The sequence below is a fragment of the Choloepus didactylus genome, chromosome 12 (genome assembly GCF_015220235.1).
Source record: "Choloepus didactylus isolate mChoDid1 chromosome 12, mChoDid1.pri, whole genome shotgun sequence".
Lineage (NCBI taxonomy): Eukaryota > Metazoa > Chordata > Mammalia > Pilosa > Megalonychidae > Choloepus > Choloepus didactylus.
This window is the reverse complement of record NC_051318.1, coordinates 18,040,126-18,144,168: the sequence shown is the minus strand read 5'-3', so window position 1 is coordinate 18,144,168 and position 104,043 is coordinate 18,040,126. Positions and strand designations below refer to the sequence as shown.

General features: G+C 43.7%; 2 protein-coding genes across 2 annotated transcripts; one reads left to right on the top strand and one right to left on the bottom strand.

Annotated features, from left to right (window-relative positions):
- Positions 1–9,281: 9,281 nt before the first annotated feature.
- LATS2 (large tumor suppressor kinase 2) lies at positions 9,282–93,606 on the bottom strand. Its single transcript, XM_037799880.1, has 8 exons — positions 93,401–93,606; positions 79,311–79,852; positions 22,908–23,040; positions 19,610–21,114; positions 17,744–18,326; positions 16,604–16,786; positions 14,172–14,278; positions 9,282–11,708 (listed from the first exon to the last, which is right to left on the bottom strand). Exons 2-8 carry the CDS (start codon positions 79,647–79,649, stop codon positions 11,214–11,216), a joined length of 3,345 nt encoding a protein of 1,114 aa, XP_037655808.1. The 5' UTR covers positions 79,650–79,852; positions 93,401–93,606; the 3' UTR covers positions 9,282–11,213.
- Positions 84,959–88,100, top strand: LOC119506776 (acylphosphatase-1-like). Its single transcript, XM_037799894.1, has 2 exons — positions 84,959–84,964; positions 87,759–88,100. The coding sequence occupies exons 1-2, from the start codon at positions 84,959–84,961 to the stop codon at positions 88,098–88,100; spliced, it is 348 nt and encodes a 115-aa protein (XP_037655822.1).
- Positions 93,607–104,043: the final 10,437 nt, after the last annotated feature.

Below are 104,043 nucleotides of genomic sequence, written 5' to 3'. Positions count from 1 at the left end.
GAGGAAGGATGCCAGGATGCCTATCCTTGGATAGTGCCAATCACATAGTAGTTGTTCATTAAAAACTTGTTGAATGGAACTGCAAAGCACAGAGATTCTTAACAGGATATTCAAAATCTGAGGAAATAAATATAGATACTAATAGCATTCCGAGAATGGAGTGACTTGCCTAACAGCACAGAACCAGTAAGTGGCAGATCTGAGATCTGAACCCAAATACCCTGATTCCGACATCCTTTATAGTCATGATCTTTAGAAAATGGAAGTGCTTTCTTCTTCACACAGTCAAGGATATCCTCCAAGGACAGACAATTAAGCACATACCGTTTAACTGAGATTCTTAATCTCAGCTAAGGGGAAGACTGCAGCGGCCCATTGAGCGGATAAGAAGGGCTGGCGGGATAGCCGCTCCAGGAGAACAGGGTCCCGGGGGGCGGCGGGAGGAGCGTGGGTGTAGACGGGTCAGGACAGCAGGCGCCGCCTGGTCTGAAAAGCCCAGAAGATGATCCCACCGCAGTTTAGTTTGCATTCGGATAAAGCGCACTCTCCCAGGCTCATTCTTCTCTTCCAGCGTGCTCTTCCCTAGTTCTCTTCTTTCTTCCTCTCTAGGAAGATGAATCCATCAGAGGGATGTGTCGCCGGGCACCCGCCCTGCCCGCAGCAGGCTGCCTGGAGGAGGTGACCCTCGCACCCGGGCTACAGGCGCGGGCCACGGACGGGGCATTCAGGAAAGGAAAAACATCCTTCAGGGATAAAGGGCGGTAAAAAGCGCGTGGCCTTCCAGCTGCCTGGGCCCCCCAAGCCCCGGCCCTTCCCAGCCTCCGGATTGCATCTGCCCCTCACCCGTTTCCCAGCAAAGTTCCCCAGGCCGGCCAGGCCCGGCCCCCAGGGGTGCCTTACGATGAAGAAGCTCTCATTTCCCTTTCGGACCAAAGCTATCGAGGAGGATGTGGGAATCAGAAGACGTGGGTTCACACTCTGGGACTGATGCACGTTTCTGAGGCCAGTCACCCAGGCCTCGGTTTTCCCAACTGCAAAACGAGGACATTTGACCATTTTCCAGGTTTGCTGCAAATATTAACTGAGATCACAGGCATGAAAATATTAGTAAGCTGAAAAACATCATCCAGTATAAACGAGTATTCTTTTTGTCATCAACCAAGATCTGGAAAGTGTGATCTTTGTTAAATAATAATGGTAGAAGTGGATTTGAAGAAGTTTCCTGCCCCTCAAAAAAACTGATGGACAATTATATCGTGTCAGGTAAATTGCTGAAAAATTGCTTTTCTATTTTCTGTAGACATTCAAGTAACTTAAAAAAAAATTCCATGAAAATCACCCTTCAGGTATATTAATTTTCCACAAATGCTGCCTTGCCCCTGCCCCATTGTTAAAAGCAAGAAAACAAAAGAGTTACTACAGCTAAGAGATTTAAAATAGGGTCGGGAGGTCATTCTGGAGGTTACTCATATGGAGATCTCAGTCAGATATCACAGACTGCCGAAGTATGCAAAGCCTCAAGCAACAGTGTTTCTCAAAACCCCAAGGACAGTCAGGCCATAAAACAAATCACAAGATAAAGAATTCAGTTAGCTCTCTAACCTGAAGGACAATTACAGTACCCCAAATATTCACCAACCACAAACAACTTGTCTAATCTTCTTTTCTTTTAAAAACCTTTGCCTGGAAACACCAAGATGGGACATGATTTGTGTTGTCACTTGAATCTGTGCTTCACGAATTGAATTCTAAGGCCCAAAATGAATAGTTTTGTTGCCTTGCAGCTTAATTTCTTCTTTTTCAGTTGATATTGCGTTCCTTGCACCTTGGAGTGATAGTTCTCTTATTATATAAGCCCTTTTCAGAATTGTGTGTATGTGTTAAACATTGACTTAAAAAAGAGAGTTGTCACAGAATCTTCAACACAAATGCTTGTGAGCTGGAATCGCTTTAGAAATAATTTGGTTCTACCCTGTCATTTTACAGAGGAGAATGTTGAGGTGGGAGCCAGTTCATGACCTACCCAAGGTAACATGATTTGATAATTATAACAATAATAACAAACATTAAACATGATAACAATGAGCCAGTCACTTTGCTAAGTACTTTGCATGCAGCGAATCATTTTATCTTTAGCAGAAACAAACAAAACAAAAAAGCCACCTCAAAATAGATAATATTATGATCTTCATTTTATACAACAAAACTGAGTCTCCAGAGATCAAGGATTCCACCCAAGGTCATATTCAATTAGGCTGGAGCCCTCAGTCTGAGGTGGTGGACGAGCCATTAACAGTAATCGATTTTCATTCATTCACTTTCCAAGTGCCTGCTCTGTGTCACGCTGTGCTCTGTCCTGCAGATACAAGATAACTTGGTCCCTGCCCCCCAGGGGACTAGAAGGAATCACAGGCTTGAAACCACATAATTACGCTACACCAGGAGTCGTGCTGGACTAGAGTTTGTACAAACTGCCCTGGAGCCTGGAGGAAAGGACAAGGGAGCTCCCACAGCGCTTGAGCTAGGTCTCAAAGTGTGTGCAGTAGTTTTCAACGTGAAAAGGGGGGGAAACAGCATTTCACGTAAAGGAAGGAAGCACCATGTTTAAGGATTCCTGAGTGATTTTGGAAGGTGGGGAGGAGGGCTGGGGAGCTGGAAGGAAATGGTCTGAGTTCCTGCTTGTTGAGCATGTCCCTGCTTGTCCGGCACTTTACCTGTGCCTTTTATTGCACTCTCACATTGACACCGTGACCTTCGTTTTATATTAAGGTCATTGGGCCTTGGAGATGTTAAGCGACTCTCTCAAGAAAAGCACCCAAGGTCACCTGGTGTCCTAGTTTCCTGGTGCTAGAACAAGTACCACACAACGGGTTGGTTTAAACATGGGGAACTTACTGGTTCCCAGCTTCAGAGACTGGAAGGCTTGCTTCCTCTGGGGTCAGTAGCATACTGGCTGCCGGCAATCCTTGGGTTCCTTGGCTTTCCCACCACACAGCGATGTCCTCTTCTTTCCCTTCCAGGTTCCATTGACTGGCTCCGTGCTCCAATTTGCTTTGCTGTAAATGGACCTCAGCCATATTGGATGAAGTCCACCCTATTCAGTTTGGGCTCCCCTCAATAATGGCATCCTCAAAGGTCCTACTTACAAATGGATTCAGCCCTGCAGGACCTGGGATTAGGGCCTGAACTTGCCTTCTGTAGGGAAAACTATTCAATCCCCACCACATGGCTTCAGGCACCAGGAATTTAAACCCAGGTGACTCTGAAGCCAAAGGCTGGGGTTATTCCATTCTGTCACCCTGGAGGGGGTTGTGAGGGCCCTCTATTCTGGAGTGAGGAATTTGGGCTTTATCTCTCAGGCACTGGAAAATCATCATAGGTGTTTTATTAGAGGAATGACTTGATCCAAGTGGGTCTGTTTGGAGAAGGAATGCAAAAGGAGTTAACTTCTGAGTAATGGTCCCAGGAGGGCACAATCTGGGAATGCTGGGAAAGCAGGGAATATGTGGGCAAAGGGAAGCAAAGGAAACAAGCTACATAAAGGAAGTCTTTGCCAGCTCTGTGACGACTCTATTCAGTGGTGACCTTTCGTAGCTCTCGTTCCTAAATTTCTCATATCATTCATTCTTGCAGAAAAAAAAGTATATATATATCCAACAGGAACACTTACCTGATGGTGTGCAGGCCCCGCCTACTTCCTCAGCTCCTGAGAGGGGTGTGCTGGAACTTGGCCTCAGTGCCCTGGCCTGGCTTCAGGCTCCCCCCAGTTCCTGTCTTTGCTCAGCTATGACTGGAGCCTAAGGAGATGTGTGTTTTCTCATCAGGAAGCTGGTGGCTGGAGTGGATGTTTGCAGTTGACTTTTTACCTTGCATTTGCATGTGGGCAGACAAAAGTAAAAAATGTTTGTGCACAAGCACCGACTCTCTGCTAATAGTGACTGGTGCATTCCCAACGCAGATGGTGCTTATTTTGAAAAGAGATTCCAGGCTACTAGAAAATGAAGCTTCAGAGCAAAACATTCCCAGGAAGAAAAGAAATGGCCTCAGCTTACAGGTTGTCTTAGTGTCTTGGGGCTGCTGTAGGTACCAGAAATGGGGTGGCTTAAAGCAGCAGTGATTCTCGCCTCCCAGTTGTGGAGGCCAAGTCCAACATCAAGGGGTCAGCAGGCCTGTGCTCCCTCTGAAACCTGTAGGGGTTTCTTCAACTTTCTTGTGTTTGCTGGCGATTTTCCGTGGCAGTCCTTGGCTTGTAGATGCCTCTGCCTCCTCATCACCACGTGGCCTCCTCCTGTGTCAGTCTGTCTGTCCCCTTCTCTTTTTATAAGGACCCAGGCATGTTGGGGCAGTGCCTGCCCTAATCCAATTTGGCTTCATCTTTAATCACATCTTCAAAGATACTATTTCCAAATAAGGTCACACTCTTGGGACTGGGGCTTAGGATTCGAACGTGTCTTAACAGGGCAATTCAACCCATAACACAGGCTAAGTTTGCCTTAAATTTCAGAGCCTTCAAACCAGAGATGGGCAGTGATCTTCTGAGCAGCATGTGGAATTCCGAAGCCCGGCATGGGGCCAATTCCAGTCCATGGGCCACACGCCTCCCAGACCCCGCCAGTGGGCCAAGAGTGTTGCCAGTGCCAAAAGGCCGGAAAAGGAAAAGAAATGTGCAACCATCAGAAAGGGTGAAACAAAACCGTCCCTACTAGACATAGTTGTGCATAGCAGCTTTTTTCGTAACAGCCCCAAACTGGAAACAACCCAAATGCTGTTCAGTGGGTGAATGGTCAAAAAACTGTGGAACAATCACACCATGAAATGTGACTCAGCAATAAAAAGGAAGGAACTATTGATGAATCTCCAGAGAATTCAGTTGAGTGAGAAAAGCCAACACCAAAACTGGTGTGCTGTGGAATTCCATTTATATCACATTCTCAAAATGACGTATGTAAAGAAATGGAAAACAGATTAGTGGCTGCTAGGGATTAGGAAGGGGATGGGGGGAAGTGGGTGTGGCCATAAAAGGGCAAATAAGGGATCCTTGTGTTGATGAAAATGTTCTTTATCTTGACTATATTAATGCCAATATCCCATTTGTGTTACTGTACTTTGGTCTTACCAGATGTTACCCTTGAGGGAATAGGTAAAGGATACATGGTATCTCTGTATTGTTTCCTGCAACCTCATGCAAATCTAGAGTTACCTAGAAAAAAAAACTTGGATTTTTAAAAATCCCAATATTTGATTCAGTTATTGGAAAACTTTTAGGTATATCTAAAACAACTTGGGTTTCATAATCTCCTTTGTCGAATGCAAGTTTTATGAAATCTAAATACAGATCAGATTTTCTCATGAAAATTTAGCATGCAAATTGAGATGTGCTGTAACTGTAAGATACCCACTGGATTTCAAAGACTTAGTGTGAATAAAAGAATGTAAAATTCTCCTTAATAGTTTTTGTATCTATTACATGTTGAACTGATAAAATCTTGGATATACAGGATTAAATTAAATGTCATTAAAATTACCTAATCTTAATTTTTAATAAGGCTACTTGAAATTTTACAATTCTGTATGTGGCTCACATTATATTTCTATTAACAACTATCTTAGATTAATACTTTACTACTTTTTAAAAGAATTATAGATTATTTATGGGAGTGGTATTATGAGACATGCAATTTGTAATAGGCTGATTAAATCAGTCTTTCTCTGAAAGATTTTAGCAACCTTGGCATTATGTGAGTCTGGCAATGGGTGGCCACTTAGGCGTATCCTGTGAACCTCAAAATTTTTTCTTAGCTATTTGCTGGAGTTTAATGATGATGACAAATAATATTCCCTTCCTTTGCCTGAATTTAGCATTGATACAGACACAAGCAGCAAACAAATCTGGATGGAAAAAAATCAGCTTTGTTTCTGGTAAAACTATATTGGAGAGCATGACTTGAAATTTGTGAACACAATGTGATTAGAATACTTTAGCCTAGGATTCAACTTATCCACGTAGGCATAGGCAAAACTATACAGCCATGAGCTCCTGATTTAATTCCTTCTTCCAAGCTTACCAATCGGGTAACTGAGAAGTTGGAATATATCTCACATGAAACACACTGGGGAGAAGGTGCTCTGTCAACACTGTCTAATTCTTGGAAGAGCCACCCAGCATTTCCAAGGGCCTGTCCCAGAGCAGTAATGGAAAGCCTAAATCTGGTTGGATTTACGTTGCCAGTTAGGCTAGTTTCTCTCTGTAACATTAGGCCATCTGTAATTGCATTCCAGGATCCAGTCACAATAAGATTTTCTTCCTTTCTAAGGTGAATAAGCTCATTTGGACCATTAAATCCAGGCTGCCACTTTTGGAAATGGAAACTTCTCTGGCTAAGGCAAAGGTCCTTCATCGATGGAGAGGCCAAAATGGGTAACATGCCAGCAGAGCACTACTGACAAACAGACACTTAACAGCAGAGAACTTTCTGATTATGCTCAATTTTGCCAGTGGAAATAAAACATTAAGGTACTTAATGAGGTTGTAAATTTGGCTTCTAAGTCATATCTGGGAGAACAGAATGAACTGGATAAACTACATTTCAAAAATTTGCAGCTGAAAAATGGTTTAGACCACGGGAGGTTCAGAGGAAGCACATCGTGCTGGCTCATGTTTTTCTGTTCTTGAATTGCGTTTAGATTTAGCAAGGGACAGGTGATGTGTAAGTGTGAAGAAGGAAACTTGGAAGGGATGTAATATGCTACTAGTTCCAGCAACAGACTCCAATCACACCCAACAATGACCACAAATATGTTGAAGTGAGGCCTGGCTGTGCCCTCGTGAAGCTCTGGGCATACTCCTCTCCTATGGAATCTGTCAAAAACACTGACGGCGTCTGTTCTCAGTAATCTGTTATCTGGCCATTCTCCCAATTACACAGTTTACTTTAGCTGAGCAAAAAGAGAAGATGAGGGGTGAGAAGAGAATGGAAATCTTTTGGGATTCTCCAAGGCAGGCCTTAGGCAGCAACACTCAAATAATTCATAAAATTAGGCTCGTTCAAATGTAACATGGATATTTAGAAGAAGGTCCTCATTCCTAGGAGACAGATATTGAAGTAATTAGTTGTGAAGTATCATGTCTGCTAATAATTCTCAAATATGTCAGCAAAAACAAAAAAATACACATGTGGAAAGAAAGCAATGTAATGAAATGCTAACATTTGTTGAATCTAGAAAAAAGATACATGGGTCTACAGTGTACTATTTTTGTAAGATTTTGTAGGTTTCAAATTTATCAATATTAAACATTGAGAGAAAATTCATTGGTCAATTTGAAGAAAAAAAAATTAGGGCTATTACTTTTGAAGGAAATTCAAGTGGATATTAAACATATAAGAAGAAGTTCCTTCTTTCAAAATAAGAGGAATGTGAAGTAAAACTGAGATACCATTTTTCACCTAGTCAATGGGCAAAGATCAAAAGGTTGAGAATACATTGTGCAGTTGACAAGGCTGTAGGCAAACACTCCCATATATTGCTATTGGGAGTATATATTGGCCCAGTACCCATTGTCAGGTCTAAGATTTGGTTTTACCCTCCTTACGAGCTAGTGTGTTAGCCTGTTACTCTTTCAGGGACACTGGAAGAAGACAAGAGACTCCTGGATCAGAGACAAAGGACCCTGTTATTCACAAGCACACCAGGTAGCATGAATATCAGCATGTTGCTCCATTTTCCTTGCCCCCAAGTCCCATAGGACTTGTCCTTAGATTCGGTGGTTACAGTGGGGTTGTGCCGCAGTTACGGAACGCCAAGCTTGGGGAATCTACCTCTTTCTTCTATAGCAAGCTGTAAATAAGCCTGCTCTTTGTCCTGGAGGGAGACAGTACCTCATCCCTCAAGGTTGCTCACTGCAAATCCAATCTTGAGAAATGGCCCAGGTAAACAGCAGGCAGGGCCTTGCATTCTTGGCATGACCAGCAAGATGTGTAGGAGACTGTCACAGAGGAGTATCTCCCAAAAGCTATGCAGGACAATTTAGCAATGTTTGCAAAAATTGCACATACACTTAACTTTTGACCTAGCAATTCCACCTCTAGGAATCTATCTTGCATACTTACTTGCAATACAGAAAGTGATGCATGCAGTTATTTATTCCAACATTGTTTACAATGGCAAAAGATCAGGAACCTAAATATCCATCAATATATGCCTGGTTTGATTATGACACACCCTCACAATGGAATATTATGCAGTGGTAAAAAAGAATGAAGAATTTATGTGCAGATACACAGATTACCAAGATTCACTGCCAAATGAAGAAAACATATGGAAAAATATGACTAAAACTCTCCCATTTGTTTGTAAAAGAGGGGAAAAGAATATATTTTCTTGTATTGTGGTATGCATAAATTCTCATTTCTGTGAAGATAGATACACAATAATACCATTTGTTGTCTGTGAGAAGGTGAATTGAACTACTGGGAAATGGAATAGGAGACTTTTTTTGTATATGTCGATAAACCATGTGATTGTATCTATTAAAAAGATTATCCTACGCTGGGGTGTTGGAATAGCTGGAAGGAGATAAATGACATGGTGGAACTTCAAACTGTGAAACTGTAACCCATAAAAACTTTTGAAATTACCTATATAACTGCTTGTTGAGCTGTACATCAAAAGTTAACACCTTTCTGGATGTATGTTATATTTTACAATAATGAAAAAAGCTTAAGTTGTGAAACTGTGACCCATGACATTCTTTGAAATTTGCACTCTGACTACTTGTTAAATTGTACTTTGAAAGTTATCACTGTTATCTATATATGTTAAAGTTCATAATTTAAAATGCATTTAAAAAACCCATTAAAAGATTATCCTAAAGGAAAACACACACACGTTTATCTATGTAGTTATGTAGCATATATATATATATGTATATGTATATATATATATATTTGATATCCCACTTGATCCACTCAATAACCCTAATGAGGTCCCTGTTTTACTGAAGAGTTGGGTCACAGAACCACAGCCTGATTTGGACTTTGTATGTCTGACTCGAGAGCCTGTGTTTTCCCACACCTCCGGGGCCTTCCTAAGACAGAAGGCAGCCTGGGAAGCCCCTGTCGCCTTCCTTTGCCTGCCCCTCTCCCCTCCCCTCCCCTCTGAGTGGATCCATTCGCGGTTCGCAACCTTGGCTGCATGTGAATCCGGGAAAGCTTGTGGGAGTTACACTATGCAGATAAAAGCAAGAACTTAACACTCCAAGGAACAGGACACCAACTACATTATTTGAATTCAAAATTTTTAATAATAAATTGTGCCAGTAGAAGCTTTTCAAAGGCAATGATATATCAATAAATAATAGTTAAATTGAGTTCCTGAGAAAGAGCCTACCACATGAAAGTATGTCAGAGCGCTGTAAATAACAAAACGGCGTTACTATAAAATAGTGAAAATACTGACAGTCACGAAACAAGCCCAGCAGACTTCAGAAGATGCCATTCATACAATGTAAACAAGTACACAGGAATCATTTTTTTTTAGTTTAGACATTGATAAATTTATAAGAGTTGTTGCCTAGATAGATACTAAATAATGGATACATTATGCTAAAAACTTCAAGGAAAAATATGTGGAATAATATAATAAAAAATAGTATGTGTCAGATCTTTTAAAAAGCAAAAAAGAATTGAACTTTTTACTCAAATATAAATCATCTTAAATAGGACTCATACTAATTTGAAATAAGGAATATTTTGTGTGTTTATCTATGTAGTTATATATATACATATACTTCTAAGAAAATACATATGGCTTAATTATTTTCGTATTCCAATGTCACTTTGAATAATCCTCACTTTATTTTTTACAAAGATTAGAAAAATGAATTTTTTTAAACCAAGTTAAGATTTGACACTTCAAAGAAGCACACCAAAAAAAAAAAAAAAAAAAAAAAGTGAAAATAACATAAGATTACTAAATTTCATTATGATAACACCTCAGCTGTATAAGACAACAGGAGGGATTACTTTTGTTTGAACCTTTTGGTGAAGGCAGTCTGTCAATGAACAAATTAAATAATAGGGTCATGGCTACTGAATTCCACGTTAGCTGTCCCATGAATGAAAGATCATACTGGCTGGAGAAATTTCCATGATTAACCTAAAATTTTTGGCATAGCTAAATTAATCCCTTTTGATGTACAGAAGTTTAGTATATGACAAATATTTAAATTTATCTGAAAGAATTCAATCATACCCAAGACACACTCAGAAAATCTCTTCTCAGTTACACATCTGCATTTCTTGAACAAAACAATAAGGGATACAATCGTAGCAAGGAAATCACCCACACGATTCATTATCCACACACTGTCTAGAATACCTCATTTAAAGACACTCGGTAAAAACGTATTCACAGGACCTGCTGTGAATGGCAAGATACGGTAATTTTATAATAGAAAAACGCTGCTCAGGCAGCATTCTGTACACACCCGACTTCTGAAATCACACCCACAGTCATAATTACCTTGCTCACACTTCCTATTATACTACAATATGCAAAAAGCAAACAAAAAGCAGCTTTTAACATTATATCACAAATTTGAAATGTGGGAAAAAATATATAAAACGAAAACCATTGTGTGAATATCATTAACATCAGAGCAGAGTGTTATCTTTTTTTTTTTTTACATTATTGCACAGAGATTTATCACATGTTCGTCAGTTTTGATGTCTTTTCCTAAATGTGAATAAGTGCTATGGATAACATACAAATGTAGAAAATAACAGCAGCATGATTTGTCAAAGTTAATCCCTATAATTTAGTAAGAAAAAATGGATATAAACAAAAATAAGTGCTCTATCTAAATGGTAATAAATTTTAAAAAATATTGTTTTAACGTGGTGAAGGGCCTCAAAAATCAATTCAAAGGCAATGTTGAATCCCCACCCTCCCATTGACCAGAATCTAGAAATGAAGATCTGCTAGACTTGAGTCTTTTTTTAAAAGAAGTTTTTCGTTTCTTTGTTTTTACGTTTTAAAAATTTTATTTATTTTATTTTATTTTTTGGTGCAGACGAGAATTTCAAGTGGACTAATCAATGGGCTGATTTACAACAAAGCTGATGTCAGCTTTCCCATCGGGCTGTTAAGTGATCAGCTACAGGCATCTGCACCTCTGGGGAGACAAGAGTTTCGGGGGACTCCGAGATCGCTGTCTACACATACACCGGTTGGCAGCCTTCAGTCTGATCCCCCAGACCTGGGGTTTCTAAATCTGCGTCCTCAGACTGTGAAACTTCTGTTCCTGAAGGTTTTGGGCACCTAAAGGGATAGCCATTGTCATCAAAGAACCTTCGGAAAGTAAATTCATAAAAGGCGTGCTCGGGGTGTTTGTTATTTGAGGAGGTGAGCGTGTCCCAAGCCTTCGTGCTGTCTTCACTAGCATTGTTCCAAGGGCTTTCTTCATCGACGGGGTCAAAATTTGAGGTGTCCATAGGGTGGCTGATCTTGGGAACGTAGGGGGCTGGCTGCTTCCGGATGTCACTGGAGAAGTCAATGGCGCTGAAGAACGAGTGGGCCTTGAGGTCGTCTGCCCCGTTTCGCCCCAGCCGGTCGTCGGCTGCACAGCACAGCTTGGTGATGAGGTCCCTGGCCTCGGAGCTCAGCTTGGCCTGGGCTGGGATGTGGAGTGTGTTCTCCCAGTTGATCACCTGAAGGGACAACAGAACCAGGTTTTGTCTTCTCCTCATATCTCAAGGCCAGTCGAGGGCAGTTTGGGGGCAGTTAAGTGAGGACATGTCAATTTTAAAGAATTTTAGTTTCATACTGGAGGAACAGTTAGAAGAGACACAGAAAGCAGCAGTTGTTGTCTGGAGCAGCCATACAAAGTCCCTGTGGTTTGGGGCAAGTGATAATGAAGCCAAATTCAGACAAAAAGGTAATGATTTTCTTCTATCAAAAATACTGTTTAGCAAAAGGATTTTGTGCTTCCCACAGAAATGAAGGTTAGATTGTCTATGTGTCATTTCTTTAGTGATGGCGAACGGATATGTGTTAACTCATCACGGCTCTCGCTCAATAGCTACCGTGGCCAAGAGATGGTCAACTGTTTTTTCTTTTTGTAATAAAAAATAATAGTAATAATGCAAGCTTACAGAAAAGAAGAGAGCTGACTGACCCTTTGGTCTTGGCCTCATGTTCATGACGTTCGAACACACAAACCAGCCCTCTGGAGGCTCAGTAAATACCTCTGTCATAGAGCTGTGTCTTCTGTGGGGAGGGGACCCCAGGAACTTCATTTTATGCTAGAATCAGGATCAGGAGGGCAGTACAACTAACTGCTCCTGGCCAGGGTGGCGGGGCGGTGGGCGGGGCATGGAGGTAGGTTTGAACCCGAGTACTCGTCTCTGCTGTTTTTGAGAAGGATATCAATATTTGTTCTGCAGTTTCAACGAAGAAAAAGTATGTTGCTATTTTCTACTTTACTAGGTGACAGATGATGAGTGAAGGTGAGGTGGATCCTTTGGGGGAAGTCCAGAAGGACAGGGTTGAATAGCAAACCCTAGTACCACAACGGGTTTAGGCTCAGTGTTGCCTTTTTGCCAATAATTCTAAAGAAAGCGCTGCAGAGGATTTAACAGTATATAAACCAGGTGGCTTAATTCAGTATGCAGTTTATGGCGGCAGGTGAGGATTATGGGGAAAAGGAGGTAGGTGGGGTAGAGTTTCTTAAATCAAAGAAGTGTAATGAGGCTTAGTAAACCTAACAGAAGGTGTTCAGCTGGGTCCATGACTACGAGGATTAATCACTCAATCACTTGCCTATAGTTTGGCAACATTTATTTAAAAGCTAATACTGTGCACACACCCTTTGACTTAGCAATTCACTTCTAGGAACATACCCTGAGTAAACAACATGGACAATGATGAAGATGCAGCTATCTGAGGATGTTCAGAGCTTAAAAAAAAAAAAAAAAAAAAAAAAAACACCTGGAATAATCTAAATGGCCTATTGTAACAGACTGGTTATTATATTAAAATATAATACACTATCATAAAATTATGTTAAGAGCAGGATGCAGAAAATAGGTAGCTTTTTGTGGCATTTACTATGTGCTGATCTCCTTGCATATTTTACCTCATTTAACCCGAAAGCAAGTTACTTAGCCTTTCTGAGCTTCAGTCCTCATCTGTGAAATGGGGATAATAGTCCCTCTCTCCTACGTTGCTGTGGGGTTGAACAATACATGGCAGCTATTGTTTCTATCAGTTACTTTTTTAACTGCCGTCATTAACCTCATCATCATTATTACTAATGTGCTCTAGTAAGAGCTAGATGCTATTGGAGTTTGGGTTGTCATCATGCAGGCAAATCAGTGGGTGTTTCAGCAATTCCAAATGCCAATTTGGTGTTTCATGCCAAATTCCAATTTCATTCTTCTAAGAGTGAGACTAAGCTTTATGTAAGGTTCCTCTAGCTAAGGGATTATTAATTTAGGGTCTACCATGGACTCCAGAGCACATGAAAACTTCCCAGAATTGCCTATCAACTCTGTGTCTGTGGGTATCTGCGCCATACTGAAAAGTTCAGAAGATTTCATCAGATTCTCAATTCAATCCTTTTTAGGGACTTCAGTCATTTATTCCAGAAATTAAATGACCATTGTTCTAAAATGAATTATTTAGTATTAAATGATTAATTGAAGCCTACTATTGCAGAGCAAGTACAGAGTAATTCTTTAATACTTCAAATGAATATTAGAAATATGCACAACTAGCCTGACCCACAGAGCTGATAATTTATAAACTGTAATGGCATAATATCCAAGGAAAGATTCATTTCTTTAGCCATAGTTCATAAGTTCCTGCCTTGCAGAGCTGGGGTGCACCTTCACTGCTTGCCACATTTTCACAGATGTCACCAGGGAATCCCAAGACAGCAGATGACCCACGGTTTAAATAAAATCTAAGATAACCATACATATCAAAACTCAGGTCTAACTCTGAGGTTTGAAAAAAATAGGTGACGATAATAGTAATTTAAATGCCATTATACACAACTGACATTCCCACCCTATTTAGAATGAGAGAGCAACTGTTGACCAAAGAAGGGGCTTCCTCAAAAACACCACTGTATCTTTTTAGTCGCCAGAGGCATGGTCCTTCTGACTTACCTTCAGCTGGGTTTCTGTGGGAGTCGGTGCCAGAAAGGGCGGCTGCCCCACCAGCATCTCGAAGAGAATCACTCCAACGCTCCACCAGTCACACAGCTGAGTGTATCCTGCAAGACAAGGTCACATTCCATCACAACCAAGGCACTGAGCCTTCTCAGAGGTGAATTTGATGAAAGACTGAGAACACTAATTTACTGCAAAGTGGAAAAGCACACTAAAGTAGCATATGTTGTGTAAGAGAAAACAGATCTCTATTATTTAGATCCGTTTGCACGCATGGACCACAAGAGATGGCTGGAGAGCACACACGCCAAGGCGTTGGTCTCCAACGCAGGTAGGACCATGGCCCCGGTCAATTCTATCTTAAATCATTATTCTGCAGGAAACACATGGTGCTTTCAGGATAAGGAAAAAAAGCCTTTTTAACTTAAAAGATGACTCATTATTAGTCACAAAACTAGTCACTAAGCAGAATTTTAGGTTCCTGAAGAACGTGCAAATAGATGCGAATTAAAATAGTAGAAACTGAAACACGGCAAGTGCTGTGGTTTGAGACTCGTCAGATGCGGCCAGTCAGAGACGGCATCCTGGATTTCTAAGCCTGTTTGGGAAGAAGTTGAAAAATATGGAAGAAAAAGAGGAAAGGAGGCACCGTGGCAAAGGGAACCACTGGATGCTCACTTTAACCTGAAATCCACTCTTAGAGCAAAGCACTTAGAAAGATCCACCACGTGATTCTCCAAGCTGGGGGCAGCCAGGCAGGACATTCCGGTGGCTTGTTCAGACCACTGCTCCAGGAGGCTGAAGCACGGGTTCATTTACCTTTGAGTTTCTCCGACTTTTCTATCAGAGTCCCATGTCCCATCTGAGCCACATTCCAATCTTGATGTTGCCCGATCCTTGCCAAGGTGTGAAATGGGTCCTAAGAGGCCAGCAGTGCCCATTCTTTCCCCTCCACCCATCTCTTCCCTTCCCAGCTGGCATCTGAGGCTGCAGAATAACTCCAGCTGCTCCCAAACCACTGGTTCCTCTGGGCTGCTACCCATGGAAGGGACCTGGGGGTGGGTGGGAGAGACTGGGGGACAGCCTGGTGCCTCCCACCTTCCCCGGCAGAAGAGGGGAAGAATGAGACATTTGCGGGGCACCAAAGTTAATATTCACAGGAGCCTCTCAAGGCATTTATTACTACATATGTGGCTCGGAGGGGTTCAGTAACTTGCCTCGGATTATCACAGTCAACAAAGAAAACCCAGACTTGAAGCCAAGTCTGGCTGGCTCCAAAAAGATTTGGAACAATACATGTGAAAAAAGAGGTGGCCCCATCTCTGGATTTACTATACAGAATGACAAACCACTGCTATTCTGGGCCGTGCCCTGATCACTGGTAGGTTCCTCTTAAACCAAACTAGATGTCATATGGGACAGAACAGAACATCCATTTGGGAGACTAATTTAACTGAGCACTAGTAATTTTATGCACACGACTGTCCACACATCTTACCCTCAAGGGGCTTCCAGTCTAGCAGGGGAGAAGTGAAGGAAAACAATATTCATATTCTGTATATGAACTCAGTAACCAGCGTGACATGGTACAGATCAGCTAAGAGCCCAGGCAAGAAGGAGGTGAAGCTGGAGCCTGGAGACACAGGGTGGAGGCAGCCTGGGGAGGGGGCCTGTCATCCTCAGGGTTGTTTCTAACATGTGCCTCAGTTCCCAAAGTAAACACCAGTTCAGGAGTCATTCCCCTTGGGTTCTAGGTAGAAAGCTCCTTCCTTAGAGAAGGTCACAGTCAAAGAGGCAAGCTGAGATGGGACTAGTAAGACTTCCTTTCCATCAACCCTTAAAGCTGGGGCAATTCCAAAGCAGAAGTGTGATATGCTCTAGATAATTAGAGCTGGAAATAATCCTAGAGGTTGTTATGGGTCGAGCTGTGTCCCCTGAAAAAACATGTTCAAGCCCTTACCCAGTCCTGTGAATGTGACCTTATTTGGAAATAGAATCTTTGAAGATGTTACTAGTTAAGAGGCCAAGATGGAGTAGGGTAGGTCTTATGGATTAACAACATGATGAGGGTCCTCATGTAGAGGAAGAAGACAACCCTGTGAAGACAGGCAGAGATGGAGTTACGCTGCCACACAAGCCAAGGAACGTCAAGGATGGCCAGTAACCGCCAGAAGCCAGGAGAAGGGCCTGGAACAGATTCTCCCATACAGACCTCAGAGGCAGTGTGGGCCTACCAACACCTTGATTTTGGACCTCCAGCTTCCAGGACTGTGGGACAGTAAACCTGTGTTGCTTTAAGCCACCCAGTGCTTTGTCACAGCAGACCTGGCAAACTACCACAGAAGTCACCTGGTCCCACAGGTTTCCAAGACTGCCTTGCTGGGCAGCCGGCCTGTGGAGAGTCGGGCTAAGAGGTCTGCAGCACACACCTTTGCGAAGGAGCACTTCAGGTGCAATGTAATTTGGAGTCCCAACCAGGGAATGTGCCAGACACCTCTGGTGCTGCTTTCTCGCTCTCTGCTCCAGGGTCTTCAGCCTGTCCCCACACCGGCAGTTAGACGCGTCATCCCAGAGGTCGCTGGGCTCCATGCTGTCCTCTCGCATGTGGTTCCCTTCCACCCAGGGGTCAGGGGTGGTGAGAGAAGAGAATGCAAAATAAAATGGATTTCACTATTTGACAAAGCAACAAACCCATAGCTTAAAAAGAGAAAAGCAATTTAAATCAGATCCTGACACATTAAGAGAGAAAATCTTCCCTGACTGCTCCAGGCGGGCAGCTGGCTGCTCCTGGGCCCTAAAACACAAGTCATGAGGTGAGCTCAAGCACCAAGGCAGCAGGTGTGGCGGAAGCAGTCCTAGGAAACTACGTTGTGGCTGAGTTGGCGATGGGACACTATTAACAAAAACGGCTAAAGGAACCATGGGACATTATTCTTAGCACATCTCAGGCCAATATCAAAATGCTAATACCCATGTAACAATGCAGGTTTTAAGATGAGCACGGAATACCATTCCCATTGGAATGAAGACGGGTTACATGATTTAGGGTTTGTTTTGAGTTAAAAAAACAAGTCTGAGCTATGATATTAAAATAACCATTTCAAGAATCTGAGCAATAGAGAAGATATTGGCCAGCTGTTCTGGACTTTTGCAAATAGCAAAATTATGGGAAATGAAGTTAAATTATACACGGAGATAGATTCAGGTTACAGGACTTCTAGACAGGAAAAGTGAGTAAACATGAAAACAGGCTCCAATATGAGGTGGTGGAACTTTCATATTTTTTGAAGGCTCTTTTTAATAGGCCAGAGTAATAGTTTCCCATGAAGGTCCTAGGACACCAAAGCCTACTGTCCTAATAACATTATTAATAAAACTTAAATTCATGAACACACACAAAAAATCTCAGTCATACAGTACTATTGCTTTAGGGAGAGGAGGATGTCACCCTAAACTGTAGAACAATGAGGTAAGAGATGATTTCAAAGTGGTTAGGAATATTTGTCTCAGATGGTTTGGCCATACCTAGATAGAGGTTGTTGGAATGGCAGTGACATGTATGATAATACCTTTCTGGTAGTACTTGGAATTGTGAGTCCACCTGAAGCCAGTGCAAAGGCCAAAATCTGTCAGCTTGATGTGACCATCGAGATCTATCAAAATGTTGTCCGGCTTGATGTCCCGGTGGATGAAGCCCATCTTGTGGACGCTCTCGATGGCTAGTGTCAGCTCTGCAATGTAGAAGCGGGCCAGGTGCTCAGGGAAGAGCTCCATGCGGATCAGCAGGCTCATCATGTCGCCCCCCGGGATGTAGTCCATCACGAAGTACAAGCTGTCTTTGTCTTGGAAGGAGTAGTAGAGTTTAACCACCCACTCGTTGTCCGCCTCGGCCAAGATATCCCTCTCGGCCTTGACATGGGCCACCTGGTTCCTGTTGAGCACGTCCTTCTTCCTCAGGGTCTTCATAGCATACAGAGCGTGAGTGTCGACCTTGCAGGCGAGGCAGACTTCTCCAAAGGCACCGATCCCCAGGGTCTTGATTTTCACAAACATAGACTTATCCATTTTGGCTCTCTTCAGCCTGTTGTAATTGGACTCCTTCTGATAGAGGATCTTCCTCATCTGTTCCTGTTCAGCTTCACAGAGTCCAGCCTTTGTAGAAAAGACAAGAAGGGAGAGCGACATCAGAGGACACCATGATAGAGCAGGGACGGGGGCACCTGGCACTAAGAGAATCCTCACTTAACTTACAGATGAGGACACGCAAGAATGAGTCCCATACACTACAAGCAAGATAATAATTGGTTTTGTCCTTTATATCCATTTGTAGACATACATCCGGAATCCCAAAGATAAGACCAAATAAGTTCATTTTCTAGGTGACTTTAGGCTTTAAAAACGACAGGAAACCTCTATTAATAAAAATCTGTGGGACAAATGATCCTTGAAGACATCACGTTAAGTGAAATAAGCCAGGTATGAAGGACAAATATTGTATGAGCTCTCTGATATGAAATAACTAGAATATGCTAATTCATAGTAAAAAAGTTGAGTATAGGGACCAGGGGCCGGGGGTTGGGTGGGGAATGGGAAGTTAATGCTTAACGGATACCGCGTTTCCTCTGTTTGGGGTGAAAGAGAAGTTTTGGGAATGGATGGTGGTGATGTAATTAATGCCACCAAATTGTACACTTCAAAGTGGTTACAATGGGAAATATATGTTACTACAATAAACATTTTTTAAAAGATCTGTGGGAAAGAGGACCACAAAATTCCTGGAGCTCCAAGAGTAGTGTAATATTTTAACAGCTCAGAGATAATGGGAAAATAGGAAAGGAAAAAGTCAATGAAAATGGGACAGCAGGAAGCAAGAGCACAAATCTGATTTTTAGAGTTTGAAATTACTGTCTCTGTGTGATTTAAATTTGACTGTTACCTTTAAATTTAAACAATTCCATTACTCTCTAGCACTTTAATGTCAGTTAAGGTATATTTAAAACATTATTTAATAATTACAGACTGAAAGGAAGAATAAATGGATCACTACTAGCTATCTTTTTCTTTATAAATCCCACAATTTCAATTTATAAAACCTCACACTTTGTTTCTGCTCTTTCAAAATGTTATATTCTTTAATGAGTTTTGTTAAAGAAAAAGGACACACCATGAATATCGATTTGTTAATTTATCTATTAGCAAAACAAAACAGAATTACTTTATGCCCAGCTTTCCCCATTCTCCTGAAGAGAAGGGGGAAACGGAGTCTGGCTTATTACAGGTAACATTTCTAACTTCTCCAGGTTGTTCACATCGTAATCAGACTATTGCCCTGCAAGCTAGGATGGTAATAAAGGAGTAGAAAGCAGAAACAGAATGGGATGTGGCTGCGATTCACAAGGGCACGGGCCACAACGTAAGAAGAAAATGTGAATTACTTTCGCCATTTCTTGCTCCAGCTGCAGCCTCCGGTTGACCTTCTGCTGGTAGGTTTTGATGACGTTTTCCACGTGCTGCTCCATGAAGAACTTGAACGCATACGGCGAGTAGCTCTTGATGCGCGATTCTCTCTTCTCTTCGTCTCTGCTGTTTCTCCGCACAGGGACAGGGGAGGTCTGGATTTGCTTCTTATCCTTCCCGGCCTTCTCCCCCTTGGCGGCCTTGTCGCCCTTGTCGCCCCTCTCGGCGGGTTCGGCGGGGCCCCCGCGGAGACCCTGCTCCACGCCAACGCACAGCCTGGCCATGTCGTACTGCTCCGACTTACTCTGGAGCAGCAAATGCTTGGGGTAGGGCGGGGGCGGGCACCTCATCTCCACGTCCAGCGGGTACGCACTGGGGCCCCCCAGGGGCAGAGGGTGCTCATCCTTGGAGTCCAGACCTTCCGCCCCGGGGCTGGGAGCTGGCATCCAGGCCGGGTGGGAGGGTCCCACGGCTGTCTGGGGCTCGGGCCTCATCACCCTGACACTCTTGACGGGATGCAGGATGTGAGCCGAGGTGACGGCAGTGATGGTGTTGGGGGAGGGCATGGAGGGCTCCGTTTTGCTGGGGGCTCCTGGCCTCAAGGGCACAGCCGCAGGCTGCTGGTGGCTGTTGAAGGAGTTGGTCCTGCTGGGGACGGGACCCTCGGGCCGGAAAGACACAGGCTGGCGGGGGGACGCGTCCAGGCCGGGCTTTTGCAGCGAGTCCCGGCGGGAGAGTGTGGAGGACTGCCAGGGCTGCACGGGGGAGCCACTCACGTCATACAGGTCCAGGTTCAGGCTGTTTCTGGACGGGGTGAGGAGGCTCTGCGGGGGGCTGTCGCTGGCGAACGCCTGCCCCCGAGAGCCCAGCCCGTGCATCTGGTGGGAGGCAGGGCTGCCCTGTTTATGGTGGGGATGCGGCACGTACAGGGCCCCTGCCGGGCCCGCCGGCTGGAACGTGTGGCTGGAGGTCGGCTGGCCGGCCGGGCCCTTGCCGGGGAGGTCGGCATATCCGCCCGCCTCCTGCTGCAGCTTGCTCTGGAAGGACGGGCTGCGCTGGATGCCGTAGCCCATCGGCTCCCCAGGCACCAGCAGATGTGGCCGGCCGTAGTGGGGGCCACTGGAGCTGTGGGGGCCTGGGAGCTGGAGGGCTTGGCTCCCGTGACTGGCCACGGGGTAGCCCATCACGGCAGCCTCCATGCCTGTAGCATACCCTTTGGGCTGGTGCTGGTGGCCGCCAGGCACGGCGTGAGGGCCAACCCCAGGAGGCCGCTGTCCAGCTGGGGCCAGGGCAGGGGGCTGATGCCCGGAGAACAGGTAGTCCATGTACTGGCGGGGCATCTCCTCCAGCACGCCTGGGCCCTCCACACCGAAGCTGGGGCCCTCGTAGGCTGCTCCGCTCAGCTGGTGATAGGAGGGGAAAGAATCACCTGTCCCTTCGAAACTTGGCCTCCGAGTCACGCTGGCCGGCACGATGCCCTTCCCTGCAGGGGAAAGAATAGGAAGGCCGCATTAAGTCGTGGGTTCTCGTGCCTGCCAGACAGGACCCTCCCATGACAATGTCCTTGGGGTTGAAGCTGCTGCGCAGGCTCTTCCATAACCAAGGAGGAAACAGGCTGAAATCTACCCAGTAGAGAAGCAAAGGGTGCAGGGCAGATCCAGGTCCCCTCCAGCCCACCAGCAGGGATAGTCACCGCTGAGGGGGCCCAAGGAGGAGCTGGAGGACCAGTGCACAAGGGCTGGTCAAGGGCAGCTAGGGACAGCAGAGGAGAGCACCCTGGTCTGTGGGGCACGCCCTTCACACCCCGAGACACAGAGCTGCCTTGAGCTTACACTGCCAGGGACACCACCCTGTCACACTTGGTAATCTTCAGGACAATTTTTTACATGATTTGCCAAGCTGTTTGAGCCTGCTGAGTTGACTATCACATATTTCCCAAAGCCTGCTTTTCCTTAACACCAGGGGCAGAATTGTGCCCACTGTCCAAATGTCTACTTTTCTTCCACCTATTTTCCAAATTAAAGATTTTCTGGCATTTTTTTTTATTAAAACAAAACAACACATGCACAGCCACAACCACACAAAACCCCTCTACAAACACCCAGATTGATTGCTGCTGCTTCCCTCATCCAGACCTTTTCCATTTTGAAAACTTCTCATCAGAAATAGATGCCTGAAGGAAGGACATAGGCTCTTTCTAGTTCCTTTACATGCAGCCCTCTGCTTTAGTTGGCAGAGGACCCCGCAGAGTCAATCAGCTTCTGCCGGGCCCGTCTGAGACAGCCTCAGATGGCAGAGCGGAGGCCCCAGCCAGCCATCCCATCAGCAGAAACCACGGCCAGATGACTACTTTCTCACACCACACCCTAAGGTAAATGTAGAAGGAAATCCTTACCAAACTGTGCTCCAAGACAGACTCCAGAACTCTAAGAACCAAGACATGGAAGGACTATTTAAGGAGAACCCCTCTAGCAAGAAGAAAACAGGAATGTGTGTCCTCTTAGCAATGAAGACACAACTTAAAAGAGTCTGCACAATTTTCTTGCTTACCAGATAGAGTGGGTTTTATCCAAGGTCTCCCACAAAGGGGGAAAACTCCTTGGACTAACTAGCGTGAATTCTTTATCACACCTAAGGGACTCTGGGTACCAAAAAATCATCCAATATTCTCCATCCTCCAAGAGGAACAGCCACCCACAGCCAGTGAATCAGAGTATTTGATGCTGGCAGCTCTGGATCTCTCCAGGGGGTACGGATGGAAGGCCTTCCCACACCCACACCTCCGCTCCCACCAGGCAGGCAGGGAGACCCACTTCTAGAGAGGCCAAAATGTGAAAAAGGTGTTCTTAGAGCCAATGAAATAAGTCACCCTTTTCAAAGACACCTCCACAGGCCAAAGAGAAAGAAAATAATTTTTTTTAGCTAGCTTGCTTTGCGAGATTGCCAAATTTTAATATCCAGTGAATTTTCTGATCTTTCTTAAAAAGAAACAAAAGAAGCACACAAAAACCCCACAGGTGGTAAGTATCACAGGTCATTCCAGAACAGGGAGGGACACTCAGATAAGTCTCATGATCTACATTGGCTCTCCCGGTCCTTCCCTGGTTGACCCGTCTCAGTTCACCCATTACCTGGACAAGTCAATGTTGACTGTGGAAATATGCCAAGACACTACCCCTTGGCCATGACCAGGTGTGACTTTCCTTCCCGTAAAACCATTTTTTTGTTTGCCCAGCCACAATAATCTTCGTGCCCAGAGTCGTGGGCCGGGCTCACCTGGGGAGGTCTGCTTAATGACCCGCACGATCTGCTCGTTCCTCGGGTCCAGGTAGCCCATCTTGCTGATGTACTCCAGTGCAGCCTCAATACTTCTGCTGCCCGTCTGCTTGAGGGCACGGACAGCCATCTCCTGGAGGAAAGCAAGGCACATGTCAAGGAGAAGCAGGGGGACATGCTGCCTTAGATGGAAAGGCCACCTGTGGCTTCAAGCCGACCCTTACCTCTCCGTGGCTGCTGGGGTCCTGCCCTTTTGGAGCTACGTGCTGCCTACCCCGGAGAACCCTCCGAACTAGCCCAGTTGGCTGCATGTCCGGCAGGGACCTCAGGACAAATGTCCCAAATATACCAAAGCACAGAACATTTAGGGAATGTCAAGAACATAAAGGAATGTGGATGGGGGACTTGAAAGAATCTTAAGTGCTGCTTCTCCTTAGAACCTTTTGTGATTTGGACTGATAAATTCAGGTAGGGGCAAACCTAAAACCAGAAAAGTGAAAGGGACAGAAGAACAGCCTGAAGTGGGAGAATCTGGCTTCAGTCCTCAGACACCCACCCACAGGCTAACCTGGGGAAGGACTTTGCCCCATGGAGAGAATCTGCAACACCGAGAACAGGGACCATGTGACCCGCCTCCAAGGGCAGTGTGGAGCTGCTGAAGGGTCATTTGTGAAACACTCATTGAATGCCAACTGTTTCCAATGTCACAGGCGGGGCACCCCTTGAGGCCCTTGCCCTGAGGGACTTGGTTTAGTGGAGAAAGAAGAGTGGGGAACAAAGAGCAATGCCCAGTACTCACAGGCCCTTTAAAATGGTAGGATGGACGAATGAATGAATAAAACAAAGGAGAAACTGGTTAGACCCCTGGAAGGGCACAGTGAGGTGGGCCGGCAGGGGACTTTCTTCCCTTCGGGGAGAGAGGCACCGTGGCATTTCATGGAAGTGATGGCATCTCCCGGCTCTTTCAGGATAGGAAGAATTGGGATATATGAGCAGTCTGGGTAGAGGAAGAGTGCTCTTGGCAGAGGGCTGTCAGAGCAGAGGCTGGGCATGCGACTGCCCGGGACAGGGGTGGAGAAGGGGCCGACGGCAGGTGCCAGCAAGAGTCAAGTCAGAAGGACTCAGAGACCGCACTGCCTGTGGATGGCACGTTCTGGGTTTTGCCCATTCACAGATGGTCACAGAAGCTCTCCAGTGGGAGATCTGAGGCAATCAGCTCAGGGGTGGCAGTTGGAGGCTGCCATGGAGCAGAGAGATGGAAAGCAAAGCCCAAGCTGCTCTGGGGAGGATGGGCCAGGCTTGACCTGGGGAGGGGCCGTGGGAAGCAGGTGGGGAGGATGGGAAGGGAGGCTATAACAGGACTCACAGACACAGTGTGGCGAGCAAGGGCTGGAACCTGAGGGCCACGTGCAGCCCCAGCAAAGGGTTCAGTAGGGCCAGGCACAGGGGCAGGGAGACAGGCCGTAAGGGCAGGAGCCTGGTGGCCATCAGGGGCAACTTGTCATAGGCAAGCAGGGAGAACGAGAAGAGGGAAAAGCCCACCACAAGCCAACCTCCGAGACAAAGATAAAGGAGAAACAGCAAAGGGGCATTTTATAGGCGGGAACACTGAGCGTTTTGAAGGCTGAGGGAGGAGGGTTAGAGTGGAGGGGGAGTGAAAATGCAGAAGAGAGGACAATCACAGAGGTGAGAAGGTATCTTGTCAGTACAAGCGGTGGGTGAGCTCAGGAAAGGAGGCTGCTTTAACTCAGCCCGGAGATAAGAAGCAGGAAGATCCAGGACAGTAAGAGAGGATGCTCAGGGCTGTCCTGCTGCTGAGAAACCCTCACTGGCTGTGGCTCATGTGAGAGACGCAGCAGTTGGGTTTCTAATTCCAGAGTCCTAGACTCTGAAGACGGTGCAGGTGAAAACAGGCTGATTTTTTCTGCCCCCAGTTATGAGCTCAGAAGGAGAGGTCAGAATCGACCACACTGTACTCTGTGTTCCCACTGTCACCTGGACAGGCTGTAGAGATGCTGGTGACCCTGTATCACACTCATCTGTCTGTGTGTCTGTCTTCTCCTTTAGCATGGGGAGTCCCTGGGTGGGGGGCCTGAAACCCAGTTTCAGCAGTTAAGTGTTTCATGGACATCTAATTAGATAATCTTATTAAAAATTAGTTGTGCCAGTTTGAATGTATTATGTCCCCCAGAAAAAGCCATATTCTTTGAAGCAATCTTGTGGGGCAGACATGTTAGTGGGGATTAAGTTGGAATGTTTGGATTAGCTTGTTTCCATGGAAATATGCCCCATCCAACTGTGGGTGATAACTCTGATTGGATAACTTCCATGGAGGTGTTACCCCACCCGTTCAGGGTGGGTCTAAATTAAATCACTGGAGTCCTATAAATGAGCTGACAAACAGAAGGAACTCAGTGCAGCTGTGAGTGACATTCTGAAAAGCAAATGAGAGTGGCATTTTGAAGAGGAGCCACAACCAAGAGGGACATTTTGAAGAAAGCACAGGAGCTGCAGATGAGAGACAGTTTGAAAACTGCTGTTGAAAGCAGACTCTTGCTCTGGAGAAGCTAAGAGAGGACAAATACCCCAAGTGCAACTAAGAGTGACATTTTTGAGGAACTGCAGCCTAGAGAGAAACATCCGTTTGAAACCAGAACTTTGGAGCAGATGCCAGCCACGTGCCTTCCCAGCTAACAGAGGTTTTCCGGACACCATTGGCCATCCTCCAGTGAAGGTACCCGATTGCTGATGTGTTACCTTGGACACTTTATGGCCTTAAGACTGTAACTGTGTAACCAAATAAACCCCCTTTTATAAAAGCCAATCCATCTCTGGTGTTTTGCATTCTGGCAGCATTAGCAAACTAGAACACTACTGTTCCACATGTTGGAAGCAAAGTAGTTATTTTAGGTTAGTTGTCTTTTTCTTACTCCCTCGTTATGGTTTGTTTGAAATGTTTTTTTATTGTATATTTAAAAAAATTTTTTTTTTGATATAATTAATTTAAAAAAAAGAGTTAATTAAGAGTTAATGACAATCAATGCAATGTATGGTACTGGAGTGGATCTAAGAATGGAGGAGAAAAGCTCAAAAGGGGCATAAAGAAAAATTGGAATATCGAATTTAAGCTTTATATCCATATTAATTTTCTTGAATTAACTGCAGTTAAGTTAATGACATAAGTGAATATCGTTGTTCATAGGAAATGTACATGGAAGTTTATGAGTTCAAGGAGTATGATATATGCAACCTGCTCTCAAATGTTCAGAAGATGATAAATGGGTAGGTAGATAATTGATAGAAAGATAGATATAGTTGAAAGAAAGGGGGGAAGGAAGGAAGGAAGGAAGGAAGGAAGGAAGGAAGGAAGGAAGGAAAGAGAAAGTTACTGCAAAGGTAGCAAAATGTAAAGTTGGTAGATATGGGTATCTGGGGGTGGGGGGGTGTTGGAGTTCTCTGTATGGGGTTTGTATTGTATTTGCAACTGTCCTATATGTTTGAAATTATTTCAAAATAAAAATTAAGAAAAAAAAAAGAACTAGTGTTCCAAACAGTGATGCAAACACTTATCTGTATACCAATGTTCATAGCACCATTATTTACAAAAGCCCAAAGATTTGGAGACATCCCAAGTACTTGCCGATAGATGAATGGATAAACAAAACGTGGTATGCACACACAATGGAATATAATCCAGTCACAGAACGGAAGGAAGTTCTGGTGCATTCTACAATGCAGTGAACCTTGAGGACGTTATGCTGAATGAAATAAGCCAGACACAAAGCAACAAATATTGTATGATTCCTCGTATATGAATTACCTAGAATAGACAAATTCGTAGAGAGAAAAAGTAGATTAGAGGTTCCCAGGGGCTGGGTGGAGGGGGAATGGACAGTTCCTGCTTCATGGGTGCACAGTTTCTGTTTGGAGTAAAGAAAAAATTTTGGTTATGGATGGTGGTGATGGTAGCAAAACACAGAGAATGTGACTGATGCCACTGCATATGGTTAAAACGGGAAATTTTATGTGTTTCATATATATAGCACTTAAGAAAAAACATAACAATAAGTAAAAAACCAAGAACAAACCAAAAGCCAAGGGTCCCACTGGCCACACACTGGTGAGTGGAGGAAAAGGAGATGGGAAGAAGACGGCATCGGGAAGCGACAGTTCCAGAAAGACAAACCCGCAGAGGAAATTCACCTCTTGGACCAAAGATGCTGGCTGTCCTTGGCCATCACCCGGGCCCGCGTGATCAGTGATGGGCATGAGGCTTTGCAAGATGGTTGGGAGAAAAAGTGACAGACGGGAGGACAGAGGGATCGCAGCGCGGGGGCTGGGGGATGACTGTACGATGAGGCTGGGTCTGAATAGAAGAGCCCAGATGTCAGCTTAAGAGACAGACTGGGAGATGGGGACATGGGCACAGGAGCAGAGCTGCTTTTTGGACTGACAGCAAGGGCCAGTGGTTGGAGTCTGGGCAAGCAGAGGCAAAGCCCACAGGGGCGCCAGAGGGAGGCCCCAGGCGCCTCACCTGTAGTCTGGGGATGACACTTCTGACCCCGACTTCACAGCTGTGCTATGCAATGAGGTCATGTCTGCAAGGAGCTCTCAGCTCGGGGAAGGACCCGACACAACACCATGCATTACAGGATCGCCTGGCGCCTCGGGCGCCTGCTGAGCTGGCTTAATCACCAGCACTTCGGGCGGCACGAGCTGTCCCATTTGCTTTGTCTGAAACGTGAGCGCCAGCTGCTGTCTCCCTCACAGTGAATCACCAGAATGTACTCATCGCTTTTGTATCTGCTGAATGTCAATAATGACAACTCTTGGATTGACTATGTCAAAATTCGTATGTATTCAAATCTTTCCTGTTTTTGGAACAATCCACTACTTGAAGATTTGTATTTTTGTTGTGGTTCAAATCGAGAAACTTCACCAAAAAAGGTCAGCGCTGGGAGAACACAAGTAAAGACTCGTGTTCACGGGGATACGTCAAATCATAAAACCTAATAGCACTAAGGAGCCAACTTGTTTATCAAGTAAAACCTTTAAAGTAATCCAAGGCCGTGGAGTCTTGCCCACATTGCCTGCCCATCACCTTTTATTTGGCAAATATTTATTCTCTATATATTAACTCTCCAAAGATGCCACCGTGCATATAAATACAGCTATGTTTTAAAAGCCAGGGGAAATCCGGCACCCATTTCTAAATCTATCAGGAACACACCACCCTGTGGTCTCACCAAATCTTGCACCAAGTGCTCATGGGCTATTAACATGCCTTGACGTGAAGATGGCAAGCACTAAATTCACCAGTACAGCTTTCTCCCTTCTGCCGAGTTTCTGTGTACAATGTTCTCTAACCATCTGTGTGACTAGAATCTTCTCGGATGTCAAGTCCAGTAGCTTCGAGGGTCACTGTGGGAAGTGAGTCCGAAGTGCTGCTCAGAGGAAAGAGAGAGCACGAGAGGAAGTGGCTCCTCCCTCCACTCCGTCACCCACCACCTCTGTGTCCAGGTGCTGAGCTGCCACCTGCAGGGGAAGGTGGAGGGCTTGAGAAGAGGTGCTGAGCCTCTACCCAAGGGTCCGGGGGTCAGATGCCCTTCCCGGCAGAGGTTGGGGATTATGGTGAGGGGCTGAGGGTGCTATTAGATACAGTGTTTCTTGGAGACCCATGAATGCCCAGTTTCTGCCCCAAAGCTTAGCCACCCAGATGGTACGTGTTTGCACCTCTGCTTTTTTGCACAGGCTGATTCCACATTGGCCGATGAGCCCTCTTCTCCCCTATTCTGTGGTGACAGCCTGACCTGACTTCCCTGCCCCTGCCCCTGCCATGCACCTCACCTGTGCCCCTCCTGCTGGGCTTCTCCCTGACAGACAAGGAGTGTCTGGAGAACAAGGACAATGTCCCACTCGGCTTGCTTTCCCCAGTATCATCAGGGATAAAATATGTATTTTTTTTAAAAATTGTGGTTTTTTATATATATATGTATCACAAAATTTGCTGTTTTAACCATTTCAAGTGTAGAATTCTGTGGTATTAATTACATTCACAGCGTTGTGCTCCCATCACCACTATCCATTACCAACCCCAAGGAGAAACTCTGCACCATGAAGCAGCTCCTTCCCTTTCCCCCACCCCTCCCCAGCCCCTGGGAACCCCTCATCTACTTTTGGTCTCCAGTGAATTTGTCTATTCTAGGTGTTTCATATAAGTGGAATCGTACAACATCTCTCCTTTTGTTTCTGGCTTATCCACTTAGCACAATGGATTCAAGGTTCATTCATGTTGTAGCATGTCTCGGAATACAGCTGAAGAAAATTCTGTTGTGTTTATGTTTCACGTTTTTTTATTCATTGATCTGTTGATGGGCATTTGAGTTGTTTCTGTCTTTTGGCTGCTGTGAATAATGCTGCTATGAATGGCTGAGTAATATTTCATTGCATGTTTATACCACATTTTGTTTATCCATTCATCTGCTGATGCTATCAGGTTGATGGACAAGTTGGTCACACGGTTATTCCCACCTTGTGGCTATTGTGGAAAATGCTCGATGAACACTGGTGTACATGTACCTGTTTCATTTCCTCTTACTTTTTATCAACAAATAGATGACAACTTAAAACTGGCTCTGGCCACAGTGAATTCTGGAATATGTGGAATTTACCAGCGCAGTGTCTGTGGCTGTTTGTTCTTAAATATAATCCATTCCTGTGGGTGTGAACCCACTGTGATTAGGAACTTTTGATGAGGTTAATTCAATTAAGTGCAGCCCACCTCAATCAGGATCCTATTCCTGGAGTACTTTGTAAGTGGAATGAAATTCAGACAGACAGAGAGAAAGCCACAGAGGGAGAAGCCAGAAACTGAACATCACAGAACCTGGAAGAGACGGGAGAGACCAGGAGACACCACCAGTGCCTTGCCACGTGACAAGCTAAGGACCAAGGATCACTGGCAGCCAGCCCCAAGTCTTTGGGAAGAAAGCATTGTCCAGATGACGCCTTGATTTGGTCTTACATTTAGCACTGAAACCGTGAGCTAAGAAATTCCCATTGTCTAACCTGACTCATTTCATGGCATTTGCTTGAGCAGCCAAGGAAACTAAAACAGGGCCTGATAGGAAAAGGACAGCTATAGGCAGTTTAACACTGTGGCCAGGTGCGTGGGTGGGGACATCTCCATCCCAGCCCTGGAACTCCTGTGGGCTGGCCGAGGCAACTGCATCCCCACTGAGCTCTTCCCTCCACCCAGCCAGCCTTTCTTGCCCTCCACAAGCCTCCTGCCCCCAACCCTGGCCTTGCTGTTTCCCTGGAAACTAGGCAGCAAAGCCCTCCACAAAATATCCCGGGCCCACTGAGATCTTTGGCTAATGCCCCAAGACGTGAGGGAGGCTGCCCACACTCACTGTCCCGCGTCCTAAACCCCAAAGCACTCGGAGTCACACCTTGAGTCCCCTGTGCAGGCGGCCACTGCTCTGGGCTCACTTCTGGTGCCTGGGCTAAGGGGCTGACCGTCCGGTTTGGCTGCGGTGTCCATCCCTCCCCTGCCCCCTACTCCGCTCTGGCGCCCTGGGCCCCCAAACGGCTGCATTTCCTCTTACTCACAGGTCCTACCCGGGGAATAGCTGTGGCTTACATGGGCTCCCAAAACTTATGACTCATAATTCATAGGAAGGCAGTGGTTGGGTTTGCATTTTCTGTACAGCTGAACTATTTCACTGGCATCCATGCAGGACTGAGGGTAATTTAAATTCAATGAAAAATTATTATGTACGAAGGAAGGAATTTCCTATGGAGATCTCCGCACTCTCCTTCCTCCTCCCCGCACGCCCTCCCCAGTAAGAGGGCATTTTTGAAATGTCAGCATGTCTATATCCCAACATTTTAACATTCCAATGACGAGTTTTGGGTGAAAAACTAAAAATGCAGAATGTTGGTCTTGTTGGGTCTGTTTGGGAACTCTTGTCTGTGTCTGTCTGTCTCTCAGTCTTTCTCATATACACCATTAAGTTCCAAGTTAAAGTGGAAGAAAAGAGTTCCAAGCCACCTTAGCTGAGACCTTGGTGGGCAAAGTCCCATCCTGGGGGTTGGAAGGTTCCAAAAGCTTCTGAAGGGCTCAGACTCACCTCCCCCACACCGTCCACTAACAAGCTGATACATCCTTCCCTTCACTCATCAAGGAAAAAGAAGAGGGTGCAAGCAGCTTTTAAATTTAGTGGTATTACTAAAAAATTAAAATTTCTGGCCCTCAAAGGCTAGACTTGTCATAGAGCAGAGAAGGAAAATAAAGAACCAAGTAGCATGCTACCCCTCGATGTGCTCCCTCCAAGTTACGGCCCCTGTATGGAAAATGCCTGGGTGAGGAACCAAACTAAAACCCCTGCCCGGGGCACCTGCGGGCTTGGCGCTCTAGCCTGGTCAGGATCCCAGAGCTACTGCTGTTTCATTTCACTCCCTGAACTAAGCGTTTCCAGGGTTCTTTTGGAAGCAAAGTGGAACATAGTGTTTCACTGCATTCTGCTGCCAGTTGTCGGCCTTAATAAGAAACATAAGCCTTTGGCAGATCTATGCAAATCACAGGCCAGCCCACCAGAACTGCGCTCACTATTCTTTGAGTTCTAAGTTATTTCCCAAAGAGAATTAAAACAGTTCCACAGGATCTTTCAAAAGCTGACTGTGTGTGTGTATGTTTGGGGTGGGTGGGAGGGTAGTGATGTCAAACTATGGCTGGAAAAATAAAGTGAGGAAAAACTAGAAGTAATGTTTGAATTTTAAATGTGTGTACATGCACAGCTAACAAAAATTTCAGCCCCTGATGGTGGCCTCTTAAATCCCTGCTGGAGGAAGCCATAGTGCCCATATCTTAAAATTTTTACCCAGCAAGTGGCACGGGATCACATAACTGCTTAATACTTTCAAGTAACTTATAGGCAAGGAATGGCAAAGCAATCTGGCCAAAAATTAAACAGGAAAAACTGTCAACCTTGCCAATGTTCATAGAAACACTGGTTAAATACAGTAGTCTTTTATGGCTATTATTAGTACCAAAATAAAATGAACAGTTATAAAGATAAATAGTCTTGGTGAGATTCTTTACAGTCATATATTTTCAGTGGCAGTATAAAGCATAAAACTACTCTGAGATGAATATTTGTTAGTAAATATTTAAAGTCATTAAAATTTTCGTACCCTGGTTTAATAATTTTACTTCTTGAAATTTATTCTCAGGCTATTTTTAAAAAATTCTATTTAAAAAAATCTATTTGCATAAAGATATGTGTCAGAGTTACAATACTACACCCTTAAATAGAAGGGGATTGGACGGGGATAAGAATGAGCCTAAATATCCAGTAATAGAAGAATGATTCAGTAAATTATAATTAACATATTCCCTAGAATACACATAAGGTGGCTATAAAAATACTTCCTATGACAACAATTCTTTTGATAAGTATTTACTGTTCTAGGTGCTGAATATCTAGGGGTGAACTAAACATGCAACATTCAATAATGCAAACAACATGAAAAATGCTTTTTATACCAAATCTTGTGAATTGGGATTATAAACCATGTACAAATTAACTATGTCTATAGCTTGATTAGAACAAGAGAAAAAAGTGGACTTAATTTCTTTTTATGTTGCCATATGCAAAGTTTTTTTTTAAGAGGGTATGGCAATAAGAATTCCTATGTCAAATAAATTCTGTCATATTAAAATTGCCTATACTATCTAGCTGCATAACTGTGGACACATCACAAAAATTCTCCAGATCACATTTTGAGTCCAATGACACAGCTAGATTTCACAAGGTAATCCCAAAGTTCCTTTCAACTCTAAAATACTGTGATTTCCAGGGAAGTTTGCTTGAATAAGATTTTACTTTTGCCACCGTCAAGAAAGGCACATTCCATAGAAACTTCATACAACAAAATTCCCTTTTGGTTTTCACACATGGGACACTTTGGGATCCTGTATTTGTATTTGTGTGTCCCTGACTGGGCCAGTGTCCAGAACTGACCACCAGTGTTCCCTCCAGCCCGGTAACACATGCAGCAACAACCAGGGAGAAGTGAAGTCTATTTCCTCTCCTTTTAGCTTCAAACATGGAATGCAGTGGAAGTGACACTACCAGTTCTGAGCCTGGCCCTTAAGAGGCCTGGCTGCTTCCACTTTTCACTCCCGTGCATCCTCCAGCTGCTGGAGTTCCAGCCATCTCTGCTGAAGTGCTGGACACAGGAGTGGAGCTGGCATGGATGCTGGAGCCCGCTGAGCTCCCAGCTGAAGGCAGCCACAGGGAGCCCCAGCAGGCACCTCATGGAGCAGAAGAGCTGAATGGCTGAGCCCTGCCAGCCCACAGACTCAGGAAACAACAACTTATTAAACCACTACAAGTTTGGGGTGGTTTATCACACAACAAGAAATACATGAGAATTCACTCTACTTCTTTCTCTGTTGTATATAATCTGAAATATGTTCATCCATTCATTTTATCCTGAAGTTTGAATCATTTGGTCTGTTAAGCTTTGCACAAATAAATTCAACTGCTTCTCAGATCAGAAAGGTTTCTGCACAGTTAAATTTACAGGCATGCTAGATGATTGTTGTTATTTTTATTAGCACAGAGATTTAACAAAACACTAGGAAACAATATTTCACCAGAAAATGAGACTATTATTCCAACATTAACTAGTGGTTTGGTTACTAAAGTTTCAGAACCTAAATAAACATGTTGGTTTACTTTTTTTATTCCAGTTCCATTAGGTTTTTATAGTTTTCTATTATGTTCCCCAGTAATAAAATAAGTAATTTCCATTTCTTGTTCATAATTCCATTGCATATTAGCTGTAACAACTGAATTTTTACAAGGTCTGGCATCTTTGCAGACCCTCAAATATATATTTGATCAGGAATATTTGACTGCAATATTTTAATTATATCTTTAAATGCTTTTGTTCTTAAAGGTATCCTACTTTCTTAGGCTATTATGATGACTTAAGTCCAATCTCTCTTTTTTTCTTTCCTTTTTTTTCTTTTTTAACTAGAGCAATTGTAGGTTTCTAGAAAAACTCATGCAGAAAATACAGAATTCCCATATACCAATTCCTTCACAAAGTTTTCACTACCAATCTCTTTTTGAGAAAAAACCCAGTCCAACTTTTAAAAAATCATGAAAATCAATAGGAAAACAGAATATAACATTTAAAAAAAAAAAACACTTTAAAGAAACCTGCTTCTGTAAAGGATGGGAGAATTACTCTCTAATGATACGTATTCCTGCCCGGTTTGTTTTTTATAAAGAAGGATTACTGGGCATAGACCGGTGTGCATGCACAGACTTGCATGTGCACCCACATGGCCTGCTTGGCGGAGCTGAGAAAACCAGAAGTGCACCAGGCTCCGGGCCCCACCTCCACTCCGGCAGGCGCCGTGGCAGTGACACCTCCTCCCTAGCAGCACCAGGCCCTGTCCAGCAGGGCACCTCACCCGAGGCCCAGCGTGAGACTGCACAAGAACTTCACAAGGCAGTTTTAACAGATATTACTGTTTCCGAGGACAACAGGTCCTCTAAGACTTGGCTTGAACAATTCACCAAAAAGAAAGAAGAAAACAAAAAACCATGGGGAAGTGATCACGTGCCTCATATGCACAAAAAAATCTCTACAATATATATTTTCCCTGAAACAATGAAGGAAATCCCAATCAGGCCAGGACACAGGACACAGGACACAGGTATGATTTCGAGGGACAGAGAACAGCCCAACTGCTGTGAACGTTTTGGGAAAGAGAAGGAAGCCTTTGGCAGAGAGCAGAGGCTTGATGCAATCCATGGAAAGGAATGAAGTTATCCCACGGGAAACAGAATTCTAGGAAAAGCTCTGAGAACCATCAGCCAAGGGTTGGACATAATGAGAAGGGGAGAGGTCCATGTTTTCCCAACATGGAAGAAAACCTAACACTGAGTCAGAGAAGCACACACTCTAAAAGAATGAACCAAAGGATGCCAAACGTGGGGCTGGGCTGCGGGAAAAGGTAGAATTTAGAAGACTGCTCAGCAAACTGTCTGGGATACAGGAAACAATGATACGCCAAGGGATCCTATAAAGAAAATAACTTGGTTTCAAAAAGGAGTGGTCCATCCTGGGGATGAGCCTGGACCCGGCATCGTGGGATTGAGAAAATCTTCTTGACCAAAAGGGGGAAGAGACATGAAACAAAATTAAGTTTCAGTGGCTGAGAGATTTCTAATGGAGTTGAGAGGTCACTTTGGTGGACATTCTTATGCACTACATTGATATCCCTTTTCAGTTTTTAGTGTATTGGAATAGCTAGAAGGAAATACCTGAAACTGTCAAACCCAGCAACCTTGATTCGTGAAGACGACTGTGTAACAATGTAGCTTACATGAGGTGACAATGTGATTGTGAAAACCTGTGACTCACACTTCCTTTATCCAATATGTGGATGGATGAGTAGAAAAATGGGGACTAAAACTAAATGAAAAATAGGGTGGTTTGGGGGGATGGAATGATTTGGGTGTTATTTTTTTACTTTTATTTTTTATTCTTATTTTTATTTTTTCTGGTGTAAGGAAAATGTTCAAAAATTGATGGGGGTGATGAATGCATAACTATATGATGGTACTGCGAACAGTTGGACGATTGTGGCATGTGAATATATCTCAATAAAATTGAATTTTTTAAAGAAATAGACATTAGCAAAATAAATAGAATTTTTTCTTGGTAAATTAAAAAAAAAGGAGGGGGGGGTAGTCCAAACCAGACAGTTGCAAAGTCCACCTTCTCTGCTACCTGATAGGCCAGTCTGCACTGACCTGACCCCCCTGTTTACACATGTCACTCTCCCTGTCGAGACTGGTTCAGAGGTCAGGACCAGGTCAAGAATGAAGGGCTTGTCAAGCTAGGAAAATTCTGCAAACTTAACTCTGAACTTCCAACGCTGTCCCTGACGGGAAGAGAGAGAAGACCTGGTCACTGGTCTACTAGTGCCTGAGAGTATTGCTCAAGGGCAAGGAGGAGAATTAAGTAAAGAGGAAGGGAATTAATTTTAATAATTGATGTTAATTAATGATACAAGTAACACTTAGCGCCAATTAAAATCATGTTAACAAGGTTTTGAGAGGGACTTTAATTCACACTCCTGTCGGGAACTCAACCTTCAGAGGAAATGGGTTTTTATGAAGCGAAGATCCCGCGTCTGCCTCTGCTCTGATGCTGGAGCGAGAAAGGTGACATGGTGACACACCCCCTGGTCCATGAGAGGCAGGGAAACCCCTCATTAGTACCCCCAAGACATTCTCCAGACAGCCACCACCCACCAGGGCTCCAAGCCTTGAACGGGCAAGTGGATGGTAAGCTGAGCTCTATGGAAGAATTGTTTTGCCACATGAATCACATGTTGAGATTAGACTGAATCTGTACATATGCTAGGACCAGCATATGCTAGAATTGAGCATTAAGGCAGCCAAAAAATAAATCATCACCACAGAAGCATGATCAGCTTAATGTGATTCGGAAAGAACTGACTTCTCGTTCTTGGGCTACCAGCTAATCTTGGCTCCTGAAATTAAGTCAGCGAAACCTGTCGGCAGCTGGGCCGCCCTTCATTTGCAGGCCAGTGCTGCCCATAAAACCCTGCCACTGATTCTGTTTATAAGATCTGCGTACTCAAAAACGGCACAGAGCCCTACCTCACCAAAAGATACCTTTGTCACAAACCTCCGAGCTTTGTTTTTAAACTGTGGAAATATATCTGTAACACAAAATTTCCCATTTTAACCATTTTTAGGTTCACAATACAGTGGTATTAATTACATTCACAATGTTGTTTTACCATCACCACCACCCATTACCAAAACTTTTTCATCACCCCAAACAGAAATTCTGTACCCATTAAACAGCAATTCTCCATTCCTCCCTCACCCCCGATCCCCCTCCAACCCCTGGTAACCTCTAATCTTTCCGTGTCTATGAATTTCCTGTTCTACATATTTCATATACGTGGAATCATACAGTATTTGTCCTTTTAGCTTCTTTTGCTTAGCATAAGGTTTTCAAGATCCACCCATGCTGCAGCATGTACCAAAACTTCATTCCTTTTCTTGGCTGAATAGTATTCCTCTGTATGGATATACCACAGTTTGTTTATTCATTTATCTGTTGATGGATACTTGGGTTGTTTCCACCTTTTTGCTATTGTGAATGATGCTGCAATGAACACTGTCCTTTGCATTTGAAATGAGTGGCTGTTTTGTTCTCCTGTTGGCTCTGTCATCCCTGGGCCTCCTGTGTTTGACCTTGGTGAGGGTGGAGGGCATAAACTTCCAAGGAAGGGAGCACTTGGAAGTAGGTTGTACAGAACTTGCTCCCATGTGGTTATTTGTCTTAAATGTTATTCAGTCACCTGGAAGATCTGGAAAGCTGTAAACTCATCCGAGACAAAAGACTGTAATCTGACACTTTAATGCAGAGCCCTTGAAAGAGTCATGACAAAATGTAATTTGGTAAAATGTACAAATATTTTAGTTATGAAATATGTTAGTGAAAACTGAAATTCTCTGATTAGGTAGTTAAGTTTTTATGTTTTTTTTTTAAAGTTACAGTATAACTTTGAAATGGATACAAGGAAGGGGTTGAATGTTTAATTCACACCTCCAAAGGCTCCAAATCTCTGTAACCGTTTCCATTTTCCAACAATGCTTTAAAATCCAATAGTTTTGTTTAAAACTTGGCCGTGACTCTACCAGTTATATATATATATATATAATTTTAATTCTCTGTTGCTGACAGTGAAATCTCAGGGCACACATGGTCAAATAGTGGTACAAATTTTCTTGTGTTAAAAAAAATGCATGTGCATTTTATTTTAACATAGCTTAAACAGAATACTGCATTTAAATTTTTGCCATCCCAATAGGGCAAGAGTAGCTTTCACCATGTACAGATGGTAAACACACCTCTCTCTGCCTCTATCTTTTCCTACGAAGAAGAAAATTAAGCATTAACAACATTTCTTAGAATGCCCAGAAGAGAGAAATGGGGAGAGATTGATTGACTGATTTAAGAAATAAGGAGCCCAAATTTGATGTAATTCCATATTTGGAAAAGGGCTTTCATTGAAATTACAGAAAGCATCAGCAGTACACCGCCCCATCGTCAGTATTCTCCACGCCAATGATGGTCACCACCAAACTTCCAGCCCCTGCAAACTGGGAGTCAGCCTTCACTCCTCCCACCCTTAACATCTCACAAAATTTTTCATAACTGTGTTAAAATGATCATTATTAATGAGGACGTACAGTGAAACATGCAGCAAAGGGAAACACATCAAAATATTAACATGGCCATTGTCTTAATATGATGAGATTAGGTGTGAATTTTATATTCTCCTTCACACTTTTCCTATGTTTTCCAAATGTCCTGTAATGAGTTTATAATATTGCTACACTAAGAAAATACATAGACACCCCACTACTGCTAATACCTTATTCAGCTGCTTCACTGTTGCCTTCTTCCATAAGCCTCTCTGTGCTTGGGCCCCTGCTGGTCCCTCCAGCTTGCTGTGCTCACCTGTAAGCCAGGACCTGAGCCACCTGGGACTGTTCACCACTCAGAAAACGCACCACAGCCATCCATCATCTGCTCTAAGACCTAAGACCTTTGCTCACACTGCTTCCTACACTTGGAATGTCCCTGTCCTAGATCCCCCTGGGCCAATGCCTACATGCTCTGTAGATTCAGCTCAAGTCTTACAACTACCATGAGGCCTTCCCAAAGCCCCCGTGCCCCATACTCAACAATCAGAAAAAGTGATTGTTCCGTCTTTGGTGTACCAGAATGTCTTGCACATACTATCATCAAACTGATGTCATTTTGTTTCATCTATTGGTTTATATGCTGTCTGCCCTACTAGACTGTAATAACATTTACTGATTCATTTATTCATTCATTCCACAAATACATCTACTGAGGGTCCACTGGGTGACAGGTACCATTCTAGGCCCTGGGGAAAAAAGCAGTGAACAAAATTCAAGAGCATGCACTTTAGTAGGACTAATAACAAACAAACAAATAAGCAAATATGTAAGATACTAGATGGTAACAAGTGCTATGGAGAAAAAAAAAAAAGGGAGAAAAGGAGCATGCACGTTGGGGAGGGTGGGTAAGATGGTTGCTATTTTAAAAAGGATGTTTGAAGAAGGCCTTTGCAATATGGGAACATCAGAGCAGAGGCCTGAACGAAGTGAAGGAAGTGGGAACAGTAAGCACAAAGTGTCTGAGGCAGAAACAAGTATGTTTAAGGAAGAACAAGGAGCTCAGCGTGGCAGGAACAGGGCAGGCCAAGAGACTAGCAGGACACGGAGCCAGTGGGAGCCACACCACATGCAGTCCTGTAAGTTTTGAAGCTACTTTGACTATAACCCCAGGAAGAAATACATTTTACATGCAAACTCAGCACACACATACATCTCTGATTCCAAAGTAGCATGCCATACTATGTGTCCTGCATTCTTGAATTCTACTCTATTTAATGGTCTTAAATGATGGTCATGATCCTTACACTGATTTCAGGACTCAGGTGACTTCAGGTGACAACTGGTAAATTGAAAAATAGTCTTGTAAGCTATAATAAGAACATCAGCTTTCATTCTGAGCAAGAAGGGGAGCCACTGGAGGGTCAAGACCTGACTTTGGTTTTAAAAGGATCCCCCGGGGGAGGAATGTAGACCCGGCATTGTGGGATGGAGAACATCTTCTTGACCAAAAAAAAGGGGGATGTGAAAGGTAATGAAATAAGCTACAGTGGCAGAGAGATTCCAAAAGGAGCCGAGAGGTCACTCTGGTGGGCACTCTTATGCACACTTTAGACAACCCTTTTCAGGTTCTAGTGAATTGGGGTAGCTGGTGGTAGATACCTGAAACTATCAAACTACAACCCAGAACCCATGAATCTTGAAGACAATTGTATAAAAATGTGGCTTATGAGGCGGGACAGTGGGATTGGGGGGGGCCATGGGGATCACACTCCCCTTTGTCTAGTTTGTGGATGGATGAGTGGAAAGGTGGGGGAAGGAAACAAACAAACAGACAAGGGCGCCCAGGGTTCTTTTTTATTTTAGTTGCTCTTTTTCACTTTAATTATTATTCTAGTTATTTTTGTGTGTGTGGTAATGAGGGTGTCAGGGATTGATTTAGGTGATGAATGTACAACTATGTAATGGTACTGTGAACAATCAAATGTACGATTTGTTTTGTATGACTGCATGGTATGTGAATATATCTCAATAAAATGAAGATTAAAAAAATAATAATAAGACAACAATGAGAAAAAAAAAAAAGGATCCCCCAGGCTGCCTTGTGGAGAAGAGACTCTAAGGTTCAAGGGTAGAAGTGGGGAGACCAGTGAACAGGCTACTGCAGAAATGCAGACGCAGGGAGACAGTTATCGCAGAGCTCTAGGGAATGACTGACTGTAGACGCCCTCACTGGTGCTCCTCAGGACACGTGCTGGTGTTTTTAGGAAGGTCCTCCCAACTCCAGCGGAAACTTTTTTACTGGCTCCTGCTGCTGGCAGTCAGACCATAGTCTTTGGGGGGCTTCACAGTGGAGTGGGGCAGCCTCTGGCAGGTTATTGGTAGAACGACTCAAGACTCAAATAGAAATAGAGCCAGGTACTGTGCATGTTGTATATGAAGAGTGTAGTTCTCATAATAACTCTCAAATGGGGATAGTCATGTTTCATCGAAATCGGGAGACTCAGGTTCAGAATGACTCAGCCATTTCCCAAGGTCAGAATTCAAAACCCAAATAGGCAAAAGAAGCCCAACCTAATCAGTAATCACAGAAACACTTTTTTTTTAAATGAAGGATCATTTCACACCCATTAGATTTACAAATATTTAAAATGTTCAATACCACCAAGTGTTGGCAAGCACAGAGACCTACTCTCGTAAGCCGAGGAAAGGAGTGGCAGTGTAAATTGGTACAACCACAAAGGAGAATGAGTGCTTTGATGATATCTAGTGAAGTTAAAGATGCTGCAATCCAATGGCCCAGAAATTCCACTTCTGGTCTACATTCCAGAGAAATTCCACACCTGTGCACAAGGAGACCTCAGAAGAAAGCTTACGGCAGTTCTGTTTCCAATAGTGTCCATCAACAGGACAATGTATTCATAAATCATGGTACTTTGGTACAACGCAATACAATTCAGCAATTAAAGTGAATTAGAGCCTCATTTATCAACATGGATAAATCTCAAAAACATAATGCTGATTGAAAAAGCAAGTTGGAAAATGTTATTGTATAGCGTTTTTAAAAACTTGCAAAACAATACAATGTACTGGTTATAGTGTACATCTGTAGTAAACATGCAAAAACATGAATGGGAATGAGAAACTCTTGTCTCCAGGACAAGAGGGAGGGAGAGAAGACTGTGGAGAGCACAGGGTTTCAACTACATGCTACTTCTTTTAAAAGCATATGAAACAAACATGGCAAAATGTTATATTATTCTCTCTGCTTTTAAAAATGCTTGCATTATTTCATCATCACCCGTCATCATCAAACATTTAATAATAAACAAAGAAAGACCCAGGTTCTGTTTGTCCCAAGGACCATGCTCTTTCTACACAATCCTGCATTCTTGAGGCCAAAATCGGTATCCACTATGCCTAGAAAACAAACCACTCGACAATGTTTGTTAAATGATGAATGAATGAATGAGCGAACGTGCAGCCATGCAGTTCTTCGCATCGTGGCTTCCCCCATCAAGCTGTCCATTCCCAGAAGGCAGCAATCAGCATTCTCTTCATGTTGGACTCCGTGCCTCCCAGGACCTTCCCGGCACTGAATAATCGGCCCTTCCCTCACACCTGCTCATCCTCCCGTTAGGGGTTGAATTGTGCCCCACAAACTGAAGTCCTAACCCCCAGTCCCTTGTCACACATGTGACCTTATTTGGAAAGATGGAATCAGTTAGATTAAGATGAGGTCACACGGGAGAGGGTGGCCCTTGATTCAATGTGAACAGTGTGCTTATAAGAAGGGAGAGGAGAGGCAGACAGACAGACAGAAGACAGCCATGTGGTGACAGAGGCTGCGATGGAGTGATGCCACGATCCGAGAAGGTCAAGGGTCGCCGGCCACCACTGGAAGCCAGGAGAGGGGCCTGGCACAGACCCTCCCTACAGACTCGGAAGGAGCGAGGCCCTGGCCTCCAGAAGTGTGTGGGGATCAGCTCCTGTTGTTTTAAGCCACCCAGTTTGTAGGAAACTAAGACACTCCCCCCCCCCTCCTATCGAGCAGCTACCCAGAAATCTCTCTCACAAACTGGTTCAAATTCACTGTGGAACAACTGGTCCCAGAGTGGTATCCACCCTGACCCAGCAAGCCCTGTCTAGGGATTATCCTTATCCTAGGGACAAACTGAAACAGTTAAAAGGATACTCATCCAGGTGTTGCATATGGGTGAAAGATTACAGGGAACCCGAGTGCCCCCAAGATAAATTAACCACTATGATCTTTTCAACGGGACACTCTGCTGTTTTAAAAAAAAAATGTGTTAGAGAATAAAATGTAATGGCATGGGGGAAATGTTTTCAATAAGTTACAAAGGAAAAGCAAGATAAACACATATATAGGATTCCTGTTCTACGTGGTATGTTAGCCACACCAAATCACGACCTTGTTACTCGGCTTAATTTTTCATGATAGCTCTTAGGTGAGGATCACAGTAAAGAAGATATTTCAAATGCCTTTTAGAACATGGAAACCAGATGGAGGGAGGCTGCTAATTCCACATAACAGGATGGTAAATCTTATGCCTTCTGTGAGTCAATCTGGCCTCAGGGCAGGTGAGGGTGAGGTGGGAAAGAGGGAGACCCAGTGGAGGGCGATAAGCAGAGTGCTGGGTCCCTAGTCCCCTCCCTCCTCCCCTGGAGACACTGAGCCAGAAGCTCTGAAATCAGACATAGCAGCACAGGGAGGAAAAACAAAGCGATTAAAAAAAAAAAAACTATAGGACCTTCTGCTCCCGTCCTGGATCTCCAAGAGCCACTGTCCATTCCCCCAAACACCTCAGAGATCTGAGGATCTTCTCTGGAGAAGCCAAAGGGCCCCAGAAACAAATCTCCAGGTACACACATTTGTGGGTCCCCAATGAAAAGTCTGGTTCTCCCCACCTGCCCACCCTACAGTGACACCCACCAGGCCCAATCCCACAGTCCTTCCAGTTGGCTGTTTAGTGCTCCTAAATGTGGTCAGCCAAGAATCACAGGATATTTGAGAAAGTTTTCCAGCACAAAGCCAAAACAAATTGTAAAATTGAAAAATTACAGCACAGAAAAAAATGACAAGGATACATACCAAAATGTGAATGGTGGTTACCTCGTAGTGGTGTGGGGTGACGGTCTGTCCACAAATGCACACCAGCTAAGCACCATCAGTTATATCAGAAGCCCTTCCTACTTCCTTCTTATCTCTTTCTTGGCTGCTTTTCAGAAACCACCTGTTTTTCTTCACTCAGCCCTTATCAAAGACTGAAAGTGCCTTCTGAAGAAGCTGCATGTGCATCAACTTCTGGTTGAAAGTCAAATCCATAGATTCTCTCCATAGATCTTAGACATTCCCAAAATATGTACTCTGACACTCTGCTGTGAATGATCCGGCTGGAGATCTTACAGGAAGACTTTTTTGTTTTTAAAATTTTATTGGGTGTAACACATATATAGTATAGAACTTGCCATGTTAATCATTTTTAAGTGTACCATTCAGTGGTGTTAATTCGTTACATTCACAATGCTGTCCTACCATCACCACCATCCACTACCCAAACCTTCTCATCACCCCAAACAGAAACTGCACCCATCAGGCATTAACTCCCAATCCTCCTCACCCCCACCCCCACCCCCCATCCCCTGGTAGCCGCTAATCTACTTTCTGTCTCTATGCTCTTGTCTATTTTAGATATTTCATGAAGTTGAATAGTACAATATTTGTCCTTTTGTGTTTGGCTTATTCCATCGAACATAATGTTTTCAAGATTTATCCATGTTGTAGCATGTGTCAGAACTTCATTCCTTTTGATGGCTGAGTTGTATTTCATTTTGTGCATACACTACATTTTCTTTATGCTTTCATCTGTTGATGGACACTTGGCCGAGTGTGAACAATGCTGTTGTGAGCATTTATGTGTAAGTATCTGAGTCCATGCTTCCCATTCTTTTGAGTATATGCAAGACTGTGTTTGTAAGCTAGTCACTGTACCTGTCAAGTGGCAGAGCCAGTCAACTAACAATCGGGAAGTCGTCTTTGCAGCCTCTCAGGTCCACCGTATCTCCTCTGGGAGGACAGCTATGTTGCAGGTTCGGTGACTATGAGATGGACAACTGAAATAGTGCTCGCATTGCACATCACTGCTAGGAGACTCTGCCTCAGTGCCGGAATTTCAAAAACCTACTGTGCCTCTCTCCTGAATTTGGAAAGTCTGGCAGCAAAATGCCAGCTGGCTATTGTAGAGTTAACAGAATTCCAAAAACAATGGGATGTTTTATTGGTTAATATTTTCCAAATGCTTCAACTCCTCGACTATGAAATTTTCTAGTCACATTTTCTACCTACTTTAAGATTAAGATAATTTTCTTAGAAAACACTATTCATGCCTCTCTTGGATGGTCAATAAATACAGTCTACTTGGTAGAGTACTGGTAGCTTTGTAAAGGAAAAGGGCAGGATGAGAGGAAAATGGAATGAATAGAGCTGAGGAACGGCCAGGGGCTGGGCACTGCAAGGCACATTTCAGAGGTGAAAAAGGCAAGACTGAAAGAGATTAGCAATTTATCCAGCATTACACAGATAACAAGGATGGGAGTGGAGGGTAAACAAAGTACTTGTTTCTATTACAAAGCACCTACTTAAGTTACAGAGACTATTTTAAGTCAGTGACTTCCCCATCTCAGCTAAAATGTTTCACTCATTCAAAGACAGTTATTGAACACTAGACCAATCAGCCACAGAGCTGAGTGAAGTGTGGCCATCTCAGTTATTACTGATAACTGCTCACTAGAGTTACTGTTTCTAGTCCCAGCTGGACCTGAACAGTTGTCCTGGCTTGATGCTGAGTAATATTCTCATTTCTTTGACGGCAAGCAGTGTGCACGAGGGAATATTTACCATTATACCTTATCAAAGCTGAAAATCAGGGTCTGCTAATTCCAAAATCTATGGGAAGAGTCCAATTTCTTATAGACAAGATCTAAAGCTTAGGCAGGAAAGGCTATAGTCTGGTTGTTTGGAAGGCTGCATCCAAGAAGGATGTAAGGTTTACAGAAGTCCTAACCCTGGAAGAAATGCTGTGTTTTTTTAAAGCTCCTAACAGAGTTCCATTTTACTGATGTCCCTTTCACATTTGCATTGGAATGTTCTCTTCATTTTCTCTCTGAAATGTCGAATTTTTCTTGTTCGCTCATCAAACGTGCTTTGATCATTTAAAAATGAAATAGGAAGTGGGATTAAAATGTCAAACAGCTAAAAGAAAAATAGTTAAAAGAAAACTCTTACAAATAACAAGAACAGGATGATATGAACTCTGCGATATGGGAAAAATATCCCCGGTTGCTGCCTTCGTCACCACTCCCCAGATGGGAAGAGCTGGCTCTGACGACCCCACAGCCTTCCTTCTTACTTATTCTCTCACAGACAAGGGAGAACAACAGAGGACAATCTGCAACTCAACCATCTGTGCTCTGGGGTCAAATGATCTATTCGAACCAAATTCCAATATGAAAACACACTAGCCAAAGACATTAATAACATAGTTTATTAAAATAAACAAAAAAGGGGCTAACCTTAACCCTGAAAACATTATGTTAAGTGAAATAAAGCAGACACCAAAGGACAAATACTGTATGATTCCACTTATATGCAATTTCTAGAATAAGCAAATTCATAGAGACAGAAGTAGATTAGAGGTACCAGGGGCTGGAGAAAGGGGAGTAGGGGAAGAGATGGGGAGTTACTGCTTAATGGGTACAGGGTTTCTGTTTTGGGGGTCATAAAAAGTTTGGGTAATAGATGATGGGGATGGTAGCACGATATTGTTTTACCACTGAAGTGTACCCTGAAAACTGGTTAAAATGGTACAGTGTTACATAGATGCCACCACAATTAAAATTTTAAAAAGAAAAAATATAAAAGCTAATATCCACTGACGTAATGGTTTGGCTTAGCTAAATACTGAAGTCTGAATAAGGCACAGTCTTTGGTAAGGGATGACTATGAAGGAAGCCTTTTTGGATGGAAAGTAAATGCTTACCATTTATTAGAGAATTACAGACCAGGAAGGGTTTACTCTCACTCTGTAAAGTGTGTGAAAATGCTCAGGTGACGTGCCCGCAGCACCCTGGCTGCACAGACCTCCGTCACAGGCTCGGAAGGGCCCTCACCATCAGCCCAACAACCAGACAAGTTTTGCTGATTTCACAGAGCTGGAAAGGTCTGTGTCTGCAGCCAGCACTGCTGCCGCCAGCCTTGAAGTCCAATTTGAGCAACAAAAATAAACATCACAGGGCCGAGGAAGGAAGGAATACATATGATACTTAAAAAAAGGGGGGAAAATAAAGGATGTTTATTGAGTAGTTTAAGTTTACAGATTCAACCAAATGAAAAATCCTTTCCCAGAAATTCACAAATAACGTATAGCATTCCAGCTGGGAAAAATCTAAACTATTCTAAGATCTTGCCCATTTTATGACAAGTCAGGTGGTTTTGAGCAAAGGTACTGAAAATGTATTTGTTGGCTGATTGATGACCATTGACTAAACTCCAGGAAGTTAGACCATGCCCATTATTATTATTATTATTATTATTATTATTATTATTATTATTAGCATCACCATATCCCCAGGGCCTGATACAGAGTCTGGCAGACTGCAGGCACTCTATAGTACATGCTGAATCAACATGGATTAAGGATTCCTTCTGAGTTTCAAATGTACAGTGTTCTCAAGTAAAACTGTGTTAACCCTCTTGGCCCAGTAATACTTAGATTACTACTGCAATGTGCTATACTGCCGTTTGCCAAGAACGGTTTACTACCACATTTCCGGGCTCTTCTCCCATCATCAAATTCATCTCCCCGAGGGCTCGGGCACCATCCCTGGCAGCACAGTCCAGATCACCGCCCAGTCGGCGGAGCAGCCAGTGAGCGGATTTAAGGAAGGAAAGGCTTCCTCGTGTGTCTGTCCGTGCTCTGTTGTGTGCAGTTCTGCAGCTGCTGTCAGGATCCTGTCCTGGGGGAGGCCCCCCGTTTTGAACATTTATCTCTTAGTTTCTGGGGCACAGGAGGGACCGGGACTTGGCCGGGACCCAGATCTTATTCTCTCATGGCACAATTTCTGAGACATATTGTGGAGAAGTGAATCGTGTCCCCCTTGAAGACACGTTCAAGCCCTCACCCCGATCCTGCGGGTGTGACCTCATCTGAAGCCAAACTGAACGAGGGTGGGCTTTACTCCAATGCGGCTGAAGTCCTTATAAACAGGAAATTCAGACATGGTCAATTACGAGGAGCCAGAGTGGAGAGAGAGATCACCAGGTGATGGGGCAGAAAAGCATCTACAAGCCAAGGAGCCCCAAGGATTGCCAGCAAGCCGCCACCCAAACGCTACAGGCTCAGGGAGAAAGTCTGGCCTATGGATGCCTTGATGTTGGACTTTTAGCCCCCAAACTGTGAGCCAATAAGTGCCTGTTGTTTGTGCCAACCCACTGTGTGGTATTTATCATAGCAGCCCCGGCAAAAAAGACAGGTATTGAAGAAAACATCCATAGAGAATTCAGAACAGTTAACCCAGGCCTGTATTATACACACGAGCTCACCTAAAACCCAAATAAAGCATTTTCATAAACTTAAGCAAATTCCATTATTGGGAGACAAGCAAAATATCTTTGGCTTCACTAATGTCCTACTTAAAATTTCTTTCCATAGGTAGGTCTTATAAATAGGATTCTGGGAATTGTCAAAAATTATTTTCATTTTGTATAACCAGCAGTTTGCAAAAAGCTCCATTTCCCTTTTTATACCAGCTTTCCTTTAAAAATGGCCAGGAAAAAAGTTCTTTTTTCCCCATTTCAGCCCCATCCTACATTTAGAAAACAGTGGTAACATGCTGCAAATACTATGGTGTGGGTAGCAAGCTCTCAAGAGACAGCGAAGACTAAATGCTTCTCATCAACAGCAAGAGAGCAGTCAGCCGGAAAACCTCACATTTACAAACCCCAAGAAACGTTTGAAGCAATTCCCTTCACCCCAGGAGCCCTCAACTGACTTCCAGATTCCTAAAGATGAGGAAAATCAGGACAAAGGAGAACACCTTGAACATGCCGTAGATCTCCCTCTGTTCTCCGACACAAGGCCAACTACGGTACCAAATTACTTACGAGAAAAAACATGCCTAACACGTCTTCCATGAAGGAAACCAATATGGCAAAACTGAAAGCAGATTCCTCTTCCCCCCAATTTTTAAGGACTGTAGAGCCTCCAAGGGGTTACAGGAGTGGGCAAAGAGATTACGAGGAAAGCCCTCAACCAAGTGCCTGGCCCTTGGATGGCAGCTATCGGGATCATATAAAAGGCTGAGCTCTTGCCCCACCCATCCCCACTTGCAGAAAAAATAAGGATTCTATCTAGAGCTGTGTTTTATTAATACTTTTTTGCTATAACCCACTATTACATAAAATCAACAACTATAATTGTTCACATGTGAGGCAATTTTATTTCCCTGTTACATGCAAACCATAGGATGGATGATTTGATCCACACATGAACCTCACTCTGCAGTTGGAAAAACCCTCTTCTAAAGGATACTTGCAAGCTGTCAGTAACCAACGCCTTCCCCTAGAAAGGAAACTCCTTTCTTCATATTAATAATGTGAGGCTTTTGAAAATTCTACCCCTTCAATTAGGTGCCATGATCCTCTTTTTCTCCTCTAAATTTAAAGCTACTGTGTAGAAGAAGGGGGAAATTTTAAGTCAATTTCGTTGCACTCTTCTGGCTGGATTTCACTTGACAGCCACAGCTCTCCAAAGCCCCTTAGGAACAACGGAACATTTAGGGCCTACCCCCTTCAATAACATGGGATCAACAGTTTCGACCCTAAGAACTTTTTAGGTTAATAGAGACATAAATTGACAGGTCAAAGAGGTCTCTAAATCCTGAGGCTCCCTCGGGCATGTGAATTCAACTGGAAAGCATTCATTTAAAAACTACTCTTGATGGAAATAAACGAAGTTATATTTCTCCTCAATTTGGAACAGACTCTCCCATCCACAGCATTTGTTAAATGTGGGGTGTAGGGTTAGGTCTGCAAATGATACTGAAGGAATCAAATGCAAATGATACTATCAATTGCTGAAATAAGGCATAGACATTGAAAATGAAACTAATGCCACAGGCAAATGGAAGGACCTTCTGACAAGAGCAAATAGTAAATGTTATTTTGACTTCCATCACCCAACAGTGACACAGTGTCCCAAATCAATACATGTAAAGCCTACTGAGCCCCTCTTTGTGACTATTTTTTCCTGTCCAGTCTTCCTCAGCCACTCTCTAACCTGCCTTTTCCTATAAGTTGCCCAGGAGCTAAGACTTCCTGGACTTGCATCAACCTCCTTCTAACCATGTGATCCACAGGAAATTCCTTAATCACTCTGTGCCTTGGTTTTCCCATCTGTGGAATAGGTTTAATAAAGTACCCAAGCACTTAAGACAGTGCCTGGTATACAGTAGTTACCTAACAAATATTTGCTATTATAGTCACAACATAAACCTATAAGATTATTTTTTAATTGAATTGTGCATGCTAAATCATCTATGTGTTACCTGCTGTGTACTCAACTGAGAAAAAAGAGGGTGTTAGGTAATAAGACTGTATTTTTAGTTCGCAAGACCTTGCTTCTCCTTACTATGGAATGTGAAGTAAACAGTCACCACTAATTTCTCTCAAACAAAGCTAGATGGTCACTGCTGTGCTTAAAACAAGGTACCCCTGGACGTACCTTGGTTAACACGTCCAGTACGCTGACTCTACTCTGCACCTGCCTCCAACCTGGAGGACCCAGCATGGGAACTGCTGCTGAAAGGATAATGGCTCTTCTCCCTCAGGAAGAGTGCTGCTATAAAACACAGTATTTCCACCACGCTACTGGGACAGAAACCAGCACCTCCCATAACAGGCAACTCCTTTCATAGCTGCGAACCTCACAAAGACCTGGCCATTCCCTCCTTTCATGTGGTCAGTGCATAACCACCAACTCCATCACCCTGAGCTACCTTTCAAACCACTCTCCTTACAGTGTCCGCAGCCGGATCGCCTGCGCAGCCTCTGTTCACACACACGCAGCTGGTGATCCTTAAGGCACACATCCATAGTGGAGAAGGTGTCCCCAGTCTTCAAAAACTAGAAGGTATTTCTTGATATGATGTCTGGGATTTATTTTAAAGCAGTTTGGGAGGCAGGGAAATGGGTGGGACTATGAATGAATTGGTAATTGTGGAAGCTGGGAACTGAGTGCATGAGAATTCATTATTTTATTCTATGTTGGAATGTGTTTAACATTTTCCATAATTAAATGTTTTTTTAAAAGGCATTTCTGACAGGCACATTTAAGCTTCCAGAGAAAACAAAACTCTTTTCCAAGTTCTTATTCCAATATGCTTAAATTTAACTCTTCACATCTCCACTCTTCTAGCCATCATTGGTGGAAGCTGCCTAAGACTCAGCTCGGGCGCCCGCAACCTCCGGCAGGTCCCCTCCTCCCACCACACACCCTTCAGAGCGCCCACCGCTCGTCCTCCTCCACGGAGCTCCAAGTGCCGTCCGCAGGGCCGGAGAGGTTGGTTTGGGTACAAAGTAGCAAAAGGGGTAAAAAAAAAAAAAAACAAAAATCAAAAAAACTCAAACAAACAAACAAACAACCCTCAGATTTTTTAGGCCTACAAACTATTCTAACAGGAAAGAAATAAAAAATTGTACTCAGACTAAATTTTGCCACACTTTCTTCCTCAAAGCAGAGAGCTGATTTTCATTTGAAATACTAGACGGACAGTGGTAAAGGGTAGTGGGCCAAGGCAATGAGGGGAGAAGGTGAAAGAGTGGATGCTCATCCAGGGGCTTCTCAACTTGATGAGGCGCTTTAAAAAACACCAATGCCCAGACCCCAGACCATTAGTTTGGAAGCTCCGAGCTCGTGTGTGGGATCCTGTGTGTGCATCCCTGAAGCAATCCGTGGAGTCTAACATGCTGTCAGTCAGGCCTGAGAACCGTGGCTCCAGCCCTTGACTTTACCTTGACATTCTTGACTCCCCCAAAAGACCCCCTTACCTTTTCTCTACCACTGACTCTGGAAGCCCCAAATCCCAAACATCTCATCTGCAAATTGCTCTGCTAGAAAGTTTTTCCTTGTATTATGCCAAAAATCTGTTCATGTGGCCCTCCCACCAACTGAACTTAGTTCCGATCATACAAAATAATGTTGTACCCCTTCCCAACCATCTGAAGGGATGACGAGAGCTACACTAAAGTCAGAGGAAAGCTTTTTCCTTCACTGTCTCAGTCAGGTGTCCTGCATTTCCTACCTGAGTCAGAGAAATAATGAATAGACAAGCAAGGAACAGGAAAGGGGGATACGCAGACGCCAACGCATAAAGTCAATTTAGATAAGAAAGTGGGGGGTTTCATTTATGTGTTTTTGAGAAACCCAAGTGGATCTAAACAGAGAGCTATTTACCCACTGAGAGAGAATAAAAGATCCTCTTTATGTTCACAGAGGGATTTTCCAGATACTCTCTTGGAGAAAAAAGGTACAATGCCCGGCTTTAAATGAAATAATCACCTCTTCTGGAACACGTCTATTATCTTGATCAGATATAAAAGAATAAGGAATAAAAATTTCCCTTTCCACTCTTCCCCTGGACGCTTTCCCAGTGGCTGGTTTTATATATAACACCCCCCCCCCCAACCTGAGTGTTTGTCATCTCTGGCGTTAGCGAAGGCAGGTGGCAGTGGGACTTACAGGAAGGATGGGGAGTTTCTGGAAGGGAAGAAAAGTCCCCAGCATTTCTCCAGGCCAGGACTGCAATCTCTGCGCTGCTCCTGGACAGGACTGCCCCAGCCAGCAGGGCCGCTCCGCTCGGCCACCTCCTCTCCCTCAGGTGAGCAGGGTGCTCTGCGGGTCGAAGGCTGGGATTTCAATTCCATCAGATCCCACTTTTCCCACTGAGTCAACTGGACCAACGCTACCACACAGGGCTCCAAAGGGACCCAGAGCTACAGAACCAGTTTCCATACGCGGGGGGCAAGCACGACAGCTTCTATTTGTTAAGGGAAACTAAAAACCCAAGTTTCCACGTGAAAGCTCCTGATCTTTAAAAGTGGCAAAAAAGTTAAAAAAACAAAAACTTATAAGGCACTATGTGGGTGGGTCAAATAAAATACGACTGCAAGAGAGATGCTCCCTCAGGCTTCTGGCGGGGCCCTGCTTCATGCAGACTGAACCCGAGGGCGATGGGCAGCCCAGGAAGCCGATGGCACTCAATGGGCTTTGGATTTCCTGTAGTTGGAACGCGAATTCATTCAAAAACCATCTGTTCAGCCTAGCCAAGGCTATTAGGTAATGAACTGACATCCTAACGAGAACATTTAGTTCCTGAGTCCTCTGACAATGAGGATCAACAATGGACCCAGATCTTAGAATTCCAAAAGGATGGGGGAGGAAGGGGCCCAAGTAACAGCACATTTTGTGCTATTGGCTAAGAGGGAAAAAAGCATCAGGAGACTTGGTAAAACAATACCACAGGCATCCTGGCATCTGTGACAGAGGGTCCCCCCAGGGAACTTACAGAACTTTACAGTGAAAAGCTAGTGAAACTGTGAAAAACAAAGCATCATTTTGAAAAATGACAAGTATGGGTTTAAACACAGGAAAAAAAAAAACTGGAATATGGAAAGAGGAAGCAACTTATGAAATGACAAACCTACTGCCTCTAATACAAATCAAAATGCTGATGAGATCACAAAACAATGATTTTAGGGTTCCAGTTAATGTTCCCACATGATGTTTCTGTAAACCTACAACTGCACTAATAAAAAATAAAATTTTAAAAATGTTAATGTTACAAAAAAAAAAGATCAACAGTGGTTGTCTTTGAGTGGTAAGATTCTCATTGCTTTTATTTTCCTCATGTAGAGTTCCTAAAATATTCTACAATGAACATATGTTGCCATTTTAATAATAACAATAACACATGATAATGAATTACAATAAAATGATAAAAGCTACCTTTTCTAAGTTGGCTGAACTTTTAGGGAGGACTATTTTAGCGCAAGCAGATCTGGGCAGGGAATATCTAAATGTTTAAGAACCACCACTTTGGGGAGCGTTTCCATTAGCAAGTGGAGGGATTGATGATGATTTTATCCCTACTGTCCAATAGAAACATAATGCAAGCCATATATATAATTTTAGATTTTCTCATAGCCGTATTTAAAAAGAAACAAGGGAAATTAATTTTAATGTTATTGAACCCAATTTATCCAAATATTATCATTTCAACATGTAATCAATATTTTAAAATATTGAGATATCTTCATTCTCTCTTCAAAATCGGGTGTTTATTTTCTACTCCAACACATCTCACCTTGGATGAGCCACATGTGAAATGTTCAGCAGCCACATGCAGCTCAGAACCCCCAGGTTGCAACAAGCAGGATAGGAAGCACAAGCTGTGTTCGCCATCCATTGGCATTTATGCACAATCTAGTAGACCAGGAGCTTCGGAACTAACATTTTGCTTTTAGATTCATGGGTTTTAATTCGTTTAATAGGTTATTCTCAATTATAATCAATCTTCCTTTTTAAGGCTAACCTCATAGGTATTAGTCCCAATGAGTTTTTTTAACCAACTTTAAAGCGGTATAATTTATGTAAGCTGGTGAAAGTTTCCGTTGGCGTCTGTGGGGCATCGGGCATGGGCACCATTCACAGGAAGACACGTGAAGGGTTTCTTCAGAAGAAAGGTTCCAAGATTAGTGGAACCATCGTGTTCAATAACTCTACCTTCTGGTCTTCCTCCAGACAGGATTGTTTAGGTGTTTATTCATGTCAACTGAGGTTAACATACCATGACTCCGTCTGCTTTCCATTAGCTCTGAACTCAAAATTATTGCCCAAGACATGGTCAAGTTTGGAACTGACATTGTGCACATCATCTGGAGTGCTAATAACCCTACACTGGTTGGCTGGTTCATATAGGCAGGGTCTCCCACCCTCTGCAGAGGAAGGCTATTGTAAATTGTTGAATGTTCAATTTCTAAAATACAGAAAAACTATTAACTTTTGTTTTTTGCATATTGAACTTGTATCCTGTGATCATGTTAAATGATTATAGGAAGTTATTAGTTCTAGTAGCATTTTAATAAATTCCTTAGTATTTTATACAAAAAGGATCATATCAATTGCAAATAAAGACAGTTTTACTTGTTTTCCAACTTGTGTACTTTTATTTCTTTTTTTTGCCCCATTGCACTGGCTAAGACCGCTGACAGAAGTAGACATCCATACTTTAGTACTAGGTTTAAAGGCAAGGTATTGTGTTTTTCATCTTTAAATGAAAACAATGAATAAACTCCCTTTTTTCTAGCTTCCCAAAGATGGCCCTTAGATAACTGATTTTTAGATGTGTTTTCTTTTCTAAAATACTCAAAGCTATAAATTTCTTTCTAAGTGCCACTTTAATAGAACCTCCCAAATTTTGATGTTTTGGTTTTTTATTTACATCAAAATATTTTATAATTTTATGCGTGATTTCTCCTTTGACTTAGGAGTTACTTAGAAGTGAGTTGTTTAATATCCAAATATTTGGAGCTTTTACAGATTTTTATTGTTGCTTTATTAATTAAATTCATTGTGGTAAGAGAACATATTCTCTTTGAAAATCTACTGAGACTTGCTCAATATCTTAACAGATGGTCTGTTTTAGTGAATATTCTAAGTGCATTTGAAAAGAATGTATTCTGCAGTTATCGAATGTGGTGTTTTGTGGATGTTAATCAAGTTAAAGTGGTTGATAATGTCATCCAAGTTTCCTATATTTTTACTGATAGTGTGCCTACTTATTTTATCAATTATTGAGAGTCAAAATCTTCAAAGATAGTGAATTTGCATATTTCTTATATTACTTTTTCCTTTATATATTGTGAAATTCTGTTATTAAGCACATACTTCCTATTAAATCTACTTGATATATTTACCCTTTAATTGTAAGGCTTTTTGTCTTGAGTAGTTAATACTCCTTATCTTGAAGGGTATTGTCTGATATTACTGTCACTACATTTACTTTATGCTTACTATTTGCATGATACATCTTTTTGTCATTATTGTTTTGAATGTTCTTCTGCTCTTTTCCCTATTTTCAGATATACTGGACCACTTGATATTGCCCCACAGATCTCTAAGATTCTGTTTATTTCTCATTTTTTTTCCCTCTGCATTTTGGATTGGGTAATTTCTATTGATCTATGTTTAAGTTTACTGATTCTTTCTGTTGCCATCCTTAATCTTACACTGAGTCCATCTAATCTTTTTATTTCAGTTATTGTACTGTTCAGCTTAGAATTTCCATATTTGTAGTTTCTATTTCTCTGTTCAGATTTCCTATCTGTGCATTCATTAATACCATATTTTCTTTTCATTCTTCTAACGTATTTTCCTTTCATTCTTTGAACATATTCGTAAAAGCTCTTCTAATTCTTTGCTAAAACTAACATCTGGTTCTGCTTGGAGGTGGTTTCTAATTGCCTGCCTTTTTTCCTGAAGATCATACTTCCCTTTTTCTTTATATAAGCATTAATTTTTGCTTAAAAAACTGGACTGTAGTGACACTGGATTCTGTTGGGTTCTGAGGTTATTTGTTTTTCTTGTGGCAGTTAACTTGACTGGGTTCAAACTGGCATGAGGAGCTGATATCTCTGCTCTCTTCTTGTGGCTTCCCATTTTTAAACCTGGCACTCAAGTGGTGCTATCCCCTGTGCCTTTCCCTCATGTAATTTGGTGGTCAGCCAGGGATATGAGGAGAACTGGGGTTCACCCTTCCTATGATTTCCTTGCTTCCACCATCCTCACCACCAATTTCAGCTGCTGCATGTTTCAGGCTCTGTCCTCTGACATGTGAAGCCCATAAGCATTCAGCTTTCTGCCACCTAAGTTGCAAACATGGTTGAGAAAAGCATTTGGTTTAGAAAAGCAGCAAACTCAAAAGTCTGGCCTCACATAGCTCTATCTTCAGGGGGATATTTCTCTCTGGTCTTTGCCTGTCTTTTCCTTGGGATCTCCAATGCACATTCATAGTTTAGCTGTCAGTCAGGGATTTGACAGAGTTTACACTCAGAATTTGAGCCCCACTCCTGCAATTCTCTCACTGTCTGGATTGCGGGTGTCTGAGCTTGTACCTCGGCTTGCCAGGCCTGGGCCAGGGGACCTGATATCACCCCCTGGGGAGGGTAGTAGGTACGGGCGTGAGTGCCCTCTGCAGCCCCCCCGAGCCTGGGGAGCGAGGTCAAGGCAGCTCCCTTTTCCTCACCCAAAATGCCACTGGCAGGGGAGGCTTGCCGGAGGAAACCGCCTTTCTCCCAACTGCCCTTTCCCCACTTCCTTATCTTACCCACTCACTCCCTGGTGCCAAGGCCACTCCTGCCACCGCCAGCGCGCATGCCCGTGGCCAGAACAACCCCCGCCCCCGCTGCAACGGTTCCGGCGTTCTCTCAGAACCAATCCTAGCCCCTATCCCTTCAATATTGCCATTTAAGGCTACTTCACCTCCTTTCCAGCCCTGCCCTTCTTACCAGCCTATATAACCTGTAATCACCCCTGAATAAATCTCTTTGGCGCATACTCCTACTGGATGAAGAATGTCTTGTCCCTATCGCCGCCCTCCTTGCACGCCTCTCGCCGAGGACCCTGGCCACGTCCTCCGCCTCGCCCTCGCCTCCGGGAAAGAGCCCCCGCCGCCGGTACCCCTTGAGCAGCCCCGAGAGCTGAGGGCTCGGCTACCGGCCGCCTCTCCCCCTAGAAGTAGTAACCGCGACCGCAACTGGTGCCCCGTGTGAGGAACGTCTCCCCACAACAGTTCAGCAGGTCGATCGCTCGCCCGGACGCCCCTCCAGCTCCCCGTTTCCTCGCCTGCAAGGTAGGGCCGCCTCTCCTTCGCCGCTTCTGGAGCCGTGGGAGGTTCCCTGCTCCGAAGCCGCTCATCCCTTCCCCCACGCTCTCTTCATCCAGTAGGAACTCCTCCCTTCCCCCCACGCTCTCTGCGTCCTCTTGTATGCGCACTTCTATGACCCCCGTTCCTCCTAACACTCTCCCTCTTCCCCTCCATTTCTTTGCTGTAGTTCTTTGTATCTTTATTTCTTCATTTGGTGCTGTGTGCCTCTTTGCAACCGCCCCCCCCTGACTGCTCTCGTTGCCAAAGGGCACTGCTTTCCGCTCTCGCCGTCTCCTTCGGCCTTGCAGCCACAGCTTATCTCATTCTCTCTGCTCGGTAATCAACTCCTCCTCCTCCTCCCTGCCAGCCGGCCGGCCCGGCTCGGGAGCAACCCCCCCCTCTTCCCCCCTCAGCTATGGGCAATCGTATATCTACATGTCAGGCACCTCAAGTTCGTGCTCTAGCGGGTCTCCTAGACACGCATCGCTGCAAAGTGTCTGTCCGGCAGCTGCAGGTGTACTGGGACCTCCTGCTGCCTTTTAACCCATGGCTCACCACTTGCCATCTTTGGGACCCTGTTACTTATGATCGTCTTATTGATCGAGTCACTAATGCCATGGAACATGAGAGCAAGCGCTTCCCTCCCGGCTTGCTCCCCACCTTGATAACCATCCGCTCCTGCCTTCAAGGCTCCCTCCCCCCTGATCGAGGCCTCGTTAAATCCAAGGAGGCCCTATCAACCCAGCCAACAGATTCAGATAGCGATACTAATTCAAATCATGACTCAGACACGGAGTCCTTAGTCGAGCAGATTAACACCGCGCTCGAGGTGACTCCCAAAAAGCAAAATAACACTGCGCCACGCCAAGATGGCGAACTTCCTCCTTCTTCTTCCATCGAGGGGAGGAAATGCTCCGGCGATGACATCAGCCCTAAGCTGAGCCGGAAACCACATACGCTTTACCCAGCCCTTTCACAGGGCGGAGTTAGTCCACCATCTTATGCCTTGGGCCCCACCCTTTCACAGGGCGGGGCTGATCCACCATCTTGTGTCTTAGCCACGCCCACCGCGCCGCCATCTTGCGACGCTTGGGGCCTCCCACTCCCACCTCCCCCTTCGGCGAGCTCCCCCTCGGAGCCGCTACCGGCAGTTACCGCCGCTCCTCCCACCCCACCGACTAACAACCCCTGGCTGCCTTCTACACCTCAAGGCAACCCTTGGGGCAACGCTCCCCCTACCTCCACTCCCGCTCCAAGCCTTCTGCAAGCGCGTCCTCCTTTCTCTCGTGCTTTTCGCTGCTTTCCTCTTAACCTTGCCCCCACCCCACAGAAACCGTATGACTGGTATCCCATTGACTCAGATACTATCAAGCAGCTTCGCAGGGCCGTCAAGGAGGACGGGTTAGGTAGCCCATACGCTTCCCAAATACTGCAGGATCTCGGCATGGACTATTGCATCCCCCAAGACTGGGCCTCGCTTGCCCGTTCCATTCTTAACCCCGGTCAGTTTGTTGACTGGCGTGCTCACTTCCAGGCGAAAGCAGCTCAGCAAAGTGAGCAAGACGCAGCCCTTGGAGTCTATCATCCCCCTGAAGCCTATTTGGGCACTGGAGCATTTCTAAATGCGTCTGCTTATATTAATGTCCCTGCCACCTTCTGGACTGTCCTCAGAGGCATCGCCTTACAAGCGTTTGCCAATTGCTCTGCCTGTCGGCCTAATAAATTCACCAAGCTCTTCCAGGAGCCGAGTAAGCCTTTCGCCACCTTTGTCTCCAGAGTCGAAGAAACCTGCGCTCAAAAGGTAAGTGATCCCCAGGCCCAATATTACATGTGCCCATCCTCAAATCCTGGAAAATCGTACTGTAATTCCCCCAACGAGTACTACTGTGCATACTGGGGGTGTGAAACATTAGCCACTAATTGGAAGCCTCCTGTTCCTAATCATTTCCTTACCTTAAAATGGACCCCTACAGGGTGCAAACTCCCTACTGTTAACTGGCTCGGCCAAGAAAGTAAGAAATCCTGCACACATCTTAATCTTACAGTGCAGCTCCCCATTAATCCCTCCTGGTTACTCGGTCAAACTTGAGGCTTCAGAATCTATGAAAAAGGAGCCGACCGAAAATCACTTATTCTAATAAAAAAGGAGGCTGTATACCAACCAGGCCAAAATACTGCATTAAGAACACCCTCTGGCATAAGTCCCAATAAAGTCATTAACCCTCTTTTTCCACAGCCCTCCAGCCGCACTTCAAGTACAAGCAGCGCATCCGGAAACCGCACCTCAGCTACAAACAGCGCATCGCCAACCCCACCACCCCAACCTTTTCTACCCCACTCTCGCTACTCCTCTCACTACTCTTCTCCCCTCCTCAGCCTCATCCAAGCCGCCTTTGCCTCAGTAAACTCCTCCAACCCCAATTTTACCTCATCCTGCTGGCTCTGCCTCTCCACCTCTTCCTCTCTATACGAGCCCGTTGCCTCCAATCTCTCCTTTTCAGAAAGCACAGAAAACAGCCCCTTGGAATGCAATTGGAATACCTCTGCCGTCCCCCTAACCTTTCATTCAGTCTCCTATACGGGAAAGTGCGTCCGCCCTCGCTCCAGGAACTCTCCCGACCTCACTGCCTGTGCCAGCTATTCATCTCCCAGCAGCTCTGCCAAATTTCTCATTCCTCATAACTCCTCCCAATGGCTCTGTTCCTCTACAGGACTTACCCCCTGTCTCAGCACGAATGTCATCAATGAATATAAAGAAACTTGCCTCCTAATTGTCCTTATCCCTAGGGTCTTATACCACAGCGAAGAAGACTTCTTCCTCCGTCTAAAAAAAACTGCAGCTCCTACCCCACTGCTTTTCTTGGCCCCTTATTAATAATTATTCTAGCTCTCATCTTAGGACCCTGCCTCATCCGCAAAATTGTCCAGCTTGTTAGAAAACAAACAGATGCCATTTTTTCCTCGTTCGTGCAAATCCAGTATCAGCGACTCGCCACCTCTGACGCCCCCCACTCCAAGATGACAGCCAACCCTCCGCGACCTCAACGCCACCGGTCGACTCGCCAACCGCGAGACCCTTCTCAATTACCTGAACATCGTTCTCACCTCGAGTTCCAGCTTCTCTGAACCCCTGAACTTTAAACCCCTCACCTTCTCCCAGCCCGCTGCAGCGAAGCCATTGTCAAGCGCCCGGGCACCACACCAACACTGAGCTCCAGCCTCGCTGAGCCACCGTCAACCCCTTTTTCCCTTCCCTGACCTCCCCCTTCCCTCACCCTTAGCGGGCCTCTCCGGTAAAGCCTCTTCCTCTAATTAGAAAAGAAAGGGGAATTGCGGGTGTCTGAGCTTGTACCTCGGCTTGCCAGGCCTGGGCCAGGGGACCTGATATCACCCCCTGGGGAGGGTAGTAGGTACGGGCGTGAGTGCCCTCTGCAGCCCCCCCGAGCCTGGGGAGCGAGGTCAAGGCAGCTCCCTTTTCCTCACCCAAAATGCCACTGGCAGGGGAGGCTTGCCGGAGGAAACCGCCTTTCTCCCAACTGCCCTTTCCCCACTTCCTTATCTTACCCACTCACTCCCTGGTGCCAAGGCCACTCCTGCCACCGCCAGCGCGCATGCCCGTGGCCAGAACAACCCCCGCCCCGCTGCAAACGGTTCCGGCGTTCTCTCAGAACCAATCCTAGCCCCTATCCCTTCAATATTGCCATTTAAGGCTACTTCACCTCCTTTCCAGCCCTGCCCTTCTTACCAGCCTATATAACCTGTAATCACCCCTGAATAAATCTCTTTGGCGCATACTCCTACTGGATGAAGAATGTCTTGTCCCTATCGCCGCCCTCCTTGCACGCCTCTCGCCGAGGACCCTGGCCACGTCCTCCGCCTCGCCCTCGCCTCCGGGAAAGAGCCCCCGCCGCCGGTACCCCTTGAGCAGCCCCGAGAGCTGAGGGCTCGGCTACCGGCCGCCTCTCCCCCTAGAAGTAGTAACCGCGACCGCACTGGATTTCCCCTTTACATTTCCAGCTGCCTTTCTGGTCCTGAACTCTGCCCTCTGGCTTCTTTAGCCAGTAAGGTTGAGGTTTTTCATCCTCCATCCCATGTTTTACATTTGTGACCAGGCCCTTGGGCTACAAAGTCACAAGTTCCCAATTTTTACCCTTTCCCTTTAGGCTTCTGAGATTAAATCTCCCCTGTGGCCTCTCTCTGCTTTTGGTCATTTTCTAGTGCTTTAAACATTTAATTTTTAAAATTCTGTCTCCATAATTGTTACAGCATAAGGACTCCTGCCAACCCTTATCTCCTTCTCCCATTAGTGGAACTACTTCCCATCAAGTTTAAATAGTAAATAAGAAAGAGTCCAGAACCAAACCAGATTGAGAGAAGGGATATCAGCAATTAGACATCTCTGAATCTTCACTGCTTAGCACAAACATGTGTTGAAAGAATGACCAAAAATGTGACTGGAGTCCTACTTCTGCCCTTTGCTACTGTGTGACTTTAGGCACATTACCTAGCCTCTAGGCAAAACTAACTAGTGGGAAAGAATTACAAAACAAGGTTCCTGGGGCAATTTCTCTTCTAAAAATGTAGCCCAAGAAAAGCAACAGAGATGTCTTCCAAAATTTATAAACAAACATTTTTACTGTAGCATTATTTCTAATACTAAAAAACAGGAAATAATCTCATTGTCCAAAATTAGGGGAACTGTTAAATAAATTCTGGCAGATGATAGACTACCATGACGTCATAGAAACCATTTTAGAATGAAGTTTTTAACAGTATGAAAAAATGCTCAGTATACAAATGTTGAGGGGAAAGAATTCAGGGTACAAAATGAGAACAGGCACACCTAGATTTGATTCTTAGCTCCACCACTTAGTAGCTACATTATTTACCTTGTGCAAGTTAACCTAAGATCCAGTTTTTTCATCTGCAAAATTGTGAAAGGAAGAGAACCTTTCTCATAGGGGTGCTGGGAGGATTACGTGTTATTTGCATACTAATTGCTCAAAAATATTAATTTTACTTACATGGTAAGTAGTAATAAAATGTTAACCCAAAAAATTATGTTAAAACTAAATATATAAAAATTTATTTTATTGAATGTGATAATGGTATTGCACTTATGTTCTTACTTTATCTTTTGTGTTTTTAAAAATTTTTTTTTTATATTTTAGAGATACATATTTGAGTCTTTATGGGTGAAATGACGTGTTAATAATAGGGAAAACTGTGGGGGGTGGGGAGACACATATGGGAGCCCTGTACTTTTTGCATGATTTTTCTGTAACCTACAACATCTCTAATTAAAATTTTAAAAAAAGAAATACATACAAAGCTAACAATACTGATGACCTCTGGAGAGTGGGTTGACGGGTGGTTTTTACTTTACGAAAATGTCTTATTGTAGCAAATGAGAGGTGGCAGTTATATCTCTTTCTCTCTCTTTCAGGTCCCAAAGGCAAAACTGAGAGGTGTCTGGCCCAGCTCTGCCCCTCACTTGCTGTGTCATCTAGCGCTGACCACTTCACCTCTCCCAGTCACGGTTAACTCAACGGTGAAGAGTGGGAGGGCTGATGATCTTGGAGATCCTGCACGGACCGACCACAGTTCCTTGGGTGATATTGGCGCAAAAGAGAATTCCGGAAAGGGAGAACTCAGTCTGTGCTGGAGTGACTCCCTGGAGGCCGTGAGGATGATTCATGGAAGTGGGACCTGAGCGGATGGACATGGCCGGGACGGGGGTAGGGTGTAAATTCCAGGTGGGGTGGACAGCACAATGGAGCCAGCTTGAGAAGGGATGCAGCTTTGCGGCAGGCTGCGCGTCCAGAGGCAGACCCAGCTGGAGCGGGAGGGTTGGACTGGTGAGGAGGGAAACCGTGAAGCTTGTCGAGTAAGCAGAGACCAGAATCCAGGTGTGGAGCACGGTGTGAACAGTGAAAAGACTTAGCTTTGAAAGTTACTTCAAGAAAAGAAATCGCAGGTACTGGGGAAAGTACTGAATAATACAAAACTTGTATAACAAAAGTAATAACATAATTGATGAAATAGAGACCAAAGCCAAAGACAAATTTAGCATAGAAGTCTCAACCTTTTTATTAGGAACTACATCCAGCCCTTGAGACACAGAGAAAAAGAGAGAAAGAGAAAGAAAGAGTGCACACATGCCTTTGCATTGTAGGGGAAAGAATTCTGAAACTACCAATGAAATCCTAGAAAGAGCAGGTAGACTGGGTCTCTGCTGACTCATTTCCCCTTTCTAGTAGGGATCTCAGAAACCATGGCCCAAAAGGTAAAGAGGCAAATATGGAAGACTGGAAACGCAACAAGACTGATGAATAGATAGATCCCTGGCTACTGGTTGGCGCCTCCTACTCTATCATTTGCTGCCTAAAACACCAGAAAAATAATGGAAACACCAAAGCAGCAGAGTTGCATGAAGCCACCTGGTGTGGAGGCAGAGGAGGAAGTTGACACGGACACACTTACTATTCCTGAGGCATCCTCTAAGTCGCCCCTAGTTGGTGAGAGGCACAGGGTCTGACTTGTTCCAGAACACTTGGCCACATTCTTGGGTCTCCCTGATGCCAAATGCTGCTAGCCTTACAACTGCTCTCTGCTGAATAAAAGCTTTTATCATCAAACAAGTTGCTCTAAATTTACATGAATGTTTACTTGTGGGCTGCGGAAATCTTGTCACTGTTAATAGTCGACTTGTGTATAAAACCACCTCTATTTCTATTGCATGATTAATAATTCTTCTAATGTGAAATCTAGCCAAATATATATCAAAACCACAAGGACACACATACCACCAAGTCAGAGCAAATCTTCTAATTACTGAGGGGAGAGCGGACAGCAGGACCAAGGTTAGTATAACAACAATTTAACTATGAAGTAAAATACGCCAAAGCCCCCTGAAACCCAGCCCTCCAGCTACTCCCCAAATTTCCAAGCACCACCATCGGGCATCACTGTGGATCAGCCTACCACGTGCCAGGCCCTTTACAAACATTTTTTCCTGTCTGCAGGAAATTGATGAGATGGCAGGAATTACTTTCCCACTTTTACAGAAGGGGAGTCTCGAGGCTCAGAGAGGAAGGGTTTTGTCTGTGGCCAACAGCCAGCAGGAGAGGTGAGTGGTTTCCTGACCAAGTGTTATAGGTTGAACTGTGTCCCCCAAAACACTTGTTCAAATCCTAACCTTGGGTCCTGTGAACGTGACCCTATTAGGAAAGAGGGTCTTTAGAAGATGTGATTAGTTAAGATGAGGTCAAACTGGATGAGGTGGGCCATTAATCCAGCATGACTGGTGTCCTTATAAGAAGGGGAGAGAAGACAGACAGAGGGAAGAACCCCAAATGACAACTGAGGTAGAGAGTGAAGTCCAAGGTTTGCCGGCGCTGCCAGAAGCCAGGAGAGAGGCAAGGAACAGATTCTTCTCTACAGACTTCAGGGGAGGCATGGCTTTACCAAAACTTCCAGCCTCCAGACTATGAGACAATGAATTTCTGCTGTTTTTAAGCCACCCAGTTTGTGGTACTTAATTACAGCAGCCATAGTAAACTAAGACACCAAGATCCATCTTGCCTTCCTTCCTTCCTAACGTATCAGAAGCCCACTTTTGTTTGGGGTGGCAAAGTGCCTTGCTAAAGTACACATTTCCAAGCAGGCCTTTCACCCCTGCGACCAAATGACTAGGTTCTGTCCATGAGACGTGAGAAAAAAACTCCTTGTGCCAGTTTGAATGTATTATGTCCCCCCAAACGCCATTAACTTTGATGTAATCTTGTGCAGGTGGACCTATCAGTGTTAATTAGACTGTAACTCTCTGAGTGTTTCCATGGAGATGCGCCCCTCCCAGCTGTGGGTGGTGACTCTGATTGGGTAATTTCCACGGAGGTATTGGCCCGCCCATTGGGTGGGTATGAATTAAAATTACTGGAGCACTATATAAGATCAGACAGAAGGAGCAAGCTGCTACAGCCAAGAGGGACACTTTGAAGAAAGCACAGGAGCTGCAGATGAGAGACAGTTTGAAGACGGCCATTGAAAGTAGACTCTTGCTCCAGGGAAGATGAGAAAGGACAAATATCCCAAGTGTAACTAAGAGTGACATTTTTGAGGAACTGCAGCCTAGAGAGGAACATCCTGGGAGAAAGCCATTTTGAAACCAGAACTTGTAGCAGACACCAGCCACGTGCCTTCCCAGCTAACAGAGGTTTTCTGGACACCATTGGCCATCTTCCAGTGAAGGTACCCAATCGCTGATGTGTTACCTTGGACACTTTATGGCCTTAAGACTGTAACTGTGTAACCAAATAAACCCCTTTTTATAAAAGCCAATCCATCTCTGGTGTTTGGTATTCTGGCAGCATTAGCAAACAAGAACACTCCTTGAGAAAGAGACAGGGCAGCTTACCTGGAACGCTGGCCAGGGAGGTGCCATCGGGCAAACGCGAAGAAGGAAACCACTGCCTTGATGGCCCCAGAGAACCACCACAACAGCCAGACCCAACCAACCCCCAGTGTGCTTTTCTGTCAGGGAATAAACCTGCATGTCTTAAGTCTCTGTAGCTGGAGATTTGTTCAGTTAGACTTTAAATACAGACATACAACCCCATCAGCCTCTAACACCTGGAAATATCTGTAGAGCACTTGCTATTTATACAGGACTATAGTCGAGGCTGGGAGTAATGGTGAGGGTGGGGGAAATGGTAGAAAAGGAAGAGAAATTACGATTCCCCATAACTACAGGAAAGACATCAAGGACACTTATAAACACACAAATTGTCCCACTAAAAAAAAAAGGTCAATTACATAAAATTACAAATTGGAAAAATATCACTATGAAAAATGTCTCCTTCTAAATACACAACTAAAGAAAATAAGGAAAGCTAAGATGGGTAAAAACAAACATAAAAATTGCATAAAATACATTTTGCTTTAATCTGAAGAACTATGAACTTCCGATAACTGAACTTTTAATACCAAACAAAAGCGAAGCTGGCTCATGACCATGATGATGAATGTGACTTTTTTTTTTCCTTTGTAAGTTGAGACTCATAATAACCCTATTACAAATACTTTTAAAAGAATTTACTGTTACACAACATAAATAAAAAATCAATTTCCATCTTGGCTTTACCCTTTTCTTCATGTCCACAAATGGATTGGCAATGACAGAAACCACTATGAAAGGAGCCCCAAAACAGACAGCAGACAAGCAGAAGCCTACGTATTCTTTGCTGCCTGTGGAAGTATTTCAGAGCCCCCTCCCAGGACCCAATCCACAATCAAGCCCAGTGCGGGGCTGAAGTTTGCAGTAGCAATGATTCTCAGTCCTGGATGCACATTAGATATAAGCTGGAACACTTTTAAAACGTATTCATGCACCAGTCCCGCTCCTCACTAAATGAGTCTGATCTCTGGGGGTGGGGCTTGTTTTCAAAGCTCCCCAGGTAATTCTAAAGTCCAGTTAAGGTTGGAAAACCACTGGGTGGGGGTGGGGAAGGAGGACCAAATAATGACCCCAGATCATGGCACAATCCAATGTCAAAGCTACCTGCACAGCAAGCACATGCTCTACAACAGGCTACATTAAACTGGTCACTGATGGCCTACTAGGATGACACCAGCCTGCAGATGGCCCTTGACCATAAGACAGAAAATAATCTTCCTGGAAGAAAGTGCTTGCTGTGACATAAAAGACATTATGACATAAAAAGCCCAAAGGTTTTCACATTATGGTACGTGTAGAAAATGCTCATATCCATAGGGCACTCCGGGGTAAAGGGAGAAGGTGGCTCACAGGGGAAGGCCAGGGCCCCAACTGCCCAGGACTGAGGGGTGCAACCCCCCAGCTGGCCTGTCATCCGCCGTTCCTAACCTGGCTGGAAAGCTCTGGTTGATGCCACGAACCAGGCTGCATGCCCAGACAGCGCAGCCCCGGGTTCCAGGGCTCTTCCTTCTCCCCCAAGAGCAGGCCTTGCACACTTGTTCAAAACCGTCTCCCTCTGCTTATCTACCAGGAGTTCAGTGCCTGTGCCCACCTAGGATGTGCACTGTTCACAAAGATATATTATTCAGGGAGGAGGGGAAACAGCACTAGATGAGGCATCCCCTTTGAAGAGGTCAAGGGTTTGGTCTCAGGCACTCAGTGAGAACCCCTTCATGATATGGCATCGTTTTCTGCTGCCTAGAACCATTACGACGTTCTTTGTATGATCACATATGCACCTGTTCCCACAACTAAGAACACTGAACAAGTTATTAAACTGACAAAGCTTTCTGTAGTCATAGTAGCAGTAATAGCAGTAGTTGCAATATTCATTGTTGGCAGAGCTAGAAGTATAATTTAATAATTTTTAGAAAGCAATTCGGTGATATGAATAAAAACTGTAAAAATGTTCTTATCGTCTGCCCTAGTAATTTCATTTCCAAAATTTACACTAAGGAAATTTATTCGAGGAAATATCCATAAAGATTTATGTGGAAGCATGTTCATTACCAGTTATTTACCATGAATTATGGAACATCAATCTGAACAATGGAATATAATGCAGACATTAAAAATCATGTTCTATATGACTATATAATGGAATGAAAGTGTTTAAGATGAAATGTTCGTTCCTTCACACACCCTTAAAACGTCCTTGAGCTCAGATAGCTCTAGATGCTATAAGGTGGAGACCAGGGCAAGGCCACTGCTTTCATGGGGTTTAAAATCTGAAGGGGGAGAAGGATACCGAACCAAAATACACAGTTAAATATTTAGTGACAAGTTCTGATAAATGCTATGAAGGAAAATCACGGTGTCAAGAGCGAGAACAGAAGGATCTGATTCAGGCTGGGGGGTCAGAAAAGGTTTTTCTGAAAAAATGACATTAAGAGAAGCCTTCAAGGCCGAGGAGATGCCACCCAGGGATGCCACCCAGGCGACGGGCAGTGTCGGAAGTCTGAGAGACAGCAGAAAAGCTGGTGGGGCCCAAGTGAGACCTGCAGGGAAAGGGGGTGTGGGTGGAGGCTGCAGGGGCCGACAGGCATCTCCTGAGGCTGGATGCAGTCTCCCAGGTCAAGAGCTTCCCCCAAGCGCCAGGGGAAAGGTTTCAAGGGAAACGAGAAATGGATGGATGCAAGAGAACTTGGTGGGCTTGGGGATCGAATAGATACAGGACAAAGAGGGAGGAATATGTGTGGAAAGAGGTGGTCACAAGACAATACATACAATATGATCACGATTTTATTCCCCCCAAATTATGTGTGTGTACATACTATATGTGTGTGTGTGTGTGTGTGTGTGTATCACAGACATTCACTTTAAAATTTTGAAAAAAAATTGGCCAGTTTTATATCAAAAATGTTAACAGTGGTTCTACCTGGATTGATAGAATCACGATGTTTATTTTCTTCTTTATACTTTTCTGAATTTCCCAACTTACACAAAAACAAGTATCACTTTAATAGTTAGAGGGGGAAACCTGTAAGAGAGGAGGCAAGTAGAACAGAAAAGCTTGATTTGCCTATTTTTTGTCAGAGTAATTTTACATCCTACTTTAAAAGGGATGCAGTTTACAACTGGAGACAAATTTAATTTGAAAGCCATAAATTTTTTTTTTTTTTTAAGAAAGAAGGGGAAAAGGCAAGGAACTGCTACACCCAAAAGCCATTGTAATACAATTTCCTGTTACATTACTGACATTCCTAAACTTAAATGTTACTTTTTTTCTTCTCTTACTAAAATTTCAGGGCAGTATTGAGTATTCAGTAACAATGAAAAGTGGTTCCCTGTCCAGAGGAAGGAAGAAAGAGGAAATGTCCATGTTATCTAAATTCCTTTTTTACGCTGAAATAATCCTCAGACAAGATCTTGTCCCCAAGACAAAGGAATAGCAGTTTGGCGTTCACATTTCTCTAGGTTTTTTTCTATTGTTTTCTTGATGATGCCTATTGTTAGAGCTGGAAAAAAAGAGCCGTCTGGAAGGAAGAGAGTTCTGTTCTGCAGTCTACTCCAATGTCCCGCAATTTAGGCGCAGTTTTCTGCCAGGCGTAGGAGATGAAGTCACCTCCGCAGGGCTCATGCTGCACCTCAATATTAGGATCGGCAAACATTTGTTGAGCGCACACCATGGAGAAGCAGCAAGTGGGACCCAGGGGTCAAGAGGAAGTGTTAAAGACAGGGAGAGCAAGGCAGAGCCTCCGAGGCTGCCAACCCAAGGCCCACAACCTTATGACCTGTGGAGGGTGAGCAATGGAGTGCTGTGCTAGTTTGAGTAGGGAGAGACAACTCTTCTCCAAGTGGAAGAATCAGGACAACTCCACGGTAAAAAAGAATTTGCATACATACCCCAAAGAATTGAAAAAAGGGACTCAAACAGATCCCTGTATGGCATTATTCACAACTGCCAAAAGGCGACAACCCAATGGCCCAGTGACAGGAATGGATAAACAAAATGTGGTGTATCCACGCAATGAGGTGTGACTGAGCCGCTCAAAGGCATAAGTTCTCATACATGCTCCAAAATGGATGAACCTGAAATCGTTGAATGGAAAAAGTCAGACATAAAGCGACAAATACTGTACGATGCCACTTATATGAAATATCTAGATCGAGTAGGTTCATAGAGACAGAAAACAGATTAGAGGTTACAGGGGCAGAGCAGAGGGGAAACAGGGAGTTATTGCTTAATGGGTGCAGTTTCTGTTTAGGGTGACGAAAAAGTTTTGTAACGGATTGTGGTGATGGCAAAACAGCATTGTTCAGGTACTTAATACCATGGAATTGTACACTTAAAAATGGTTAAAATGGCAAATTTTATATTATACGTATGCTACTACAATAAAAAGAAAAAAAAGATTTTGAGATGAATCATGGCAGATACCAGAATCCAGACAGGTAAAGACAGAGACATTATTAGCTGACAAAAAGGTATGTCATAAGGGCCCCAAAATAAATATGTGTGATGCACACAAATGTCACCTGCAGAGGACAAGGTGCAGGTGAGGGAGTGGCTGGGGGGTGGGGTGGGCAGGGTGAGCACTGGGCATGGGCAAGGGACAGCCCCAGGCAGCTGAGACCCCTGGACAGGAGCTAATGAGAGGCCGAGCAAGGTGCTGCCCATGCAAACGGAGAGAGAAGGGATGACCATAAACCCATGTGGCCAGAAAGAAATGATGGAACGGCAGGAAGAAGTCACAGAGAAGAAACACCCCAGAAGATGGGACATGTGTTAAGCAAGGGCTTGAAAAGGCAGAATAGAGGGAGCAGCAAAAGCATGCAGGCAAACTATTAACTTCTTTCTGCTCAGAAGATTCTGTCCTTCATCCTGTGTGTGTAACCAGTTTGTGCCTGTGCTTGGATCTGGGAGCATAAGGTGAATAAGAGCTCAGATTGGGGCTGGGGCAGCTGGAGTTGCTTCCCGACCCCTGGGGCTGTGGTTTCCTCTAAAAAATGCTGGGAGAGCAACTAGAATCCATTTCAACTGCCATCTAGTTTAAAGGGGATTCTATGTGTCCAGTGCTCAGAACAGGGCTTGTGCCTGGTTCTCTCTAAACACTGGTGGTTATTACTACAAGAGTTGGGAGTTTCACTTGCTCCAGGAGGATTCGCTGCCCCTGGGCAATGCCATCTCGTTTGCAAAGAGAAGCTTTTTTTTTTTTTTGCACTTTTTGGCTTCAGAATGAAGAGAATTCACTCTGTTTTCTTATTAACCAGATGTTCCCTCTCCCTGCTGCCCCGATTTATTTGGTGCTGTGATCGGTATTCTTAGGAAGCCTGGCTCCCGAGGCACATGCTGACCAACACTGAATTTAGTGTAAAAAAAATCAATTTGTTTGTCTACATTTCTCCCTACCCTTGTTTCATTACAGATTTAAATCACGTAAACACATACAATGAAGAGGGGAAGACGGGACTAACTCGGAACGGGGGAAACCACAGCTAACATGGAGACTCAGGACCAGGGAAGCCCAGAGTGGCTCAGCCAGTGTCCTGCACCGTTTTTAAAGCTGAGCCACAGACTTGGCACAGCAAATCCACAGAGCGGATCCAAGAGGGAGGCACAGCGAAGGTCAGGGCAGTTGCCAGGGGAGAAAAGGCAAACACTAATTTCTCAAGGGAAGCAAAAGCATTTCCTAGAACTTAAATCTGAAAGAGATTTCTCACATTTGTCTTCCTCAAGGGGACACAAAGTGATAAAGTGCTTTGCTGCTCCAAGGGATTCAGGAGCCACGGACAGCACCTGGGGCTCTCCAGTCAGAATCTACATTTTAAAAAGACTCCTGGGGGGTGTAAAGCCCCCTGGCAACGCAGGATATGACTCCCGGGGAAGAATCTGGACCCCGCATAGTGGGATTCAGAATATCTTCTTGACCAAAAGGGGGATGCGAAATGAGATGAAATAGTCTCAGAGGCTGAGAGATTTCAAATGGAGTCGAGAGGTCATTCTGGTGGACATTCTTATGCACTATATAGCTAACACCGCTTAGGTTTTAATGTATTGGAATAGCTAGAAGTAAATACCTGAAACTACCAAACTCCAACCCAGTAGTCTGGACTCCTAAAGACAATATAGATTACAAGGGGTGACAGTGTGATTGTGGAAACCTAGTGGATCACACTCCCTTTATCCAGTGCATGGATGGATGAGTAGAAAAATGGGGATAAAAACTAAACGAAAGATAGGGTGGGATGGGGGGGGTGATTTGGGTATTTTTTTACTTTTATTTTTTATTCTTATTCTGATTCTTTCTGATGTAAGGAAAATGTTCAGAAATAGATTGTGGTGATGAACGCATAACTATATGATCATACTGTGAACGGTTGATTGTATATCATAGATGATTGTACGGTATGTGAATATATTTCAATAAAACTGAATTTAATTAAAAAAAATTAAAACATTCAAGAGTTGCACTGTTCAAATACAGTAGCCACTAGTCATATATAGTACTAAGTACTTGAATTGTAATTAGTTCAAACTAAGATGTGCCAAGTGTAAAACATACACCAGATTTTGAAGTGTCAGCACTAACAAAATAGTGCAATATCTCAATTTTTATGTTGATTACAGATTGACATGATATTTTGGATGTGATAGGTTAAATAAAATAAGTTATTAATTTCAAAAAAAGAAGACCCCGGGGGCATCTCCAGGTGCAGTAAACATTGAGACGCAGGGAACTGCCCTGCACATCCTAAACCACAGGCAGCGAGTCCACACCTGCTCCCCTGGTGCCCTCAGTGAGCCAGGAGATGCCAACTGCAATTCAGTGTGCAAATATAATCACACGGTTCTGAGAAACAGATACAGGTTACTCATACCAAACCGCTGCAAAATCAAGTTAGTGGTGGCTAAAATTCTGCCAGGAGGAGGATGCAGAAAAAATAGGAACCCTAATACATTGTTGGCAGGAATGCAAAATGGTGCAGCTGCTGTGGAAAACAGTTTGGTGGTTCCTCCAAAAGTTAAACATAGAATTACGATACAAGACAGCAATCCCACTTCTAGGTATATGCCCAAAAGAATTCAAACCAGGGACTTGGAGAGATATTTGTATGACAATGTTCACAGCAGCATTATTAACGATTGCTAAAGGATGGAAACAACCCAAGTGTCCATGGCAGATGAATGGATAAACAAAGTGTGACATATATGTACAGTGGAATACTATTCAGTCGTTAAAAGGAATGATGTTCTGATCCATGCTACAACATGGATGAACCTTGAAACATCATGTTGAGTGAAATAAGCCAGACACAAAAGGACAATTATTGTATACGATTCCTCAGAAATGAACTATCTAGAATAAGCAAAATCACGGAGAAGAAAGTAGATGAGAGGCTACCAGAGGCTGGGGATTTTTGAGGAGTTAGTGCTGAATGGGTGTGGCATTTCTGTCGGGAGTGATGAAATGGATGCTGTTGATGGTAGCACAGCACTGTGAATATAACTAATGACACTGAATTATATACTTGAAAATGGTCAAAATGGGAAATTTTACATTGGATATACGTTACCACAATAAAATTTTTTTAAAAATTGCCAGGGGGAGTGAGGTGCCGAGGGACTGCAGGAGGGTGGTGGCCCGGCCGCAGCTCCACGTCCAGCTCCAAGGGGCCTTCCACCGGGCATCCATGGGCGCCCCCTCCAGCGCCGAGCACTGCGGCACGAGGACCATGCCAGCCTGCTGCCTGTGACAGGATAAATTCAATTTCTGTATCACAAATATAAATTCACTTCATCATGTGGAGGATAAAAGAGAAACTCATTTTGTCCTCACCATTGTGCCATCATCACTGCGCTGCCTGTGCCCCTACCTGACCACATCTGGCAGGGAGAACAGGCGAGGAGCCGCCGACTGAGATAGAGGAGTGATCCCATGGACACAGGAATGTCCAGCCCTCCAATGGCATGGCTTAAAATCAACCCGGGAAACACTGAAGACTGATGGTTTGATGTGCCAAGCCCTCTGTCCTGGGGCTTGCCCTTATGAAGCTTGTTACTGCAAGGAGAGGCTAAACCTGCTTATAATTGTATCTAAGAGCCTGCCCCTGAGTGCCTCTTTGCTGCTCAGATGTGGCAACAAAGCCACCTTGATGGATGATCTCGCTGCCCTCCCCCCTACATGGGACCTGACTCCCAAGGGTATAAATCTCCTGGCAATGCAGGGTATGACTCCTGGGGATGATCCTGGACCCGACAATGTGGGATTGAGAACATCTTGACCAAAAGGGAGATGTGAAATGAAACGAAATAAAGTTTCAGTGACTGAGAGATGTCAAATGGAGTCGAGAGGTCACTCTGGTAGACATTCTTATGCACTATATAGGTAACCCTTTTTAGGTTTTAATACACTGGAATAGCTAGAAGTAAATACCTGGAACTCTCAAACTGCAACCCAGTAGCCTTGACTCTTGAAGACAATTTTATAGCAATGTAGCTTACAAGAGGTGACTGTGTGATTGTGAAAGCCCTGTGGATTATACAACCTTTATCCAGTGTATGGATGGATGAGTAGAAAAACGGGGACAAAAACTAAATGAAAAATAGGATGGGGGGGATGATCTGGGTGTTCTTTTTTACTTTTATTTTTATTCTGATTCTGATTCTTTCTGGCGTAAGGAAAACATTCAAAAATAGATTGGGGTGATGAAAGCATTACTATATGATGGTACTGTGAAGAGCTGATTGTACACCATGGATGACTGTATGGTATGTGAATATATTTCAGTAAAACTGAATTTAATTTAAAAAAATCAACCAGGAAACACCCCTCCATGATAAAAACACTCACCAAACTAGGACTAGAAGAGAACTTCCTCAACCTGCTAAAGGGCACCTGGAAAAAACCCTCAGCTATATCATACTTAATGGTAAAACACAAATGCTTCCCCCTAAGTACAAGGACAAGACAAGGATGTCTGCTTTCACCACTTGCATTCCACACTATACTGGAAGTGCTAGCCAGGGCAATTAGGCAAGAAAATGAAATAAAAAGGCATCCAGATTGGAAAGGAAGCAGTAAAACTACCTCTATTTGCAGATGACATGATCTTGAATATAGAAAACCCTAAGGAATCCACTAAAAATCTATTAGAACTAATAAACAAGCTCTGCAAGGTTGGAGGATACAAAATCAATACAGGAAAATTAATTGTATTTCTAAACAGCAATAATGAACAAGCCAAAAAGGAAATTAAGAAAACAATTCTATTTAAAATAGCATCAAAAAGAGCAACATACTTAGGAATGGATTTCAAAAAAGAAACATAAAACTTAAACTCTGAAAACTATAAAACACTGATGAAATAAATTAAAGAAAACATAAATTGAAAGATATCCCATGTTGATGGGTCGGAAGACATAGAATTTCAATACTCTACAAATTGATCTATGGATTCAACATAGTCCCTATCAAAATTCCAATTGGCTTCCTGCAGAAACTGACAAGGTGATCCTGAAATTCATCTGGACATTCAAGAGACCCAAAATACACAAAACAACTTCAAAACAGAAGAACAAAGTTAGAGGACCCACACTTCCAGATTTCAAACTTAGTGCAAAGCTAGAGTGACTGAGAGAGTGCTGTAAGGCACACACAGATCACTGGAATAGAATGAAGAGTCCAGAAATAAACTCCCACATTTATAGCCAACTGAATTCTGACAAGGGTGTCAAGACAATTCAATGCGGACAATTCAAGTAGTGCTAGGACAACTGGAACACCTACCTCACACCACATACAAAATTAACTCAAAATGGATCATAGAGCTACTCTAAGAGTTAAAACTACAAAACTCTTAAAATAAAACATAGATGTAAATCTTCATGACCTTGGATTAAACAATGGTTTCTCAGATATGACACAAGCAATGAAAGAAAAAAATAGATATACTGGACTTCATCAAAATTTTAAACTTTGGTGCTTCAATGGATACCAAAAAGAAAGTTACATCCTATAGTATGTATGGGAGAAGATTTTTGCAAATCATATATCTGATAAGGGACTTGCATTTAGAATATACAAAGAACTCAATACTCAATTTACAGAAGGAAAAAGGACATAAATAGACATTTTCCAAAGAAGATATGCAAATGGCCAAAAACACATGAAAAGATGCTAAACATCATTAGCCATCAGGGAAATGCAAATCAAAACCACAATGTAAGACTACTTTGTACCCAGTAAGCTGGTTATTATCAAAAAGACAGGTAATATAACAAGTGTTGGCAAGGATGTGGAGAAACCCTCATACATGGCTGTTGGGGATATAAAATGGCACACTTTGGAAGATGGATGGCAAGTCTTCAAAACATTAGACAAAGAGTTACCATATGAATTACCAGCAATTCCATTTCTAGGTATACACCCAAGAGAAATGAAAACTTACATGCATGCAAAACCTTGTATGTCAATATTCATAGCAGACTTATTCATAATAGCCCCAAAGTGGAAATAACTCAAATGCCCATCACCTGCTGAATGGAAAAACAAAACGGGTTATTCATACTGTGATGGGTTGAACTGTGTCCCCAAAAAAGCTACGTTCCAGTCCTAATTAATGGCTAACCCTCATTTGGAAAGAGGGTCTTTGAAGATACGCTTAGTTAAGATGAGATCAAACAAAAGTAGGGTGGAGTCTAATCCCCTATGACAGGTACCCTTCTAAGAAGGGGGGCATTTGGACACAGAGTCAGGAAAGCTCTATGTGATGATGAAGGCAGAGAGTGAAGAGCTGCAGCTGCAAGCCAAGGCAGCCAAGGATTGTCAGAAAACCACCAGGAACCAGGAAGAAGCAAGGAAGGCTTCCTCCCTACGGGTTTTAGAGGGAGCAGGGCCTAGTGACACCTTGATTTTAGACTTCTGGCCTCCAGACCTGTAAGACAATAAATTTCTGTTGTTTTAAGCCCGAAAAAAAAATTTTTTTTCAGGAAAAAAAAGAGGGAAATCTGGTTTTATGGTACTCTGAAAACATAAAGATTAAAAGAAACACTGGAACTAAATTTTGTAACAAAGATAAAGTAAAAGCTAAATTTAAAGTATTACATATGCCAATAACAAGAAAAGTATCTGATGCTACAAGATATGACACTCATAACCACAAAACTTATCTTCCCAATCCTTAAATCTATATTTAAACAGTGCCTTCCTCAAGGAATATTAATCTCTTGACCTAGATTTTTCCTTATAAAATTTTCATGTCTTTAGTAATTTGTGTAAAAGATTTATGAACTTATCATTTGACCTATATATCATAGTATTACACAGAAAACACTCACCCTAAAGTCTTTAGCTTTTTCTAAAAAACACTGTTTAAAGTTTTTAAAAATATATTCTTACATGATTATACGTATGTGTTTAATATCTGAAAATTCACTGAACTGTCCATTTAGGAATTGTACACTTTTCTGTGTGTACGATATGCTTTAATAAGAAGTTTAAAAGGAACCACCCATTTACAAACACACAAGTAAGTATTTTCAGTAAGTCTTAGTCCAAATAAAATGGAAAAAAAAAATGCATGTGTATGCACAAGCCATAAATAAAATACCATGACCAAGTACCTAAAAGACTTTGGGAAAAACTGCAATTTATTGCCATTATGATAAGTATAGGGGTTAAAGTTGTCACTTAAAATACATGAGAACCAAATTAAATTAAAAGGTATCACCTGGCAAACAAAGGGAAAAAACTGCAACAATAGGAATTCTCTTTACCTATTATTTGGAATTCTAATAATCGGCTTTATCCAACAGATACACACATAGTCTTGAGGTAAAGGTTGATCTCTTTCTCTCACATTATTTGGGTTCACATAATGACTTTCCTTCCAGAATGCTCTCTAAGCAATTAGATTCTCTATCCAGACCAAGATAAGTCGGATGGTAAGGGTAGAGATGCAGCTGTTTTAAGTTATAAAGTAACACTCAACACCAAACTGAATTATTTCAGGGACATTAAATATGGTAAGTGAAGCTCTTTCTGTTGCCAATTACCATAAATTAAATGTTGATGGGAACTTTATTGGTGGTAAGATGCTTAATTTTACTCTACTTGTATTTTGCTGTATTAGAAACAGCACCAGCTTCATTATTTCTTGCACTGTAATTACCACTAATGGATTTTCCCATAATGAGATTCCACCTGTATTTTGGATTATTTGCTCAAGTTGCTTCTTTTTATCACAGCTGAAACACAACTGCAAAGAGCCCCCAGCTCTGATTACCTCTTTTGTTCGCAAGTGATTTACAGGGGAAGATTTTAAGCTCTGCTGTCCGCCTGCCCGGCCCTCCTCAACCTTGTTCCAGTATTTCCCCAGAACGGCTCCCTCCCTTCTTTCAAAACCATCAAGTTTTGTTTGTCAGGGGATAGCACTTGGCAGCACATTTAGCTTCATATTTTCACAATGAGCAAGGTCAGGCCTGAGCTGTCAGCTTCTACCACTAAAACACTCTGCACCACATTATTATTCATGAGCCCCTGCTTTGTGAAACCAGCTCTGGACACAACAATGCCTGCCATACACCAGTTAATCCCAGTCTATCCCAAAGTGTCAAGGAAGCCCCCTACAAAATAACAGGATTAGTTTCGCAAACATATTATATCATCTAAGAAATGTAAATTCTCCAGTTGAGTCCTACGGTAATAAAATACAAGAGGACTGAGGCGGCTTTTGTCAGCCCTTTACCAGGACCGTGATATTAGGAGTACGTAATTAGGTTATTTCTAAGAAACAGAAGTGCTTAAGCCATCCCAATGTGCTTCGAGAAAGAAATCGTACTAATTTTCCAAGGCAGCAAAAATACCTAGCTTATTTCCATCTTCAGGGAACCGTGATTTTTAAGAGGGAACCATGATTTTTAAGATGACAGGTGGTAAAACACTGGTTTTCAGAAGTCATTTCATAAGGCAATGACATTTTTTACAGGCTACATTTTACTAATTACATTTTTTTACCTGGCTGGACACTAATTCCATTTCACACAGGCCTGCCCCTCCACTTGGATTTTAGTCAGGTATGCAAATTGCTAAGGGATCACAAATGTATAGCTATAACTGGTGTATTTATGTATAATTGGTGCCACTTCCATTAATATGCCCTTCATTCTGAAGCAACTGAGAAGTTCAGACTGCATTACCACCATCTGGATGATGACTTATCAAGCTTTTTCTCTTGTAGTCCTTTCTCATCCCCTGAAGACAGTTAGATCTCTAGTAACAGCACAGCTACTGTTTTTTAAGAGAAAATAGAGTTGGAGACTAGCCAATCAGTACTAAGATGAAAATTGCACAAACCAAAAACAAGATGAGGGAGCCAGTCTCTTTCCCATGACAGCTCAGAATAACCCCGAAAGCCCTTCTCTTCACAAGAACAGATCGGAAATTATACATGGTACAATTTTGGGAGAGTTCAGAAGATCCTGGATCTCGCTTGGAGGAGCAGCAGCTATAAAGACCCTTGAATAGAGAAGGTAGAAAACTGTTTAATGGTACGTTAAAAGGGCCTTGGGTTTTTAACCTAGAAACACTTCTGTGAGTAGTAACTGATTCAAAACCCTCAAGTGGCTGCCTCAGCCGTACTCCGGAAGCATTCCCGCAGGTAATCTCAGGGGAAGTTTATACTCACCTGGTCACATCCTGCATTCACCAGTTCCTGAAGCATCTGTCGGTTTACTTCCGCAGCTGCAGAAGTGCCCGACTCATTAGCAAAAGGCAACAGAGAATATCTGATTTCCCGCAAAGCTTTCTGATAAGGTCCGAACTTTGGGGTGGCTCTCAGCTGCTGCTGCCTGGTGGCATCCTTGCCCCCTAAGACTTTGGTGTCCAGGGAAGCATCACTGTTTGGTCCCACCGGTAACCCCTGCGCCGAAGACTTGGACGGCTGCTTCAACCCTTCGCGAATCTCCTGCAACCGCTGCCTGCTATTTCCAGAATACGTCGTGGCAGGAAAAGTCTTTGGCCTCATTGTTAGTCCCGTTTCTTTTTACCATAAATATAATCTTCTTTAAGAATTATATTAATATTTAAAAAAAAAAAGTCAACAGTATCAGTTGTAAACATACTTTCAAAACAATTTCCTTTTGAAAATCTTCTTTCCTTCAATTTTCATAGTTCCTAAGGAGAACCTGAAATTTTCCAGAGTCTTCATTTTGAAAATCATCGCACTATCTGAAAAAGAAAATAAATGGGAGAAAAATGTTCACTTGTGGTTTTCTGTAATGTTAATACCACTTTTCAGAATGATCTTGGAAATATTCCACTTGGAAAGCTTTAGAAAAGACACATCACCTCTTGGAAATGACAAAAGAATTGTTCAAGCCTGATTAGAGGGAGCTTCCAAGACGTTTCTTGTTGTATGCAATCAGTAATAAAGCAAATCTCCACAAGGTGATATCAGCTCATAAATACTCAACTCAAGGCAAGAACAGCAGTACCAACAATTGTTAGCTCTTTAAAAATGCTTTGAAATCCATTACTTGACTATTTAGAGTTACATTTTCTACACAGGGTCTTGGATTTCTGGCTTATTCCTACTAACCAATCTCAGCTCTCGAACCACACCATGTCCCTCACGTCCCTTACGCTCGTGGCTTCACTGACCTCTTCACCCAATGGATGCCAATGGGGTCCTTCCAAATCTCTGGAAATTTCTCTTTATAAAGCCCTCCCAATTTTCCTGAAAGATACCACAAAAACTGTCACATTAAAGGTGTGCAGTTCCAAAATAATGCATTACGAGACTCTGAAAGTAACTACTTCCTTGGTTTTCTTACAAGATGGTCATGTCTCATCAGCATTTCTACCCTAAAGCTGAAAGAAAAATATCTGTCTTGTGAAAACTGATCCCTGTATGGAAGGAGACTGATAAACCATGAGGGTGGTTTCTTTCTCTCAAGGTGCATTATGAGCACACCAACAGCAAGTGGCTCCATCAATTAATGCTGTTAGTCTAGATCACCCACTATCGTAGCACGGAAATGACCTCGTTATATAAAACTAGATGTCACAAATGGAATACACCTACCCCCTTTCCTTAATGCACTTAATACTCCGTCACTCATTCACTCAGAAAACAAAATCGAACCCAAGCCTTGACACTGCTGTTAGCAGCCACTTTACAGGAGGCTGTACCCACCATAAGTCCCTGAACGGCCATGTGATCTTAGAGAAGTAACTTCGCCTTCCTCACCCCAGCACTCTCATCTACAAAACGGAGACCACCTTCGGCAATAGGGTGGTGCTGAGCACTGAGTAAGATCACGTATGGACTCAGCGCTCCTTGGGACATAGGTAAATCCTCAGCAAACTGTGGTTGCTACTATTACTTGCCCTTGTTACTTACATAATTAGCCATCACACAAGCACTGATACCCACTGCTGGTAGAGGCAAAGCTCCAAGCTTCCTCTAGCTGCCCTGTGCTGCCTTCTCTTCCCTCTCCTCACCCACTCCCATTAACCCCACAGAACTCAATAAGCAGACTTTTAAAGATAATAACTCTGAGTTTTAATGGACAAAGAAGTCATCCAAAAAAAGAGCATCCTTTAAAGAGGGATCTGTCACTTAGGACTTAAGAAAGAAAGGTGTTTTATAACTGTAAATTGGAACTTGGCTTTGCAGTCTTTTTTTCATGTAGAAAAAAAAAATGATAGCTAATATTTACTGAGTACTTACTATGTGCCAGGCTTTGTTCTAAGAATTTTACATGAATTAACTCATAGTGTATCATATAACCACAGACAATAGTAAACATAATAAATGACTTCAGAATTACCATTCCTTCCTTGGAGAGGAGGGAAGGAGGTCTTAAAGAGTTTTAACGATCCCTTTTCAAGACAGCTAAGAGAAAAGATCCTACTAAGAAGAACCAGATTAAATAAATTTTTTAACATGAGTTTCATATTTTGATGCACATATTTTAAAGGCACTGAAATGACTGTTTTTAAGACTATGCAGATAATGTAACTATTAAATCCAGGGACAGCTGAGATTCCCTCAGCCTGTCTTGGCGGTGGGCCAGAAGCCCAGGGGCTCTGTTTAATTGGTGTAAAATGGAGCATATTGCAGCCATACTCATTTTCAGTGACTTCGTGGTCTAAGCATCTGTTCTGAAATACCTAACTTTCTAAAACCATAAGTTCACATTCCAACAAAAAATGGAGAGATTCTCAAGGAGCTGCCAAGCACGTATGGAAGAAACTCAGCGTGTCTGGGAACAGGCAGAGAAGGTATTTCTTTTCCTATAGGAATTCTCACAAATCACTTGGCTTCCAATCTTTAGTTTTCTTTCCTTTCTTTGAAAACTGTAAAATAGGCATACCACTTTTACAACAAATAACCTGTGCAGGGTGGGGCCTGCAGATAGGTCAACATGTAGTCATCCCTCATGTGTCACCCATTCACCCACCCACCCACCCATCTACCCAACTGCTACCCACAAACACTGATCAAATACCCATTAAGCCTCGCTCGCTGCCAGGATGAAGACAAAATCCTGCCTTCTGCAAGTTTACAGCCAAGTGGGAGGTGAGGGTAAGACAGGCAAAAAAAAGAGATGCCCAAGAGCACAGGGAAAAAAAAAATCACCTAACAGTTGGGAGCATAAAAAAGAAAACTGAGAAAAGCTTCAAAGTAGATAACTGCTAAATCTGCATGTCAGGAGGAATGCCATTCCAGTCAGAGGGAACAGCATATGCAAAGGAATAAGGAAGGGGAGAGCCTCCAGGTTCCTCCCACCACATTTAGAAGGGCCTGCAAGGCTGGGCTGAGAGTCTGAACTCAGTGCAGAAGAAGGAGAACCACCATCCACCTTGAAGCTAAGGGGTCACATGGTCAGAAATGCCTTTTTTAGGAAGTGGGGTCTGGAGGTCGCCTGGAAGACGGATTTGAAGGGACAACTGCAGCTCTCCCCGCAGGAAGGATGACAGCCTGGACGAGCAGCAGCAACCCAGAAATGGAGGGGACAGGGTCTCGGGAGCTAGCCCCACCTTGGCCTAGGCCTGGGCTTACAGATAAGGGGGTAGCCGTGGGGGCGAGAGGCCTGTCGGCTCCTCTGTCAAGCACAGCAGTTTGGTCAGCTGAAAGCTGGAAGGAGCAGTAAAGGTTTTTGTGGGGAACGGGGTGGGTCACCTTTTTATTTAAGAATAACAAACATTTTTAAAAATGCATAAATGATAAAAGATTGATAAATGTTTGCAAAGAGAACATAGCCTTGCAGCCAGCTTCTAGATCAAGCACACCACTACCACACCCAGAGACCCCCTCCCCATCCCCTCACCCACCCACATGACTTCCAACACCAACGATTCGTTTGACCAGTTTCTGAACTTTACATACACGAAATTGCACAGTCTGTGTGTCTACTTTATTTGCTCAATATTGTTTGGTTGTTCATCCATGTGGTGTGTAGTGGGGGGTTGTCATTTTCCACTGCTGCACATAAGCCCACTGTATGAAAGCTCTGGAGCTTACCGGCCATTCTAGCATGGGTGGACATTTGGGCTGTTCCCAATTTGGGTCTATGACAAATGGTGCTGATGCCAGGATGACTTGGGATACTCAAGGGGTCTCCAGTCCCCAAACGGGGAAGAGTTGAGGACGGTTTCCCCCAAGACTTGGCTTCCCAAAAACAGGCAGGGCCTGTAGGGTTGCAGGGGGCTCCTACGGTGCTTTTCTGAGAATTATAAAAAGGTGCCCCTGCCTCCAGGAAATTTTATTATTACTATGATATTGGAGAACACGAACAACTCTTATCCTGAGAGAGTTTTCCAGAGCCCCATGGGCAGCAGCCTAGCCCACTCACAGAACACCCTAACAACACAGCACACCACATCCATAACACACACACACGTGCATGCACACACACAAACACAAGTGTGGACATGAGCGGAGAGGAGGAAAGGACCTCTGAGGCACAGGAGAGAAAGGAATAGCCTCGGCGCAGGTCACAAAAGAGGAGTGTGATCCCATGTGCTCTCCAGAATATGTGCTTGACCACAAGAGCCATGTGGCTTGATCAGGAAGGGTGATGTCCGCTGCTGCCCAGGTCTTCCGGGAGTGGCTTGGAAATGCCAAGTAGGCTGTGTGTGCTCTCATAAAAGTTAGTGTATGCACGAGGGTGAGACATGCCCTCTTACATGGAGGGTCCTTGAGCAGTGCACAACCTGAATACCCATACAAGGGCAGCCCTGAGACTGGGACCTGCGGATGCCAAGAAGGATGACTAGCCTCTGACTTCAAGCAGCTCCCAGTTCAGGATAGAGAGGCAGACAAGAAAATCCATTATTTAAATGAAATATATAAAGTATATACTGCAAGTAGCTACACTATGCGGGACCCGGCATAGCCACGGTGAGTGAGCCAGAGGGTTCAGTTTGGGCGGGACACAGGCAAATAGCCCAGCAGCCGCACACCCGACGGCGTGAGGCCCGGGCTGACAGGGCTGGGGTGAGGCAGGGAGGCTCCAGGAGAAATTGAAGGAGCCGCCAGGAGACGAGGCGGAAGGCAGCGCAGTGCAGATGGCAAAGGCCAGGAAGTGAGGGAGGCCCCGGGACCCCAGCCAGGCCCAGGAGGCCAGGAACAGGCTGCAGGGAGCCGGGCAGCCGCCGGAGGGTCTCGAGCGGACGAGCGCTGCGATCCGCGCTGAATTTCAGGAGACGGCGGCCTGTGGTGTGCCAGGCGGATGGGAACGGGGGGACAGGGGGTCACAGGACTCCAAGCTGGGCCCAGTGAGAAGCAGATGCTGCAGGTGGGCCCCGAGGTGATGGAGGTCTGAAAGGGGAGAGAAGCTGGAGGACAGAGAGAAACGGGCGGGCCCGGTGGAACAGCAGAGGCAGAACCCATAGGATTTGGTGATGTCCCCTCCAGAGAGGACGGCCAAATTTTCCGGCTGGGAAACCCCAGCCCATGGTGATGCCTTCCTTTCTCTGAGCCAGGGAGCCCCAACAGCTGACCACTGGGGGCCGCCCCGAGGGCAGCCCTGGAGGGGAGGACAGGGTGGAGGCCGACAGGCTGGGTGCGGGTAGCTCAGCGCCATCCGGGCCTGTTACCCACCTCCCCAAGCTCCAGTCTCCTTCTCCGTGACAGGTCTAACCCCTTCCTCTAACTGACAGGGCTGTTCTGAGGAGCACTGAGTAATATGAAAGCAATCAGCTCAGTTATTATCATTATCAGTTCAGGACTCCGAATAAGCGAGACAACAAAAGTTTTAGTCAGGAGATGAGACCAGGAAAAATTCAGACGGGTTTAGTGGAAAAGGTACCAAACTCAACGCAGAAATGCAGGTATTTCATCTTTAAAAGCTCACTCCAAGTAGAGTTTTGTTTTTTGTTTTTTACTTGATAAAAAGAAAAGCACAGAGAGGAAAAGCTCCTTAAGTCATTATCAGACTTACTGTCTGAACTATACATCCAGCCCCATCACCGTCTAACAGCAACATGCCAAGTTCAATTTTTCCAGGCAGGGCCTGTGCCCCAAGAAGCTGCCTGGGGGCCCCTCTCACTGAGCCCACTCAGCCCGATGCCAGGCGGGAATCCTTCTTTGCCTGTTCCTAGCTTCTGGGGGTAGGCTGGCAGTCCTTGGGCTTCAATCTCTGTCTCAGTTGTTACATGGTAGACCCCCCCTTCTTTTAAAGATACCTGTCATATTGGATTAGGGCCCACCCTACTCCAGTTTGGGCCTCATCTTAACCGATGCCATCTCCAAAGACCCTATTTCCAATTAGGGTCACATTCATGGGACTGGGGTGGGGGTGGGGGGTTGGGATTTCAACATGTCTTTATAGAAGACACAATTTGAACCATAACAAAAAGTTTCCACATGAAGCTCACACACAACTCGTGTAAAAAGTCGCATAACAACTCACAGCAAGCTAACCAGTGTTTGGACAACAGTTTCTTCTCTAAACACAGCTGCACAAATCAAAAGACTGGACCCAAGATCCAGGGGTCCTCATAGCAGGGCAAAGTCCCCCACGCTGAAAAGAGAATTCTCAACACACCCCCGACCAACCCCACCAACAAGCTCAACCTCAAGAGATGAGCAAATGGGGAAATGTCCACAGAGCCGTGTTCCTGGAAATACGTGGGGTTTTGTAGCAGAATGTTTAAGCACCAGTGTCCCACAAATATCCTGATTATAAAGTCCTCCAGGGCCCACAGAGACCACACATTTCTGTGTTGTCTGTATTCAGGCAGGAGCTAAAGAAACGCTAAGAGGGTGTGCCCTTAAACGGAATCCGGATCAGAATTCCTGGACTCTTTGTTTATTTCTCAACATTTTATGATAAAAACTTTAAACATATCAAAAAGTTAAAAGAATTATTCGGTGATATGCCATAAACTCCCACCCAATTTTCTTCTGGAAGTTTTCTTTAGTGTGGCAGGAGTAGGACACCACACACAGTTTGGATTTGCTTCCCTCCTTTCACCAAAGTCCTGTGGAAGGCACTAGCCCTTGGAATCCCTGGGTATTTTCGTCTTTTTATGTGAGTATTTAAAATAGCATTTATGAGTAAACTGTGTTCTTCACTGAATAATCTGGAAGGCATGAAGCATTCCTTCAGTTTCATTAAAGAATGAAAGTAACTTCTCAATTTGAAACACTGTATTTTAAAATTTACTTTGAAGACAGTTGATTTCATGGCCAAATTATGAACTTCTGAAAGAATTTATCATGAGGATACTTATCAGTCAAATTAAGATTACAGCTAGAAGAGCCCCCTTGAGAAGCTGGTGGAGAATGCAGGGGTGTTGGGCTTCCCCACCTCAGTGGTTGCTAACATGACCACAGACATAGGGGACTGGTGGTCTGACGGGCTGAGCCCTCTACCACAGGACTTGCCCTTGGGAAGACTGTTGCTGCAAAGGAGAAGCTAGGCCTCCCTATAATTGTGCTTGAGAGCCTCCTCCCAAATACCTCCTTGTTGCTCAGATGTGGCCCTCTCTCTCTAGCTAAGCCAACTTGGCAGGTGAAATCACTGCCCTCCCCCCTACGTGGGATCAGACACCCAGGGGAGTGAATCTCCCTGGCAACATGGAATATGACTCCCGGGGAGGAATGTAGACCCGGCATCGTGGGATGGAGAACATCTTCTTGACCAAAAGGGGGATGTGAAAGGAAATAAAATAAGCTACAGTGGCAGAGAGATTCCAAAAGGAGCCGAGAGGTCACTCTGGTGGGCACTCTTATGCACAATATAGACAACCCTTTTTAGGTTCTAATGAATTGGAGTAGCTGGCAGTAGATACCTGAAACTATCAAACTACAACCCAGAACCCATGAATCTTGAAGACGATTGTATAAAAATGTAGCTTATGCAGGGTGACAATGGGATTGGGAAAGCCATATGGACCACACTCCCCTTTGTCTAGTTTATGGATGGATGAGTAGAAAAATGGGGGAAGGAAACAAACAAACAAACAAACAAAGGCACCCAGTGTTCTTTTTTACTTTAACTGCTCTTTTCACTTTAATTATTATTCTTGTTATTTTTGTGTGTGGTAATGAAGGTGTCAGGGATTGATTTTGGTGATGAATGCACAACTATGTAATGGTACTGTGAACAATCGAATGTACGATTTGTTTTGTATGACTGCATGGTATGTGAATATATCTCAATAAAATGAATTAAAATTAATTAATTAATAGTCACTATTAAAAAAAGATTACAGCTAGAAATGAGCAGCTGTGACATACTCCTATGTTATTTTAATAACACTGAACATGGGAAATTTCCTTTTATCAAGGATTTTATAAATATGATCCAAAGGCCTTACAGATGTGGACTTTAAAAAAAATGTGGGTATTGAGCAAAGTAAATCTATCTCTGGAAATTTCTTGGCATCACCAATAAGTTTAAATATACTTTAGAAGGAACTACAAGACACTGGAATTTTAAAACTATACACAACACACAAAACAAAAACACCTCGCTTTCAAATCTGGAACTGAGACGACCACTAATTCCCACGTTCAGTATAGAGGACTTGTAAAAATTAATGTGAGAAGTCAAGGAGGATGAGCCCAGGACTCAGCTGCTGGGCGTGCCTGTCAGTTTGATTATCCCCAAAATGATAGCAGAAGGGGATTCTGACAGCCACGTGGAAGCCGGATTTGAGCACAGAAGAAGGGGACCCCCTGATATCAGTGGATTACAAAATTTGGGGGAAGGCACAAGGGGTGTTTTTCCACAAGTACACTCAGCCTGAGGGTGTTATGCTGGGATTGGTGGGCTGGGTCCAGAACACTGACCGAGGCACAGTTCAAGGTCACCTGCAAGGTCCCACCTCCAAGGTGTATCGAATACAGGAATGGCTTGAGACAAGAGGAAGTCCCAAATCACACAGGGACAAAGCAAACTTCAACAGTGAAAAAGTCATAGTAAAGTTGGATTACTCAGGTTTCCAAGCTGAGAAATAATGGCCTTAATTTAAATTTTCTAAGTACTCGGTAGTTTCGTTTTTTATTGTTAATAGAGATAGAACTATTCTGTATTCAATATTAGAATTTGTCAATAAGTTATTTTATCAGATATTTGAATGTTACTGTATAGTCCGTGTATGATGAAAGGATTCCCACTGTACACATAATTCTAAACAATAAAAACAAATTAGAATCTTCAAAAAAAAAAAATCAATGTGAGAGCAATATTTTAAAAGCATCCTTTAATTTGGTCGTACCAAACCCAATTCCAATCCTCATTCCAATTCTGGAAAATGTCATCAGATGTTCAAGAATTTTTTATTCTAATTTCTCCAAGTACCCTCACAAACCCACGCTGGCTGCCAAACACACAGCAAGCAAGGAGCTAACCAAACCGGTGTCTCACAACACACGATGGCATTTTTTAGAACAGTTATTTCATGGACCTAAAATTCCAGTTATTATTTAAATCATATCCCTACTGTAATTAACTAGCAAAGCTGAAGCTAAATCCGGCAGATAGGCCAGGACTCCAGCCAGATGCTGAATGTCAGAATCAAACCAAGCTGATGCACCACACTGATTCGGTTCAGATTGGGCAGCCACAAGAGGGACCTCCTCCTAATAAGGAGCTTTGAGGAAATCAATTATTACATTCCTCTGGGGATCTGGGAAAGGACACTTTATAAGAAATCTCCCTCTCCAATAAGCGGTTCCATCACAAGATAGCAACATACTTAGAATTGTCACGTTCACCTGATTCGGTACTGGACATGATGAGATTTCACCAGGTAGAACTGATCTCACCTCTAAATAAGTGTACAGTCCAGGGAAAAACAAAACAGCATGTTCTCTATTAGATAGCTCTGTATAAGATACTGGTTTGTTATACATGTAATACAAATATGAAGACTGGGGTTTAAAAAAAAGGAGCCATGGCAGTTTCTACTCCAGGATACCCAAACGGAGTGACTGGGAAATAAATGCATTTATTACCAGTTCTTCCAGCATTTCTAGTCAAGAAACAAAACTGTGAGCAACCGAACAGGAGGGTCTCCTTATATTCAATTCCACACTCCAGCAGGAGTTTTCAAGCTTTAGGAACACCCTGCCTCCTCTGCACCCCCTTGTTCCAAGCTAGACCCCTAGAAGGGAGTATAAACCCCAGCCCACATGAAACTCGTGCTAGTAACAGAGTAACGCTGTGATTGTGTAAAGAAGTCCAGCACACGACTGCTTCTATGGAGGAGCGCCATTCTTTGGGGAGGTGTCCATATTATTTGTGAAAGCTTCCTGGAGAAAGGAAAGCTTCACCAAAATTGGAAAGGCTGAAGGGTTATGATTTGACTGAGGAAGTGTGAAGCTATTCTTGGAGTCTGGGACTTCCTGTGAAAAGGCTTAAACTTAGGAGAGAGAGATGACCAGGCAGGCAACGCTGGGGAGGGGGTAGGTGCAGTGTGGTTAAATATCCCAAAAAAAAAAAAAAAAGGAGTGAGACTGATGAGCTAGGATAGTTAATTAGTAATGGAACGTGCTGGTCCTTAGCATTTCTGCTAAAGATAACTGCCTGGAGGCAATAAGGCCCAATGTTCCAGAAGCCCACTCCATTTAACTTAGAAACCTTAAATGATATTAAGTGAAAGGCGCTAGTCTGAAAAAGTTGCATACTGTATGATTCCAACTATATGACATCTGGAAAAGGTAAAACTGTAGAGACAGTAAAAAGAGCAAGTGGTTGCCAGGGACTCAGGGGGAGAAGGTAAGGAATGAATAGGTGGAGCACAGCATTTTTAGGGAAGTGAAACTTCTGTATGATACCCTAAAGGAGGATACAGGATATCACACATTTGTCAAAATCCATAGAACATTCGTTATCTATAATAATGTAATAATATTGGTCCAGCAATTGTAACAATGCACCACATTAATGCAGGATATTAACAGAATGGAAACTGGGTGGGGGGTAGTATATGGGAACTCTCTGTAGTTTCTGCACAAGTTTTTAATAAACCTAAAACTGCTTTAAAAATAATAAGTAAAATTTAAAGTCCAAATTATATTCTTAAGAAGATCCTTAACCATCCTAACTTATTTAGGGGCTCAGGATTGTGCATTATGCCACAGTATCACAATAATCAGTGTTAATAAATACAAACCACTGCTACAAAATTTGAGGTTTTGCATTTCTTCTCCAGAAAAATTCATGTGTATGTCAAATATTGGCATATAAGCAAAAAGTAAACAGTATTTGCTCAATAATCAAAAAAAAAATAAACACCTGTCACAATTTAGCTGGCATGTTCTAGATAGTAACCAATACACAGTGAATGGCAAACATCAAGCAATATCAAATTTCCATCTTAATTTTATCATCATACCCAATATCTTTATTTTCGACATTATCTTTTTACGTTAATACTTTCAAAATGAAACTATAAATAAAATGACATTATCCTGAAAAGTACCAAAAGAACTAACACAATGAAACTAGGAGCCCACCTTCACAAACTCCTAGAGATACCTTTCAGAGTACTCTATGTAAATAAAGCCACTGGAGAGAGCACATTTACATAGCATACAATGGGAATCGGGAATGGTGCCCCAGGAGGAGTGCAATTTGGAGGCCCAGTTCCATCCAGATAGTTACTAAACAACTGGCTTTTTAAAAAGGAAGCAGATCCAGAGAATTTTTCCAGCTGGAAGTTAGTCACTTCAGGGATTTTCAAGCCCATTACTTCAGTCAAGACAAAGTAAATCAAGGCCACTATTTTTTTTAAAAGTTCACTTAGGAATATTCAGAGATTTGACACTATTACAATGGTGAAATAACATATAAAAGGAGTTTCTCAAAAGTTGTGTTTGACTGCTTTTTCTAACACAAAACTGATCCCTACCCCAAAGCTTCCCCAAATCCTATTCTACTTCCTGTGTATTTACGGTGAATTTATCAGCTTACTTACCCCTCAATGGGACTTAGGAGCCCTGGGCTGGCCATTTACAACACAGCATTTAAAATAACAAGATATCTTCTTGTAAAAGCATCCCCCACGCCCACCAAAGAAAGTCCCTCCCAGCAACCTTGTGATTTGCTGAGAAATATGTACAGCTCCAATTTACACTCAAGCCAAAACTATTTCAAACTAAATGGAAAAAGAATCCTTTCCAGTTCTAAAATTCTACGGCTCCAGTAATTCCCCTTAAGAATTCTGCATGACAACCTCCACTGGATACCATTTTTAAATTGCTTGACATTTTGAGATTTATTAAATGCTCAGCAATTTAATTTCAAAGGAATGCTGGTGTGTTCATTAAACAGTGTATATCTGAGAAAAATGTTATAAGAGACTGAATAACTTGTCTTGTTAATTACAGTTAATCTAAAACAGGCTTTATTAACAGTCTCAGCATATTTATTTTGGAAGATTTGTCTATTTACTAGCTTATTACAACAGTCACTAAAGAAAAAACATAAAAGATACAAAGCTTAGCCTCTTGATTGAGCTCCCAAAAAATGTGATCCATCATCACGCAGGGATTTAAGCCAAGATAAAACGGAAAACATACAGCAAGATCTATTTAGTACAAACGTCCTAATAAGCCACTAGCTACCTTCTCCATTACTAACAGAAGGCCCTCACATGTATGTACTAAGGTAATATTTTAACTGGAACATTTGTACTAGGATCACACATATTGTGTGGCTTTCCATTGAAATTTCATAATATTCAAGTTTCTTACCAAAAAGTGTGCAAACTTTCCTAAAGAATGTACCTATTTGCTGAACACTTGGCAAAGAGAGTTGTTCAGCTATTCGGATTTTTACCTGCCAGATGCATACTCTCTGGTTGTTAACAGTTAAGGTTAAATAATTTTGCAAAGGTTAAATAATTTAAAAAAGCCTAACCTACCACCCTACTAAGAACACTCCCACTAATCCTACAGAAATGTGAAAATGTGAACGCTCCTGTTAATTTTTTTTTTAACATATAACGAAATCTACAAATAAAGTGTACTCTCGGCTCTGCTTGCAAGAATATTTCTCATCCAACGGCTTCAAACCACATCAGTAGGCTTACTTTCTCACGGCCGTGTTTTTGGGAGACAGGGTGCTGCTCCCAGGACAACTCACCGAGACGCGTTGCGGCTGCCCCGAGGCCCCGGGTCAGTAAGCCTGTCCTACCTCGACCAGGGTCTCCGCCCCGCCCTGCCCCCGTGCTTACTGGGGACCTAGGATAAACACTGCATCGGCGGCTCCAATTAGGCCCTTCTGCCCACCCCCAGGCTGCACCCCCAGGGCGACGCTGTTGCTGAAGTCTCCAGGCGCGATGAGAAGAGACTGGCAAAAATATTAACCATATCGGAATCTGCATCTCCGGAGTTTGGCTGGGGATCTAACCGCCTGTGAGGTTGCCTTAGAAAAGCAAGACAAGCCCCAGAAAAGTCCTGCTAAACTAGGACGCAGGAAAGGCATGTTACGCAACTGCCACCACTCTCACGGCCGCGAAAGCGCGCCTGAAACTCGCACTGGGTCCTGCGAAGACCGGGAGGCCAACGCGGAGAGGCCAGGAGCAAAGAGCTGGCCCGGACACCCAAGAGAGAGCCGGGCTTTCCCCGTCACCCCTACCCCGGGCGGCGGCCTGGGAGGGGCGGGCGGCCAGGGGCGCGAGGACAGCACCGGGCTGCGGGGCAGACGCAGCTGTCAGGAGCGCCCCTCGCCCAGCCGGGCCTGCGCGCCCTCGGGTGCGAGCGCCCAGCGCCCCTCGGGAAAGCAAGGGCGACTGGCCCGCCCCGGAGCGGACAGTCCCTCAGGGGGACCCCGCGCACGTAGTCGTCCCTGCACCCCGGCCCCCGGGCGGCCCCCTGCTCGGACCGGGTGTGGGACGCGGCCGCGGGCGCACAACAAAGCAGCGCAGCCCCCGGATCTGCTCCCGGCCGGGCCCCCGCCCCGCCGCAAACTTCCTCGGCTCCGCGAGGCCCCGACGACCGGCCGCCACGGTGGGGGGTGGGGGTGTTCCCCGACAGCCCGGCGCCCCTTACGCCCTCGGACGGAAGGGGTCCCGTGGGGACAGGCCGGAGGACCCCACACACCCCCACCCGCCCAGAAACTTCCTGCGTCCTCTCCACCCCCGCCCCGGCCGGAGCGGCCCGGCCGAGCGGGGCGCCCCTCCCGGAGCCTCCGTGGCCGCCGACCGAGGGGGGACAGGAAGCCTCGAGCTCCGCCGGCCCGCGGCGAACTTTGGACAATTGAGCAGCCCCCTGCCCGCCACCCCACCACCGCGCCCCCAGCGCCTCCTCACCTCGGGGGCGTCTACAAGCTCGGGGGGGTCCTCGCGCGCGACCCCGTGGCCTCTCGCGCCGGGAGAGCCCGCACCGGGGACAGGAGCTGCCGCTGGCCCCGCAAGAAAGGGGGAGCCCCGGCCAACGGCGGCGGCGCGGGCGGCGGCTGCTCCATCTTCCCGGGGCGCTCACGCCGCGGTTCCAACGCGCAAACCCAAGTGGGACATTCGCTACATTGTTGGCATTCCACGGGCGTCACGTGACCCCGCCTCCCGCGTCACTCCCGGCCGCATACCAGCCCGGGCGGGGCCCCCGTCGGCCGCGAGGCCCTGCTCCTTGGCGGCCCTGCTGCTCCGCGGCCCGGCCGGCCCCCAGCGCCTTCAGCCTCCGGGCCGCCACCTGCCCCGCCGGCCCGCAGACCCCCAATTCCAGCATCGCCTTCCCTCGACCGCACTTGTGCGGGAAATGACAGAGGCAACTCTGTCGCTAGAACTCTTGTCACTAGAGCCACAGTTTCCTTAAGTATCTCACGCCGGTCTTGGTGAAGAAAGTAAGTTAACAGGCCCGAAGGAGCCACAGACTTACCAGAAAACGTGCCAGCGACTAAAAATAAAGGAAGAAAAAGACAGGCAGCTGTTAGGATCACGGAATCAAGTAATAACAAAGAATAATAAAGAAGGACGTCTAATGTATCTCGAAATTGAATCAGATTTAATTTAATCAAGCCTTCCTGCTGTGTATGTATTTTGCTTATGAGCAGTGTTTTGTGGTGTACAGAACTGTGTAGAATGTATACCAACAAGTGAGACTGTGGTTTTTGTGCTTCAACTCCGTGACTCTCTTTCCATATGGGGGCTATGGATTTGGCACAAGGACGTTTGAAGGGACTGTGCCGAGATGCTGAGTGGAAATAACCTGGATGTCAAGACTTACTCTATTTCTGACTCTCCTAACATTCTACTTCCTACCACCCACAGCCAGTGGTGAAAGTGACGGGGAGGGCTAATGAGGTTTTAAAAGCCAATCCAATTTTCTCTTTAATAAACTCATGTGAAAGTTTTCAAGTTTAATCTTGGACTAGAGAGTAACGAATGTCATTATCTCTGGACTATTTTAACATCCCAGCCAGCCTTCAGTCCTGGTCCACCCTTCCTCCCCTACTTCCTCTCTCTAGATTGCACCCAGGTCTCCAGGCCCTCGCCCTCCCTGCCTTACACCATCCAGGAAATCTCAGCGCAGCTCTGGGATTTCTCTCTTCTCTGAGTTCTGATAGTCAAACCATCAAAATTCCGTTTAGAATTCAGTTTCATTCTTTAATTTTACACTGTACTCTACCCAGATATCTTGCACAGTTTAGGAGCAGAATAAATCTCAAACTGATATTCTACAATTGAGCCTCTCTAGCATTCACCTGTGATATTATCTCTGTGTGTCTCTTCACGCACATACACACTGATCATACTTTCTCCACCCAAACTCCAAGCCACGTGACCAAATGCCAGTCCTCCCTTGTGTGTGTTTAAAGGTCCTGCCCCAGCTCTCTTTTCATAGGTGTAAAAATATTTTTTAAAAAAACTTGTCAAATGAAATATTGGGAAGTGAAAGGAATTTAATGGACAGTAAAATTTATGTATAAAATGCCTAATGAAATTTTGCCATCACAATGACCATTATAGCATGGTTTGCAATAGTGAAAAATCAGGAACAACCAATGTCCAACAATAGGGGAGTAGGAAAATAAAAGGTGGATATTCAAAGGATGGGATTTATATACTAAGTGAACAAATTAGTTCTGTCCTTGTCAAAGAATAAGTGATCAAGGATAGAATTCAAAACCAATATGGAGTGAAAATAAACAAATTGCAGAAGTATGTCTACACTCTGATACCATATTTATAAATAAAAATTCCTACAGAACCCGTGCTGTACACATACTTTTATATAAGTATAGCCATGGACTGCAAGAGCCTGAACCAAATCCATGACAGCTGTTGCCTATCAGAAGGAAAGAGAAACGGCACTGGGGAGAGAAAAATAAAGACTTCAACTTTATCTGCAATACTTTTTCTTTTATTTAAAAAATGAAGGAAAACTGACAAAATCTTGAAATTCATTGAGTCTGGGTGGTAGACTCATTAATGTGAGCTATAGTATTTTTGTGCTTTTTTTACATTAAAATTTTTGTTTTATGTATCACATATACATATATAGAGAATAAGGTAAATTAGAAACAAGTAAATTCCCACATGAGAGAATATTCTGATTCATGACTTTGTGAATGTGTGTTCATTGCTGTAGAGTAATTCATTTCATTTCTCTCTATTCATTTATTTATTTATTTTTTTGAGTACCTTCTATGAGCCAGGTGCTAAACCAATCATTGTAAGCCAGTCGTTGGCAGTTACTGGGGGTATCATGGTGAGCACAATGACATGATTTATCCCCTGGTGGAACTTACAGTCTGGTAGGTGTGCTCAAGAAAAAAACCAAGTGACAAAATAGAGTATGAAACCATAAAAGTATACAGCAAAATGTTAAAAGTGGTAGTCTCTACATATAGTGATTCTGGATGATTTTTGTCGTATAGTTTCTGAGCCTGTACAATAAGATAGTTAACAACAAAAAATATTTTAAATAATCAGCTAAATCAGTACATCCACATCATTTATTCAGCTGAAAAGAAGACAGAAAACCTCATGTTGTAATTCTATAACCACAAGGCCAACTGAGCACAAAGCCTATAATAGTTGCAAATTTGCAGTGTTTAAATTAAGGCATCAGCATAGGTTACATGTATGTATGTATGTACGCATCCTTACTGTATACCAGGCACTGATATAAACCTGTGCATTAACTCATTTAATCCTCAAAACACCCATGTTATTATTAACACCATTTTATAGAAGAGGACCCTGAAACACAGGGAGCCCAGGTAACTTGCCCAAGATCAAAGAGCTGAGCTTCAAATTTGGTAGTCTAACTCCAGAGCTGGGAAACAGTGCATTGTGAAAGCTCTCTCAAGGTAATCTCAAGAAGATATGATTATAGTGTGCTTATAAATAAGGAAACTGAAACCAAATTCACTTCCTTACACCTTGTCTGAGGGAAGAGAAATGGACTCGGCATCAGAAAGAAGGGAGATCCAAGGTGTGTGTCTCCAGCACCAACCAGGGCAGACAGAGATTCAAGGAATCCTCTCAAAAGCGAGGCCCCTGAAGCCCCAGATCTGTTTAGAGGTTGTCTCTGAGGTGTCTACAGGGGCCTAAGCCTACCTGCCCACACCCCTGGGCTCCAAAATGCAAGAAACCTGATTACCAGCCCAGCTTGTTACCGCTTAGTGCCTGGAAAGCCAGCTCTGGGTCTTCAGGCACAGTTTTTGGCTTTTTGTAAGGAAAAATTCCTCCTTGTTTATAATCAGTGTGGAGGAGACTTAGCAAATCTGCCTAACTCCAGAAAAATCTTTTCTATGGGCACTAGTGAGAAAGTAGAGTAAGGTCAGATTATGAAAGGCCAGGAAAGCCAGAAAGAAAACGGGCTATCAAAGATTTGTTTAATTTGTTTGAGGGTGATTTTATACCCATATATTTTGTCTCCTTAACTAGACTATAAATTCTCCCCCTCAAATTGCATATGAAGAAACGCTTAACAGCTAAATTCAATGTATCGAAAGCATTTTTAAAGGATGCTTTAATATCTCAAATATCAAAGTTGAAAATGCCACCAATTTTTCCTGAATCCACCACTCCGGGTCAGCCAGAGAGACATCCTGCTCCAATGTTCTTCGGAGTTTGGGGGACTGCATACTTGTGGGAACTTGCAGAGCAGAGTTAACAATATCATCCCTCTTAGTTGGGGGCTTCTTTTCAATGACAAACTTTTTTTTTTTTTTTTACATACTAAAAATGATTTGGATATCTGGGGAAAAAAATCCCCAGTGTTGCATTTCAATTCTTATGTGTGTTTTCCAATGTTAAAATTATGACAGAGTACACTTGTTCTCTGATTTTAATTTATTTCTAAATGCTTAACTTTTAGCTATTTTGGAGAACAGAACCTTCTGGAAAATGAGGTGAAAACCCCTTGTGCAGGTATGGGGAAGACCAAGGGGTTCTAGGAAGTTTTTCAGAGTGACCACCTTGCCATTCTCTAGGACCTGCCTTTCCAGCTGCTTTCAGTGACATGGAGCCACAACTTCATTCTCTGAATAGCCACTCTGCTTCTCAGATGAGTAATCAAGTATGTGATTGCATAAGTTAGAATTGCTCAATAATTTGAGAGGATTCATTCCCAGCAGAGCTCAAAGAAACAATGTCAAGATACGAATCGCATTCTGCATTGAAAGAATTCTTATGTTGACACTTTACATTACTGAGTGAAGAATTGCTAAAACAAATGTTCTTTTCTTACTGCCTCCCCTCTTAGTTTACATTTTATGCTGAGTGAGCTATGACAGCAACGCCAGCTATTTACTTTATTTCTTATTTCATTTATAGTCAGCTGCAACTTCTGTTTCCTTTGCAGACGTGAGCAAAATGGTGTTGTGTCTGTAACTGCGTAAATGGAAAAAAAAAAAAATCCCACTGAAAAGGTGAAGTTTTACTTGACCTGTATGCTTCAAAACCTTCCATTCAAAAATCTAATTGAATTTTGTGCCGTAGACATTGATAAAACTTACTTTAGGGTGAACAAAAAGTGAAGGTCCAAACCCTTGTCTCAAAAATTTTTCCATAACAAAATTTAACATTTTTAAAATCACTGGGGAAACAGCTGAGCTGATCTAAATTGGCAATAAATATTTAATTGTGTAATTGCAGAAGAAACATTTTCATCATCTCTTTTTAACTGAACTTAAAATTAACTACTGAATGTTGTTTTGGTCATTATTTAACAGTTGCTTTTAAGACCAGACATTTTATTTTATCAACCAGATCAGAAAAGAAAAACTGAGCCTGTTATCTGTTACCTTCCGGATGCTCCATAAATAGGTTTTGATCACAAAAGAGATGAGATTATGATAAGGTGGTTTCACATGCAAAGGTAGGAGGAGGCCTGTGACAAAGAGGCTGCCAAATTTCAGAGAGCAAAGGAAAATCTACAAAAGTCAGGAAGCAGTCACTGCAGATTGTATTTGATAGCTGGTAACTCCAGGCTGAGAAGAGTTTCTGGGTTTGAAGTTGGAACTCGAAAAAATGTCCCAGAGCTAATACTGCTTCAGAAACACAGGGGTGGGAGGAAGAACTGATGTTTGAGGTAAAGGTACTTGGAAGGGGAGAAGGGCAGAAACAAAGTCACGGGGAAGGCCTGGTATTTAAGGCATGCTGAGAATGGACTTCGGACAAAGAAGGGAGGATGTTAGAGAAAGAGGGACATGGAGTAAACAGAAAAGTTGAGCCAATCAGATGGCATAGCTCTGTGACTGAGGAAGACAGCCTCTAGGAACTCAATGTGGCCCTCACCTTACAGCCAGCAGGAAATTGGGGACCTCAGTCCTATACTTGCAAGGAACTGAATCCTGCCAATGACCCGAATGATCAGGAAGCAGATTCTCCCTTACAGCCTCCAGAAAGGAACGCAGTCTGCCGACATCCCAATTTTAGTTGGTGTGGTCCATACTGGACTTCTGACCATAACAACTGCTAAGATGCTATATTGGAGTTGCTTTGAGCCTCTAATTTTGTTGTGATTTGTTATGGTAGCAATAGAAAACTAATACACCATCCTTCATGGGCTGGTTTCAATTCAACAACAGAAGGGACCACCTTCCTTTCATTTGAACTCCAGCAGCAAAACGTGGTACTTCTGGCCTGGCAAAGTATTGTCTGGCGTTGTGGTTATTTGTAGACTTGTACTAAGTCTCCTACTAGACTTTCAGCTCCTTGAGGTTAAGAGTTTTGGCAGATATGGTATCTGCCATGGTTTTCGCCTCTTGCCTGCTACATACAAGTCACTTGACAAATATCTTTTTCACACGATGAATGAACAAATGAAGTCCCCATAAAGATGGCAGAACCAAATAACCAAATACCATCTCAGAGTAGATATTATCTTAATTCTGAAATGAGAGGCCTTTAATATTGTCTGTGGCCCCTAAACCATTTGAGTACTTACTGCTAACAGGAAATACTATTTTTATCACATAATTAATTTTTTAAGTAGTTATAATTCATGTCTTTCCTCAGAAGAGGACCTTGGAATTTTAGGGAATTAATAAGAAATAAGAATGTATAAAGAGACACTTTTCCCTGTAAATGGCTGCTGGCAGTCAAGGTATTATTTTTATTAATATTATTTATCATAATCAGTTACATCCAAACCAAACAGACTTGACTTACTTTTGAATAACTAACTCTACATTCTAATGTTTCTCTTCCAAGGCAGAATTATGATTGAGAAAAGAATATGGTGGTGAATATAAGTTGTACTTAGACTTAGAGAAATCATTGAAATAAGACTTTTTCTACATCTGTAAAATAAGACTTCTACTAGATCTTCTTTATGCTCATGTCCATATATACTCAACAAATACCAAGACGATCCTAATAAGATGGGCAGTGCAATTATACAGTATTAAAAATCCATAGATATGAAGCTGCAGTGATCAAATAATGTGAAAGCATAAAACCAAATACAAATATTAGGCATGATTGGGAATGGAAGCATGAATTTCACAGATAACCAGAACTAAAAATTGAAGAAGTGAAGATAAATGGAAAATATTTTTTAGAGTTGAAACTACACTGAAAGTGACAACTCAGAGTGAAATTGATGAGCTAATTTTATATCGAGAGATAGGAGGATAGATTTTGTTTCCCAGGCCCTTGCCTAGTCAAGTAAACTTCCATGTGACTTTCCCAGCATGCTTTTCATTTAGACATTTATTTTTCTAAAATGAATATAAATTAATAATCTCTCTAATGAAAGTGCAACTATTCAAATATTGAACACCATATTTAGCTCCAGAAATCCAGGGAAATTTTATCTATCGTTGGGCTAAGAAAGAAAGAAGTGGCAGGAAAACAAAGGGAGAAGTCAAGAAGTGAGATTGGAGCAGAAGCTCAGAGAAAGAACTTGTCAGGCGTCAGAACAGTCTGTGAGGGGAAAGAGGGGAACATCACAGTGGGAGGGGGGTGTCAAGATGGGGGGGCAAAATTAAAGAACATTGGAGTTCCAGTGACAGAGGACTGTGGGGTTCTGGTGCCCACCGTTACTGTAGAATTGTTCTTGGCAACAGATTTCCCAATTTTCTTCTCCAGATTAATTTCTTAACAAATTGAGAACAATTAAAAACAGTGTGTCACATGAAATAACCAGAATAAGCAAATTTATAGAGACAGAAGGTAAATTACAGGTTACCAGGGGCGGGGGCAGAGCAGGAGGTGGGGAAGGGGCGGCGATTGCTTGAAGAATAGAGTTTCTTTTTGGGGTGATAGAAAAGTTTGGGTGATGGATGCTGGTGATGCTGGCACAATATTGTGGATGTAATGAATACCGCTGAAGTGTACACTTAAAAATGGTTAAAATGGGAAATTTTATTTGTATATATGCTACCACAATAAAAAATTTTTTTTCAAGAAATGTAGGCACATGTGGGCTCTGAAGCCCAGGTCCTTTTTGTTAGTGAGTTCTAAGAGAAGGTCAAAAGTAAGGCAAAAAGGACTTTGAAAATAATCATTGAAGTCCAGGGCACAATTCTCTGGGACGGTAGCACGGTGTCACCATATCACCCTGCGCACGGGGCTGCCCTCAGGAAGCCGAGCTTGATGTCTTTCCTCCAATCTCTCTGCCCTATCTGGGCTGTATTTTCCCTGTTAAGTAATAATCAGTGCTCGGATAACGGATGAAAGTGCAACATTATGAGTGTAATTAACACCACTGACTTGTACACCTGAAAGTGGTTAAAATGGGAAATGTTATGTTATATATGTTAACACAATAGAAAAGAAAAGAAAAAAGATTCCCCCGGAGATGTAACGCCTTTCAGAGTCAAAGGACCAAATCTCTTTAGATGGAATCTCAGGAACCAGAAGTATTCATTCATTCATTCATTCCCTAAATTTTTATTTAATTCCAGGCACAGTGCTTGGCATTGAGATTATAATGGTGAACAGATTCAGACACAGCCCCTGTCCTCATAGAACTTACAATTTAGAGAAGGAGGCAGATGCAAATCAAATAATTATAAAGCTCAATGACTCAGCAGCAAGTGCTTCAGATTCCAATTATTCTGACCTGACCTAGTGGGCAGCAAGGGCTGGTCAAGGACAGCCAAGGGAATGACATTTAAGAGCTGAAGGGTAAGTGGAGGTTAACTAGGCAGAGGCTGAGTCCCAGGCAGGGTGACTTCAGAGCACTTTCCAAATGCAGGGTGAAGATTTCTAGCCAGTCTATTTTTGCTGGTAGTTCCCCCAGGATTTTTCACCAAACAAACCCACTCTTGGTGCTGCTGAGGTGACCTAGGGGCCACAATTGGTTTGAAAGAGGAGTGCAGGCTTGTCCTCAAACTGTGGAGCCAGCATGATTGTTTGTTTGTTTGTTTTAAATTTTCATTCTTTTTTAATTTTTAGAGCAGCTGTAGGTTTTCAGAAAAATCATGCAGAAAGGACAGAGTTCCCACATGACCCACCTCCCCGCGTCCCCTCAGCAAGGTTTTAACCGAGATTGAGCTTTTCTTCAGAGGGGCTGAAGGGGATTCTGGAGACCAAATTCCTCCCCTTAGCCCTCCCCACTGAGCTGAGGGGATCACAGTGCCCACCCACCAACCCGTTAGGCCCAGCTCACGATGCGTCACCCCGTAAATGCATTACTTTAATTTCTTTTAAAATCAGAAGGAAAAAAAAGTGAATCTAATAATAATGAAAATGTAATAATAAACTAACCTGGATTAAATTTGATGCAAAATTTAAAATTTAGTTTTAGGGTTTGAGTCTTTATCGATATAAGAGCAAAGGGAATCTACTGAAAGTTGTTAGCTGGGAGTGACGTGATGTTAGAAAGCCCACTCTGGCCGCCCTGTGGGGAGAGGTGGTGGGGCTGGTGGGGCCCTGGCGGGAGTGGGGAGAGAACCAAGGCGATATTTGTTTCTGGAGGTGAGAGACATCCAGCTTTGTCAGAGCAGGGCCAGCAAACTGCAGCCCACTGGCCAAATGGGGCCACTGCCCTTTTTTTAGGCCTGTCCCCGAGCTGAGAGGGGTATTTACATTTTAAATGGCTGGAAAAAAATTGAAAGAAGACTAATACTTTGTGACTCATGAAAATTAAATGAAATTCAGTGTCCGTGGATAAAGTTTTATTGGAACGCAGCCACACCCATTTGTTTAAGTATTGATTGTGGTTGCTTTCTGGCTACCACAGAGTTGAGTAGTTGCCACACAGGCTCTGTGTGCTGCCAAGCCAAAAGCATTTGCTCTCCAGCCCTTTACAGGAAAAGTTTGCAGCCCTCGGATGGATAGGAGAGTCATTTGGGAAGCAAGAGCAATACAACTCGGCCTTAGATTAGAATGAATGACAAAGAGGGAGCCATCAATGATGCCTGCTTTTCTGGAACTCCAGCAAGTATTACCATCAAGCCCAGGGCGTGGAAATGCCTAAAAGGCCAAATCAGACCCAGGCGAGGCAGTCCAGAGTGCTGGGACCCCAAGAATGACCCACCCCTTGCTGAAAAGCTTCCAAATTTCTTTATGAACGTTATACTGTGGAAGCAATCCAAGAGTTCGCAGATAGATGAACAAGTAAACAGAATGTCGTATAGCCATGTAATGGAATATTATTCAGTCATAATAAGGGATGATACTTGATATGTTACAACATGGATGAGCCTTGAAGACATTATGGTGAGTGAAATAAGCCAGACACAAGAGGACAAATATTGTATGATTCTATTTATATGAACTATCTAGAATAAGCAAGTTCATAGAGACAGAAAGTCGATCAGAGGTTACCAGGGGCCAGGGGGATGGGAGGTGGAGAGGGTAAATGGGGAGTTATTGCTTGATGGGTACAGAGTTTCTGTTTTGGGTGATGGAAAAATTGGGTAATGCATGATGGTTAAGGAAGCACAACACCGTGAATATCATTAACACCACTGAATTGTATACTTAAAATGTCAAATTTTATGTTTTATATGTATGTTGTCAGCAAAATTTTTCCAAATACATTAAAAAAAAAAAAAGAAGAGGAAGCACAATGCTAGTGAAGCAAGAAAGACACATCTGAAAACCAATTCAGGCTTCCTTGCCCGCTTACCACCCCACCTGCAACTTATAAGACTGATAGGCTGAGGCCAATCAGATTTAAAGCCTGAAAGAGCCCAGGCTTGTCTCGGCCTCGCCTAGTGGTTGGCTTTTCTGAGGTTCCTGGAAAAGGAAAGCATGAATGGATGAATCAGTGAAGCTGGGAAAGGAGGAGAGGTCTGACCCCACTAATGTAAATGGCTCTAGGGCAAGGGTCATTTTTGTCTTCATTCCATCCTCAGCACCTAGAACAGGAACATAGTAAGTGCTTGGTAAATGCAAACACAACAATTGAAATTAACTTTCTAATGGTATGATTTTAGGTGTCAAGGAATGCTGTGTATAGGTTGTGTTTCTATTTCTTTTCCACATATATATATATACATTTTTTTTTCAGTCAAACATCCTTGTACAGTGCCCAACCTGCCCACCAT

What these genes read in the sequence shown, in the direction of transcription:
- LATS2 (XM_037799880.1), bottom strand. Translation starts at nt 79,649, where the DNA reads ATGAGGCCAAAGACTTTTCCTGCCACGACGTATTCTGGAAATAGCAGG. An exon ending in TGAAGTGCTCCTTCGCAAAG is followed by an intron (nt 14,279 to 16,603) that starts GTGTGTGCTGCA and finishes CTTGTCTTGCAG; the next exon opens with GATACACTCAGCTGTGTGAC. An exon ending in CCACAGAAACCCAGCTGAAG is followed by an intron (nt 11,709 to 14,171) that starts GTAAGTCAGAAG and finishes TTGTCCCTTCAG; the next exon opens with GTGATCAACTGGGAGAACAC.